Source organism: Tachysurus vachellii, chromosome 18 (assembly GCF_030014155.1).
Source record: "Tachysurus vachellii isolate PV-2020 chromosome 18, HZAU_Pvac_v1, whole genome shotgun sequence".
Taxonomy (NCBI): Eukaryota; Metazoa; Chordata; class Actinopteri; order Siluriformes; family Bagridae; genus Tachysurus; species Tachysurus vachellii.
The window spans coordinates 10253907-10372544 of record NC_083477.1 but is presented as its reverse complement, the minus strand read 5'-3'; the positions used below and the strand labels follow the sequence as shown (position 1 = coordinate 10372544).

The 118638-nt window shown below is 37.1% G+C and overlaps 8 protein-coding genes and 1 long non-coding RNA gene across 13 annotated transcripts; 3 read left to right on the top strand and 6 right to left on the bottom strand.

Annotated features, from left to right (window-relative positions):
- The first annotated feature begins 26716 nt into the window (after nt 1-26716).
- Nucleotides 26717-28266, top strand: foxd7 (forkhead box D7). The gene has a single exon (XM_060892629.1). The coding sequence runs from the start codon at nt 27098-27100 to the stop codon at nt 28052-28054; it is 957 nt and encodes a 318-aa protein (XP_060748612.1). The 5' UTR covers nt 26717-27097; the 3' UTR covers nt 28055-28266.
- Nucleotides 28267-49042: 20776 nt separating this feature from the next.
- On the bottom strand, nt 49043-53985 carry si:dkeyp-69e1.8 (uncharacterized protein LOC100001340 homolog). Its single transcript, XM_060892594.1, has 3 exons — nt 53770-53985; nt 51707-51873; nt 49043-50890 (listed from the first exon to the last, which is right to left on the bottom strand). The coding sequence occupies exons 1-3, from the start codon at nt 53834-53836 to the stop codon at nt 50054-50056; spliced, it is 1071 nt and encodes a 356-aa protein (XP_060748577.1). The 5' UTR covers nt 53837-53985; the 3' UTR covers nt 49043-50053.
- Nucleotides 53986-54509: 524 nt separating this feature from the next.
- Nucleotides 54510-63729, bottom strand: hmgxb4a (HMG box domain containing 4a). 4 transcript variants are annotated; one of them, XM_060892867.1, is made up of 13 exons: nt 63623-63729; nt 62519-62593; nt 62279-62418; nt 61771-61849; nt 60975-61628; nt 60473-60715; nt 60172-60350; nt 59288-59369; nt 59045-59109; nt 58787-58886; nt 58455-58615; nt 56132-56254; nt 54510-55377 (listed from the first exon to the last, which is right to left on the bottom strand). In XM_060892867.1, the coding sequence occupies exons 2-13, from the start codon at nt 62553-62555 to the stop codon at nt 55333-55335; spliced, it is 1908 nt and encodes a 635-aa protein (XP_060748850.1). In that variant the 5' UTR covers nt 62556-62593; nt 63623-63729; the 3' UTR covers nt 54510-55332. The 4 variants fall into 4 exon arrangements, with proteins under 4 accessions (XP_060748850.1, XP_060748852.1, XP_060748851.1 ...); XM_060892869.1 differs by having other exon boundaries at nt 62309-62418; XM_060892868.1 differs by having other exon boundaries at nt 54520-55377; nt 60479-60715.
- A 371-nt stretch (nt 63730-64100) lies between these two features.
- ankrd54 (ankyrin repeat domain 54) lies at nt 64101-68293 on the bottom strand. The gene is made up of 8 exons (XM_060892789.1): nt 67683-68293; nt 67369-67416; nt 67193-67291; nt 66999-67070; nt 66445-66492; nt 66156-66280; nt 64557-64664; nt 64101-64203 (listed from the first exon to the last, which is right to left on the bottom strand). Exons 1-8 carry the CDS (start codon nt 68014-68016, stop codon nt 64129-64131), a joined length of 909 nt encoding a protein of 302 aa, XP_060748772.1. The 5' UTR covers nt 68017-68293; the 3' UTR covers nt 64101-64128.
- Nucleotides 68294-68812: 519 nt separating this feature from the next.
- On the bottom strand, nt 68813-75405 carry foxred2 (FAD-dependent oxidoreductase domain containing 2). The gene is made up of 10 exons (XM_060892975.1): nt 75236-75405; nt 74027-74246; nt 73527-73838; nt 73090-73341; nt 72210-72536; nt 71181-71347; nt 70871-71036; nt 70536-70762; nt 69521-69691; nt 68813-69235 (listed from the first exon to the last, which is right to left on the bottom strand). Exons 2-10 carry the CDS (start codon nt 74239-74241, stop codon nt 69003-69005), a joined length of 2070 nt encoding a protein of 689 aa, XP_060748958.1. The 5' UTR covers nt 74242-74246; nt 75236-75405; the 3' UTR covers nt 68813-69002.
- A 1757-nt stretch (nt 75406-77162) lies between these two features.
- hmox1a (heme oxygenase 1a) lies at nt 77163-79963 on the top strand. Its single transcript, XM_060892553.1, has 6 exons — nt 77163-77297; nt 77608-77719; nt 77934-78149; nt 78671-78940; nt 79589-79637; nt 79736-79963. Exons 1-6 carry the CDS (start codon nt 77272-77274, stop codon nt 79864-79866), a joined length of 804 nt encoding a protein of 267 aa, XP_060748536.1. The 5' UTR covers nt 77163-77271; the 3' UTR covers nt 79867-79963.
- Nucleotides 79964-79981: 18 nt separating this feature from the next.
- Nucleotides 79982-85563, bottom strand: mcm5 (minichromosome maintenance complex component 5). Its single transcript, XM_060892552.1, has 16 exons — nt 85295-85563; nt 84763-84889; nt 84462-84590; nt 83911-84083; nt 83646-83801; nt 83256-83425; nt 82913-83084; nt 82689-82800; nt 82440-82583; nt 82252-82317; nt 81998-82174; nt 81772-81884; nt 81408-81536; nt 81108-81250; nt 80794-80921; nt 79982-80503 (listed from the first exon to the last, which is right to left on the bottom strand). Exons 1-16 carry the CDS (start codon nt 85462-85464, stop codon nt 80402-80404), a joined length of 2211 nt encoding a protein of 736 aa, XP_060748535.1. The 5' UTR covers nt 85465-85563; the 3' UTR covers nt 79982-80401.
- A 1425-nt stretch (nt 85564-86988) lies between these two features.
- gcat (glycine C-acetyltransferase) lies at nt 86989-92768 on the bottom strand. The gene is made up of 9 exons (XM_060892930.1): nt 92466-92768; nt 90745-90875; nt 90546-90647; nt 89677-89823; nt 88671-88825; nt 88396-88478; nt 87840-88011; nt 87499-87620; nt 86989-87316 (listed from the first exon to the last, which is right to left on the bottom strand). Exons 1-9 carry the CDS (start codon nt 92683-92685, stop codon nt 87165-87167), a joined length of 1284 nt encoding a protein of 427 aa, XP_060748913.1. The 5' UTR covers nt 92686-92768; the 3' UTR covers nt 86989-87164.
- A 1296-nt stretch (nt 92769-94064) lies between these two features.
- Nucleotides 94065-102170, top strand: LOC132861107 (uncharacterized). 2 transcript variants are annotated; one of them, XR_009649896.1, is made up of 4 exons: nt 94065-94106; nt 94224-94274; nt 95600-95677; nt 100932-102170. It is a non-coding gene; the product is annotated as an uncharacterized LOC132861107 (long non-coding RNA). The 2 variants fall into 2 exon arrangements; XR_009649895.1 differs by having other exon boundaries at nt 94086-94274.
- The last annotated feature ends 16468 nt before the right edge of the window (nt 102171-118638 follow it).

Here is a 118638-nt window from a genome sequence, read left to right as displayed (position 1 = left end):
TCACGGGGAGCCTGTGCCTCAGGCGTCATCTCAGGCGTCATCGGGCATCAAGGCAGGATACACCCTGGACGCAGTGCCAACCCTTCGCAGGGCACACACACTCTCATTCACTCACACAATCACACACTACGGACAATTTTCCAGAGATTCCAATCAACCTACCATGCATGTCTTTGGACCGGAGAGGAAACCGCAGCACCCGGAGGAAACCCCCGAGGCACGGGGAGAAAATGCAAACTCCACACACACAAGGCAGAGGCGGGAATCAAACCCCCAACACTGGAGGTGTGAGGCAAACGTGCTAACCACTAAGCCACCGTGCCCCCCTGTTTGTAGATTGTATGTGTAAAATATTAAAGAGTCAGAATGAGCTGGAAACGAGATGCCGAGGCTCAAGACTCAGAATCAGCTTAGGTAGATCCTGTTAAGGTTATTCTGATCAGATGATGAGCTCGTGTTGTAGCCAGGGATTGACAGTGTTTTCTTTTCTTTGGCGTGGTGTTTAGTCATGATTATGAATACTTAATATAAGCAATGATCGGAACTCTTCCGCTCGTCTTTATGAGGAGTTTTGTTCCTTCTGCGCAGCAGTACAAATATATTGTGAACCTTTTAAGTCTTACCCATGCCAACCAGTGTGCTATTTTCTCAAAACTCACAACAGTCCTTTCCTGCATTCATAGCAAATACGGAAAAATAATTGGCAAGTTCTCCGTTACATAAAACACAGACACTGGCTGAAAGAAGCATTTTGAATTCCAATGCTGGAGCTTTCTGTTTTAGAGATATTGTTTATTTTCCGAAAGTGCCATTCAGTATTGGTATTTGATCTAATAATAATAATAATAATAATAATAATAATATGTTTAATTTATATAGCGCCTTTCCCAAGCTCAAGGACGCTTTACAAGGTAACATACATTTACGTCGGGCATTTGCCCAGGACGAAGGTTCATACATATACGTCGGACATTTGCCCAGAACGAAAGATCACATGCAGCTGCATGAGATAATAACAGAAAACAGGATTAAACACAAGAACATACAGTACAAGAGATAGGACTCTACATAGTACACAGTACATAGACCACATTTCAGAAAAATTAAGGACTCCTAATATATATCCATTTACTGGTAGTGAAGGTTGAAAAGGTGGGTCTTAAGCCTTGATTTAAATTCAGACAAAGTGGTGATGGTTCTGAGTGCAATGGGTAGGGAGTTCCATAGTGTTGGAGCAATGACAGAAAAGGATCTGCCACCTGCAGAGGATAAACGGTACCTAGGAATACAAAGAAGTTCAGAATTTGAAGACCGAAGTGATCGTGAAGGTACATAGGATGAGAGAAGATCGGAAAGATAGGGGGGGGAAAGATCATTTAGTGCCTTATAAGTGAGCAGTATGATTTTATATTTTATGCGTGATGAGACTGGCAGCCAGTGAAGATCAAATAATATAGGGGTGATGTGGGCAGATTTTTTATTGGAGGTTAACATTCTGGCAGCCGAGTTTTGTATGTACTGTAAACGTGAGATAGAGTGAGCTGATAAACCAGAGAAAAGTGAATTGCAGTAATCAAGACGGGACGTAATCAGAGCATGTACTAATGTTTCGGCATCATTTCTGCAGATAAAAGGTCGCAGTTTGACAATGCATTGGAAATGAAAAAAAGACGTTTTGGAGAGGCTGCGAATATGGGCATCAAAGGATAGTGAGGGGTCGAATATGATACCTAAATTTCTAACGGTAGCTGAGGGGAAAATCGTAGTAGCATCCAGATCAAGACTAAAGTCCACAGAGTTGTTTTTTATTAGAGATGGAGGACCAGTTATCAGAATGTCGGTTTTACCCAGATTCAGGCTAAGAAAATTTGAGTGTAGCCATAGTTTTAACTCACTAACACAAGAGGAAAGTGAGGATTTTACATTAACAGAATCTGGTTGACAGGTAGTGTATAACTGAATATCATCAGCATAACAATGATAGCTAAAACCATGTCGACGAATGATGCTACCAAGCGGCTGAATGTACAGAATGAATAGAAGTGGACCAAGAACAGAGCCCTGTGGGACACCATGTTTAAGTAAGACAGTAGGAGATTTGGAATTGTGTATGGAGATGTGATATTGCCTGCCCGTGAGATAAGAAGAAAACCAGGATAGTGCAGAGCCTGATATGCCAAATTCCGCTAAGCGGGAAAGTAATATCTTATGACAGACAGTATCAAAGGCAGAGCTGAGGTCTAATAACAGAAGTATAGAGAGACTACCTGAGTCTCCAGTGAGTAAAAGATCATTAACAACCTTTACTAGCGCGGTCTCCGTGCTATGCTGTTGGCGGAAACCAGATTGAAAAATATCAAAGAGGTTGTTACCAGCTAGGAATGACTGCAGCTGAGAGGCCACAGCCTTTTCCATAATCTTTGATACAAATGGAAGGTTGGAAATAGGGCGGTAGTTGGATAAGTCTGCCGGGTCCAGATTAGTCTTTTTGAGTGTGGGAGTAACAGCAGCAGTCTTAAGTGACACAGGTACAGTAGAGGAGATAAATGACATATTAATAAGGTGGGAGATGGGGGCAGAAATCGCCGATGTACAGTCTTTTAGCAGGAAAGTAGGTGCAGGATCAAGAGTACATGATGAGGAGTTAGATTTTTGTATTAACTCAGTGATTAATGAGGAATTGGTTAAGGCTAGGGTTGCCATAGAATTATTAGATTGAGATTTCATATGCTCATCAGTAGTTGGTTCCTCACCAAATGTCGCATACAGAGTATCTAGCTTACCCTGGAAATGGTTCAGGAAAGAGCAGCACATAACCATGGAGTCAGAGTCACTAAGGCTGTGCTTTGGTGCTTGAGTCAGTTTATTAATTGTGCTAAATAACATTTTGGGCCTATTGCTTGCTTTGTTAATGATGCTGGAGATATGGGAAGAGCGGGCTGTATTTAAGGCCAATTTATACTGCTGAAGACATTCGGCAAATATAAGAAAATGTCCAGTTGAACCAGTTTTTCTGAAGAGACGTTCATGTTGTCTACATTTGACCTTCAAACCTCGAAGCTCTGCATTGAACCACGGGGAGGAATGGGACAAAGGGACAGACCTAATCTTAATTGGGGCAAACTCATCCAACAATTTTTCAACAGAACAGCAATACTCGTCATAAATCATTGATGGGCAAGTTAAATTTAGCACATCAGAAAGAGTAGAGGAGGCAACAGAATCACAGAAGGAGCTAGTGTCAACAGTATTTAAATGACGATAACGTATGGTTAGATTTTTGATGTGGTTGACTGGACAGATAAATGTAAAATCAAAGGAAATGAGTCTATGGTCAGAAAGAGGGGTAGCTAAACTGTCAACAGAGATATTATTCAGACCAGATGTACAAACAAGATCAAGCGTGTGACCATGAGTATGAGCCTGTATAATAATATTATCAATAATTATCAATATTATCAATAATATAATTCAATCTTATTTCAAATAGAACTATACAATACTACTCAAGATCTGACAAGATTACATTTAATATATAAGAGTCAGGTGCAATTTTTGGATGCTGTTCCAAAGCCAATATGTTGTGTTTAGGAATCTTATCAGATTAGTCATTCTAGGAAAATAACACGTATCTGATGCTGTTTCCTGAGCTTATTTCTGTTTGTAAGCACTGGCTCGTCCTTTGTGCTCCCAGAATTTTGACCTTGTAGGGCTTCCTGAGGAAATATAGAGAGATAGTCACTGGGTTCGTAGCCTTGAGCCTCTGACAGCTTTTGGAAAGAGGCAAAGTGATAAGAGATGGTTGTGTTAAGAAGTGCTTTTGGTGTATAAAATGTTGGTTACCTGGTAAGATTAAGATTTGATTTATAAAATCTTTCATCAGAACTCACATTTGCATTTGTGTGGTTACTTAGTATTATGGTACAATTTATCTCTCAGACTGTAATTATGGGAAAATACACACCATTGTGACTGCGACTGTGACAGGTGACTCTGATACTGATTTGTATAGTGGGAGTTTGTCTCTCTCTTCCACACACAAACCCATCTACACACACAGACACCCACCCACACACATACACACACACACATGTATACATACAAACACATACACACACAGATAAACACACACAGATACAGATACACACACACGCACGCACACACACAAACACACACAAACACACACAGACGCACACATACACACACAGATACACACACACATGCAAAAAAACACACACACACTCTCTCTCTCTAATGGAGCACATCCCTTATCCTGGAAACCACAGACATGCAGTCTCTGACTCATTTACCCGAGATTTATGGACAGCAATGATGTAGCGAAACTAATAATCATTAATTAAAGATCCTTATTTATCTACTGATATAAATTAACGTAAAGTTTAATTTAGAATTTAAAGGCTGGTTTATGTAGAATGAGAAAGAAATGAACAGTCAAAGGCCAAAGATTAAATATAACTAGAATAAAGACATTCATTCTCACTTTTACTTTACATCTGTGTTAATTCATATAAGGTCTCTACTATAAGGTCATTTTATTGACTATATCAGATTTTGTGTTTGTCAAATGTTTGTGGCATTGGCTTTTAATTGCTTAACCTGAACCAAACAGTTGGAGTGCCAAAATGTTTATAAATGTTAAATGCCAAAATGTTTGTTCATTTCTCCTGAAATGCACTATATTGCCAAACTGGCACAAATACAACCATATGTGCTTACTAAACATCTCATTATAGTCCCTCTTTGCTGTTGTAATAACTTCCACTCTTCTGGGAAGGTTTTCAGCAAGGTTTTCAAGCGTAGCTGTGGGGATTTTCCCATTCAGCCACAAGCGAATTAGTGAGTTCAGGTCCTTACTGTATGTTGCATGAGAAGGCCTGGCTTTACAGTTCCTCCCAAAGGTGTTTAGTAGGGCTCTTTGCAGGCCAATTTAGTTCTTACAACATGGGAAACCATTTCCTCATGGACAATGCTTTGTGCACAGGGACATTATAATGCTGAAACATATTTGGGCTATACCAGTTATATAGTCCTGAAAATTCATATAAATATCCAAGCAAGTAATCATCAGGCAGCAGTGCAATGTTGGATCAATGCAGTTACAGAAGCTTTTAGCTAGATAATTGCATAAATGTTCAGGAGTACAGGTGTTTCTTTTAACCTGGCCAGTGGTGCATATTAGCATCATAGTAAATGCTTTGTTGTATATACATATATACCTTTTTTTTTTTTTTTTTTTTTTTTTTTTTTTTTTTGCGGTTTTTGACATTGGTAGTCTTGCACTTTGAGTGTTTGAACTCCAGCCACATTTCCTGACTATTCTGTGGTTTGTCCCCAGTGATCCTGAAGATTATGAATAACAAACCTTTTATTTAATAGAGATATCCATCTTTAAATCATTTCAGGGGAAAACAACGTGCTACAGCAGTAAGCTATACACAGTATGTTGAGATGCATTACCAAAAGCAATTACAATTTTGCAAATAATGCCATACATGTGAAATCATTTTAATACCATGATGAGATTATAGAGTGCTGAGAAATAAACTATGTTTATAATTAGCACAATTGAATACTATAATTTTTGTAATAACCTCCTTAGCACCTATTTCAATTTCACTTGGCAGAATAAGATACAGGATAAAAATTCAAATCAGTGGAAAGACACTGTTATGACTTGGCAAAACGTCACTCTCAGATCTGTCATCACGTTCCCATATGATTCACCAATAATTTCCTTCCAAACAGCACTCGTTACTCAGCAATATCTCTCGAAAGTTTGAGCCATACAAGAGCATGCCTTGATATGTTTTCAACAGTGCTCGATTCAATCAAAGTTTTTCATTCCACCAAAAAAACATATAATGTACTAGACGTACACTGAAGCTTAAGCTTTGAGCAACAAGCAGACCATGTGTTGGTTTGTTTGGTTTATGAGGTTGCATGCATCTTTTAGGAAGCCATTTTTTCAGTTGCTGGTTTTCACACCTCTGCTGGGGAAGGTTGCACTTCTCATAAACATGCTCAATTCTTCAGAATGTCTGTGTTAGTATAAATGTTTTTCATATCCTGTAGAGGAGGTGCATTGTCAAGTTACAGCAATATCTGCATCTTCTTTTCTAAATAAAGGAGTTCAAAATGAGTTCACGCCCTTACTGAATTGTACAGATTCTGACCTGAAGTCAGCTCTACCCTAACATTAAACCCTATGTAGTCAATAATATCCTGGTACTAATGTTAGTGGGACTAGTTCCCACCCATATCCACCTACCCCCATCCACTTTTCCACCATCCACCTTTCTTGCCTCTTCACAGTTTGCCTCTGCCCTGTGGGTTTGGGTGTTGGAGGGTGAGACCTGTTATTATAGGACATGGTGGCTAAAAAATGCTCCCCTGCTAAGTCTGTAATGTTGGAGGAGCCCTGAATGGCATATGTGAAAGAAAACCCTCTTTTCCACGAGAGTATGGAGAGAAGTGCTACTTTTGCATTTCAGCTTCACTCACTCTTTCAAGCAAAAGTCGCCCCACATTTTTTCAATTATACACTTTTTCAGTATTTTCAGTGGCCTCTCTGAAGTTCACTGAACAGCCACAGTCATTTTTACTAAAACTCAAGCCAAGAAGACCATATCTGTGCTAATTCAATTCTAATGTAACACCAACACCCTTGATTTTCCATTTCTGCCCTTCTTGGATTTCTATTCTGTCTCTTTCTCCTCTGTCCCACCAAATTCTTTCCATGTCTCCACAGCATTTTGAGCTGCTTTTCACTACCACATCTAAGACACAGCTCATCAGCTCTCCAGATGGTAGGCTGTTAAGCATTCCTTGCCTCGAATGCATATTTTCTCACCTTCATCTCTGTACACTTTAATAAACCATACTCCATTCAAAACACCTTCAACATCTGTCTTCAAAGCTTGTTCACAGGCAAACAGAATTCCACAACACTATCAACTGCAATTCTTCATAGTTACCTGGAAATGACAGGAATCAGGAGCCTAATAGGACTGCATTGTTTCAGCATGCAACATTGCCATCAGCTTTGCCTGTGTGTCTAGACACTGAGATATGGTTATCTAAATTACTTGCTAATCCGCCATAGACAAAGCAGGAATCCAGAGCCTATTGTCCGGTAGGGCAGATAAAAAACACTGATGAGGCCTTCAAGAACTGATAAAATGCTCAGGGATGCATGTGAGTTGTTTGCTCATTGCTTGTACTGTCTTAGGAAACAGAGTGCAAAGGTAGGATGATTGTTTTTCACAATCTTGGTCTGCTATTAAACAGCTATTATCTCATCAGTCTGTCCTGCTGCTGGATGACTACAAACTGTGATAATCTACCAAACTTTATATTTTCAATATATATTAAAGTTCCCTGATAAAGCAGTCTCTGTGTAACTGTCATTGCCAATTCTTGAATTACAACCAGAAATCTGTGGGCATTGCTTGAGTAAACTTGTTATGGAGATATCAACTCTCATAAATCATGACAAAGAATTAAAATATAAACAGATAGTTTGCCTCACGGTATATTTGGTGAATACAAGACACCATCTGGACATAAATTCCTTTAAAACCATTCAATATCAACTCTGAAGAATAAGAAACATTGAAATGTGAATGGAATATGTTTGGATTTAAAGACTTTTTCTGAGAAAACTGACCTCACAATCATAGCAGTGAAGGTCTCTTAGGTTTCTGGGTATTTTTTGTCATGTTGCTATGGAAGAAATAACTGTCAGTGAGAAAAAAGTTCCTTGAAGGACTGTTCCTCTATCCCCCTTCCTCCTCCATCCCCTATGTGTCTTATCAGAGCTTGTCATTAAACAGTCATATCCTCACATTGTCCCTAAGGAGAGCTGAACTCCCAGCTGGAGGTCCAAACCAAATCCAACCCACTAGTTTCCTTTTCATCCAGGCCAAGGCTGAGGTTGAAAGGGCGACTGATGCATAAGCATTTTCTATTTATACGGGTTTAAGAAAGTTTAATTCCTCTTTTTTTGGTGTACTCCATGTCCTTAATAAGTTTCAGATCTCAAGGCTGAGGTTGAAGGTTATTTCTGCCACTCTGCATCGTCACGCTATCCCACTGCTCAGTGGGAAGCAGCTGGGGATAGCAAGCAAGCTGTGTATAGGTCACAGAGTCAGAGGTCATGGGGTTAAAGGGAAGGTGCGGTGGAGTTGGGGAAGGTGTGGTGCCAAGGTAGTGGAACGTGCAGTTCAGCACTGGGCTTGCAGCCTTTGGGCCAAGTGTTTCCCACAGCTGTTCACTGGAAAAGTCCTGCAATACCACTGGGGAGGTCAGGTGTTCACTTATATGTGTGTTTACCTGATTATGACTGCTTTACAAAGACATTGTAGATTTACAGTGTATACCATTTATATTTTCATGTGTTTATAACAACCATGCTCACACAAACTATTTATTGGTGTTTTAAAGTGACTTCTTGTCATTAAAAAATGTACATTGAAAAAATAATATATACTAAATATAATACTATATAGTAGAGCAGCACTGCAACGGTAAAAACTTCCAGTTTTGTGCTATGGCTGAAGATCAGTGTTTTCCCCTAGCATTCTGAGTTCAGGCTCTGCAGGAAATGCTAAACATTTCTGCTTGTGTAACATTTCAGCACATTGTATTCTGTGTTTAGTAAGAACACTAATAAACACTATAGGACTAATGATTAGCATTGTCTCTCCTTTTTAAAGCTTTTCAATCCATGTTTTCAAATGACTGGTTTAACTTATTTAATTTACAACAAGTTCAGTGTTCATTTCCTGTTTTGTTTTCAAATAAAGGACAAAAAAGAGGACAGTGGGTCAAAATGAAAGTACAGGGCAGGTAGGTGTCCACAATGGGTTGGAAGAGGGGCCTGAACACAGCTTAAAAATTTCCCAAATGCAAATTTATAAATAAATTACAGAAAGTAAATTCTAGTGTTTTCACACTGTGGGAAATATAATGTATTACATCTAAAGGCACTTATAGGCCAGTGTAAAAAAATCATTTCACACAAATCATTCTTTTCCTTTCTTTCTTACAGTGATAATGTAAAGGAAGTGTTCTTTCTCTGATAGAAAATTAGTCGACAAATGCAATAAATCAGTGAATGGACTCTATACAATTTAATTTTAAACGTCTTGCAAAAATGTCTCAAAAGAAGTATACCTGGGCAGACCAGTGGATTTTTTATTCTATACTCATGAATAGAAATATCGTTATGTCACTTTTTTTGTTGTTGTTTTTTAATGATAATTTATACCATTTATTTTATATAACCCCACTCTGGGAACCCACCAGCCTCATGTAGTCATGTTTCCCCTATTGTCCGTTATTTGGAAAAGCAAACTATTTAAAGAGTGATTCACTTTGTAAGGATATGGAAAAAACTGAAATTACAGATTATTTAAACGATTAAACATTTACATGAGAAATATGTAATGTACAGTTTAATGTTAAGCATAGGTGCATCTCAATAAATAAGAATGTCAAGGAAAACTTCATTTATTTCAATAATTCAACTCAAATAGTGAAACTCATGTATTATATAAATTCAGTACACACAGACTGAAGTAGTTTGTCTTTGGTACTTTGGTATCTCAAAAAATTAGAATATGGTGACATGCCAATCAGGTAACCTACAAAGGTTTCCTGAGCCATCAAAATGGTCTCTCAATTAGGTTCAGTAGGCTACACAATCTTGGGGAAGACTGCTGATCTGACAGTTTTCCAGAAGACAATTTTAATTAGATGTGAAATATTTGGCTTGCTATTACATATCATTAGCATGTATTGAAAGAGTAACTGAAGGAGACCTATCTATCTATTGTGTCTCTTCACAGAGACCTAAAAATATTCTTCATTTTTATATGACATTTTGTTATTTATTCAATTGTTTGTCTTAAACAGCCATGTGTAGGGATTTGACCAGTAAAACACCAGGTCAGTCTGTGATATCATAGTATAATTATGGCCTGAGGCACTGATAAGATTTAGGTCTGTTGTGGATCACACCACACATTCATGGACTCTTTAAGAGTAGGCCAGATATCCCTGGTCTTTAAAAATAAAGACAACAGACCATTCAAACTATTTTAGATTTTTAAACCCAGCTAATAAGGTGCAACTTATGATGCAATTCAGATATTTTTGTACATTTGTGATCTGTATATTATTAATATTTACGTAGTAGAAGGAAGATGAGAACATTCAGTCCTGGGAACATTAACACAACATCAAAAAGCCCAGTAGCCTACCAGATAATGTCCTTAATGTCCATAGGTTCAGAAGATGACCTGATGAAGCAAGATTTTTAGCTGAGAAAGTATCCTATGTGGTCAAAGCTTTTACACTTACAATGTGGACCTTCCTCAAAAACCGATGCTACATAATCGTTCACGTGGATTGCTTTGTGTCCTGGGATAGAACACTGTTGATTAGGTTTATGTTGGAGCCACTGTACTAAAGCTGACTACTAAAAAATATTCACACATGTTCATATTGAATATCAGGTGTAATAAACATAAATTAAGTGGATTATTTTGTCATTCGCTAAATTAGATAGAATACATAGACTAAATAGACTAATCAAACATTGTCAAGTCAAAGTTTAACAGGTTACATTAAGGAAAAATTACAGAACAGAAAGTTTTGTGTGGTTTGAATGACAAAAATTTCTGGGTAACAGAACACACTGCTTTTCTTTTTACCCTGTATACAATTTAGAAGAGGCACAACATGATTACTGATTTGAAAAATAGCAATCAGAAATAGTATTTTATTTCTGTCTTTATCTATGTGTTTGTAGTAATTTTATGCCTATGATAAGACCCAAAGTTGGCTCAAACTTACTCAACTAGAATTTGTCAGATCTCCCATTCTTGTATTAACTAACCAGGTATCATTGTTTATAGGTTTTATGTAATTATAAAGTCAGGTAAACTTTACTTACCATACAATTTAAATCTGAGTTCTAGTTCTTAGGGATTTTGAAAATCTAAACAGTTTTAGAATGTATGTAGGTTTTTGTATTTCCTTTCTGTCTGGTCTGAAGTGTGGTTTCCATATCCGATCTTACCAATGTTACTGCCGGTCTTTACGTGAAATGGTCCTGAACCTCAAACTTTCAGCTTGATGGTCTCTGAGTTAGTTCCTTTATTTTTTTATTTCAATTCCTGTCCTTCAACATGATTGCCGTGACACAGGCAGAGCTTTGAGCTGTTTTGTTTGAGGTGGAGGCATTTCACTCAGGCCTAGAGAGTCACTGGAACAATCTGTGGGCTGGTACAAAGACCAAGGAGAATGAAATGGAGGGAAATCGAGACAGACTCCAAAACCACTTACTTATACCTCACCATTTGCCCCCCAAGCATTATTTTAGAGGTTTTACTGTAATTCATCCATTTTCCAGGTTTTAGTAAATGAGCCCAGATCTATGAGTCAAGCCTGACTGTGAAGAGAAGTCAATAGTCTGCAAATCATTTAAAACACTAGATCTATGGGGGCTGTCTCACTGGCAGTTAAGTCTGAAACAGGCCATGATTCTCATGAAAAATTGATAATGTGAATGCTGTCTTGTTTGCCTGGAAGCCCACTGCCATACCTAACCTGAGTCTACCTCTAAGAGGTGGTCTGAGTTGAGCTGTACTCTGCTGTGTTTTCCGGGAATGTGAACTCAAGTTGTACCGGGATCTGCACTTGTTCGGAAAGTAAAATAATATGCATGTGTGTTTTAGCCGATGACATTCATTTTCACAACATGTGTACCATGAGTGGCAGGGGAACTTTGTGGGACACAGAGGAGGTGAGATGTGCATAATAGCACCAAAATAGTGATAATTTGAAAGAATATGCTGAATATGGTTGGTTCATTCATGTTTCTGATGATGGATGATAAATGAAAATGCACCAGGGATCGATAGAATCAAGTAAGTCTGAAACCACACCAACACTGTAGGGACACCAGAAACAATCACACTCAGATTTGGACAAAAGCGAACATGTCCAGTGTAGAAACCACCTATGAGGAGATCTTCTGAACTCACACAACTGGTGTTAGAGTTTATACAAATTTACATATTAAAGTAGGACATTAATTCCTCTCCTTTATGAGAATTTGGCCAGCAAAGGGCCTGTATTGTTTTTGATGATGGTGGAGTTTCACACTAAACACAGCAAGTTGTAAACATTAACCCTACTGCAATTTTAAAAGAATCTACATCTTTGATGAGTGGAGAATTCAGAAATAGAAAGTTCTAATATCTCAAATAAATGTATACCACTATGGTTCATATCGTCCTGTTCTCAACATTATATTTCTGCTTTTCCAAAAGGGGATCCTTTGAAGGGGTCCCTGGGAGCAAAAACTAAAAGTAATTCTGATATTTATGTTGGCTTTGTAGAAGCCAACATTCTGTTTTCCTATTTCAGCTTAGACAAAAATTTATGAAATTTAATGCAGCCTAGGGCTTTCGAGCCACATGCACCAAATTCGGATATGTTGTAGAGCCTGGTCTGAAGTTTGTTGCTATTACTTTTCTATAAGCGATCCGAGTACCGGTACTTCCGGTACCGGGTCTCAAATTGGCCTTTTTTCCCATAGACTCCCATTATAAACTTTGGAGGTTTATAACTCTGCAAGCTTTCGAACTATCAAACTATCGAACACTAAACTCGACCAGCTCCTTTACGGTGATACTCTGAACAAAGTTTTAAATTGGTGTACCGAATGGCCTTTCAGTTGTGCCGCAGCCCCGCCCCCAAAATATGTAAAATCAAAAAACTTTTTACAACATGGACATGTGACATATCAAAACACTCACAACAATGAGGGGAACTTCCTCACAGGTATTCTGATGATGTCACGTGATGTCACGTGAAAATAAAAAAATTTTGCACAACATGGGCATGTGATATATCAAAACACTCAGCACAATGAGGGGAACTGCCTTTGCGAATACTTGCCTCGTCAAAGCCAACATCAAAGTTTGTCGCGACAAACTTTACAAATCTAGTTTAGATTGTTGGTGGTACTGGAAAAAAAAGTTTTTCAGTGCTGATGTTTAGCTTCTGTCTTTTGGCAATGGATATTATGCAGGTTGCAAACTGCCTTCACATGCTGCTATGTGGAGACAAAACTAATGCTGGATAAATGTAACTAATGTTGCTCAATTTAATCGAACATCAGTTTCAACCACCGTTAATATAAAGTTCTTTGATTTTCCTTGAGGAATTGTTTGGAAAGTTATTCTTCTGTACTAAAAATAATTTTGCTGTGTAGTTTTAGGCCAACATCAGCAATCAGGCTACATTAATCATAAATAGATAACAAATTGACTCTCACATTTAATAGCACACAATAAGGAATATGTGTGCTGTGTGAAAGGTGTTAATGTGCCAAGCCTAGTCAGTTCCAAATTTCCCTCATCATTCTGAACAAAATGTTTTCATAGGTAATTGACTGAATCTAGACTTTTTCACCATCCTTAACTTCGCTATAATTTCGCTGCTGATAAAAGTCCACTTGCACTCAAACCATGACTAAATCAGTGGAGTCAAGTCTAGATATATGGTAAAGTCAATAGTATGGTGTGAAGGGGAGAATTTCTTGTAGATGAAGATTATTTTCGGACTGGAGAAAATCCAGGGGTTGGTCATGTTTTTCTCACATTCTTTTTTCTTCTCTGGGGAATAATTATTTAGATCCTGGTGTGCTTTCATGAGGCTACAGACAGACTTAAATGCTAAAGATAAGTATGTGAAAGCAGTCACAGCAGTACATAGTTGTTTATTTTGGCAGACAAGTTTTAACTTTACATGGCTGTGTGTGTTCCCTTTGACAACATGACCAGTTTCCTCCTAAGACTTCTGTGGAAGACATGAAGAATCACCCCAATAACATCATCCACCCAAAATCACTCAGTGTGTCTTCCAAACAATGAAGACATTGAGTCTTTCACACATCCCTTTCCCCCTGTGCACATATAAATCTGTCCTTTGTCTCAACACACGGTGATTTTGGACCATTTGTGCTGCTGAGTCTCAACAAACATAACTCTCTCTCTCTCTCTCTCTCTCTCTCTCTCTCTCTCATCTGGCTATTCCAGACATTTTAGCCACTTTCATATAGCATAGCTGCATTATTTCACTGAGTAAAATTGTATGAGAATGACGTGAAGCTGATGTCTACTCTGAGAAAATGCAGCACATAGAAAGCATTGATTACTCATGGGGAAGTTTGATCCTGTTAATATGCCATGCAGGCTTTGGCCTAATTAAAACTTTGACAAAGACGCTGTCATAAAGCCACTGTATGTCTATGTTCTGCTCTGTGCTTAGATTTAAAAAGTAAAGAAGGAAAAATATGTGCGTCCACTCTCCACTCTGATCTATTTCTTCATATATTTTTTTAGCACCCTAACTTACAGTTTACGAATTAAGATTTTTCTGTTCTGTTCTAAGTTAAACATCAAAAGTTTCCAGATTCTGTCACAGCTCTCAGGCACTGGCTTAAACGCTGATACAGATCAGACCATTTTGGAAAAACCAAAAGGTGGTTGTGCTTAAACCCTCAGAATAAGCTGTGAACAAATATGCTTTTTGACAAAGGCACAAACGAGGTGCGTCTCTGTTTATCTGCACAGGCATTGCATCTTGCCAGTTTCCCATGCATCACTTCAGTGTCTGCTTTCAATTAGCAAGCTCAACCTGCAGTGAGGAGGCGTGTTGAGTCATAACTAAGCTTGTGGTCGGAGCTGTGTGAGTGTTATGAGAGTTTCTGAAGGCCAAGCTGGTGAACAAAATTACTCACTCTGAATATAGTAGCCTGGTATAACCTGTCTGCTGGCTTTTGTTTTTCTGACTGGCAAAAGACAAGCCTTCTTATAAGGTGTCAGTACAAAAGATCCTAAAATTACAAAGAGAAATGTGACGTGAGTGGATAAATCATCATCGATGTTGAATGCTTTTCAGGTTTTGACATGCTGGCTTTTCTTGCCAAATACTTTTATGGAAAAATTTATTTGAATAAAACAGATATGACTTTTTGCCATTACCTCATGGCTTCAATCAAATTATTTTGTGGTTTGTGCTCCCTGTGTAAGGTGTTGTTGGGTGCTTGTTTGTGCTGACTAAACCTGTCATCTACTGCGGGAGTCATTTTGTTTCTCAGCACAGAAAGTTCATAGAAATCTAGTGATCAATTGGTTGGCCCAGTCCACCTGCCCGTTCCTCTGGTGCCAATTTAACTGTCAGCAGCTTATGATTGCCAGTGTCATAAGTTGGTTCAGCAGGCAATATTTTCTGAGAGAAAAAGGCCACTGGATGGAGGTAACACAAACCCATCTTTGAGTTTTGAATTATCCACTTCATCAATGAAAGGCTTTGTGGGATCTGGATTATTTAGGATGGGGCCTTCTTCCGTCTTTCAAAAGCCTCCTTGGCTGCTGGGTTTTACTTGAGTTATTTTTAAATAGGGACATGAAGGTAGCTGCTATGAAGCTGAAACTTTGAATAAACCTGTGGAAAATTGCAAAGCTAAACTGGCTACCATCAGTTGGTCACCAGGCACATAGGAAAATGCTTGACATGGTCAACATGAAATGATCAGGATGTTATTAATGTAAGCGATAATAGTGTGGTGATGATTGAGTCTAGTGTGTGCAGTCAGTAACTGGGTGGCGTGAATGTGAGAGTGCTGGTGAGAGCAGGTCTGCATGACAGAAATCAAACAGCCATTCTAAACCAGTTGGTTGGTCAATAAAACCAGTAAGCTACCAAATCTCAAATATTGACCATATAGTGAACTATAACTACTCTTGCTAAAGTTATTCTAATATTTATAGACCTATATCATAATACATATTTATTAAAGCATTCAACAGGATTTTGAGGAGATGTAAGTGTCGCATTTTTTTAACTGTCTGCCTGGAAAAACGTTATGTTCATTTCAATTCAATTCAATTCAATTCAATTCAATTCAAATCCAATTTACAATTGACATTGTCTCAAAGCAGCTTTACAGAACATAAACATAGAACAAAAGATTAATATAAAGAATAGTATAAAGATTAATAGAGTACAAAAATCAAGATTAATATTAGATAGATTTAGTTCACAATGTGTATGTATTTATCCCCAATGAGCAGGTCTGAGGTGACACAGGCAGCAGTGGCAAGGAAAAACTCCCTTAGACAGTAAAGGAAGAAACCTTGAGAGGAACCAGACTCAAGGGGGAACCCATCCTCATATGGGTGACACTGGAGGGTGTGATTATAAATATACAGTCTAACAAATGTTGTATAGATGCAAAAGATCACATGGAGTTCACATCTCCTCTTTAGTATCGCAGAGTCTGACTGGAGCTGGTACTGTAGATCTCTAGATGCCTCAGGATTCACTGAGTCGGCCTCATCTCAGTGGAGGTCCAAAATCTTCATCCCACGGAAGACGATGCCTCAGGATGGGTAAAAAGAGAGAAGCAGTGGAGAGGGATTAACATATCTGCTGTTCATAATATTTGCAAGTCTGATGTAATAGTTCACAATATTATGGGATGTTTTATGTGTACGCCTGACTAAAGAGATGAGTTTTTAATCTGCATTTAAACTGGGAAAGTGTGTCTGAGCCACAAACACTATCAGGAACACTATTCCAAAGTTTGGGAGCTAAATAAGAAAACGCTCTACCGCCTTAATGTTATGAAGGAACATGTGCTAAGAAGGAAGCCAGTGTGTTTACATCTGTGACAATGAGCACTTAAGATGAATGCTGGATTTTCCAAATTATGTGAAGTACAATGTATAGACTCATTACACGCCCTTCTGTTTTTGATTAATCATCATCTTTATATTTTCACGTCCAATCACAGAAATATCTGCTCAATCACAGAAATATCTAATCAGCTCATCATGAGGCAGCAGCATAATAAAAAATGCTTACACAGTTTGACAGCTTCAGTTAAGCTAATCAGAATGATCACAGTGAATATGACCATGGCACAGTTGTGGTTATCAGATCAGTTAGTTTCAGTATTTCAGAAAATGCTAAACTCTGGGTTTTTTCACAAACAACAGTCTCTAGAGTTTACAAAGAATGGAATAAAAAAAACACACCTTGTGAGTGGCAGTTCTTTATGTTAAGCTTTGGTAAATATAGAAGTCAGAGGAGATTGATCAGACTGATTCAAAATGACTCAAATGTACTGTAACTCAAATAAACACTCTGTACAGCCATGGTGATCTAAGGAGTATCTCAGGATGAACAGTTTTAAAATGAATTTCCTAATATTTTAGGTGTGGTGAAACGATATATTTTATGTGTGTTTCTAATAGGAACTACTGCTATTTGCACCTTTTTTAATAAATCTCAGTTTTACATCTAATTCTCATTCTAAAGTGCATAAATATACATACTTCTTAGCATGTATAAGTTTTGAGCTATTAAAGGCTACAAATGTGACTAGGAATGCGGACATAATTCTCTCTAAATGTTAGAGTTCTCTGTAATGTAAACGTACACATTCCTTTTACTTTCTCTTTATCTCTCTTTTTGTCTACCTCTTTATAATTAATGAAACTATAAGACTATAGAAGACCAAGCATCACGAAATTAAACTGTATGCCTTAAATTCGTTATTTAATTACTGTCCACCTCTCTCTCTCTCTCTCTCTCTCTCTCTCTCTCTCTCTCTCTCTCTCTCTCTCTCTCTCCCTCTCTCTCTCTCTCTCTCTCTCCTTAACGGGGTGAAAATGGAAAACCGCCCCTCTGGGTAAGACAAAGCAAAGGTCTCGTTTGTGTGGAAATGAGTTCACAACAAGGCTAATGTTTGATCAAAATGACACACAGAGCCTTCTGTTTAAATCTGTTGATGAAAGTGTTTTGTAATGTAAAAATGCTTCTGCAGACAGTGAACAAGAAAACTACTCATGTAAGTTCTGCTTCGAATATTTTCACACATTCTTCATGGCTGTCAAGTATCACGCAGTGAGTGACAGTCACGCATTTTGTTTTTTCCCCACGTTCTCCCGCCACACATTGTATTTCTCACGCAGAAAAGCTTTTTTGACCATTTATCATATATTTAATATGCCGCAGCGCCCAAAATGTATAAATGTCACTCTTGTCTGTCTTCAAAACAAGAGAGTCCTGCATTCTTTCATCCTGAATCTGATTGAAAGATCAAATTTACAGCTAAGTATCATTTGTAATTCAGACCAGAATCATGGAACTGCATTTATTTTTCACTCTGTCTTTCTGATTGGATTCTAGCTGGACTACAGACTTTGTCCAGCTTTGCCCTGCTTTAAATCTACACCAACTCCATGAGCTATTTACCTGGTTATTACCTGAATCAGTAATTAAGGGAGAAAAACAAAATTAAAAATTTTATTCTGCACCTTATATCTATTATCCCAGCCCTTATCTCACATTCTGCATTCCTGCATGTCACTCAGAATTCAAGTGTAAATGTATGAATACAAACTGAAATGAGCCTTTGTGCTGTCTGTGGACATTATATAGCAATAAGTCTGGGCCTTTTCCCTGGTGATGCCTTTCACATGCAAACAGAAACCACTTGGTTATGTGTTCCAAAACTGCATACGGAACAGTGAAAAGTTTGACCAGTGGGTTATGGAAAATTCTTTCATCTCCGCATATATGAAAATATGGCCAGCTGTCAGAACAAGCACCGTACACCCATCAGTGTTCACTGTTCTAAACTGTTTGTGGTGTCATGTGTCATGCTAAATGCATAGGCTATATTGTAATTGTAAATTCTATCATATGATAAATGCTGATATCATATAAACAATAAAACATTATTTCTGGCAGTTATTTTGAAGTCAGTACGTATAATTCACTGATTAATTGGCACAGAGGGTTCATAAGGGGGATTCTGGTTAAATGGGCCTTCTTCCAGAGAGAGAGCTTAACCACAGAACCGTTCATTCATTTCCACAGTGTAATCATAGCTTATTTTCTCTGTTGTGGCTTATATTTAAAGTTAAAATATCAATTCAAAGTCAAAAGCACAGGTTTGTTCACATTGTGATCCTCCCTGATAATTTACTCAAATAAACTCTCAGTTAAATAAGTAAAAACACCTAATTTATAGTTCATATACTGTAGAGCGTGTGAGAACAAATTACACTCCCTTTACTGGAGGACCCCGGCATACTAAAGCTTATTGTTTTCTCTTCTCCCACACACTGATTCAGCTCATCAGCTAATTATGGAGTCCTCTGGGAGCAGAAAAAAACAATCAGCCTCATTGTGATTAATGCTTCCGTAACCCACCCAAAGAAAGTCTCAGCCAACTGTTTGGGCCACATAAAGTGCTCACTAACTCAGCATAACTGACTCTGCAGGTGGGCGAACAGAAGGCTCACAGGAAATGTCGACTGACACCCAAGTGGATATGTAAAATGTTGCTGAATGACATTTCTCTGCCCTTTTCCGAACACATTTGGATGATAGGAATAGATTTAGGAATGCCACTGAGTAACAGAGCAGAGGGAAGAAAGAGTCAGAGAGGGTTTTTATTCACAATGTGGCAGCTGGACATGACCTCTACACACACACACAGTACTCCAAGGTCATGACCTTTCAACTGATCAGGGAACAGATGCTACTATTTTTTGCATGGGATCCGAGGCTCTTACAGCACACAGGTGAAAGTTAAGTAATAAGTACTATGTGCACAGACGAGACAGATTAGAGACCAGTCATCTGGGCATGTGTGCTGGGGCCCTCAAAATAATAAATTGGAAGTGAATTATTAAGCCTTTGAACAGAACACACAATACTTATGCTTTATTTAGTTTATGCTGTAAGTGATAACCACAGCACCTTTGACCAGCATATTTAGAGAAATTCAGTTCTTTGCCAGGAAACTGTGAAGAAGTTTCAGCTTTAAGAAGCAAATATGTCCATATGTTGATTGATCTAAAGCAAGTACTTAAGCACGGCATTAAACATTTAAATACTGCCACATTGTTTACTTCTGATTTTGTGTGCAGTGATGTTGTTTTGATGTCATGCCATGAAATGGAAAGGAAGTCATAGGCAAGAAGACTACCCAAATTTAACGAGTAGAAATTTTAATTAAAAGGTCGTTTTCTTCAACTTCCTGGTTGGTGGTTGGGAACTGTAAGCTGCAACATTATGTTGAATGCAGCAATAGCATGAATGTAAAGTCACAAAATCTGAAATGAATAGGGAACCAAATTTGTCAATAATAAGCAGTCATGTAGGTCCTGTTTTGTTTTTTGTTTTTTTTTACAAATATATTTTTTTTATTTATTTATAAATAAATTTTTGACAGTCTTGCAATTTGAACTTGAGGAAATGAACTGTTTAAAACTTTGTGTTCCATGAATTATTAACTATTAATGAAATGGTTAATAGAAAATACTCCAAAGAAAATCTTTTAAGCTTTATTTAGGGTCACCCTCTGTAATTCAAAATAACTTTCCGATAACAAGATATTATTTCCAATCACATACAAGCAGTGTTAAAGAAAGATTCTGCTAATTAAATAAGATCCTATAAGACTAACTAAAATTCGGGAAAATATGGATAACTATAAGCCCAAAATCCTACTGGTTAGAAAAATGAGAAAAGCCTGACAACATTCATTTTAATGGATCATATTATAAATCTTCTGGAAATTAAATAAAATCAATCAAAATAGAACTCAAAATGCTGATGCTACTGGCCATTGTTTCAGAGGGTTTTGGTCAGGTTTACAAGGTGAAAAAAAAGAATCCAGTCACCTAACATAAGATCTACTTCTTCGTATCACTGAGACTGCTTAAATAATCATGGTAGATGTGTTATGTGGTAATATATGTGTGTTTTTGCATGTGTTGTGTTGGTGGTCAGGGCTTCATGCATTAATTCATGATTATTGTAGTATTTACTAATCCATCCTTGTATGAGTGTTTATTAAACTTGCTTCCACATTGCTATTGCATTCTGTTTCTTATTAGCGCTGACTAATTTTCAATAATATATATGAGGCTGGGTACTCCGGTTTCCTCCCCCGGTCCAAAGAAGGCAAAGGTCATTGTCAGTGTAATTACCTCATAGGAACGTTTTTAAGGAATTTGTGCTCTTTGGTTTCTCAGTAACATGATAAGCTGTGTTTTGTTGTCTTAATAAATTCAAGAGTGGGAGAAAGAGATTTTGTTACATTACATTACAGTATTACAGTAAAGTTACAATGTTTGATATGGAATTCAAAAATATTTCAATCGTTGGAAAAATGGTGTGGTATAAAAGGATTTCATTCCAATTTCTTTCTTTCTTAATGTATTCCTGCACAGTTTATTGCAGTTATTGGTCACTGAGCAGAGTAAGGAGTCTTAGAGCACTAAAAATGTGCAGAAGATGGATTAGAATTTGAAAACACTGTTATGCATCATATTTAGATCTAGAAAAAGGTTTGGATAAATCATCTTTTCATTCTGGAAACACTGTGGTCTGTCTGATGCTGAGCCTAGAACAAGCTGTTTGATGTTGGAATACACAGACCAAAAATTACAAACCAAGACTTCACTTGGCTTATCCTAGCTGATAGCTTCATCCATCATGGGCCTGAAAAAATACTAGGAACTACTAAAGTATATTTTATCTGTTTTGCTTCATGTATTCATTATCCTCATCACAGGGAAATAAAATTGATCAGATCATCAGGTGCTGTCAGAATGAGCAAATATCATCAGTGTTAATGTCTGGTGCTTTCTTGGATTACAGATGCTATTTTTTAATGACATTTATTCCTTTTGAAAGGCTTTTATCTTCAATCACAATGAAGGCAGAATGCATTTCCTGTTGTATGAATGTCATTGTCAGACTGGAAACAAGCTCAGATAGTTGTGTATCTGAATACACAACTGAATACACAATAATCACAGTCACACTTTTACATGCACAGAAAGTCTCTCACACACACCCATTCTAGACAGTTTGGTAAACAGACGAATAATGTAAATGAAACTAAACAGTAAAGGTACAAGAATAGAATTCTGGAATTCTTCACAATAAGAAGATTTAGCTGTTCTGTGGCTCCCCCTGTTGATGGATGGACGATGGGCACAGAGGATATCTGGGTGATGGTAATGTCAGCTTGTTAGCTAATAAACTAGTTTTAGGGACAGAGGTTTTGTGTATTTAGAATAGAGACTTTGGGTCTTAAATACTTAAACACAAATTAGAAAAAGTTAATTTAAGATTTAATTTTATTTAACTACATTTACTAATTTATCTGCATCACAGTTTTGCAATTACTTTGCTATCCTTTATTAATTTAAAACGTTCTCAAATTTTGATTATATGGCAATAAATCAGTTAAAGAAGATCCTTTTTTTTCATGTAATCTGTAGTGTACATGTCTGATTAATCAGGTTTTAATGCCATTGGTTTATAATGCTGAATACCGAAAATGGTGGAAATGTGTTAGTTATTTACAGCTTCCCCACCGCCAGGCGGCGCGCAAAAGAAATTTCACACTTATACACGCCCTCTAGTGGTTAATATTGGCATGATTCGCGCACACACACACCGATATGCTCATACATACACACACCGATCAGCCATACCATTAAAGCTACTGAAAGGTGAAGTGAATTACATTATCACGTCTTCGTGTTCGGAAGTAGGGAAAAAATTAACAAATATATGAGCATCTTTTTCAAGTGCCAAACTGTGATGGCTTAACGACCGGGACAGAGCATCTCCAAAACAGCAGGTTTCATGGCTGAGTAGGTGTAGACTGGTCAGATTGCCCATGCTGCCTCCTGTCCAACACTGAAAATGGCTACGTGAGCATCAGAACTGCACCATGGAGCAGTGGAAACAGGTGACCTGATTGGATTAAACACATTTCAACAGCTGGGTCAGTACATCACTTCCCTATTGATGGGATGGCACCAGGGTGCATTATGAGCAAAAGACAAGTCAGCCAATAGTCATATTGCTTAATGACAGTGAACTCTTTTAGTAGGATAAAGCACCTTATCACACTGCGAAAACAGCAAACAAATGGTTTGAGGAACAAGAGTTCAAGATGTTAACTTGGTGTCCAGATTCCTGACATCTCTCTCATATCCAGCATCTGTGGGATGTATCTGTGGGACAAACAACCAGACCCACCCAGGCCTCATCTCACAAATTAGGACCGAAAGGATCTATGTTTCCACCGGTGGTGACACAAGTTGACCTTTCCAGTGTTAGGCAGGGGGTTTAATGCTATGGCTGATCAGTTTATATGTGTGTACATACGTACATAAGTACATAGTGTATGCAGAATGTGTTTTAATGCTTGGCTCATCTCTCGTTTTATATTAAACATGTAAGCTTGTTTTAAAAGCCTGCTGCATTTTAAACAACATGTTTAGTCAATTGTTCAGTGGGCCAGTGACAATGGACAGCAAAATACCACAACATTAATACTGTACACATAGCCCCATCTTTAATACGAGACATTTGGCTGATCGGTACGAAAAGCACTGAAAAAAAAGGGTTTTGCTTTTGGTTATTTAGCTACTGAAATCAGGTTTAGAGTTATTTTTATGTATAAGTAAGTTAACTAGCATCGTTAATAATCCATCTTTACCAGGATAATAAGTGCGACTGTGCGTCCGTGCGTGTGTACATTTATGCAATTAATATGATTATTGCAAATCGAAAGATTATATATATAATATATATGTATATTTCAGATTGTAACCAATTTAGAGGACGGCGCTAAAATGGGCAGGCAAATAATAATGCTTTTATTTTTTAAGGCTAAAATGATGGTCTTTTGTATATGTTGCTTTTTATTATAGAGACCATATTAGATCATATAATTCCTTATATTATTACTTATCGATGTTATATTTCGATTTGTTCGAATGTTACTATATTTTTTCAAAACCTTTAACGTACAAATTTGTATATCACTATCCTGTATAAAAACAAATGCAATACATATAATGCCCACTGAAAACTGATGCATCGCATAAATCAGACAATGTATATATTGTCTATCAGGCTATTTTTATTTATTTTTAGTTGCATGTTAATCTAGCAAAATTCCAAGCTGTAAAGATATAGAGATCACGACAAATAGCTGGCTGTTTTAGGGTTTCTTGGCCAAAGTTCGTTTATATGCCTACACAACAGCCAGAGAAATAGCTTGATTTTTTTTAAATATGCTTCGGGGTGGCGGTGAAGGAAAAGATTTATAGTTTCCATATTGCACAAGCGTGTGGATGGTCTGTATGAGTTAATAGGCTGCAATATGTCTCTTCTGTTAAACTGGCTTTCTGTCGGCTTAGTTTGTAAGCCAGCAGTGAGTATTCATGACCCGCATAAGAATGAGCGCAGTGGCCACAAATCACAAAATGTGCTGGACAATAGTGCACATAGAAGGCCACAAAACATAGATATTTGGGAATGTCGAGTGTCTTGTAAAATTTTGTGGCTTAGAGGATGCATTAAAAAAAGCTGAGTAAGACAACTGAGAGAAAACGTCTGAAATACTTAAATAAAATACTTCCGTTATAATTGTAAGTTTGCATTATTTTTATCGCATTGACTTTTTTCAGTTTTGCGTTGACTCGAAATAGCCACTAAATTACAAACTACTGGATAATGTTTCCTGGTGGTGCTTTATTTCTAAAAGAAAAAAAAAAAGAAAAAAGATTTTCTGCTTTACTTCCATTTTTTATATATTTTTTAATTCAACACATTTGTATTTTTCCCCATAAGTACATGAATATTCAAGAAAATCTGTATATAATTCTGTTGTTCATCTGATTGATTTGCCTAATTATAGTAAGTGCAACATCCGAATGCTTTTGATGAAATCCGACTTAATTTCAGTCGCAGTTTGTTTGTATGCATTACATTTTAATGACTATAAATATGCCTAGATTAATTATTGAAAACATTATTTTGTCTCGTGTGTTATTCTCCCAGTTCTAAGACTAAACTTTCTCCTTCTTTCCGCCACTGTATAGAACTGTAGCTCTGCATGGATTCGCTTATTTTCCGTCTCTTTCGGTGATTGAAACCACCCTCGCGTGTATTTCCGCCGCGTCGGACCTGGTTCTAATATCAGCACATGCATGATAGATTTGGGAAATCCAGTACAGCTTTTTTGCAATATTGCAGCCCACCCGTGCCAGTGTCCGGGACCGATAACGATTACGGGCAGGAAATGTGAGCATCCCAAACAGAAGAGGGGGAAAAACTGTGCAGCATTAAACACAACCAACCAGAGACCTGTTCAATTTGGAACACACACACATGCGCGAACGCACGCACCCACGCACGCACACACACACATACACACACACACACACACACACACACACACACACACACACACACAGACTGGTTTTATCGCCGAAAATCTTTTCGCTTTCATCCCACCTGCCGACGGGATTAGTGATGGACTTCATTTTTGCCGAGACATTAAATGCAGAGGAAAAAAGAAAAAACACTGGGATCAGGTGAAAGTGCACAGTTACCTGGCTGTAAATGATCTTTATTGTACATTAAATTAGCATTTAATCAAAGCCACATTTAATCCTTTATTTATAATGTTAAAATTCTATAGTCTCTTTGATGGTGGCAAGCCTAGAAAAATACGTTCATTCTTCTTCTTAGTGTTATAATAATAATAATAATAATAATAATAATAATAATAATAATAATTATTATTATTATTATTATTATTATTGTTGTTGTTGTTGTTGTTGTTGTTGTGTTGTTACATAACAATGATAGCAAAATAGTTATTATGCTTATTGATATAAAAAATAAATACATAATAATAATAATAATAATAATAATAATAATAATAATAATAATAATAATAATAATAATAGAAGATAGATAAATTGCAAATTGTATTTAATTCGGCTATCTTTTAACACAGTTGAACGTTTTCTTAGGTTCAACTTAGGTTTCTTAAGTCCACGGGTGTCAGACTCCAGCTCTGCAGTCTTGGAGGTTCAAGTTCCAGAGTTTAGCACTTTTAAGCCACAAACTAAAATCAGACAATGTTCAGTGTCTTCACCTGCTGAATTTGGTGTTGGAAGTAAATAAGTAAATAAATATTTAAATAAATGAATAAGACAAACTGCTGAGTTTAACATACAATAAAATAGTTTTCGTTTTCTTAATACTCGACATGTTAATACATGACATTATTCCTAACATTACTGCTCATTAATACATTTATTATTCATAGTGGTCTGTTTTTAATCACGTCAAAATCACGTGCTTCATTTGCCTTAAACCTGCTTATAAATATAACAACACATTAAAGCGTTAAAAGAACGTTCCGAAATAAATATTTCAACAAGACAATATTGAAAATAGCACAGCAAATACATTTAAACATGTTTTATCAGTCGGCTTAATACCGATTAAAGTTTTGATGTCCTAAAATATGAATTCATTTATCTTTTATACATGAACACTCGCGAGTTATATAATTTGATTATTGCAAAACGTCTATGGATCTGAATTTATTCTCTGAAGGTAGATGTGATCGCAAAACTGTTATGATATAACTGATCGTTTGTCTGTAATGTGCGCGCACTAGACTGTTTATTCACTGTGGTATATTTCTGGTTATAATTTAGTAAAGATTGACGAGGTTGTTAGGAGTGTTGTCCTCCAGCTCAGCTGAAGTGGATCTTCTTTGCCCACACTTCATCATGACATCATGGTCACCTGATCCGAGCGCAGAGGAAATCCTGCTGCTTTGGAGAGGATGCTGGACATTGCAGAGGAACGTAGCTCGTAGCGTCACCAGCTTTTTTCCCCCCTCCTTGTTCCAATGTTGTGAAACGACTTTGTTTTGAAAAGGGTCTGCAAGTTTCGGTAAAGCAAAGCGAGGCACTTTTCGTGGTCCTTCTGATTGGTGCTGGTCATTATAAGATACTTTATTGGTGTTTCAAAGAGGCGTCTTTGGTGAACAAAGTGAGAAAAGATTAGACGATCACGGATCCTTTAATGTCTCTCACCTGTTGATGCAGGTGAAATCGGACTAGTTTGTGGATTTGCTACTATGACTTTGGATACGGATTTAATGGACGACCTGGTTATCGACGTGGTGGGAGAAGAGAGCAAGGATTTGGCAGAAGAGCACCGCTCCACCTCACCTCCAGTCCTGTCCGAGGCTGAACTCAGCTCGGCTTCTCTTTCTGCCAGGCATTATGAAGGCGGTGGAAAGGACATAGCGTCTTCCAGATGCCTTCCAGCTCCGAGCAAAAGCGCCTCAGTAAAGCCACCGTATTCCTACATCGCCCTGATCACGATGGCTATTCTACAGAGCCCGAAAAAGCGGCTAACTCTCAGCGAGATCTGCGACTTCATCAGCCACCGCTTCGCTTACTATCGCGAGAAGTTCCCCGCGTGGCAGAACTCCATTCGACACAACCTGTCGCTCAATGACTGTTTTGTGAAGATGCCGCGGGAGCCGGGCAACCCGGGTAAGGGCAACTACTGGACCCTAGATCCGAACTCGGCGGACATGTTTGAGAATGGCAGCTTCTTGCGGCGAAGGAAGCGTTTCAAGCGACAGCACTTCCGATTCGGTATGTTGAAGGATCACACGTTAGAGCCTGCAACTTTCCCGAACCTGTCGTACAGCGCATACGGCCTCGGTGCGTCCTGCGTGCCTTTACCAAGCATGGACGTCTATCCGTTTGGATTCCGCCATGCCAGTCAGGCGGCCAGTGTGCCAGGCGCTCCACCTGGTACCGTCCTCCCGGCGCTATCCACCTTCTTTTCCCGTGGTGCATTACATACTAAAGCGTTCTCTCCGAGTCATGCGCTTACAGTGGACTCATTAAGCTCAGCTCCTCTTCCTTCCAGCTCCCCGTATGCGCCCTCAGCTCTTTTCCATCCCATCGCCTTTCCTCCGTTTCTCAGCCTGCAATATGAATATCAGAAACTGCAAAGCCTGACAGGCAGCTCGGAGGCGCATAATAAACACTCGTACCTTGGCAGTGTTATTGACTAATAGCGGTGTGGCTTTGTATTTTTTTTCTCAGGAAATAACGTTATTGGTTGTTGATGTGCTTTCAGAGTGAGAGCTAAGAGGAGAGCTCTCTGATTGCATTTAAAGGACACTGAACTTTTGACATTATTCTCCACTGTTTTTTTCTGGGATTTTTTGTTGTTGTTGAAGAAAGACTCATTTGTGCTAAAAAATATTTTCTTATATTCATTTCATACTACATAATTTGTGTTGAGTGATTTGAAAAATATTTAACTGACGTATTTCCTCTTGGTTTTTTGGAAAAAAATAAATGGAACTTGTTTACATCAATCATGTTATTATTAATTTGTTAATGGACATGAGAACTTTTTATACCTCAATTTAATGATAAAAATCAATTTTATTAGAGAAATCAGAAATTAAAAATAAGCTAGCAATTCAGAAGTATTTCTAATGTAGCCTACTTTACTAAAATGTTTTATTACTCTTTAACTTTTAATTTTAAACGTTCACTTTTATTATTTTTGATTTTCTTTATCAATGCGCCTACACTGCTCCTGTATTATCATAATCACCTAAATCAGTGGCAAAGAATTATAAACTTCCTAATAGAATTATTAACTTTTTAATAGAGCAGGTTTTATTTACAAAATGTATAATATTCGCCTGTTTCAACCAATTTAGTAAGTAGATAAATAAAAAAAAATCTTCGATATTCACTGGGATTCATAAAATCCAAATTAATTTCTTTCGTGCTGTAACAGCTTGTTAAAATGTATAACTCACATTATCATAGTGTATATAATGTATCTAACCTAATTATTCAGCCTTCACGGATTGATGATTTCTTTGCAATGATTTAGTTTATTAGACCTTGAGGTCTTATAGCCCATGTCTGGGTGGATAAATTTTAGTGCGATCAGTGGAATCATGGAATTTACCCGCTATGAAGGCTCTTTAAAAATATACAATATGACACGTATCACGCATAACTAGGACCATATTTTCCGCAAAGCGCACATTATGAATAATCATTTCAAGCCCCGGCGGAGCTCTCTCTCTCTCCGTGTGTGTGTGTGTGTGTGTGTGTGTGTTTTCAGCTGCAGGCCTGACACACGCATTAAGAGTATAAAAATTACTTGATTGGCTCGTTTTAGGCCTCCAGCCACACACAGCGCCTCAAGCAGCTAATCTACATTAAAAGCATAGTTCAGAGCAAGGGAAAAAGTGAGGAAAGTAAATTATAATAATAATATAATGACAATAATAATGACCGGGTACACTTACATTATTATTTTTTACTGATTACAAAATGCATATACAAGCAAGACAATCGATTACCGAATAACTTTACTGATTAATGCATCTGAGTGCATATTATAAAGAAACTGGTGAGTGCATGTTTTATATTTCATATTTATATATATTACATAATAGATATTTTATATTTTATATAACTATATATAGTTGTGTAAGAAACCTCATTGCTGTCAGAGGGTGTTGAATGAAAAAAATGTGAAAACAATAAATGTGCACATTTTTTACATTCAACGACCTCTGACAGCAATGATGTTTCTTTACTTGCCTTTAAAGTAGCAAACTGGCCTTTAAACAACGACTTTACTTATTCTAAAGTACAAGTTCCACCTCCAGTCAAGTAAACACGTATAATTGGCAACAAGTGACAGAATATTCGTTTGGATAATACTCAATTTTGTTTATTTCATCAAACAGAATAGTTTATCATCTATTTTTAATATATTTTTTAGGTTAATAACAAGTGTACACAAAAGTTTCCCTGACATTTTTAGCATCAATGAAACAATATTAATTAAAATGCATTAAAATGTATTAATATCTCGATTCTTTATTCATTTAAACATATTGATTAGAAAAGCTAAGCTTAATCTTAATGGTAACTATAATCACACTTTTTTAGAGTTTTCGGAATCTTGGTTTCCTGTCTCTTAACTTAGCATGGAAACTCATCCTCATTTTCCATTTGATAAACTTTTCAGCTGATTAAGTCATGATGTGCTTACTTCAAGATGTGTTTGCATTTATACATTTATTCACCATGAGGCTTCAGTCTAAAAAAAATAAGCAAAGAGAAATTCAACCAGTCAGAGAGAGAAAGTCAGTACAGCAGATATTTAGATAGTCAGAGGCTTGGTTGAAGAGGTTACAGAGGAAGAAAACTTTTGCACCTGACAAAATAAAAGGATTATTACACCAGAATAGAGAAGGGAGAGTTGTGCTGTAAGGTTACAGCTGTCTTTGGATCACACACAGCTTTTCACTCCTACTGCATGGAATAGTAATGGAAAGATTCCTCTGTCATTTGCTCTGAATAACTCCCTGTATTTAACCTGGTCTCAACAGAATAATAAAATCCCAGTCTATCTCTGACCTCATACTCACATCATGCGTGCTTTAAGACCCTGCCGCTCGGTGTTCTGCCATCTATGAACTTCACATCTCCTCCACCATCAAAGCTCTCAAGTAACTCATATACACACTCTCAAATGATGTGTAAAAGAATGTCTAGGAAGACCCATAACTCTGCAGGAAATCAGTCAAAAAAAGGCAGTTATCATAATAAGGCCAAAATATGTGGTCTCAAATTGAATATGTCATCCCTTAAAACCCCACTATATGCTCAATCAAAGTCACATTAGGCATGTTAATGACATTATGAATATGATATATAGCTATTTGTGTGACACCTTAACAGCAGGGTTGCCAGTGAAAACGCTGGACATCTCTTTGTGGTTCCCCATGGTTTATCAGCTATGACTTATCATAACTCATATCTTTGCTCTGATGCAGGCTGCCAGGTTTAGGTTTCAAAGTCCATACATGCCTGACTTGAAGAAGTGACCACTTGTTCCTGTTTGGTGATGCCAAGCTAAACAGTTAAAGTAAAAGTATCCCTCAGACACTGTGGTGAGTCTCCTCCTCCAGACAACAGACTAAATCAAAGAGCTGAGAGAGAGGTGCGTCGTGGGATGTTGTACTCCTGCCATGGTTACTTGCTGAAAGGACAAACTCTGCACCGCAGGATGTTTTTTTGTGTTTGAGTTGGATCTGTTTGAATTGAGTCACAGATGACATAAACAGAGTAATTCAGAAGCTTAAGGCCCAGTAATATGCATTTAAGGATTAAGCTCCAGTAATGTGCATTCTTATTCGCCTGCTGAGGTTTTCACAGCCATGAATTTTTGCTGAAAATCATAGATGACGAAGAGACGATCTCTGGGTATTTATTGGTCTAAAACAGATTTTAAATCTACTTAATTATATAACATTTATTATAATTGGTTGATAGAATTCGGTATGGGATGTTGAATAGAAATTCTTGATTAGCAAATCTTCTCATTTTATAGAAGGTTTTTTCCCCACAGGTGATCATATGTCAATCACCTGGTTTTACATGGGTGTGCAATTTCAGGGAGTAAATGAAAATGAAATGCCCTGTTAAAATGCACTTTCACTTGCTTTTCACATCAGATCATATATTGATCATTTAATCACATACGATCACATGTTAAATGTATGTGATTTTTAGTAATTTACAGGAATGACAATAATCCGTCAGAACTGTTTGACTTATTAAATTTTTTATGTGGTACTTAAGATATGTGGCTCTCTATTATCTAAGAAAAAAAGGAGTAAAAGTAGGAATTTTTTGAAAATAGAGAAAGCAGAGGCGATTGAGGAGTGATGTGCGGTGGTTTAGAGCTCTAATAAGAGGGATGATGGTGTCGTCACTGCAGCGGCTGCCAAGGTGGCACTTAAGATCAAAAGCACTCAGCTCTCGCCCAGCTTTTTAATGACTAACTTAGACACACAGTCACATACACACTCACACCGTATCCCTATTCCCAGTTTAACCAGTCTACACAAATATATTCCTGCCACAAAATTTATTGACTATCTTACATACACTCTCACACAGGGAGTTTAATTTTGCTTTTTCTGGCAGAAGCTATCTCTCTTTTCTCTTTTCCAGTTCCATCTGAACTCTGTTCAATTATAAATCACCACTCCTTTCATCTCCATTTTCACTGTTTGTTTCATTGGTTTCTCTTTGTTTGCTCAGACCAAAAAGGACAAGGTGACTCCATTGTATGCACCACCTATGGGGTTTAGTACTTAAGTGAGTGAAAATTAAGTGTGTGTGTCACTTAGGAAAAAATCACAATCATTTCACATGAGCTTATCAGAATAATGTGATCACTTGTGAAAAATCTGTAAAATTGTCTCAACATGCTACGCCCTGAAGTGAACGCATGTGAACAATATATTCATCAGCAATGTTATTAGAACCACAATGCTAACAGTGTGTAGTGTGGTAGTATTTGCTCTCAATACACCCTCTGTCCTTTGAGGTATGAGCTCTACAATGTGTTGGAAACATTCTTTTGAGATTCTGGTCCATGTTAACATGATTGCATCATATACAATTAGAAAAAAAGATTTGTCAGCTGTACATTCAGGCTGTGAATCTGATCCTACCATCTACATGTTGCAGCTGAAAGTGAGAATCGTTAGTCCAGGTATAGTCTTTCCAATATTCATTTGTTCAGTTTCAGTGAGTCCATGTCCACTGTAGACTCTTCTTGGCTGACAGAAGTAGAACCCAATGTTATCTTCTGCTGTTTTGATTGTTGCGCATCCTGAAATACACTTTCTGTTCAACAAAGTACATTAGTGACTAAAAGTCTGACACTACATTAAAAATCAGGGTTTTTCTTTCATGTAAAATTGGATTTAGATTTTAAGATTCTGCGCTATTTTTGGACCTTATATGCAGTAAATGTAGGTAGATTAGTGCTATTGATCATGTTAACTGTTTCGTAAAAAGCTCAGATTTTTCTCATGCCTAATTTCATCTGTTGAAGCCTGTGTTCAAATGACACATCTATGGATTTGATCTAAAATGGATCACAAGTTTGAACAAACTTGTTGAGAACATAAAGGTCAAATTTAAAACAGTCTGGCAAAAAAAAGTCAATTGCCTGCATAAGTTTATATGTTGCACTGCTGCCTTATTATTCACTGCTGGAAAAACTGTATCAATGAGAGGTTTAGCTGTTCCTATTAAAGTGGACTGTGTGTATATCTTTACATGTGAAGAATGAAAATGTGAAATAGTATGTGGAAACATACACTGCATGAGAACTACACTAAAAATAAACAAGTCATGTTAAATGTTCACATCTGAAAATCAATGAAAAAAAACATGCATGTGGAAAATGAACATGAACTAAAATTTATAATTTAACATTTATAGAAATGTCCAAAATTTGTCAAACATATGTGGCAAACATACATATAACATATCTTTTAAAAAAATGTTGATTGTTAAGGTTATTTACATGTGAAGCTTATGTACAGGATGTGTGTTTGTGTGTGTGTGTGTGTGTGTGTGTGTGTGTGTGAGAGAGAGAGAGAGAGAGAGAGAGAGAGAGAGAGAGAGAGAGAGACAGAGTGAAAGAGAGAGATGAGGATGACCCACATCCCTCATTACCATTCACAGCTCTCAATCTTGTGTGACAGCACATGACAGTGACATACAGCAGCAAAGCCACCCAGTAGGAAAATGAGCTCACACCTCAGTTACAGTTGCTGCCAACAGCTACAGTAGAGGAAGAAATAAATAAATAGTTATAGCAATCAACATTACAGAAATCTCTGAGATAAGGAAAGAACAGCTGGGCCTAAAAGATTACCCCTATTTAGAAGATTTTTTGTTTGCTTTTCCAAAACAGTCCATTTTCCTGTTCTGTTTAGTTACTCATTGTATGGGAGTTGAATTGACTTCTGCTACACAGAAAGGGCCCAATTCTTGCCACCTGTTCCCAGCCTCCCAGTGGAGAGAGGCCTAGCAAACATCAAAATATACCTCCTTTGTTCCATTTGGATTTAATTCCCATCCAATCAGCCTCATTATAACATCTGCGAGACCAAAAAGGCAAGCTGTATTTTACAGCATGTCCGGATATGATGTATTCCAAAGTGTGCCGTGTGGTTCTGACCCCCCCACCCTTGCCCCTCCACAATCTTGGCCCCAACAAAGTCTCCCCACTAACCTCTATGGTACCCTGCTGCTCTCGTGCAGATGGTGCCCTGATGCCCATGCCTGGTGCTCTCTTGCTTTCTTTTTTCTTTCTTTTTATTAATTGATAAAAGGAAGATTAGAAGTCAGGATTTCCTTTAAGTTTGTGCAGATAAATGTGCACTGAACATTTAAAATTAAATAAATCCAAATATAAACACAACTTCTTTCATGACTAATTCTTGACTATATAATCAAAGTGACAGGAACAGATTACGTGACCCAAAGCAGCCCCCTCTCTCTTTACCTCAGGCCCAGGCCATGTCAACCCTAAATGAGTTCCATTAACTAAATCCCGTCATGACTTAAAAACGGCTGTCATTTGATCAGAAAGCAAACAGGAAGTGTAATTAACAAAAAGGCAGGAAGGTGTCATAGCTAGGTCATTGTGTCCTGGACTTTGATTAGGGCTGCAGTGTTCTTAATGGGTCTAGCTCTGTTACACTGACATGCTTATAGTCTTCTACTTCTAACAGATCTCATGGTGACGGAGTACTCTCCCTCATCTACTGGGCATTGCCATGGTAATGGTCTGGGGTTTGGAAAGGGCACCAGTAAAAATGTAATAGAATACAAGTTTGGTCATTTTCCTGCTTCTAATAAGCTCTGGTATGGTTTTTCCTTTCTCCTTTTTTTTCCTGAGCGTTTTGCAGTGGTGGATAAAAAATTTGGACCTGAATTTTTAAAGGGCATTGGAAAGAGCACCAGGGAGGAAAAATCATGAGCTGGACCGGATTGGCATTGATCACAGCCAACCCTCAGTCTTTGCATCAGGCAAAAATAAAGGGAAAAAATCCTATTTATTCCTTTCTGCTGCCTAATCCAATAGACCAACCTCAAAGAGTGCTGGCACACATCTCTTCATGTAAAATCCATTCTACTCAATTCAGTCATGACCTCAAATCTGCTCAATAAAATGCTTGCCACCCATTCTGCTGTGATATTAATATGCCAGCCTTGCTTTGGTTCTCTATATGGTGGGCCTATCAATGAGGTGGGGAATAATAAAGGCCCATTTGGGAGAACATAAACACTACAGCGCCTGTGCCTAGCCATCGAACGGCTGAGCCACACAGAGCCAAAACTTTGCCCTGTCTTTAACTGCATTGATTACTGTGTGGATCAGTGAGTGTTTGTAGCACCACCCTGCCACCCAAACCGACGGCAGGCGAACATGCTCGTCATTTCACTGCTGCCTGCCTTGGTGGTCTCTAGTGCAAGCTATATTTTCCCCTCTTCTTTCTCTTTCGCGTTTCTTTCTTTTTTTTATAGCAAACAGAAAATTGTTCCTAATTCGCTGCTGCTAGAGGGGGGTAATTTGCGGCTTTTGGCAGAGCACTGTAAGCCCCAAATTTGAAAAAGCTGTTGTGGGGAAGTTGTTTTTTATGGGCGTGCACCACGGATTTTCGACAGCAGGAGAGACAAAATCCAATCACTTTAATGCATCAATGGGAAAAAATACAATTAAGGAGAGGAAGCACTTGAATATCAACAGAAGAGATGATGAAATACTTGTCTAACATTGTTAATTCTGACGTTCTGCATGTAGCTCCTGCACACAGGTTCTAACAATCTTCTATTTGCTATCTCTTAAAATGTATTTGAGTTGAAAGAATTTTTGAAAATGTCCAGAGAGACCTGCGGGCTAAAGATATTCTAGCTTAGGTTGTGGTAAATAGAGAACAGAGAGTAAAAAGATATTTGGACAAACAAATGTCTACAAACAAAGTTTCAGAGTCAAGCCTATGATGATCAGATATCTGTACAGTACATTGTGGAAAAATATTACTCATCATATCTGTTCTTTGTAACACCTATATGTTTTAATCTATTTTTATATAATTTTTTTCCCATACATCACTCACTTTCCTTCCCATGCATTAATCTCTTTTTCTCCTTGCTCAGGATATTGCTCAAGTGTTATGGTTTCTCGAACTCCAGCGTGGTTTTTCGCTTCCACGATGCTGCGTCAGTACCTCGGGTGTTTAAACACTTAAGGAAGGTTTAAGGAGCAGTAATACATTAACTTCGTATCACCCGAGGACAATGTAAAACCTACCCTCACAGTGAAATGAAGTCAATAAATAAAATGAGGCCTTGTCAGATGTCTGGAACAGCTTTAGAGGATGTGAACAACAGGGAAAGCCACTGTGTTGAAATTAGCGCAACTAAGCTGGGAGGGTGTCTGCTGCAGGGCTCTGAGACATTCAAGCAGTTGTTGTGTGCCAGTAACTAATGACAGTGGGGTGTGCTGCAGCTAGCGCCAAAAGTAGCAGAGTGTTTGAGTTTTAATAAGCCATTTCGTTGAATGACACAATACAGTTGCTATTTGAAATGGGAACACCATCATAGATCCTGTTGGTCTCTGTGCCCACTTCCACTGGTGGTCTCCAAGCATGCTGGAGCTCATGAGGAATGGAAAACCGCCATTAGCATGTAATCCCAGTGAGTCATAAATTAGAAAATTAAAGCTATTGCAAATTTATTAATTGCTCTTAATCACTCAAGCACAAGAATACATTTTCCATTATTTTTTTTCAACCACTGATAAGGAACTCTTTGTTGTACAGTATAGCTCAAACATCTGCTCTGATATAACAACTCTACAGTAAAGTTAAAGTGCTATCAAATTTGGACCCCTGGGCCAAAGTGGCCCTCAGATAAACCCACAACACAAACAATGACACCGCTTAAGTCAGTCTCTTTTACGGACACAGCAGTGTTGTGCTAGGTGGGGGGGCAGTTCTTGGCTCACTCTAAAGCCCTGGTGATTGATGGGACCCCTGGAGGACATTGCAGGTGTTGCACAGGCCAAACACTATCACATGCCAAGCCAAGCCAGTGTTGTTCTTCCCTCAATGAGATGGATGGAGATGAACATTCCGCAAGTTCACATGAAAGCAAGCAATCTAAAGGCTCTACTTGTCAGCCGTAACATTGGACTGGACTGCTAACCTGCCCAGCTGGAGAGAGCTACACAGAGGTGAAAGTGCACCTCTTATCTGATTGCCAGGATCATCGAAGCAGTTCAGAGTTCACCTGGAGGGGTGGGCACCAGAACAAGGTCAAATATGTGTAGAAAGTGGTAATGTTAAATGTATTTCAATTTACATTTAAATATTTCAATATCACATTTTCAAGATTGTGATAGTGGTGTTCTAGGAATTGAGTAATTTTTGCAGCTGAGCTGCAGATTTTACACTGAAAATACATTTGCCAGCATGAATAAAAATGACCCAAATTTAAAATTAACAATATTTAAAAATGAATACTTGCAACTGAATATCCTAATTCACTATGTAATAAATAAATAAATAAATAAATAAATAAATAAATAAATAAATAAATAAATAAAAGCAAGCCCTACAATGCATTATTGATATAACTTTGGCTTGTTTGAATTTTTCATCTAATCTGTTTACTTTGGACTACATCATGCCGTGTCCATTTTGTAAATGATAGTCTCTGGAACTGCCTAAATTACAAGAGCTAAAATCAGCTTTGGGCTCTAGGCAGTATCAACACTTACATTTCCTTCCAGGCTGTTAGCACTGCTGTGTGTAGGCTACAGAGTAACCACTTCCTCCATAGTTCAACTCTCCTGTTTCTTCAAGTACAATCCTCCCTTCTGCTCTTTATCTTTCACTGTGACACTTAGGGAGCTCCAGCCTGCACCTGAACCATACTTCTTTCCTTATATAAGGGGGGCCTGTCCCACAGCTCGACCTCAGGACCTCCATAAAGTGGCCTGCCTCGTGTTATCTCAGAGCGCCTCATGATGAGCATAAAGGGACTGCTCTGAGGGCATGGTGAGGTCTTGCTAGCTGTAAAAGTGAGAGTAGAACAGCGATAGGAAAATATAGACTTCTGCATATGGAAACACCTAGGGAGTATTTGATCCTGGTGGACGTGTGCCGTTCCAGGAGGACATGCTCAGTAAACTTCCTCGCTCCGGTGCACTGCGTTCTTGGTTAAGCTGCAATCTGAAGTTATAAACAATGAACACTGACACGGTGCACACAAGGATGACAGGTGCCAGGAGGAGGTCTATGGAAAAAGAAGACGATGAAATATGTGTTGGTGTATTCCTGATGGATATGTAGAAGGACACTGATTTGAGCTGATATGCATTTAAAATCAATGTGTACTCAGGTGTAATTTGGGAAAACTAGGCATGATGCACCCCAGTGAGCACAAAAACCTTCAATACACACAAATTACATCTATGCAGATGTCAGAGGGATTTCTATATCTTGGTCAGACTTTCAAAGACATAGAAAAGATAATTGGAGTCATAACCTCAAACTCAATATGTAAAAAAAAAGTAAAAGTCAAACAGAACAGAGCAGAAGCAGACTAATAACAATATCTTTTGATGGCTCAATTTAAGCCAAATGTCATTGAACCAGTACTGAATGTCTCTCTAGTAAATGATGACTGGGACCTTTACAAGCAAATTTCACAATATCACAATATGACCACCATATTAAACATATGAAAATCTGTCCTGAAGTTTTAGTGACAAGTAAAGAAATTCTATAAAAAAAAAAAAAAATGAAGATAATTTCAAAAACAATGAAAAAAAGAAGAAAAGAAAAAGAGAAAAATAAATAAATAAATAAACAGAAACAATCAATATTGTTGTGACCACCCAGTTCTCTCAGATACATTGTCATGCAGTTTTATTAGGAAATTGGCTGGCTGGTTGATTGTTTCCAGCATCTTGGAAAACTTTGCAAGTAAAATATCTCACAGCCTCAACGATGTCAAATTCACATTTCTGAAGATTTTTACACATTATTGTAAACAATGTGTCACAATTATACTGAAACTGTAACTGTTTGAATGCCATTTGAATACACATATTTATTCACCTGGCTGAGAATGGGGAAAATACAGGTAATGCTTTAGGAGACTTGTGGAGCATGCCTGGTGAGTTCATATACATGAAGGTGTAAAGCACAGAAATTTATGTGGTGTAGAGAGAAGAGAGAAAGTGAAGAAAGAGGGAGGTCAACTGCAGAAAGAGCGATGGAGGGGTTTAATGCTGAGGAAAAAGGGGGTTTAAGCTGTGTGGAATGGGAGACAGCGAATGTTTGGATAGAAGAGGGGGAAAGCCATGCTAATTTATACTCCACTAATTTGAACCAGCACACCCCTTGCACCTGAGACACATTCCACCAAGCTTAGACGTGGGAGGTTGACGAAGAGAAGAAGGATCTGTGTCTCTCTCTCTTTCTCTCTCCCTCTCTCTCCTTCTCTTGCTCTCTCCCACTGTGTGTATTTGCAATTATTTGTAGTGTGTTAGAAAGAGAGAAAGTGACAGGGATGTAAGACAGTGAGAGAAAGTAATGGTTTTGTGTGTGCATGTGTCTCAGTGTATGTGTAGGGTGTATATGCATAGCTCACGTGTGTTAAGGTCAGAATCGAGTGAGGGTCACTGTCAATGCTGCCTTTGTTAGTGCCTCTAATGCCACACATGGAACGGGGTGGTCTGTGTGTGTCAGGGACTTAGTCGTCGTGACAGTCCCATGCAATCTTTGGAGCAGGACCACCCTGTATGTCACACAAACACAGCCACACTTGTCAGTATGAAATGTAGAAACGTGTGTCATCAGCACTGCTGTCATGTTTATAAAGCGAGGAGCAGATGGGCATCATGCTGCAACTTGCCATAGCTCAAACGATCAAGATTGCTGCCAGTGAAGTCATAAGGCCTGAAATAATAATCAGAATGATCCTATTACCTTAAATGGCAGCTACATACCCATGGTAATCTTTTTGGGGATGTAATTTATATTACGACAGTAATAATTCTAGTATATTTGTTTAATTATCACTATAATTGTCTCTCCTTTTTACATCTTACAAAACCACAGAAAAAAAACAAAAAAAACAAAGAAAGTATCCAGAAAAATAACAGTGACTCACACAGTGATGTACCCAAAGTCAAACATGAGAAAGGGGGAAATGTTGTTTTGTGATGTGATATACCTGAAAGAATCTTGTGATCAAAGTGATCTGTAAGGATCATGAGCTAAAGCTTTCTGGACATTAGGATTCGATCAGATCTATTGAACGTATATATATAATTTTTTTTTCTTAAAGCTTAACATACCTAGTGTACCTAAGTAGAGTGTGAGATATCGCAGTTTGTGCTGTACATCAGTACATATGTTGCTGCTACTGAAAGTGGTGTGTTTTATACTGTGGTGGCAGCTTCCCTTTGAATCCATGCTGAGATGGAGATTATTTCAGAATGGTAAATATTTGATGGGGAAACATTAAGACAGAAGAGTTTTGATATGAGGTATTATCCAATATATTAAAAGCAATATATTTCTCTATATTTTTAGGATTTGTCTGTAAAAGGGAATCTTTTGACAGCTACAACTTCTAACCATAATAAGACTGTACTGTTTGTCCAGTGCTTAAAGTGCTTTTGTAGTAAAATCTAGTGACTATATTAGCTAGGAAAGCAACCAGCAGAAGGTAATCAGAAAAAATTTTGAATTTGCAAAGGGTGTTTATTTTGTTAGTAAACATTCGGGTGAATAAAAATAAGGGTAATGCATTCCATGTTTCCAGATGTCTTATTTTGTTCAGTTAAGTGAGTTCATTAATGTAAATCATTTAGGTTTGGTTAAATGTGGATTCATTTAATAAACTTTCGTATCTCACTAAAGTTGATCAGTGATTTAGATTATATATATATACAGTGTATATATATATATATATATATATAGATATATATTTGACACATTGCATAGTCAAAAGGGATTAACTATAGAGAAACCGATCTGATGTCTTGTTATATCTGATGTCTTGTTAATGCAAATGTTAATGTTATGTTAATGTTAATGTTAATGTTATCCTTTGGAAAGGAGTTGTTAAAAGGGTGAATCAGCTGAAATAGTCTCTGTTTGTTTTCAGCATTTTTTAAGGAATGTCTCCAATAATGAAATCAGTTTCATGTAAATTCTTGAGTGCTGATATACCTTATTAAGGTTTGCTTATTATTTGTATTTCTGAGTTGATTAATGATATATGACTGTAATAGAAACATGAGCATGGTTTCAAAATGGACCTGCCTTATTTGGATACAGAATAAGTGTAATGACATCAGAGCTCTTTATACGGTTTGGCTGTATGCTTCTGTAAATCTCTGGGTCATCTGTTGTCGGGCATGAGAGGAAGAGCTTTGATCATTTCTTCTGACAAAAGATGATGGGATATTGATTTTGACTGAGTTATGTATTGTTTGTTTAAATATAAATACACAAGTGGACTTGTGAGGAAATGTTCTTGTCCACAGATTAAAATGGAAAAATCTGGAATCATTAATGAAGGAAGGCTTGTGAGTGATTTCACCAGAAAGATATGTGATTAATCTAATAAATCGACTTGTCTCCTTTTAGGTTGCTGGAATTTGTGGCTTTATTTTTAAAATTCAGATATTTGCTTCTGGCAACAGAATATGGTTCAGTTTTCTAGTATCGTGTCGATGTTTGGATTTAAGAAGTCTAATCTCTTTTTTTTCTTTTTGGAGGAAAGCATAAAATGTACTTCATGTTTAAAGTAACTGAGAAATTATTTATCAGTGAGTAATGATGAGTATTAACTAATGTCTGGGGAGGGGGAGATTATTATGAGCATGGGGCCGAGGTCCGACACACTCTATATAAGTGGGTTAATTTTTTTTAATAAATAATAAATTTATTATTAATGTAGGAGTAAGAGGTTTATGTGTAGGATTATCTACAAGGTCACGGATTTGATTTTCATTTCAGTTTATGAATGGATATATATTTGAGGGCAAAATTTTGCATCTGCAATGGATTTTGAAAGGAAAAAAAAAAATGTACTTTTCCAATTTGTATTTGAATTTATTTCAGAAAGTTAAAAATAATATGTGGGCTTATTCTGAAACAAGTCAATAATCCAAAACATATTGTCAAAATAATACATCCTCTTAGATACACTGAAGAAGGCAGTATAAGAAAAATGTCAGTTACAATAAAATAAAATAAAATAAAATCTGGTAGATTTAAAATAAAGCTATCAGGAGGACGAGGGGCTATTACAAATTCAAATGCCGTTTAGAAGATATGAAAGAACATCTGTACACATTTTAACATGAAAGTGCACATTTTTGCACTTGACTGTATATTATTTAAGTAACAAGGCCGTTTTTTAAAATATTTTAATGACTGGGCTGCATGCAGATCCAGAACTGTGTTAAAATCACAGTTTTAATACCTTAACTTATATTAATTAATTCATTAGAATTATATTGAGCTAGTATATATTTGAACACATTATATATGAACATGATCAGAAAACAATACATCCACAAACCCCAGTCCTCACTCTAACTTGAACTTTTCATCAATGGCATGTTTACATTTGTACAAATTTGTGATTGTGAGACAACCACATTTATTTACACACAGCAGAACTTTGCTTGTTCCTGTATTTTTGGTTATTTGAGGATATACAAGATTTGCATTCACTACAATCTGCTAGTGATTTGAGTCACCACACAGACACTGCTTTTGATGAGCCTCATACTAGGTTCTGGATGAAGTTAGACATCTCTCCATGAGGTTTACTGCCTTTCATTCCTCCTTCAATCTCACTTAATACCTTCCTTTCTGGGCTGTGCAGACTATAAATAAATTAAATCACAGAATCCCTGCTGTTGATGTGATGGGCTGTTATTATCAACCCATGTGTCTATTAATGTTGAGGATATATGAATAAATCCCAGGAGAGATTGAGGGGATGACGGGAAAATAGATGAAGGGAGACAAGCCAAAGTTGTGAAAAACACAAGCTGGGTTGAAAGACAGAGGCAGACATATAACATGTTGATCACAGTATAGGTCAGAGATTTACTTACACTAATACTACTTATACTACTTATTCAATATTTTCCTCTTTCCTTCTAAATTTGGTCAATGTAACCTGACCTCACTTTTACCTTATTGTGGTGAAGGGTGTCTTGTTCCAGAGAGTTGTGTCACTCATATTGTATTATTTTTGTGCTCTTTGCAGCTCTCTTATTCTATTCCTTTAGATGGACAGCTTGATAGTATGCACACATGAATGATTTGAGTGTGGGGGATTGGCAGGACAACATGCACACACACACACACACACACACACACAAACTGGTGGTTGCTAGACAGACGTTCGCCTTCGTCAATTTTTTACATTTTGTGCCCAGTGTCTATTCTAAGCACCCGACTCAAAGCACTTCAAAGTGGCCACAGTATGTCTGTTTCTCCCTCATTTGTCTCACGCATGTGCACACACACACGCACACATACACTTTTTCCCTGTCCCACAGTGATGGCCTGGAGACCACAACCCAAAACCATGAACATCTGCATGATGCATATGTAAAATGATTAAGTAGATAATAATCCTTTCATAGTGTATTCAATAATGTTCAAGATTCTCGAGGCATAGCATTAATCTAGATAGGCATCTAGATCAGGCAATGAAAAGGAAGTACCAGATTTTTAAAGAATCAGTTTTTCAAAGATGAGAATAAACTCTAGCCTTGAGATACTGTATATATTGGTATAGTATTATTGGAAAACCGAAACCCTGCTGCTTTGTAAACCTTAACTCTTTAAATGTACTTATTTTGCTCTCCCTCCTTCTCGTGTTGAATCCTTGCTTTCAAAGAAACCACACTGCAAATCAGAGGTCTGGTGTTTGGGACTGAACACTGTCTTTAAGATTGTCTCTCTCTGTCTCTCATTTTCTGTGCTGGAGCAGTTCTCATGGCCTCTGTTTCTACTGTGCCGGAGCTGGACCGTGTCAGACTGAAACAGGATTCGAGCTGAGCTGTTGCTGAGTGCTGTGGCACGGTACTGCATGGCTGCCCTCAACCCTGCGGCACTCATTAGCTCAAGGCTCTGCAAGCACATGTTTCGTGTTTCCCTTTTTGAAGTGATGTGACAAGATAATACCCCACGCAAATGATGAAACATCAAGCCACGCCTGATTCATCTTTTTATGTGCATACTGATTTTGGGATCCAGTCTTAATTTGGTTAGGACTTAGTCACTTTTTTTGAAGACTTATTCATACTTCGGAGGTAGCTGTGGGTCAGAAAGTCTCCCTGACTTAGCTCTAATATTGCGCTCCTCAGAATCCAACTTGGCTTTGATGTGGTTGCTTTATTGTCTTTTGACTTCCTGGCAAGTCCTAATCATGCAGCTGAGTTATGACCAAGATGATACAGGCCATGAACTGAAAGACTACACTCTGAACAAGCTGACATTAGATGTTAAGAAGTAGGACTTGTCACTTTTCACTTCTGTCTCCCCTTACTGTGGTCGAGTGTAAGATTAAGTTCTGATCCCTGCTACAGTTATGCCATATTAGTTCAGCCTTATGGCAAGACACAGAACCTTAAACCAGTGTGGAGAAAAGTGTGCTTGCTTTGGCTTGACCCTTAGCCATGCTCAAACCGCAGGACAGGGTCTGTTACAAGGAGAGGGGGTCTTTCTGCTATATGTTCAAACACAGTCTATGGCCTCTGACTTCAAACAAATGTCTCACCACACCAGCAACACTTGTCAGTTAGCAAGGCCTGCGTGATTAATCAGGCAAAGCTCTACTCAGAACAGGGCTAAGCTCTGGTCCTACAGTGATTTAGAAAAAAGGCTTGTTAGTCCTCACATTAGTCTCACTTTAAGATCTCTCAAAGCCACATTCATGAGATGTGTGTGGCAGAACCACAGCAGTCTTCAAAACTAAAGTGTTCAGAGTCTTTTTCCCACCTTGTTTGCTATGTTTTTTAAAACCTTCCTGCACTGCAGACATGATCAAGCAATTTCACTCACTTTGGCTCCCTCCATGTGCTTTTCTGTATGATTGGGGCAATTCTTTTCATGTAATTGCTTTTTGTCCATCAGTGTTTCGTCTGGACTGCATTCATCAGTTGATACCAGTGTAAATATCCTTGGGCCTTTTTCCTGAGGCTTCCTGACATCTGGAGAAACACATCTGGCTCATCTTCCAAATGGCAACCCAGTAAAAGAGATAGTCTTCTTGGCTAAATGAACAAGTAATTTCCCTGTGTACCGTTTAGATTCTAACTAGCAGTACAGCTGTTTTTGCATAAAGTCCATGTCGTGCCATGAATCTTTGTTGTATCGCAAATTCCATGGAAGTTGAATGTGTCTGTAAAATGTTGTTGACTGTTGTGGTTTTTTCTGGAAAGCTCTGTACCTCTTCACCTATTATATTTAAAGTAGTCTTGATTGTGGAAGTTGTGGTTTCTCTGTGTAATTGCTAAGCTTTTGCTTTGTTTCTCACAATAGTTGTAAACCTGATTGTTATTCCAGGTGAGATTGCATGCAGACTGCCAATTTTTTTAAAATTCAAAACACCTCTTGGTTCAATGTGAGCTAGTCAATGTTTTTGCTGCTCTCAGTTTTTATAACTGTTTATTTTACTCTCTGGATAAACAAGAATTTGATTGCCACTGATTACCAAATCGGGTTATAATACAACTCTTTTAAAAATCAACAGCATATTGTTTCAAAAACACACCTCACAGGCTTGGCAATGATTCGTTTCCTTGGCAAAAACTCACAAACCGAAAAGTAATAAATGAACATTTTCCTCAGCGAGCATTAGTCTCATAAATGTTAGGTAACGGCAGGTGTGTGTACATAAATAAGAGCTCAGTGTGCTGTTACCAAGGGGATAATATTTTCAGATTTACTTTACGTTTATTCATGGTTTATTGACTATTTAAAAGGCAAACGCACGTTGTATGGATGTAAGCGCACACATACACGCTGTAGGGGGAAATGTGAAGTTGCAAACAAATGTATAAATACATGAAAATGTATAAATATCTGAAAATGATTATAGATAGATAGATAGATAGATAGATAGATAGATAGATATGTGTGTATTAAAAATTAATATAAATTTGTAAATTAATATTTGTGTTATTCCAAAGAAATGTCAATTACACTAGGCTAAAGCTGAGTCTAAAGTATTTATAACTTTTATTGGGTTTAAAAATTATTCTTTCATAAACACTTCATAAAATAAAAAAAATAAATAAATAAAATCCAAAGGTCAAATAGTGTGTCAAGTTATTCATAGTGAAAAAAGCCGTTAATGAGTTGTTGTTTTTTTCCAAAAGGAAGTAAACGTTTTCCTCTCTCTTGTTTTAATGTGGTAAATATGGAAAAGAAATGGAAACCGTTCTTTTGAATCTTGTAACTGCCTCCATTCTCTTTGTGAATCCTGTTGTAGGATGTAAAGTATTTTTGTAATGTTTACCCACAATCCTTCCTGACATATGTGTTAAAACCCTGTCAGATACTTTTGCCCAATCTTTGTCCATTCTTCTTGAAATATACGTTAGAACTCTGCTCCATATTCCTTGGCCACAATTTGTCTATTCTTCTTGGCACATCTGTTGTAATTCTGCCAGATGTTTTACATTTTCTTCTCCAAGTCATGTCTGAAGACCGAAAGATTTGTAACAAAACTTTCCAAACTATTTTCATGTTTTGTTTTGTTTTTTTTTTTTATTTCTGATTTAGACTGTTGTCGTATTGAAGGATGCACCCACATTTCATTTGGAATTTATTTGGACCCATTTTCCTTTCTTCACCCAGAATCCATGGGGGTGCTACATTTTGCACTCAACTGTAACTTGTGGTGAGCACATAGCAATTACTACAACATGAAAAAGAGGTAATTGATAACTGATGTACATAATGATTTGTATAACTCGAAATGTACAAATCTGAATATAAAATATGTGAAACATCACATAGATTGGGATATTTGTTATAGATGATTCTGTGTTCTACAAAAGGCAAAATTATCATTCAAATAATGGAGCATGCACTGAACTCCAGGATGGTGGAGCATAACCCATCCCTTCCTCCTTCTCTCTCTCTCGTTCTCTCTCTTCCTTAGTTGGCCACTGGACACTGGTGTGTTTTAAAAGAATAACATGGTTTATAGTGAATCACCAGCAGTGTGTTTTGGCTAGAGTGTGTGTAGTTGCAGAGGCCAGCAACAGCAACTCACTGATTTATGTTGCATGGATAAAACACAGACAGGTTACTCTTTAATATATAACTTGGAGACCAACAGACCTGACATTATGCAAATAATTTTCCATGTGGGGGCCTCGGTCTCCTCCGGGTGTAGATTACAATTTACAGGCGATCGTTACCTTCATATCTAACTATCATCACCTCAAAGGTTCGGCCAAGTTATTTTTCTTCTGCTCCAAAAGTGCTTGCAGTTACTTAACTCTTGCTTCCACATATAAATCAACTTTATGATAACACCATTTTCCTGCTAAGGAGGAATTTTTATTGTTCTATTTCAATATTGAATAGTGGTATTGAATCATAATCTGCTGATATGATTCAGTCTTCTGTGTTTAAGTGTGTGTGTCAGATCTTTCGTGGTTTGAAAAGGTATGCAGGCTCGGGATGTAAATAAGCTTGGATGGAAGCTTCAGGGGAAAGAGTGTGTCATTCTGTTTATTTCCTTTTGGCTTTTCAGCATTTTTATAACCCACAGGGACTGATGATAACAGAAATATTGTGGAATGCACAGTTGGACCATTTTCCACCAGAGAGAGAGCCACAAGGCCCTCGCCACATTTCAGCTGATGGCCAAAGCAGCAAAACTCTAAGTTAATGACGGAGCACTGATGAGTACGTGAGCACAAATCAGTTCCATGTCAGCTCCCGAGGGCCGCTGCATGCATGTCTGTTTTCAGCACCTTTAGATGTACAGCACGAGTGCTGAAAAATTATTGTGTAGTAATGTAAAGATTTTATTCGCATGTGAGAGTGAAATTGCATAAAATATGAAAAAACAAACTTGAGGGTTTTGTTTTATCTCCCTCCTTTCCCAACTCTGCATTTTTCCCAGATTAATACACAATCTCCTTCTCATTCTTTCCATAGCTGCTCCTGCACCCATCCAATGTCTCTCCTTCATTCTGTCATCTCTCCCTTTTTCTGCGTCCTCCCCAAAAGGACAGAATAATATTTGGACAGGTGTTCCTTTTTAAACACGCAGGGGACCACACTACATCATTCCCGGACCTTTTCTTTCATAAGGGAGCATCCAGAGGAACATGCCTCTAGTTCAGACTGACTATAATCTGTATTGTAATGCATCCGAGATCCCAGACAATAAAGATCTGTTTAGCACCAATTTTCCCTTTTTTAAAAAATTTTTTTTCCTGATTCAAGCAACGGCAGAGGGCACATCTGCAAGACAGATGTGTGTCCAAGAGCAAGCTGCCTTCTTCCCCTCCTTCCCTCCCTCCTGCTCTCTTTCTCCCGCTCTCTCTTTCTCTCTCCTCGCTCTTCCATTCTCCCTTCAGAAAAGAGCAAGCCTCCCTCTTTCCCTCTCTGGACCACCCACATACGGACATGCCTCACTGTAGTGAAGGCAGAAATAAAGAGATGAGTCTTTTGATTGATGGGTTTTGCAGGCTATCACTTACATCTTATATACCATCAAAACCATAAACCCACCCTTACAAAAGAAGAGAGCAAGCAAGTGATCGAGTATGAGGGCAGAGGGGTTACAGGAGAAGAGGAGTACGAAAATCTACAGCTCTATCTGCCTGATGTCTTTTCCCAGTCACCCTCTCTATGCTCCTCTAAGTCTCACATGCTTGTAGATGAAATCATCTGAGAAAGTTTGTTCGTGACAAAAACTCATTCGTGACAACCTTAACATGGATTCCAGATTTTTTTTTTCCCGAAAAGACTTTTAGGTGTTTTATTTCCAATTTATTCTTCATTTCTTAAGCATTTCACAAAAATTTGGACAAAAGACTCATTAATCACTCAGACAACATATTTGAAGTATTTTGTTTTAGTTTTACTTTTGCATTTGCAGTCGCACAAAATGCATACGCTACAGAGTATTCCTGCCAAGTGCGTAATAAAACAGATTTTTTTTCTCAGTGAATCAAAAAGCTGTCTAAACAGCATGTGCTGTATGAGTAATGTAGCACTTGAGCTGTGTCTAATAATATACTGTTATCGACAATTGGTAACAGCTTTCAAAAACCATGTATCCCATATGCATGTAAAGTAGAATCACTGCAAATGTGTAGGGAAATTTTATGAAGGTTAAAAAAAATAAGTCATTAATTTGTGCTACGAAAGTGAATGATGAGAGCTGGTGCAAACAAAAGACACATGAACACCATGTATGTTTAGCACATACCATGCTACAGTAGATAAACAAATTATTATTCATCTCTTAAATCATTCTTCCAAACTTCCTAAATAATCAACTAGGCAATGTAACAGTCTAAATCTCTGATGTTTGGACAGCTTCAAAGTCATGGAAATAAATGAGCAGAGTAAAACCCAAGTGGTAAACAACTTTCATTTGGAAGCAATACCACTTAGTAATTTGACTCTCTGTCATTAGAGACAACATCCACTTTCCTACCTTGGTAAACTACCTTCATGCCCTGATGAGTATAGTAATAAAACATTATTATATTATAGAAACATCTTTAGTGATTCTAATATACTGTATAAAAAAGGCATGAACCTTTTTTCTGTTGGCTTAGAAGTAAAAAAGCCTTAAAGTGTTTTCAGTGTATAGTGTAATGTGTTTATAAATCTTTCACGACAACCTTTATATAAATGTACTTTTACAAAGCTAGAGCAGAAAAAGCCACAGCTAAATAATATTTATCATTTGATATTAGCTAAGAAATAGTACGTTGGTTTGGTATTAATTACGTATGAATGCAATTTAACTGTTTATATTTTGCTCACCTGAGCCCACGATTACTTACTCTGAAGCAAACCTAATACATATTAAGTGTTTTTTTATGCATAAATTGAATGTTACTTTGTTTTAACTTTTGCTTTGTTTTTTCTTCTGCTCACCTCGGTGGCAACAGAGCCCACGGTAGCCCCCATAGCACCCCCAAAAAACAACCCAACAACAGAGCCGAGCAAAGTTGTACCCCTGAGCAGATTGGGCAGCCACAGCACCCACCCAACCACTGTGTCCCAAACCCAGTGCAAGAACGAAGGAGGAGGTGCAGGAGGAGATAAAGCAATGTCCTCCTCCACCTCCAGACCATCTGCACTCGGCTCCATTTTCTCTGAACTCGCTTCTCGCTCCATGTCTGAGTGCTTCTCGTACTTGTCGTCCCCCTTGCTCATGTCTTCATTAGATGAGCTTTCCTCATTACTCGCTTCCATCCTCCTCACTGTCTCCTCTGTTTGAGGAAGAGGTGGGCAGATGTAAAATTCCTTCCCGCTCTGTTTTACCATCTCTTCCACCTTTTCCAGCAACTCCTCCACACACTTTTGGCTTTTCTCCTCCTCTTTTTCTCCTTCTACCCTTATGACATGATAACGGTCTCCACACCTCTGCAACAATTCCAGTAAATCCTTCTGCTCGGTGTTAAGAAACTCCTGCAGTGTTTGACCCTCTGACAGCTGGTCCATATCAGTAAACAGGACAATAGTGTGTTTAGTGATGGCTTCAAGACCGAACACTTTCTCTAAAGCATCCAGAGCCTGGAGGTTCTCACATGGGCGATGGACAGAGATGCAGAGCAGGAAGGCATGGGGTCCTGGAGAGGACAGAGATTCACAAAGAGCCAGCTGGCGGTACACTTCCTCTAGGGGCCTCTCAGAGTAGAACCAGTCTGGCGTGTCCACCACAACCACCTAACATGAAGACAAATTTAATGAAGTCCATTTTTATTGTTATGCTATTCATACGCTCACTGGTCACTTTAACAGGAACACCTGTACATCTGCTCATTCCTGCAACTCAGACAATCATAAGGCAACAGCAAAATGCAGAAAATCCTTCAGATACAGGTCATATGCTTCCAACATCCAAATGGGGAAAATATTTTCTCAGTGACTGTGAATGGTTGTTGGTTCCCGGCAGGCTGGTTTGTTGCAGGATTTTCAGTCACAGCAGTCTCTAGAGTTTATACCACTCTACAGAAACTGACATCTTATCAAGGGAAAATTAATTGAATATAGTTAGATTTACAATACAATATTACCTTTATACAAATCTAAGATTATTAGAATTTAGGGTTAGGGTTAGAGTCTTTTTCTAGAAATTAATTTCAAACTTTACTTTTGCTTGTTCTTTTGGCATAAAATTTTGTTTCTTACTAGAAATAAATGGTTAAAATGAGCAAAATGATCTTTTTAATACAAGTCATTCAAGCTTAAAATAGATATGAACATATAGAATTAGGTTTTTGTAATCTTATACTATTCGTTATAGCCTTGCAACAGAAAATGCTAGATTGGAACAGCAGCTCTGTACACAAATTTCTAGAATGTAAATTGTTAGAAAAAGATTAAAAGTGCAGCACAATACAGCAAACACACTTTTTTCTATAAACAGAAGTCTCATATGGACTATTAGTAGCTGACGATTACTACAACATTATTCATATAAACACACAATAAAAATCTCAAACACATTAATTGTTGCAAATATAATGGATCTTGACTAACCTGCCTTCCAGCAACACTTGCACACCCCTTCTCACACTTCATGGTTACTGGCTTCTGAGAGGTGTAACCACGGCGGGTATCAAACACCGGAGTGCCGAGGATGCCGTTACCCATACTGCTTTTCCCCGTGCCTGTCCATCCCAGCAACACCAGCCTCAGCTCATGCTCTAAATACACACATACAGAGTTAGAACAGAGGCATTTGTATTTTTGTATTTTATATGGTACGTATTTCAGGGTTGCAAAGTAAAATTTGTGCAACAAAAAGCAAGACTTCCACTGTAGCAGTATAATTTACCAAAAATTTACTTTAGCCTTAAATGATTAACAAATGCACTTAAAATGATTATTATTGCTTTTGTTCATTTTAATTTTACATTTTTAGTGTTTATGCTCTTATTTCAGCAGTAATATGTTTCAGTGTGGTATATTTTAACAAAGATTAATATTAAAGTAGGGAATTCAATGTATGAAAATATGTTATCGATGTTATAACAGCTGTTTTCTTTTAAATATTTAATAATAATTAAAAACCATTTAAAATCTATATTTAATATCGATAATTTTTATCTTAGCTCTGCAATGATAAAATGCTGTGTGTTCAGTTTCATGTTAGCTAATGAAATCCTACAGTATACAGTATAACCAGGGATATAATTAAAATAATAATTTAAAAAAGTCTTTATCCAAGCAACATTTAGCATGATTTTTTATTTGAAAGTCTTAATGCAGGTTTTGCTAGCCTTTATAAAGAAAGAAATACAACCGATCATTACCCACATTTTATAATAAACCTCATCCGACTGACCAGCTTTATCAAGTCTGCCACATGAGTGTACTGGAAATAAGAGAAAACTTTACACTCTAAATATCCTGGAAACTTTACAACTGGTATCAGAGATGTAGTTATCAACCTAAATGATTGTCTTGTTTAAACAATTCACAGTATAATAACCATACAGCTGTTTTTCATTTACACTAAAGTGCACCACACCATAAAAATACATAAACTAATCTCTATTATTATCTATTATATAATCGCCTATTCTATTAAGAAATGCAGGTAGCTACACTGAGATAGTATTTATTTTAGAAACGGTATTCTGTGCGGAGTAAAATGATATAAAATCAACATCAAATTCATCTGCCTTGAAAAGTTTTGATTCAATTGACATAGTCTTCAGCAGAATATCAAAATGTAGAAATGCAGTTTTCACTGGATGATTATCTAGCAGCATATTTGGACGGGATGTGGGATGTAACTGTGTAGAAATAATATTTGTCTGCTACATCACTATCCAAAAATATAACACAAAATAACAGCTTACCTAGCTTACTTTAATTGCAGGCTTTTGTTGTTTGTTTGTTTGTTTTTTTTTTACTACAAACATCATTAATACCTACAAACAGATAAGACATCACAAGACTGATTTGTTGCCTTAGTGACAGCATTGCAGCAGATTTTGCCTGAGTGGAGCAACAGCCCCATCTACTGAGAAAATGATGTGAAGCTGATGTTTAGATCTGTAGCAACTACAAATTGTGTAAAGGCAGAGATATTTATATATTTTGAGACATCTGGACACTCTTATATTATCAGGCTGCTTTTGTTTAGAAGTAAAGAACAGCTAGCTAAAGTAAACACATCCTCATGAGTATCTTATGACTAACTGGACAGGTTTTTAGCTCTGGGTTAAAGCACAATGCGTTTAAACTTGTTATGGGCGTGTTTTTAAATGCAGTAGTTGTTTTAACATACTTAAATAATAATTTCACAACTGTCTTGTAAAAAAATACAGCTTTCTACAGACTCTATAACAGATTTCTTTGATTACTCCTATTTTTTTGATAACAACAAAAACCAACCAAGGCCAAACAAGCTAACGTGAAAGTTTCCTTTAATTATATAAGAGCATTATATATCATTTCTATTCTATATCCGTCATTGTAGTCTTTTCCTACTGACAGATTAAACAATACGTGTATGATATTTGTTCCACATGACATAAAATCTGACAGTTAAAGTGTGACTCAAACCCCGGAAATGGAGAACAAACTCCAACCTGCGTTAGCAGAGTCTCTCAGCTCCTCGGGCTCTCCGTCCAAGTCAGGAGTTGTTTTCTCTTCCATCGTCTGCAGCTAAAGCAAAAAGTATCGTATTAAATGACTGTTAACAGCGTTGTAAAGAATTGTATTATTTAGTCATCATCTGTTATTGTCACTGCGGGAACGTTCTTGTGTTGGACCCGTGGGCGGTGTGTGTGGAGGATGACAAAGGGCGGGTCCAGGAATGGAGGATGGACTTAATATGACTCAGCACAAGAGAAGTGTTTCTAAATAACACCTTAACATGCTTCTACGCGTACTGTTCGGGCTATCAAGTAAGAAAGTATCCAGGCTGGCATTTTGTTATATACTAGTTATATATAGTTATAATAATATATATATATATATATATATATATATATATATATATATATATATATATATATATATATATATATATATATATATATATATATACTAGTTATCTCAGAGAGAGAGAGAGAGAGAGAATTGCAAACACAAACATGAACCACGTTGTATATTCTATTCAAACTATTCATTCCCTTGTAAGACATGTTTTTTTTGATTAGGAGTTAAGTGCCAGGGGTTACAAGAAAATTGCTAGACTAACAAACAAAATCATGGTAAAAGCAGCAACATGTCATTATCACATGCCTAAGCTGCTTCTTATACTTTAATTAAAGTTGATGTCTATGGCTGAGCAAGTAATTAAATAAAAATTGGTTTTTTGGATTTTTTTTTGCTTCATGATATGGAGCACAGATGTAAACAAGCAGGAAATACAAATTTTTTTAGAAACAAATATATGATAAGGATCTAAAATATCAATCGTTCCTAAAATTAAGAAAAAAGCCAGCTCAAAAAAGTTAACTTGAAATCTAATAAAACGCAAACTTTTCATAATTTTTGGGGTGTGTATAGGTAAAATTAAACTGTACAGGATTATGCTTCAAACTCTATACCATTACAACTTGTTTGTTCAGACATCCAAAATTATTTCATACATGATTTTACTATAAACAAATTATAACATATTACATTTCACAAGTATAAAATCATTGGCAGTAAAAGGACTACTGCAGGAAAACTACTGTTTGCTTCTATTAATTTAAACTTAAAAAAAAGAAAGAAAAAACATAAAACTGTACACATCTGCATAAAAATAAATAACTCTTTACATAATAAAAGTGTGCCAATTTTCATACAACACACACAAACATCCACACATACATACGCTCACTGGCACACACTAAAATCCGAAAATAATAGAATCAAATAACCTGACATAGACTTGTTCCCTTATCATTGCTTGATCCATTTTTAAAAAATATTAAAGAATTACAGTTTTAAAAATATTAAACATTTTAAGATTTAAAAACAGTTCTATGTCTACAAATGTCCAATGCTTTTGTCCCAGACCTGATTGGTGCATTGATCACAAAAATAAACTGTCAAAAATTGTCCATTGTCGTTTTGTTTCATGCTCCTAAAATGAGGTTGTTTTCGAAGTCCTGTTTCAAATGAAGTGCAATTGGTAAAAAATCATCTGTTCTTCAGTCTCATAGTCCTGGCATGATGTATGCTATGTTGTCCAGCGTGCTTGACTGTGAAATAAAATGAAAAAAGTTTGATTTCATATTCACTGCTATAAACACACACCTGATATTAAACATCTGCACACCTGTGTTAAGATGTAATTTATTTTTTACATTACAAAACCTGCCATTTCAAGGTGTGCAGACTTTTTATATGCATTGTGTCTGTGTGTTTACAATTGTGCAATGCATAGAATCATGTAAATACAGGTAAGGTAAAGCATGTCAGGTAATGTTCACATAAAAACAAAAAAATTAAAATCTTTTGACTTGAACCATAATATGGTTGTTGGTACTAGATGGGCTGGTTTGAGTATTTTAGGAATTTATGATTATTGAATTTATAAGAATGGGCTACAACAGAGGAAGACCACATTAGCTTCCACTCCTCTGAGCCAAGGACAGGAGTATGATGCACAGACTCACTAAAACTGAAAGTTAATTTGTTTTTAACAAATTAAAAAAGGAGAAAATTATTATTTCCAAAAGTGCTTATTTGAATTACTATAGAATTCCTGTCAGCTCATACCAGTCTTGTCATTCTCAGAAGAGCTCTCTCATCAACAAGGTCACTCAACTTGCAGACCCTGCGCACAAAGATTTTTTCCCCCACACTATTCCATGTAATCTGTGTGCAACTATCCCAGGAGAAAGGTTTATGAAATACTCCTGCCCATCTTGTGCCAACTATGATATGGCTCATATTATATGGATATACAGATATATAGATATGAAGGTTGGTGTGTGTGGGTGTGTCCCCCACCAAGACGCTGCGGGGACAGCCATTCAGCTGTGGGACCTGAGCAGTGAGGCAGGTTAATGGACCAAGAGCACACAAAATGGAGTCTAGCAGGACAGAGAGACTGCCAGACACAGCTACCATTCCCTGCAAGAAAAAATGACAAGCTTCAGTTTGTTTAGGAATTATCAAGCATTTTTAAACATACTGGGAAATGGGGAAATTGTATTTACAAAAAAGGTATTTACTGCTATTTTTCTAAAAAAATATCAACATTGGGTTACACCACACAATTGTATGCTTTCTAACTGGCAATGATTTGTGAACATACCTTTGGACTTATAGGGTACAATTTCTCATCTTAACCCTTGTGTTGTCCTCCTATACAAATTAGGAGCTCTGAGTCAACTTGACCTTATAAAAAATGAACTTATATGATAGATGATATGATTTTTTTTTACCTTTTTAGTCTAACTTGTTTCCAACATATTAACATATATTTTGCAAAAAATATATATATGTATATATATATATTTGGTATAATAAACCTTATTTATATACAAAAATGCCTCATTTTTTAGTAAAAAAAAAACAACAGAAATTTTGAATTATTTTCACTATAGAGGCACAAAAGTTGATGCACGATTACAGGCTGGTATATTTCAAGGGCAGGAGATTGTTTTGAAACCATTTTGACCATTTTTAATGTCAGCAAATAATAAAACCTGTTTTTTTACAGGCCAAATTGACTTGAATGCTTAAAAATCAAAAATTCTACAATTAGCACCATTCTGTGTATAATATCTATTTTACACTTGTAATATCCACCTGATGTCATCTGATCAACCAACAACAGGCCACACACACACTCAAAAACATGCCATAATTTCATGTGAATAAAACTTTGTTTACCTCCTTATGTTTTGTTTTATTATACTTAATTTATGAATGATAACCCTTATGAAATTTTGCCATGTTTTGAGTAAAATAAGCAGAAATTATTAAATATTATTTTGGATAACCACTGACTGATAAATGTCAAACATTACTCAGCACATCTCCATGCCAAAGCTGACTGATGCAACTAAATTCATAAATAAGAGAGAAGAAACAAATATGATTTGAATATGAAAACACAACCTGTGTGTGTGTGTGTAAAGATTGTTGGTAGAAGAAGAAGAGAAGAGAAGATATTGTCCCCAGCTGGACAAATGCATATAACAAGTGTGAAATATTTACAAATGATTGTTTTTGTTTTTTTGGAGGCCCAATAAATTGCAATGCCCAATGCTTGTGTGTGTGTGTGTGTGTGTGTGTGTGTGTGTGTGTGTGTGTGTGTGTGTGTAAAGCTTGTTGGTAGATCAGATTTTGCCCCCAGCTGGACAAATGCATCTAACAAGTGTGAAATATTTACAAATGAGTAGCTTTTTTTTTTCTTGAGGCCTAATGAATTGCTATGCCCAGTGCTTGTGTGTGTGTGTGTGTGTGTGTGTAGCATCATTTCGGTAGATCATATTTTGCCCTCTGCTAGGCAAAGGTATATCAAAAGTGAGAAATATTTACAAATGTGTAGCTTTTTTTCTGGAGGCCTAATGAAATGCAATGCCCAATATGTGTGTGTTTGTGTGTGTGTGCGCGCGCGCGCGTGTGTGTGTGAAATGTTTACAAATGTGTAGCTTTTTTTTTGTCTGGAGGCCAACTGAATTGCAATGTCCGATGCTTTGAACAGTGTTTGACTGTGTGTGTGTGTGTGTGTGTGGCATCATTTCGGTAGATCATATTTTGCCCTCTGCTAGGTGAAGGCATATCAAAAGTGTGAAATATTTACAAATGTTTGGCTTTTTTTTCTTTTCTGGAGGCCTAATGAAATGCAATGCCCAATTTGTGTGTGTGTTTGTGTGTGTGTGCATGTGTGTGGGGTGTGAGTGTGTGTTTTGGGTGAGTGTGATAGTGGACATTTTACGTGTGCATTTTTGTGTCTGTATGTATGTTCATTGCCCCACTAAATGTGGCCGAGTCAAAATGACCCAAGAGGATAACGAACGCGTAGTATATACTGTTCTGAACACATAGTTCAACGAAAATAGACAAAATTAATTTTGCTTGCAAAATTTGGAACAATCCTGGTAAATTTCAGGCAAATATGTGGAAGAAAACCCTAGCTATGACACATTAAATTCTTCAAGCGGGGTCAAAAAGACCCAGGGACAATATGAAGGTTAAATACTCATTTTTGTCAAATGAATCGATAAAACTGGAGGGCACTGTATTAGATAATACAAATAATACAGAAAAGCTACATCAAATTTCAGACATTTTGGAGAAACTGTTTTCTCTGTGCACTCACCTCTGTCTCTTGTAGCCTGTGTCCAATAAGAGATAAGGATTCCCCAAGGAGCTGCAGATGGGCAGCCGCATCTATGGGGTCAACCTCTGGTACCCGGATGCTCAAAGAAGAGCGACTTTGAGTGGTCAAAGCTGCCCCAACACCCACAACCTTACTGGAACCTTAGAAAGATAAGAAAAGGGGGCAAAAAATCTAAATAAAAAAGTGTCAATGATAAATTATGAATAATCTCAGTACAGTTCTGTTTTAAATGCAAATTGCAAGCAAATATTCGTGGCTTCTTTTTGATGAGAGAAAATTGTATGAGAAAACCATAGCGATAAAGATTTTACTCTTGATTTTGTTCTCTGATGAGGAAATCTTCTGTTTGATGGTTGTGGCCTCAGCTTTAATCTGCTTATGCTGCAGATACTGAGCTTTTTGCTTCCACACCTACAAGCAGAGGCAAGCAATCATTTCAACACTAATGACAGTAATTATTCAACATGCAATTCTGAAGAAATTAAAACAGATAAGCAGACTTGTTTAATTAAATTCAATTAAACACATTTAATTGCACCAAACAGAAATAGCATGAGCATGTTAATGACCTGCTTGTCTTTTTCAGGTAGATGCTTCCAAACCTCTGCAAGCTTCTTGCTGAGCTCCCCAAACACTGCAGAACCATGGGCATAGGATTAATGATTACCTCATGTACTGTATATTTACAAGTGGTGGAATTAATGTAATGCATCTATATATACAATCAAACATGTATGCAACAATCACCATTTAAATATGGCATAACAGTAAATGTAATAAGAAACTTGTATTTGATTTAATGCAGCACCTACCAAGTCCAGGCTGTTCTGCATTAATATTGACCCTGTACTCTTTACAGAACACCTGATAAGCTGTCGTACTCTTCTTCTTTTTCTGAAAGAATCAAGGACATACCTGTTAAACTGTGAATCTGGCAATTTATAAAAATAGTTCAGCCAGATTAATAAAGTTTATAGCAGCAATATGTAAATTCTTGCAAAAAAAATCTTAAACGACATTATTTCAGGTCACAGACAAAAGCAGGTTTGGCTGCATTCAGTGACAGATATGTGAAGCCAAAACTGAACCACGGATGATATCAAAATTGGAGAACAAATACACCAACTGTGCTGGTTAAAGCCACATCACTGGTGGACTTGACTGGATTTGAACTTGAATCTTACCATTTGTGATGATTTACAGCATGATTATGGAATTCTTATGTATAGATTATGCTCTTAAGGTGTGTGAGTATATATATATATGGCAACAACAAAAAACAGTAATCTACAGGTGACTGCCATTTATTAATATTCATTAGTAAACAGAATAAAATCTGTTTATCAATTTTTTTTGTAAATCTGATGTTATTTTAAGTTCGGTTTACACAAACATTTACGCAAAATTTACTAAAAGATTGATGTATGAGGCCCGACACTTTTCTATTTTCATACCAATCTACCATGTTCTCAAACCCTACGCATTGCTGTCTTCAATCTTTAACTAATTAAATCCTTTAGAAGATTTAATTCAACAATATATTGAATACCTAAACATTCCTGGAGCTTTCACTTTGCAACTATAAGATGGATCGACACATGAGCACATCCCAACAGTTACATAATTCTAATGAAAGTACAAGTTACATACTACTGCTTTAACTGAATCTTTGTCTTAATGTGTAGAGAAGCATCACCTTGTCTTTGTCATGCTTGTCCCTCTCTTTTTCCTCCTTTTTCTTCTTCTTCACCATCATCAGGTCAGCACCCTGATGATGATGATGCAAGGTGACTGCTGGGGCCATAGCATATGTCCCTAATGAGGTACTGTGATTGGATAGGCTGTGGGAATGGGAATGGCTTCTGGACAAGTCCCCTATGAAAACAGAACAAAGCAAAAAGGAACATAAAATTTCACCTCATTTTTAATACTGAAAAACTGTCACTAACAAACAATCAATAATTCAAAAAAGGTTTAACTGTTTGACAAACTCTTACTATTACCCTTAAATCCTTTCTTTTCTGCATTTCCTCCTTTGTTGTGCTTCTTCTCTTTTGAGCTTTTATCCCTGTCTCTGTCTTTCTCTTTGTCCTTTTTCTTTTTGCTTTTTTTGCTTTTTTTCTTCTTTTTAGATGAAAGGTGAGTGTAGGAGTCATCAATGATCAGTTCGCCTGCCTCTAACTCTGCTCCTGAGGATGAACAATCTCCTCCCTGTGCCAAAGACCCACCACCATACTGTCCTAAAAGACAAATGTGTTGCTAAAAGCATGGAGAAATAAAACATGTGCAACATATGCAGTGGATAGCGATTAGGTTGAAATAATAAGAGTATTCCTTATTGCTAAACAATATCAGAAGTTTTAATAATCAAAAAATAATAAGTTGATTAACATATTGCCATTACAACAGTGTTTATATTATGTGCAAAGAGTTGCAAAGTATGGATGATCCCTCTACTATTTCTAAACCGTGAAAAAGATGAGCATAATTTTTTCCTACCCTCCACTTCTACTTCTTTCCCCACCATGGGCAGAGGCTCTCGGCCGTGCTGTTTCTTTTTTGATGGCTTAGACATCATCATTCGGTCCCTGCCTTTATCCTTCTTTATCCCACTTTTTTTAATGCCAGAGGAAGAATGATGCCCCATGCTCCCTGTAGAAGGGTGTGTAGGGAACGGTAATCCTTCATTCGACTCTCTTCCCTCGTTCTTCTCCTTGGGTGAGAGGATGAGTTTCATTTTCAGGCCCTCACCATCTCTCAGTGTAAGTGGCTCACCCCTCCCTGCTCCAGCATGGAACAAGGAAGACTTAGAACAAGAAGAAGAGGATGAGGAATGCTTCTTAGAAAATGTTGGCAAACTCGAATGGCGGGCTTGAGAGAAAGAGGGGGGAAAAGAATGACCACTCTTAGAGCTGCCCTCACGCTTGCGGTCTTTGGAGGACAAATGTGAGGACTGAGGAGGGTAAGAGGGTTTTTTATGAAAGCTGGGGCCAGGTTCAGAGCCCGTGGCCATTGGGGAGGTGATGGCCTGCAAGAGGCCCATAGCAGTATCTGTAGAATGGGTTGGCTGAGAGGAGCTTGAAGATGAGTGTGAAGGTGAGCGTTCAGAAGACTTCCGCTTCTTCTTATGAGGAGGGCCTGAGCCATGGTGGTCTGAGGAAAGATGGAATGAAAATTGGGACCTTGGTATTATACAAATAAATATGCATAATGTTTCTGCTTTTTTTTTTTTTTTTTTTTTACATTTTAGAGGATGCCCTTCTCTTTGATGCGGTCTGTACTCCATTACACTTACCTCTATAATGGTACTCATCAATTGAGTGCTTCTTCTTCTTTTTGTGACCATCTCCACCCATCACTATCAACTCTGAATCCTAATTATTGACAGAATACACAGGAATCAATAGAATAATACAGACACAAAATCATACTAGGAAAAAGTCCTTTTTTTTACCTCAGATGTATCAAACTAAATCTACTAAAACTGCAACTGCCAAATGGCATAAATCCAATGGGACAGAAAGTACACATGAAAGTAAAAATGCAACCAAGACTCACTCATCTCAAATGGCACCTCTACATCAGTAACCTTACTTCAAGTTGCATGTAAACCAAAGAGATTTTGTAAAGTACCTAAAACCCCACTGAAGTTTAGTAGCCTATAATCAGTACTGTACTGATATAATAAACTACACTACATGCAGTGGTATCATTGATATAAAAAAAGACAAAACCTATCAAAACTACTCTAGACTGATAGACTTTGACCTAAGATATAAATATCACTATCACCCTGCTGTTACCTCACTGTTTCCCTTAAAGGTTTTGCACACCTGTGCGGCTATTTCTTCTTCTTCTCTCAATAAATCTTTGTATGAGCGCCTTTTCTCCCTCTGACTGCGACCAGCCACCAGTCCTACCTCTCCCTCTATACCCGACATCTCTGAAAAGATGAGACAAAAAAAACAGAAATTAACAGTTCGTTTTTTTGCATTTCTTATCCGTTTTAATAATAAGGATTTGGGTGATAAAGGGTTTCTCACCCATTACACCTTTCCGTTTTATCTCCTCAAATTCCATGATAAGACTTCAGTCGCTGACTAGTTTCACCAATCAGTCTGTTTGGAGAGAAAAGAACTGTTAACATTTTGGTTACGTCTCGATCAAGAAGCTTAAAAGATACAGTGTTGGTGTATGAGAAACTTTAAAATCTTATACAGATGAGAACGGTATTAATTGTTCCACTAGGACTGGGTAGACATGGAGGCCCAATAGAGTCTTATACAACAATAACTGCCTCAGAGAACAAACTTGTTCATGGAAGGAGACCCATTTGTTGCCCCTGACATTTTGTTTTATTTGAAAAAATAAAAAGATATAAAAAGAAAATGTATATACGCTTATATACTAACAAATGTGTTGACATGAATCATTTCTATGGATATATTTCTACTTGTTTTTATTTCCCTAATCCCTTTAAAAAGCACTTTTTGTTACAGATAAGTGTATTCTGTGAGGTGTGTTGAAGTTCAGCTCATGTTGTGTGACGGGACAAAACATCTCAGACTAAATACCCCCTAACACGTCTGTATAATAACATCACACCAGTTTAACTTTGCTAATTAAACAGATGAATACCGAGAGGGAGCTGCACTGTATGTGTCAGACGAACACGGACATGGCGGAGACGCTGATGATAGTAATAACGCTGTTGTTTTGGTTTTCTCTTGTTTTGTTTAATCGCGCTCTAATGAACGCCAGGCGCTTTTCGTCTCATCACACAGAAGCAGTTTTGTGGCTAAAATTAAAAGGCGAGCTGATGTTCGTTGTTAATCTAGTGGCCATTTCCCGCCTCCTTTCGAAAGGATACACAAACACACCCCCTTGGCTCCAATGGGGTCCGACTCTCCCTTGTTTGAAGTGCACGAAATACGAAAGCCCAGGATGGGCTACACAGAGCCGGCTGTTGTAACTATGACAGCCCGCGGCTTTCATTTAATACAGGCCGGAAAACGCCAAGATTCAAAAAGCGACCATTCAGCTGTGCATTTTACTTCTTTAACACAGCGCTTCGAAAATTACGCAAAGCGCAAGGGTTTTATGAAAAGCAGAAGCGTGACCTAGGTGGAAATAAATGCTAAAATTACCTTCACTGATGGCCGGATTTAAACGGCGCCAGCCGCCATCTTTGTTTTGAGTCCACAACAAAGCGAGAGCTGAGAGGAGGTTCTACAGTGAACAGCGGCTCCGGTGTGACAGGAAAACAAGCCTTACACATGCTCACCTTCAGGCTTTATGTTCATGTAATGCAGGCTGTTGTACAGTGTGATATAACTGCTTATGAAATAAATAAAAAGAATCGACTCTGGATAAATATTTTGACTTTTTTTATTGTCATAGTTTTTATTGACTTGTTCAGCATCATAAAGAAAAGGCTTACAGTGAACAATAATGACAAACAGATATACAGACAACGTAAATAAAACCATATAAAAAGATGGATGTGTTTGAAGGCCATCGATTTAGTCATACACTTTGTACAACTGGACATATGATTAAAATTATACATTGTGTCATTTGTAAATAAATATCTCTTTTTTCTTTCTCCATCCAACCCACATCCAGCCTTCTGTAAGCCTCTGTATGTTCTTCTCTACCTGTCTCCCATATTCTGCATTTGTATACTTAGAGATGTGAAGCTGGCCAGTAAGTCAGTCACCTCATCCACCTGTGTACAGTCAAAAGAGACAAGCGGAGTTACATAAATAAACATTTCGCTGTAATGTGATGTGATTTCACACGTTCTAGTATCAGGCCACAATACAGCCAAAGTCTGTCATGAAAATGACTAGATGACTAAAATGACTAAAACTGTGGATTGGAATGGAAACTAAGACCACTGGTGTATTTGCTTGAAAGTATTCTACATGCATCAAATAAACATTTCCTACAGGAAAAATGTGGACCGGCTATCAAACAATTTCAAGAATTCAAATATCTCTTTTATGGCTATATAGAAATTGTGGGATCAGTTTTAGTCTAAGTATGTACACACTTCTACACAGTAGCAGGGATTATTACCTGTTCTTTAGTGTGGGTCTGTTGTAGTTGGGTAGAAATATGCTCCAGCCTTTCACGTTCCTCACTGTGCCCCATCACATTCAGGTATTCACGTAGCATCTGAATGATCTACAAGGTAGACAGTATTTCAGTATAAGTGATTGGGGAGGTTAGTCTCACCACCAAAAACAAAAATAAATGGATAAATTATACTTGAAACCATTTTAATTACTTTTGATGTCTTTTAATTTATTCTTCCATGTAGAGGTTTATATAAAATTGAGCTCCAGGTTATCCAAATTTCATTATGGGTAATTACACAAATTCTGTGCTAGGTCAGTGGTTAAGGTTTTGTGTCAATGATGATTGGTAATAATGAAAGATAATTATAATTGTAGGTTCAAATTGCAGGCCTGTCATGAGAACAACTATTGGGACCTTGTCTTTTAATGAGCTGCTCTATTTATTAAAACAGAAATATGAGATGTAAAAATGCAGAAAATATAAAATACACTTTTTATTATACAGTATAATAATGCTATTTCACTATCTGTCAACCTATGTTGATGAAACTGCAGCTGCTTGAGCATGAAATCGGCCATTATTTCTAGGCCCGGTTTAATGCTATGAGAGCCATTCTAGTGCTGTGTAGCAATTTACCTGTAACTGAAAACTTACCAATCAATTTATTAGGAACACTATATTAACACTGTGTAGGGTTTCCATTTGCTCTCAAAACAACCTGGCTTACATTTCCACATTGGAAATGCTCTTTTAAGATTCTGATTGCGTTACACATTTCCTAGAGATTTTTCAGGTGTTGACACAAGGCCGGATGGGTCCACGATTTCATGCCGCTGGTGACAAATTCTGAACCTACCATGTGTGCCTCTGCAAGAATCAAGATTCAACAGACATGGCTTGTTCATACAGACCTTTCATCTAGTTTTGGTGAGCCTGTTCAATCAGTGCATCATCAGTTTTCTGTTCTTGGCTGACAGTGTTCATTCTGATATGCTTTTCTTTTCACCAGGTTTGTAAGAGAGTGGATATCTGATTTACTGCAGCTTTTCAGTCAGCTCAGTCTGGCTATTCTCCATTGACCACTTCCATCAATGAGACATTTCCATCCACGTTTCCATATTGCTCACTAAATGTTTTTTCTTTATTGCAATGTCCTAATTAAACTCTAGGCTGTAGTGCATGAAAATCCCAGATGAGGGATACAGATATACTCAAACAATGGCCAAACACACCGAGATCATACCATTCTCTATACTGATGGTTGATGTCAATATTACCCAAAGCTGCTGGCCTGTATCTACATGAGTTTATGCATTGTTCTGCTACCACGCAGCTGGCTGACAAATCTGGCATCTGCAGGTGTACTAGCGTTCTTAATAAGTGCTCTGTGAGTGTATATCACCTAAAACCAGAGAGACCAGTAGACTGGCTAAAAATAACAGATTTTCTCATTTGCTTTTCTTGCAAAAGAGATACAGAACTAAATGTAAGTTAATCTAAATAAAACTAAATACAAAAGAGCAGTACGATTACTTTAGTGAACTAGGCTGGACTAGTAGAGCCGAGGACAGACAAGACTTATTAAGACTTTATAACCTGAGTGACTTCTCCTCGTAAGGTTTCCAAGCTACGGGACTCTCCCTCTTGTAATATGTTGAGCTTTGAGCGAGCAAGATGTAGGGGGGTTCTTCCTGCACGGTCCAATGCATCTACACGGGCACCTAAAAGACATTTGCAATGTTAGGCTTTCTGTAGTCCTTTAGTGTTTGTAATTAATAAGGTAAATTATTAGTAATTATGAATAATTATTAATAATTAGATTAGGTAGATGAATTTGTTTTATTTATTTGTTGTTCACAAAACCTTCATTACAATTATAGCTTACCGCCTCTCAGTAAGGTAGTGATGACAGGCACATGGTTGGTACAGGCAGCTGTAGAGACAATTTAAACCAGAACGTTTTAAACGGCACACATTGGATGAACAGGTTGCATGGGTTCAGAGAAGACATTACCAAATTATTTTGACATGTATGAAGTGTCATTCTTTGACTGAATATGCTCTTTTAAGTTGTTTGCACAAATCTTGATCATGTAAAACTGTTTGCACTCAAAATAAAAGTCAGAAATACAAGTCTAATACAAGTCATTTTTTTGACAAACATTTTTGGTGGAAAAAATTTCAGACCATCCCTAATAAATATAGTTAACAGATGTAAACGTATCTAAGTAATAACCAATGATAACCAAGTCAAACAAACAGTGATAGAATTTATGTTAGGTCAAGGGCAGGGCTTTAAGTGGGAAACAGATGCAGGTATAATTTTGAGTGAAAACTCATACCAGTGTTCTCCTGTGTTAAAATGCATTGAACTAAAACAGCATTTGTAAAACCCTGTATATCTGAATACCTAAGTTTATCATTATGGGACATCCTTACCAAGATGAAGAGGAGTATTCCCAAGGCTGTCGCGCTGGTTTGGATCAGCACCGTGGCTTAGCAATAGCTGAACTATATTGATACAGATAGCAGAGTAGGAAAAATAAAGGAACATCATCAGTACTGTAATGAAAGCTGTCATGAGAACAGAAACAGGAGTATTTGAAGTCCATCTCTCAAACCACCAGCCTTACCAATACTCTCATTGCCGTTGCAGGAAGAGAAATGTAAAGCAGTTCTTCCTTTGTCATCTGCAGCACAGGGGTCAGTGCCATCCTGCAGTAACCTACGTACTAAAAAGAACCTCAATTTTAAATATGCTTCATATTTATAATGGGTTGATAGAAAGGGGTCAGTTCATTGTCTGTACCAGTGTCAATGTCGTTGCCATTGGCTGCTTCTCTGAGTCTCTTCAAAGCTGAAAAGAGAGCAGAAAGGGGTTAAAGGAAACAATAATAGTACTATGTACTGTGCTGGAGATACACATCAGTGGTTGGGGAAAGATGTTTTGCATAATCAACAGGGCTTTTCTAATAGGACTGCATGATACAGAAGGCTGTTCCGGTTTAAAAGGAATCATAAAACCATTATGTAAAAAATATATTGTATCTAAACATTTTTAATCCAACCCAGTTCAGTCTTCTCTTACAAACTAGATCATATTAAAGGGTTCCTAAACTCTACCGTAAAGGTCTTTGCCTAAAGGTCCCAGGTTCCTCCGGACTCTTCCCAGTCTCCTGGTTCTGCTCACGGTCATTTTACCTCCTGTCGGTTCGGTCTGAAATAAAGCGCCAGGGCTCCATAAAGTGTGCAGGTAGCGGAGGCTTTTCTCCGCAGAATGACTGCTTCTGTGGAGCTTCAGGGCGCTCAAGGTGTCAATACCCGAGAAGCCAAAGGAAGAAGCGGCTCCCACTGCTGCCCTTTCCTCAATTTTTTCCCCCTTTACTTCTTTCACAGGGGACTTTCTCACCGTGTACTCGGCTTCGCAGCTGGACGGCTCGTCGTCGGACCCCTCCATACTCAACGAGTCATTTAACACATACAAGTTTGTTTCCCTGCATTACGTGTAATAACATTAGCCTATGCACATATGCAAATAGTATGTTAGTGCTGAAAAAACTGACTAAGAATCTACTTTAGACTGCTACGTTACTTGTTACGGTTGTCAGCAGATAAACAAATCAGGAACATTTCCACTGTGGTTCAAAATAGATATGTTAATCAACCGGTCGCTAGTGTGCCACAGAGCCAAAATGGCGTCTGTTTCTTGTTAGTGCCTCACCCGTGTAAGAAACACGCCGATTGCTCAATGACTGGGTCAGCACAGCCAATCAAATTCCTCGTTACTTCAGCACAACGCTGTAGTAGCTAGGGCTACAGTTTCAATGCAACGTTAGCTGCAGCGCTTAATATTTTGACTTCTAACCAAGTTAATATATTTTAACATATAAAAAAAAAAATTATTTCGTAATGTAAATCCTAATGTTGATTGACTATCGAGTTCGATTCGTCAATTACGTGCAAAACAGTCATATTCTATCAGCTAGCATGTTTTGTTTGTAGCTACATCTATAGTTGTAGACTCATCGGTGGTCAAACAAAATGTCTGTAACTAGATGTAACTTTCAAACTAAAAAACTGTAAAACTGAAGATAATAAGCATAATCAATCATATAAGCATCATCATTAGATACATTCAGTTTTAGATGAATTCCATCTTTGTACAAGATGTTACTCAGCAGTGGATTGTATTTGTGAATAGTAAATAAATATAGGCAACAGCACTCATTATTATTTTTAAAAAGTATCCAACACAAACCACAAGCTCTCTACATACATTTTCCTACCAAAACATAAATTCTAGTGCAGTAACAATTTTGGAAAAATATGAGGCAGTTAGTTAAGTACAGGTAAATAGATACACTTCATAATTATACATATTTCATAATAATAACTTTAGAATAGCTTTATAAGGGACTCAGTCTTTGGCTTATTTAGCTAACTTTAGAGATCAGAGTTGATTGTTGACGTCACTGCACCTCCAGCAAGGGACAGGTATTTTGAAAATGACCCATCATTAGAAGGAAGATTTGATTTGTGATGGTCTAGCTTGAGGCCTGCCTCACGGGCATGCTGCCATAGATGGCTGTTACCCACAATGCCTCCTTTGTTTAGGTAGCCTTGACGGCAAAAGACAGGGGGCTTGAGGTTGGTGAGGGAAAGCTGGAAGCAGGACTCTTAGAAGGAAAAAAAAGAAGTAGAATAGTAGTTTGTAGTTATGCTTTACACACACACGCACATCCTATAATATAGTAAAAATGTATAGTGATACATTTTCTATAATATTTATTGTCACCCTAAATATTTAATATTTCACTCTAAATCCAGCTGTAAACATTGGTAAGCATTAGGAACAACTACAGCACAACACTTTTAAGACACCAATAATGAAATAAAATTAAATAATAAGCTTCCCTACATCTAGATATTTTAAAATGAAATGAAATTGACATTTCACACACCTGCATAGAATGCCCTGAGGTCTGTCTGAAGGCAGTGCTCAAGGAAGCGACGCAGGGGCTGACTGTGTGACACGGGCTGGTCCCACTCAGTCAGGAAGTCTTCAATGATGTGATGCACAGCATCAGGTCGTGGTAGAGGCCATCCAGCGGGACGCTGCCTCATATCTCTCTCTGTGTAAGATTAGATTAAAGATGTTTCAATACAGATTAGTACACCAACAAGCTTTTACAAGGCACATGCCTTAAAAATAAAATAACCCAGAAGATTGAAAGCCATATTGAACAAGTCCATCCTTGTGCACCTACCTAAATTTCAAGTAATACTTAATACTTTGATAGGTTTCTTGAACATACTGTAAGTATCTATCAGTATACTATAGCAATTAGTCAAGTCCACTTTTCTGAGAATACAATGAGTAGTATTATCAAACTACTGGCCTAATCCTTGAATATTAAAAACAAGTAGATATTTGTGTGCCAAATCATACATTTCTCTCTTTTACATTCCAAAGAAACAATTTATATTGTTTGTATAACATTTTTAAATAACATGTGATCTACTAATAATCACATTTATTATTTAAGACTTATTATTAGTCTTTAACTGTAAATATTAAAACATTTATTTCAACAATGTAAATCATATTATTTGGCCTTCAGTTCCCATATCTCAACCCAGTTAAACATCTATGGGAGATTTTGGTCCAGCGTGTTAAGCAGTCTGTTCAACATCATCATGCAAACTCCAAGTGAAGGAATATCCTTTGTAAGAATGATGAGGAGTCTCTATATAAGGAGTCTCTCTTGGTGGCCCAGTACCTTAATAGCACACTTAATGCTGTTTTTCCTTTTGTAATTTGTCACTCATGTTCATATGATATACGCATTTCCTTTTTTACCAACTTCAACATTGCCATCAAAAGTAACTTTCATAAATAGTTTGTTCAGACATAGCTAGTTTTAAATTTCTGTCTGAATTTACTGTTTCATCACCATTTCTATTTATTTTACCAACCTGTAGGCAATGTGCTGTAGTAGTAGATGACAGGGTGGAGGAAATTCGACCTCCAGGCTTTGGTCCACTCTGACTCAGCACGCCCTGACCCAAGTGTGTCTGTGTGGTTCAGTCCATACTGCATGATCACGACCAGAAGGCCTTGCTCAGAGATATGCCGTCCAGACAGAGCAGAAAAATGAGGTAGCGCCTGCACGGGAAACTCCTCCAGATACTCACAGTGAGCTCTTAACAGACAGAGACATCTGTAAGTGATCACTCAGATTTCAGCACACTAATGTGATAAAGGGTCTAAATGACCTCACTGCTGACAAGGAAACAGAATCGGGCCTTACCCTTGCAGTAATACAATATCTCCCAAAACCCCGAACATTTGGTATGGTCCTGATGCTTCATTCACTCTCTTCAAAATCCATGACAGCAGGTGACTGGTCTGCAGTTTAATAGCTGGCCAAGTATTGTTATGGTAACGTTGTTCCAAGACCTTATGGACAGCACGAACTACAATATCACAGTGATGAAGTTATTAAAGCACTCATCAGTGACAAACTCAAACATCTTTTTTAATGACAAGCTTACAATACTCAGTAATATTTTTATTGTCATAATGTCACCAAGACCCTTAACAGGACCCTTAAATGTAACCTGTGTAGCGGAATCCATGAATAAATCCTCCAGCTGATACTCTGTAGTCTCTGGAGTGGGCTGAGGTTCCAAGGATGAACAGATTGGGCGTTCCCCTGCCCTCATACCATGCTGTCACTGCTGGCATACGGCCACGAGCAACACTGCTGCGTGGTGGACGGGCAGAGCTGTAGGAACAACAAAAAAGACACAACAGCAACTATACCAGCATCTCCACAACCTCATAGAATTGGTTCAAAGTTTATGTAATATCCTTATTACAAAGGATCTGTCCAACATATTTACTTGCGCTTGTACTCATTAAAATAAATGCTGAAATATCAACATTTAGAATATTATAGAATTTTATGTGAGGTATACCAAGAGTATATTGTTACGCTATCAAACAGGTGAAATTAAATGACAGCAATCTGGAAAAATGAACAAATTAATAATGGTGATTAAAGCAAAGCATACTGCGAACTGTACTTTTTGAAGAGCTACTACAGAATATACATACAATACTTGATAAACTGAAAAAATTCTTATAGTGTTTAAACATTCTTTAAGAGAGAGCATCAGAGTGGCTGCAAGTATGCAGAGCAGTATCAGCAAGCTTGGTTAATAAAAATATGTGAAAGGTCTACAAATTGTGCAAGCACTGAGCACTGAACCACATTTCTTTTCATACTAAATCTACAAGGACTACATTTTGCTTGTGAGTCAACATGAGTCAACAAATTCACGCCACACTACGATCAGTGGCTGCATGGTCTGGACACTCACCCTGACACTCATGTTTAAAATGCCATTTATAGAGTATCTTTAGACAAAACAGTCAGCATGATGACAGCATACAGCAGGAACTAAAATAAACAAAGCTAAATTAAATCTACACTGATACTCCTGATAGCTTAAGACCAATTTGGTTTTGATGCACCCATACAATAAAATTGAGGCAACGCTACTTATTAGGCTAAATATTTTGCTATAAGTAACAGTGCAACATAATTTCTCTGTCAAACAAAGACAACTCCAAAATGCTCGTACACATTGAAGATGGAGAAGTTAAAGCGGAAACCCAGGCAGCGGATTACACGGTCATACGGCTGTCTTAGTGAGAAGTTGTCGTCATGGTACCCGGGCAGGTTTTCTGCAGTAATATTAGTCCCCTGGTTGACATTGTGACTGTCCAAAAGTTCAGACAGAGTAAGATACAGCTGCTCTTTTTTCACTGAAGCCCTGCCCAACATCTTTTTTCCAGTTCTCTTTCCCATTGTTTTTCCACAGACTACAGCGATGTCCTCCAGTCCTCCCTCTACTAAGCCATCCAGAGATTTTAGCTGGTAGGTGTCTAAGAGCTCATTATTTACCGCTCTAAAAGACAAACAAAAATAGGCTTACATTAAGATTGACATTCAGTCAGTGCCAATATACACTACAGGAACAAAAGTATAAGGACACACCTGTTAATTATTGAATTCAAGCATTTCAAAACCTCTGAGACAGATGTATAAAATTAAGCACGTAGCCATGCAGTCTGTATTTACAGATAAAAAAATGTTTCTAAAGAATTCTGTGAATTCAAGAATGGTACTCTGATAGGATGCCTCTACAACAAGTTAGTGAAATTCAACAGTCAACTGTATATTAAAGGTTTTTGTATTTAGATTGCAGGGTCATTAAAGTCCCTGGTGGTGTAATGGTCAGGTGTACCGATACTTTTGTTCATAAAATGTATTTGGCCTATAACACTTTTTAAAAGCTCTCTCAGGTTAAAATAATTTATTTTGTAGTTATAGCTCAAAAACACAGTGCCAAAGCAAGTCTAGGCACAAAGGCTTATGGACAGATAGAGATAAAAATACATGCTTTCAATCATGAAGTAGGTGAAGTTTACACTCTAACACTCATACAAAAAATACTGCACCTTAGATCTCCAACATAGTGTGTTTGCCATGCTAGCCGTACAGGGCTCGGGCTGTACAAGTGAATCCTGCTGGCTCTTCCCAGAATGTTCTGTGCTGTTTCAAAGGCTGAGTTTCCCTTGCCCAGGATCAGCACAGCCTGATTTTTGTACTCCTCAGGATCAGTGGAGATGGACTCGTATCCTTCCACCAAATTAGAGCCCACAAATTTGACCTCTTCAGGGATCCAGAGTCCAGTAGCCACTAACAGAACTCTACAGAGAACCATAGAGGAGACTGGTGACTGTTTGTCAGGAATAGAGTATAGAGTTGTAAACCAATAGCTTTGAAAGAATATGCCACTGACCTGTGGGATTAGGCTACAATTATACATATACAATCCTGATACAATTGGGAATAGCATGATGGTTCATAAAGAACAGAACAACTGTCACAATACCTGCATTTATAATCGACCCCGTGCTGATCCGTCAGTATGTAGCCTTTATGTCCACTTCCTGCAAACTGCATAGCACGAATGCTTCCTATGTCAGTTTTATATTTAACCTGCAGCCCCAGTTCTTTCTCAAACACAGAGAGGTAGCGAGGAAAGACATCAGCATCAGGGTACAGGTCCTGGCTGAATCTCTGCAACAGCAGGTCTGGTCTGTGACTTAGCAGCGAGTTCCAATCATGGCGCAGATTAAACTCCTTGTTCTGCCTCCCTGTGTAAATTTTGTTGATGCTGATGAGTTTTCGATGGCGAGGATACCTAAGAAAAAGACGGCATACAAATGTCTGAATAGTAAAGAAGCTCATCAGAGACTGGATATCACCATTGTGATTAAATGAAAAATCTGTTCACTAGTATGTAGTATGCTGCTCAGGCTCTTCATATAATATTATACAATATTGTCTTATGCATTTTCTTTCAATATGTCAGGATGTGACTTTACTCACTTTTGGAAGAAACTTCCTGGTCCAGAGTTGCGCTCCAGTATTATGTAATCTCTCTGACTCTGGGACAGGAAATAGCCCATCTGTAGGCCAGCCGGCCCCGCCCCAAGCACACAGTAGTCATGGTGATGGATTCTGATATTGCCATGATCACTAACGACACTTATAACCAGAGAAATAAGTGACAAGAGGCAACTGACAGACAAACTCAGCCCCATGAGCACTAGGTAAAGAAACAGCAGAAAATAGAGTAGAGTGCATTACATCATGAACTACAAACAAACAAACAAATAAATATTGCCAACAGCGTAACAAACACCACCACTTCAATGAACAATTCTGCTGGTGGCTCACACTTTTTACACCAACTCAATCATCAAACTTAATAATTGATTAAAGATTTATTACATTTATTACATTTTCATCCCAGCTATTAATGTAACGTATGAACAACATGAAACTAGTGTGCATTTTAATCATAACTGCTGAGTAGTAGGTCAACCATGGTTTTCAATTAACACAAATAAACATATCCGATAATCCATAAATCCAATTATTATTATTAGTAGGAGTAGTAGTATTGTTATTATTATTATTATTATTATTATTATTATTATTATTAATAATAATAATAATTATTATTATTATTATATTGTTGTTATATAATATAATAATAATAATTATTATTATTATATTAGAACAACAATATAATTATATTATATTATATTATATAATTATATAATAATAAAAATACAATATTATTATTATTATTATTATTATTATTATTACCTTTAAACGCCCAATGTCACTTTACCAAAAAACATACTAGTATTTAAACAACAAAACAAATAGATACATTAGTTATACAAAACTATAACAACTGAAACGTCTCACATTAGAATCTTCACAATATCAGTGAAGGCATTAAGCTGAAGATCCCCTGGAAGTATGTAGTCCCTTATGTTTGTGTTCACTCAGGTACAAACCCAAAGAGCTCCATCTAAACCACTCTCTGCTCTCTACGCACTTCGGTGTTCCTGACATGATTCCCGCTACACTTTCAGAATTACACAATCACAAAATCCGGAAAACTTTACACTTAATCAATAAAGGCCCTGCTGATCATTCCGCACTGATCCTGGCCGCAGAGCTCACATTCAGGGAGATCTACATCTAATCAGAGCAGGAATACGGCGTGAAATACCAACATACCTTTCACAGAATTCGGCCACTGTGTGTGTCCCTTAAAAGTCTGGAGGATTTGATGTCCTGACTTGAAGCAGCATCCTTCCACATACCTTCCGTAGAGTATCTTTGTCGCACGCCGTAGCACAGAACTACACAACACACATCACTGCATAAATCACGACCTTTGTTTTCTAGCCAATGAGGAGAGATGGGCGTGGCTAGTTTTAGTTATAGACACTTCCGTATTAAATAGACTCACAACAACCGTGCTATACCGCTACCGCCGTGTGATGGCGCCAAATGACATGATGAGTTTTTTGTAATGTATACACATAAAACATATAAATAAAAGGTCACTCAGGAAGCTGGAACCCAAGAGCCATAATTAAACCAGGGATACTAAATTTTTTTGTACACACGGACACGGACATCTATAACTATATATATATATATATATATATATATATATATATATATATATATATATATATATATATATATAGTTATAGATGTCCGTGTCCGTGTGTACAAAAAATTTTTATATATATATATATATATATATATATATATATATATATATATATATATATATATATATATATAGATAGATAGATAGATAGATAGATAGATAGATAGATATAGATATAGATAGATAGAAGGGAGATTTTGTGTGTTTATTATTGACCAAAAATAACAAGAGGAAAAACGCTTTAGAAAAATATCTATAAGCTAAGTTAATAATGTTTGGCCCAATCCCCCTTCAATTTAAGGCCCCAGTCAAACAGGCAAATAAGAAGGACCCCAGTTTTGCTTCACAGCCCTCCGAGTGTCCCAGGACCCCAATCATTTATTTTAACCTCAAGTGACAGACAAAGCTAAAAAGTCAAATAGCCCAGTGTATTTTTTTCACTAGAAGGTATTAGAGACTGTATGACACACATTATATTGCCACATTTTCCTTCTCTTTCTTTTCTGACCAGAATGTGGACCTTCATGTCAGTGTCCATTTGTTGAAGGTAAACACTTTATTTCTGTCTGAGGAAATTTTCCAAAGCTTAATATTATGAGAGTTTCAAAAAACAAACAAACAAAAACTCTGTTATAAACTATTCAAATGCAATCATTTATTAAGCCAAAGCATTCATAGCATGTCCTATTATCACTTTGTGTGAGACAAAAAAAATGCCTAGGGCACATCTGGCTATTCTACCCACTGGCATATTATTGGAAGATGGGAAGGAACCAGAGATCATGTACAGAAACTGAAGTCAGCAACCCAAACTCAAGGTAAAACCAGTTTAAAACCAAACTACCCTCTGCTGCACCCTACTGTCTATATTCTTGTCATAAATCTACTTATTTCCCTTATAACAGAGGTGCCTTTGATGGATGTGAATGTCAGTTGAATGTCAGTTGAAGAAGGATCTGAAGGAACCCTAGGAACAAGAATTGTTCAAGAGTGCAGAAACTGGAAGCTCATCATGTTCAGGTCCAGTGCATTAATCAGGAAGACAAGACTGCTTAAAGCCTAAAATATTAATAATTCACAATTTCTTGTCACCCACAACACCAATAAATCTTATTATGAAATATTTCACTGAATCACAATTTACTTTTGGTTAATTTTCTTACTTTTTGCTCATTTGAGCCAGTAAATTTTACTGACATTTAGTAAAATTGACCACCACTTGATAAAAAGTGCCAAATCAGTGTGCATGTTTTTTTCTTCAGTGTCACGGTTTTATGTTCCTCTTTGCTGAGTCATGTTAAGACACTGATTTCTTTTTAACAACATTAAACAGAACATGAACAAACCCAGGGCCATAATGCATACTCATATCTTTAGTGTGTCCACTCATGATTAAACTTGACCATGTGAGATATGAGTCAGAACTCTCATTTCCTATTTAACAAACAAGGGGGAGGGAAGTGGATATATAAAGGAAAGAGATGATGAAGAAATCAGTACAAGGATAATCTGACACTGGGAGTACAACTATCAATCTTCTAGCTGAAGAGACGCACTATTATCTACAGGTTTTAAAACGGATACCACAAAGATGAAAGGAGCAAATGGTGTTGGCAGGTAAGCAGATACAATTCTAAAGGATCTTTAAGAAGCAGTATGGTTTAGAAAAACTATTGGAGGTTGCAAGAGGTTCAACTGGCATTGAACTGATACTGTTACAGATCGGTGGACACTAATCAAAAATGTGCCACTGGTTTATACACTAATGAAGGATTCTGTTCTCAGGAAACTCACTGCCGCTATTTGAATAGTCAGCTATTTGAGTGACCAGTAATATGTCTTTGTGTAGCTGTAAATTTGTTTTAAGTAGTCTCTTGCTGTGAACATAACAAGCACATTAAAGGCTGTATTTTCTGCTTGTCCACAGCGATCTGTCAGAGCAGATAAAAGAGGTGACCAAGGACAGCCATGTGCGTGCTGAGAACACCCAGCTAATGCTTAACTACCAGAAAGGACAGATCACTCTGCCACAGTATAAGGTAAATATACTCAACAAGACTTACACGTTTCTTACGTTAATAGTTGAGTAAACATTTATAAGATTGGATGTAGTCACTGAGAACATGAACCTCATCAGCACTTTTGCAAGTGACCTAAACTAACATTGTCTTTCTGTTCCTTTCTCAATAGTAAAATCAGTTCTCTAAATTGACATGCCCATTTCTCAAAGATGTCTTTTTTCTTTACTTACAGGTTCTTCTGTGCTCCCTGTATGAGATCTACCAAGCACTGGAAGAGGAGCTGGACAGGAACTCGGGCCACCCAGCTGTGGAGCCCATCTACTTCCCTCAGGAGCTGGCCAGATTGGAGTCTCTTGAGAGTGATCTTGAGTATTTCTTTGGGCCACAGTGGAAAAAGAGAGTTATAGTACCCGCAGCAACACACCGATATGCTGAGAGGCTTCGAGAGGTACACGTTTGTATACCTTATTTATGTTTAAAACCATTTTTGTACAGGGTCTTTTTTTTTTTTTTTTTACAATGTCAGTGTAAGAACTAAAGTAAAAATAAGTAATACAATGGTAGGAACATTAAGTTTTAAAAAAAAAAAAAAAAAACCAATTAATTGTAGTAAAAGTATAAGCAAAAGGTTTATGTGGCTCCAGTACACCAGTGTTAGCCAGTGGAAAATATAATGTGCTAATATATTTTTTGTCATACTTAGTCCCAAATTAAACAGAATGAGGATATGAAAGGGCCACATAAAAGTATAAACACACTAAAGTACACTTTTAAAACGTTGGGTTCCTCAAATGCAGATCTAGCCTTTTAAATCAGAACCCATCAATTTGTCCAAAAAGGAACATGTATGGAATAATAATGTTTCCACACATGGGGCTCCCTTAGCTTTCAAGAAATGCTTCTTTGGAAGCCTGTATCATGTTTATATTGCCATGTCTTTCTAACCCATTGGTTCTTCCTTCAATTTAGATTGGCAGGAGCAGCCCAAATCTCCTCGTAGCTCATGCTTACACCCGTTATCTTGGTGACTTGTCAGGAGGTCAGGTCCTAGGAAAAATTACCCAAAAGTCCATGGGACTTGGCAAGGAGGGTGTGGCATTCTTCTCATTCCCAGGAGTGACAAGTCCTCACCGATTTAAGCAGCTGTACAGGAGCAGAATGAACAGCATTGAGCTGAGTGAGGAGGAGCGCAGGAAAGTTCTGGATGAAGCTGTCAGGGCCTTTGAGTTTAACATTGAGGTACGTTTAACATGAGAAACTTGGCATAAGTTTAGTAACCGTTTAAATTTTTTTATGTAAAATATAGGTAGAAGGAAATGTAAAGATTGATATAATGATGAACATGTGATTTAAATCAGTTTTTGGTGTCTGTGTACAACCTGACAATTAACACTGCAGGAGTGTAAGACAAATTTCAGACTTCAAAGGTTTTTTAAAGAAGTGTAGCTTTGCAATCCTGGAAACCTTTAATTTTAATTACGTATTAAGTAAAACGATACTGTTAATGCTTTAGGGTTATTTCAGAATTTTAGTCCTTATGAGTGCAACATTGAACTATTGGATAGGGTATAGATTAATAAAGCAAGTACCATCAGCTTTATCAAAACAATTCCTGCTTTTAAAGTTATTTAGAACAAACATGGTAACAGTGGCAGGGAGTACTAAATCAATTGATCAAATTCAGAGGCATAATTAAATATTGTACCATTAGCTTAAGAATCAGAGCCATATTTTGGGGATGCCTGAGATTTACTCTGAAAATTCATAGTTTGTCTAGCCCTTTGTGTAAACCTATTGAATTCTTACACTAATCTTTTGGACAGAGGGATAACAAGTTATCACTCTGTGATCTTACATTATCTTTGTTTTCATGATCAATTCTGACAGGTTTTTGATGACCTTCAGAAAATGTTAAGCATCACAGAAGGAACTTCAAGTAAGTGGCAAAAACGCAAATAATAAAAGGATTACAAATGTAACTTACTCTCATAATTACTATAGAAAATAAAAGATTGTGCTTTTTGTTTTGTTTAGGTGGCATTGGAGCTCAAAATGGACACATCACACCACTAACAGCCATTTCAGGCTCTCCAGTCATTAAGCTTACATTAGGACTGTGTGTTGCACTGGCAAGTGTTGGAATAGGAATCTATGCTGCTTTTTAGAATGTTACAGAATTAAATATAAAAGATTACTTAACCATAAGTGATTATAAACTCCACTGTATTTTGAAATACAGGTCTGAACCACTAAATGTTTTTATAATTAAAATCACTTCAATTCAATGAAAATGTCTCTTTACTCTGGAAACAAACTGCATAACAGGCAGTAACAAATCATCACATTTCACAATACTTTATCACCACCTTACATACAAAAAACAACACCACACAATATCAGTGAAGATGCCCTTACAAACATGGGAGTTTAACAGCATTGTTTTTTTTTTTTTTGACAAACAGTAAAAAGCTGAATTTTTAAAGCACATTAAATTTGTGCCACAGCTATAATTAAATCAATCATTCTTAAGCATTATGGTTTACAGCACAGAAATATCAAGCAGTGTGATACCAAAGAAGGAAGTGTACCCAAAATGCTGGATGAACTATTTACAGAAAGACACTTAACATGCCTTAAATATTCATTGTTTTTTTTACATTTTCTTTAAAAGGCTCACGCAGACAGACACACACACCCCTTCTACTTGACCCTGTAAAGCACCTTCCTCTGCATGCGGTGCTGTAGTTCTCCTCTCCTCAGCATGAGATGAAGGACCTTATATATAGCATGTTCAGGGTATTTCTGTTCAAAGAAATGAAAAAGAAGTCAGTTAGAGAGATGCTGGAATTAATACTGTGATAAAATTGACAAAAAGGTGCCAACATTACATGCAAGGAAATCTTAAAAATTTCAAATTTCCCAAAGAAATCATTTACTCAGGACTGCTGGTCACAAAGCCAACAAAAAATACTGTCTATTCAATGATCTAATATGACTCACAATATACTTCAATATTAATTGACAAAATATGAGAGGGAAAAGGTCCATGGAAGAATACTGATCTGTAAATCAGCGTGTTTCACATTTCTCACCTGTTTGGTGAAGTCCTGTACAATGCTGTGCTCAGACACCTGAGAGCCAATGGCAAAGCGCCTCTTTAACTGCTTCTCTATGCGGGAGATCATTTCCTGATCCTCCTGGGTAGTGAAACCCTCCACACCTGAAGAAACAACAATGATATTGATACTAGCATGCACACTCAAAATATACAAACAGGCGGATGGACAAGTAGAGCCTGAAACAACATGCACTGATAATCATCCGTTTTGAACATAAATGTGTTCCAATATTTTACTTAGTATTTACTCAGTACTACCGAAGAACACAGCAAGTCACACAGCCGTACCTGACAGGCTACCAGACAGCGCAGCATCCAGAGTAGACACCTGGAAAAGACGAAGTGCCTCATCTACCTCCTCTTCTCCTGCTATCGCTTGCAGCTTCATCTTTGCCAGAGACTCAGCGATGCGTACAACTGCCTCCAACTGCCTGTAAGCAATAGACAGACAACACTGATTAAACAGAGCGGTGACAGAAAGTAGATTAACGCTTCAAAATGGCATCAAATCTATAGAGTGTATAATGTTAGAGATAGCCGTAGCAAGCGCAAAATGCTAAATTTAAGAGTTAGTCTGCAAGCCATCACCTGATAGTGATGGGGATCGAGGCTCTCCGATCGCTCTCTCTCTCATGCTCCCTCGCTCCACTCCGCATCACCACATAGCGGTTCTTTAGCTTCTCTGCTGCAGCCGCAGACAAACGAGGACCACATTTCCTGTACAGGACACAATCCTAAACATTTAACACAACTACCTCCTGCATGTTTAACGCTGTGACAATCTAAAACAGATCTACGTACTCCAGGCTCCTATACATGTGGAATTAACACGTAATATAAATGCCATCAATACTATATGCACTTTAGTCCAGAGGTGGGCATCTGAACACTGAATCTTTCCTGAAAATATACAAGTGTTGATGTTGTACAGCAGGAAGGGAAGCAGACTTACGTTCGGGCATAAGCAATGTATTTCTTCAACATTGCCAAAGGAATTTCTCCCTCCACCCCCTCTGTCTGTGTCTGAGCACTGAGATGCACGTTCATCACGTGACGAGCGAGCGTCTAAGAACATACAAACAACGATCATTTAAAAAACACTCATTATCCAACTCTAACTCAACATACAGAATGTGAATTTTAAGTGTTCCCCTGATGGTACAATTACTTCTACACACCATGTCTCTCTGCTGGTCATGTTGATCCTTGATGATGAAGATCATGTCAAAACGGGACAAGATGGTGGGCATAAAATCAATGTTATCTTCACCCTTTGTGTCGTCCCATCTGCCGAACACAGAGTTGGCAGCCGCCAGCACGGAACATCGAGAGTTCAGAGTGGTAGTGATCCCAGCCTAAAACAGAACAAGACAGCACATCAGTAACATACCAAGCTTACAGACCGATACAAAAGGACTGAAACTGTACACACCTTGGCAATAGATATAGTCTGCTGCTCCATCGCTTCATGAATGGCTACTCTGTCATCTTCTCTCATCTAGAAAAAATAAAAACAATTTTAATCACTGTAAGAATCCAATCAACTACATCTTTACACAGGAAAAATGTTAACCATGTGAAACTGTGTACATGTTGAAGCATGCACTACTTGAGCTTTACCTTGTCAAACTCATCAATGCACACCACACCACCATCTGCCAGCACCATAGCTCCACCCTCCATGATGAAGCCACGTGTGTTTGGGTCTCGGAGCACAGATGCTGTTAGACCGGCTGCACTACTGCCCTTTCCAGAGGTATAAACCTGAAAACAGAAGAATTTCCATTTTAGTAACTGAAACAACTCTTAAAATAGTAATACAAAGGGTTAACATGAAAGAAAGTGCAAACACTTGGACATTCAGCTTACCCCAATAGGAGAACATCTCTCTACAAATTTTAGCAGCTGAGACTTGGCTGTGCCAGGGTCTCCAAGCATCAGCAGATTAATATCACCTCTGCGGGTAAGACCATCTGGCAACCTGACCCCACACACAAAAAGAAAAAAAACAAAAACACACACGTTTGGTTAATGTGTTCAATTGTCTTTATTTGCTTTAATTGAATACCCCCAACTGAAAAACAGATTCTCACCTCTTTCTGGAGCCCCCAAACAAGAGGCAAGCAATTGCTTTCTTCAGATCGTCACTACCATAAATAGAGGGAGCGAGAGAACGAGCAATAGAGTCATAGACAGAGGGGGAAGCAGCCAACGTCCGTAACTCCTCCTCTTCCTGGGGGGATACTGACCCAGTGGCCCCTCGACCTGATCAATAAAAAAATTTTAATTTAAAAAAAAAGGGGGGGGGGGGGGGGGTTTACACAAAGGACATATATGTTTAAACATGCAAATTCCAAACACACTACATGGAGCAGTCAATTTACTCAAATCTAACAATTTGGACTGTATTGATCATAAGCCACTGCTTGTATTCACCTGCTCCCTCTGTGTCCACTTGAATACCGACTACACGCAGGTAAGCAGCGCGAATTCCCACTCCAGCCGCTTTATCACGACCTTTGTTCTTCTGTTGAGCAATTTTTTTAATGGAGTATATACCCATGATGGTCACTCGGTTTCCAGGCACTACACGGTCACACAGATACCTTGAAGGAAAAAAAATGAATAACCCTTAGATGTTCGGGTCTTAAAGCTTTATTTTCAGTAACATCCACAGAAGAGAATTAGGAGAAAGACAGTTGGACATAAAAGGACATGCATGTTTAAACATGAAAATTCCAAAATGTACTACATGGAGCAGTCACTTTAATAAAAAAATTTCACAATTTGGACTGGATTGATCATAGTGAAACTGATCATGCGTACCGGTCACAGTAGAGCTGCATATGTCGTGGCATCTCTCCATGAGGCACAGCATCAGGAGACTCCTGCAGTCGCAAGGTCTGAAAGTCCACACACACGCACTGGTCTGGGATGATAAAGTACGGATCCACAGGACACTTCACACGGCCCGCTTGCTCACTGCAGAAGAGGAAGAAAAAACACGTTATTTTGTTGAGGCAAAATAATAACCATGTATTTAATGGTACTAATTACATTGATACAAATTATAGAGATGATAAAGACTCACGTGTTGCACTTGCGGGGCAAAGCGTAGCCCTGTAGGCCGGGTGGCAGAGGAATGTTACTGATGACAGAACGGCACCCTCTGCACTGCAGGCATACTCTAGTGGCTTTGGCCCTCACTGCTGAAGAGGAGATGATGATACCAGGAATCTTTACCAGACGGGACACCTGCTCAGACTGTGGTAAAAATCACAAGCATGGTTAACAATGAATAAACAGTAACAGCAATATTTGTACATGGATATATATACGAAGTTAAAATCTGACTGGTTAGAAGAAACTGATTCATTTTCTATATCAGCAGCTCTAACAGTAGTCCTATATATATTTATATAGTCTAATATTGTGTCTATGGTAGCAGCCAATTCTTCCATTAGACTCTCAAACTGAAAGGAAGTGTGTGTAATCTATGATGTATGAATGTTTTATGTGAGGAGAAGTTAATGGATTTACAGAAAGACATATCAATGCTGTCAATGCTCTGTAACTGTTAATAGTAAGCTTAATTTTTGTGTTACTTTGCAGAGCAGGGTTGAAGACATTTCTGGAGCTTACCTTCAGGTTGCGAATAGATGCAGGATGTGCATCACTCTTCAGCATCACCTGGATGTCCTGCACAGTCTCTTCTCCTACTGGCCTGGGACGTGTGACCTCATCTGCAACTTCCTGTGCTGCCTCTTCCAGCTGTCAATCACAACCAAACATAAAAAGCTGCTCAAATTGTAGAAAACTATATTAAACTATATTGCTGTATTTTTTATTTAGAAATTCACTAGCAGGTTGCTGTTGCATTCTACAATGAATGCTTGTTTAAAGCTGTCGTAGAGACGTCTGTATTCAGGATGGAGGTGCTCACCAGAGGCAGGTTTTCCGTGGGGAGCTTGTACAGGCAATCTGAGAGATCCTCATCAAAACTGGCCAAATCTTCCATTTCCACTTCGATCCAGTACTCTCCAAGAGTATAATGCCTCTTGAGTTCATCTCTGCAGAAAATGGCCGCATAATAAACATTTACATAATTTTGCAGACACCATTATCCAGAGTGACTTACAATTTATTTCAATATATACAACTGAGCAATTGAGGGTTAAGGGCCTTGCTCAGGGGCCCAGCAGTGGCAGCAGCTTGGTGGACCTGGGATTCAAACTCATGACCTTCTGATCAGTAGTCCAATATCTGAACCACTAAGCTGCCACATCCCTAAACAAAAGTCGACTAGACAAGATTTTAAATATCAATGCACGTAATTAAATCAAACTCTTTCACCTGTTTTGATCTTGATAAATCAAATAAGTTGTAGAACACAACATTATATAACATGTGACTTCACTAAACAGGTGAGGAAACAAAGAGCTCATGTTACTTGGTCCTGATTTTCTTTCCTGTACCTGTATTTGTAGGTAAAGCCGGTGCGATCCGTTCCGACCCTGAACTGTCTCAGGAACTCCCGAAAGCGCTTTTTGATTTGACTGCGTTTCAGGGTCCCTTCGTCCCCGACGCTTTGTCCTCCACCGAAACTGTCACTGTAATAAACTCCCGGATCATCAAATCCAGACATTTTCCTTTGCTTCAAGTGCAAGTATCTTACTTAAAAAAAAAAAAACGACTGCTTACTCAATACGCGATCTAAACCCTTACAGACCGCACACAGCACTCCAGCCCAAACAAAATGCCCACCACGCTGCTCGTTTCGCGGCAAAACTTTTGGGACCGCCCATTGCTGACAATGTGACTGACTGACATTGGTCCACGGCTCCGGGCAACGTCAAAAGGGGCGGGGATTAACGACTCTCGTGGCGCGAAAAGTCTGGAGCTATGAACAATAATGGCGTAAAGAATTTAATGGCATAAAATGGCGCACTCTGCGGTGTAATGAAGTTTAAAGTGACCATACATATTTTGACAGCACGTTGACTTTTATGATCAAAAGTCTATATCAGATATATTTTGATATTTTAACGATTATGTTTTGATTTGCAAAGCTTTTATTGTCATTTCAACTATACATTGGTGACTTAGTACATAGTGAAATTAAATAACGTTTCTACAGGTCCATAGTGCTACATAAAACAACATAGTGGGGCATAAAACAAAAAACAACACATAGCTAAGTACTAACAGTAAAGTGCAACCTAGTGCAAGAGCGACAGTGCAAACAATACGTTACGCTACAAGACAGATATACATCTTGTCATAGATGTATATATTATCACTGTTTGTATGGGTGGTGTAGTAAACAGCTTTATATTAAATGACTGTTTGTGTGTGTGCAGTTCAGTTCTGGGTGTTGAGAAGCCTGATGGCTTGAAGGACAAACTGTTGCACAGTCTGGTTGTGAGGGCCTGAATGCTTTGCTAACTTTTTTCAGTGTGTGTGAGGAGTGTGTGGGGACATCCACAATGCTGTTGGCTTTGTGGATGCAGCGTGTGGTGTAATGTCTGTGATAGAGGGGAAAGAGACTCCAATTATCTTCTCAGCTGTCTTCACCATTCGCTGCAAGGTCTTGCAATCCAAGACAGTGCAATTCCCATACCAGACAGTGATGCAGCTGCTCAGGATGCTCTTAATGGTCACTCTGTAAAACATGGTCAGATGGGGAAGGTGGAGCTGGAGCTGGTGTTGAGTAACCAGGTAAAGTTCTCTGCCAGATGAACACAAAGGAATATGGTGCTCTTGATGATCTCCACAAAGTATCTGTTAATAGACATTGGAGAATGGTCACTCTCAGCTCTCCTAATTCACCAACCATCTCTTTTGGAATTCCTGTCTTCCTCGAGTTTTACAGGAGATTGAGAAATTCAGCATTATCAGTAAGCCCCCTGTAACCAACTGGCCACATTATCTTTTCCTAGTATACAAATTTTGCTTCTTATTTCAACATCTTTCTTTGGTTTATATACAAGAAACTTAACAAATGGCATTTAAATAACACAACTATGAATAAATACATGAAAAAAATGCTTGAATAAGTACAAAACAGACTCAATTAACAAATGTGTCAAATTCCAACAAATTTGTTATTGTCCATCACTTTGTTTTTTGTATAATCAAAACAAAACAAAAAAGACAGGAAAGGCAAATATAATATTGAGAAAAGCATTTATTATTGCAAACTCATTCAATTTCACACTATGCATCTCAGCAGAATTGCTAAGCTAATATCACATCTCATTGTAACAGTCCATTTCCTTAAAGCTGCTTTTTCTACAATTAATTCTGTTAAAGGCATCCAGTTATACTAATAGTTGAGCACAAACTCTAAGATATGACGCCATGCTTTCGGCCAGTCTGTATAAAGGCATCTACAGCACGATCAATGTCTGACTCGGTGTGTGCGGCTGAGATCTGGACCCGGATACGAGCTTTTCCTTTGGGAACCACAGGGTAGGAGAATCCAATCACATACACTCCTGAGGAAAAGAGAAAAGAAAATCACAGGCGTAAAATGAGCAATGTGTCATAATTTCACTTATCTTTAGGGATTTTTGTTAAAGCATCTATAATTCACTTTAGGTTATAACATTCTACATGATCATTTCAAGATAAAAGGTTTCTATAAAATAACAGAAAATAGTTAAATCCGAGGTTTTACCCAGTTTCAGCATGTCATCAGCCATGTTGGAAGCCAAGCGCGCGTCTCCCAGCATCACAGGGCAGATTGGATGAGCTGTGCCTGCGATGGTGAACCCTGCCTGTGTCATACTGTTTCTGAATCTGGTGGGTGTAATCAGAGACATGTTTTCATTCACAGTGTGAACTTTTGTCAAGGTGTTATACAACTCAGATATCTGGATCATGTCCTTGCTGGCTCATTGTTGGCTCACTTTCACTTGGCCAAACACAGAATGCTTATCTCATTTCAACTATACTGTAAGATAAACTATAGCCTGTGCAATTTTTGCCCCATTAGATATCTGTACCCTTAAATCCTACCTCATGGTTTTGGAGGCCATGCTCTGTGCAATTTCACTGGATGCCATTAGTAGCTCCACTGCACGAGTGGCAGAACCCACCACTGGAGGTGGGAGAGAGTTGGAAAAGAGATAAGGACGAGAGCGCTGCCTGAGAAGGTCGATTAAAGGTTTTGGTCCAACTGTGTAACCACCTGAAAGAACGAAGGACATGTTTAAAGTTAGGGTTTTTATATATATATGGCGTATCAAAAACAAACATAGAAACACACTGCTGAGTCAATAATAGTCCTCAAAAACTATGGCAACTTTCCATAAACAAGAGGTCTTAAACCTCTTTACAGTATTGACAGTGGTAATGTAACAGTTCTTTCCAGTGAATTGTTTTAAGTTTTTTCAGTTAAACTGCAGCTAAAGACAAACAGCAAATGTTATATATTATATTTGAAACGGAATTGATATATATGTAATAATTGTATGTAATACATCTTGGAAAAACATTACCCAAAATCAGTCACCCTCACCAATTCCACTTAATGCTGAAATGATCCAAAAACTAAAGTTGTATTAACACTTACCTGCTGCCCCTCCAAGAGCTTTTCCCAGAGTGGAGTTCACTATATGCACTCTGTCCATCACCCCCAGCAGCTCATCAGTACCTCTGCATGAAAATACAAACTATTGTCAATATCATTACATTAGCAACTTACAGATTAATATACTGACCTGCATTGAAGGGGATTTTCTGTATCAAGTTCATTATCTAAGCCACTGATGAATCAATAGTAGAATTTATGAACTGTTTTTTTATGATAAATATTCACAACACTTATCATCATTGTCTTCTACTCACCGGCCACGGAGACCTAAGAATCCTGTTGCATGGCATTCATCAATAAAGACCAACGCTCCATACTGCTCAGCAAGATCACAGATACCCACCAAGGGAGCCACGTCACCATCCATAGAGAAAACTCCATCAGTTACCACCAGCCTCAGCCGGCAGGACTATGTGTGGGGAAAATAGGGCATGTATTATTAAGGATGCAACAAACATTATAAATAATTATAAATATTTGTATCACTGAATTGTTATACCTTATATGTAACAATTGTAGTCTCCATCTCTGCTCATTTCACTGTCTAATCTAGTGCAAAGTAGTGGACTTACTCCCTGATGCGCCCTTCCTCGAACCAACAATCGAACACAGTAAAAAGTTTTTAGAAATAAAAAATATTGCTTGTCAAATTAATGATACAGAGAAGTTTAGCATGTACTGCAAGCAATTGTTGAGTTATTAAACTTAAATATTTAACGATTTAGGGAAGGGTGGAATTTGTCAAGCTTGTTGATATACCCATCCATCCATCTTATGTACTGCTACATAGGCTCGTGTGAACTTATCACAGGGCACAATTGCACAGTCACAGACCCATTCACACACTACAGAAAAGTTAGAAATGCCAATCAGACTACAACACATGTCTCCGGACTGAGGGGGAAATTGAAGTACATTTATGGCTTTTAGCAGATACCCTTATCCAGAGTGACTTACATTATTATTTAAATTTATATAACTAAGCAATTGAGGGTTAAGGGCCTTGCTCAGGAGCTCAGAAGTGGCACTTTGGTGGACCTGGGATTCAAACACATGACCTTCCAATCATTAATCCAAACCATAACCCACTAGGCTACCAGATCCCTCAGTACCCAAGATCCCTCATTACATGAAAGACAGCAAAGTATGGAGGAAAAAAAGACCACTGAACTAGGGGGCTGATTGAGACACACTCATGGTGTGGGGGATTAGCTAGTGACTTTTTCTTTTACAGAGCATAGGTATAACCAATGTGTTTACCTGGGATTCTTTCAGTTTTTCCTCCAGATCATCCAGGTTCATGTGCTTGTAGCGAAACCTTTGTGCCCGACACAATCTAATTCCATCAATGATTGAAGCATGGTTTAGTTCATCAGATAACACAGCATCATCTGGGCCCAGGAGAACCTGGAACCAAGAAATATTTTCATATTACATTCAAAAACATATTTTACTTTAAGATGGATTACTTTTCAAGAGTGATTAAATGATTAACTAACTCAGTGGAAAAGTATTTAAAACCTATTTAACTCAGTTAAAAAGTGGCAGCTAACACTTATAGCTTATAATGGACTAGTTAGCAAGTTAAGTGCATTTATACCAACTAAGGAAAATGATTGATTATATTCATTCATTTCCCTTAGTCAGTACCACATTTTCCTCCCGGACAGGGAGTTTACAGGACACAATTTTCCTGTTCTTCAAGGACAGTGTCACGATTATAATTAAACTGCAAGCAAATAAGCTAAAAAAAATAATGAGTGTCCTTAGCATTCCTGTCTCTCTAAGTTTTTCCAATACTTCTGTCTGGTACCCATTAGGTCGCTAAGAATTATAATGTGGGTTATTTTCTCTGCAAATCATGTACTTTTAATTTAACCCACTTGTTTTTTTCTTAGCTTAATATTAACTTTAGTGTATTTTGTTTTATTTAATTATGATTTGAATTTCGACTTGATTGTTTACAAAACAATTTGGTCATGATTTAAATCTAATAAATATCACCTTTTAGTGTCTTAATCTCACCCATGTTGACTTCTCATTTGTTAGACATATACAATAGCAGCTGAGGACATAATTGGGCTTAGATAAGCCCAGAAAATATTCTACACATATGAAGGTTGAAATACCTCAAAGAGACCAGCATTGGCATCAAAGCAGCTTGCATACAGGATGCAGTCTTCTCTTTCATGAAACTCAGCTATCTTCTTCTCTAAGTGCTTGTGAAGATCCTGGTTAAAAAAAAAAGAATAAAAATTGCCTGATTGCCTGGTCACAAAAGTCACAGTTTCATAAGTCATTCATTTGTCTAATAAACTCTTTCTTCACCTGTGTCCCGCAGATGAACCTGACTGAACTCAAACCAGCTCCGTATTTCTGCAGTGCTTCAATTCCAGCCTGAATGACCTCTGGATGACTGGACAGACCCAGGTAGTTATTGGCACAAAAGTTCAATATATCTAAAATGTGTAAAGATACAAGCAAAAATGAATTACATTAAACCATGATGGGACAGCAGAAGAACTGTCTGGTTCACAAAATGACTCTTTGGACATGAGAACAGAAAATAACGGCCCTGCTAACAAAGTGAGTGTAACAAACAGGCACAAGTGGTTTTAGCTAAATATAATATTAATCATGTCTCATACAGTCTTGGTGAGTTTTCATTGAATTTGTTACCATAATGTAAGCCACAACTGTCTGACTTTAAACACAGTGTGAACTCTACAATGACATTTAACTGTTTAACTTATTTGCACAAAATGAACGGTTATGTAACAAAGCCAAGCCTGGGGCATTGCCAAAACTCTAAGAGATGGTATGACCCTAAAACTTCCCTAGGGGAAAATCATTGTATTATTCACAATTTAAAATTGTAATATTTAAGGTATTTACTTCTCAAACATTTTCCTTTTTTTTTTTATAATGTTAAAGTTTTACTTTAGGTTGGTCAAAGTTACTTGCCATTTGCAAGTGTAATAATCACACACCATGTAACACTTAAATATCCAGACCTGTACACACACATACACACACACATGCACACACATACACATACACACATATACACACATACACCAGGGTTCCCACTCTTTTTCAGAGATCATTTTCCAGGACTTTTCCAGGACATTTCAAATTTAGCAAAAAAATACAAGGCTCACAGATTCACAGCCTAAAGTAATATGTTCTCTCCAGAAGTCTTAAAAACAACGTATACTTTATGGCTATTACTTAACTATACTTTTAAAGACAATTTGTCATGTGAATGAAATATCAACATTTATAAAATAAAAAGACCGCACATATTAATACCCTTTCCTTTCTCAGGCCAATGCAGTCATGCATGCTTTAGTTTGCTGTGCATTCCCCTTGCACATGATATTCAGATTAACAAGGTTAATATAACCTGCAACCATTTGCTGAAAACATTCGAGCACTTAAACCATTCCTAGCACCTGAAACCGCCAACACAAGACAGCGTCATCCTTCACAGCGAGATTAAACAGCATAACAAAAAACCCGTCAAAACCCGTCAAAACTCAGCGTCCCTGAACAGAGCGCTTTCTGTTACTAACGTTAATTGTTTCGACCAGTTGTAAACTGTTCTTTAAATGATCAAGAACATTTAAAAATAATTTTCCAGGACAACAAGATTTTTTCCAGGACAATTTATGTTTTCTCTCATTTTCCATGTGTTTTCCAGGACTGGAACATTGGTCATTAATTTTCCAGGATTTCCAGGTTTTCCAGGACGCGTGGGAACCCTGATACACACACACATACATACAAACACACACACACACACACACACACACATATATATACACACACATACATACATACACACACACACATATATACACACACACACACATATATATATATATATATACACACACACACACTTTTTCTCACTCGTGATATCAACTTCTAACTTCTAACTTTGGATTGCACAACGTAAGCAAATGCTCCAGAAAGACCACTGCAATATCTCGTGTCATGTATAAGTATGAATAAAGTTATTTCCCCGGAACATTCCCATCGCTCACCGCCACGACTGCCCTCCACGTTGATATGCGGTCCCTGACTGGACGTTATGACTCTTTCCCCCTTCCAGGTCCCTGCAGCGCGGATCGTCTCCAGTTCGCCCTCCAGCACCGACCTCGCGTGTGCGATAGCGGCATAACGTCGAATAGAACTGACATTCTGGCTCCTAAAAGTGTCTCTAAGAGGATTTTTAAGTTGACGAATAATCACGCGAAGTGACATGGCGGTTCTGCTGTCAAAGCCGAGAAGAACGTGTTGCACAAACCAGTGACGTTGAGCGGAGGCCACGGGGCGGACGTATGGCCTTGTACTTCCTGTGTAGGTGTAACCGAATGCACCAATCAAACTGAGCGTGGGCGTGTGGTCTCCAGTGCTTCCTTCAAGCGTTCCGTGAATTCGTGTTTTCATGTGTTCCACTACATTTAAAGGTAGTGTCTCCGTTTTTTGAGAAATGCTTTAGAAAACTGAGTCGGGCCGAAAAATAAACAAAAAACAAAACAAACGTGTAGCTAATAAGCAGAAAGGGGCGGGTTTTGTCAATATGTGCGGAGAGAGTGTTCAGTGCGCATGTGTGACATTAGCAGAAATCGATTTTAACATTGACATGGAGGATAAAAACAAAGAAAGAAAGCGAAGAAAGGACCCGTGTTAATATAGGATCAGCTTTGAAGCGCTGGAGAGAACTGAAGGAGCGGGAAGTTGGCCACATATTCACAGATTGGAGTTTCCTGAGTCAATAACTCCTGAGCTAAACACTGTTACTACACAAATAACACCTCTTTTCTATCGTAGTAATGTAGAGACGCAGCTACAACCGCGTTTTGCTAGTAACAGCGTTTAGCTCAGGAGTTATTGACTCGGGAAACTCCAATCTGTGAATATGTGGCCAACTTTACTTAAGACGCCGAGGTTGTTTTTTTTCCTTCTCGATAGGTGAGTAACGTTGGTTTTGCTTTGTTTCACAGAACTAATATATGCCGTCCTTTGCATGATTATGCTTTTGTGTCATTTTTGTTTTTATGCATTCATGTTTATCTGCCAATCGTATTGTTCTTCCCTTCAACCACATTTCTTTCCATTAGTTGCCTGGGTTACATATGTATGTGTGGGCGGAGCTATCAATACAGGGGTGGGACCCATTTGGGTTAGGGGCGTGTTTGTTTTGGTGATTTTATATGTCAACATTGGCTTTCAAAAATCGGAGACCCTACGTTTAAGAGAGTATTTCATTTTATGCTATTTTTTCTGCTTTTGTTGATAGCTATATAAACTAGAAGAAAAGTAAAAGAACATAAAAAGTAACATTCGTATAATTTAAAGTTAAGGGCAATGAATTTGGATAAAGTTGGATGATCATTAGAGACTTTGTACAAACCTTTAACCTATTAAAGGTATTCATCGATAGAGACTTAAAAGCACTTTTGCTATATGTCGTTTAATAAAACTGTACACACTGGCGAAAAAAGTAATTTGACTAAATTGAATAAAACAATTTGACTGAAAGTTTAAACAAAGTATTAATCGTGAATGAAAATAGACGGGCGTTTGAACGCTGCTTTGGTTTGACGTCATTTACGCGGGAAATCTTCGCGGGAAGATTCATTGAGTCTGTGCACAGCAAACATGCTGCATCTTCTTTCAATGTATGGATTTGGATTTTTTTATTTAGATTTGTGAGCTGGAAATGCGCATATGCAATACACTATATTCAATGCATTTGGATTTTTTTATCGCTCTGTATTTATTTGTTTGAAATGCAGAAATAAAACGGACGACACAAGAATGGAAAGACATTTTGGTTTTACTTGAAGGTAAGTAACACGATTAGCCACTTGGTTTGCAGTAATAGCAAATTTAGTAGGAAAATGTAATGTTATATACCAGCTGAGTGAGTGAGTGAGTGAGAGAGAGAGTGTGTGTGCGAGCAAGAGAGAAATTATTGTTCCTAAACTGGATACATTCTCGTTAAAATATCACAGGAGTACGTATATCTAAAATAATTTTAATAAACGACTTGGCCCTGAAAGATAAGAAACGCCGTCCTTTCATTCAATTGGGTAATATTTGGTTACGTCACAGTTATACGTCACTATTGCACGAACACAGCGCGCGCGAGAAAAGCTACAGAACCGGCAGCAGACAGCTGTATTTTTCCCTGAATCAGACAGACGGTTAAACCTCGCTATGGAGTTAAATAATAGCGGTAAGTGGATAAATGCATGAGTTATCAGGTGGTCAGTCGCATTAATGCTCGATGTCCCCGCCATATTCCGACCTATACAATGCGCCATGGTAAAGCGAACACGTCCAGGAATTCCCCAAGATTCCTAAACACGATTTAAAGGCCTTAAATTCACCCGATTTTAGTATCTCTTGGGTTTATTTGTCGCTAACAGTATACTGGACAAAACGTTACTTTTACTCTTTAGACACGTGCCTTTGTTGGTAGGTTTAGTTGGTAGGGTTAGATAGCTGTGACGCAGTCACGTCAACATGTCAACATGGAGAAATAGTTATTATCGCTCATTCTGACGGTATGCAAACTTTGCTTGTTTCCTAAAAACGTCTTCAGATACGATAAGAAAAACATTATTACACGTGTTACATTAATTGTGGTTCATGCGCCCAGGAGGCCCTACATGGGGCACGAGCCGCCGTGTAGCTTCCTGTTGTTGTTGTTGTTATTATTATTTAATAGTAATAATAACAACAACAACAACAGGAAGCTACACGGCGGCTCGTGCCCCATTGGTTCCCGTCCTGTTTGTGAGCTTTGGTATCGATATTTTGTTAAATTATTACTATCATTAACCTCCTGCTTCCTGGTTTTTGCGGTGCACGGATAATTATTTGTTTATTTTTTTGAACTGGAAAAAATGTGATTGAGGCAGCCCTTAAAATGGCCAACAAAAAGAACTGATCAGTGCCCTGACTACTGACCTAGGAAGCTGATTTAGACACTGTCATGGTGATGTGGCTTAGCTAGTGACTATTTCCTTTGTTTTAATTACTTTAATAACTTAATGGAGTGTTTTTGCATTTCTGAGAAATAGATTGTCCTCAGGGGAAAAAACAAACAAACCTGTAGCTTACTGGGTTTCTCGGTACCTCAATTAATCCTTATTTTTCAATCCAGTTTCCAGGTCCACTTGGATTCAGCGCACTATAGAGGCAGTCCTCAGGTTGTTCATGTGCTTTCGCTGTGGAGAGTCAGGTAAATTTATGTTTGTACTAATTGTACACAGTAAAGATGTACAGTATTTTTTCTAAATAAACACAACAGTAGGGAGTAGCTCTCGTAGCTAACAAATTGACACACTTTCAAGCCTTCCTCAGTGGAAACATACATTATCTCAGCACTTTATTAGGAATACCTGTACACCTATTCAGTCATGCAAGTATCTCATCAGCCAATCGTGTGGCAACAAAGTAATGCATAAAATAATAGTCAGGTAAAGTTCAAATCATCCATTAACATGGGTTAAAAAAATCTGTGATTTTTAATCAGTGATCTCAGTGATTTTAACTGTGGCTTGATTTTTGGTGCCAGATGGGCTGGTTTTGAGTATTTATATAACTGCTCTCCTGGGATTTTCATACACGGCATTTTCTAGTGTTTAGTCAGAAGGGTGCTATAAAGAGAAAACATTCTGATGAAGACTGGAAAAACATACCCTGGTGTGATGAATCTCCATTTCTGCTGAGTGTAAATTTGCACCAGCAGAACAAATCCATGGAATCTCTCCGTGAAGCGATACACACGGTCGTGTATACGCATGTGGTCTGTGGCTTCCAATTGGTATTAAGGGAACAAGTGTAGGAATACATTGTTACCTATACCGGTACTTGGTATCTGCGTGATGCACTGCTGATTTTCATATACCCTGATAGTGAGAACATGCAACATAAACTTCTTATATTCTATTATGGTAATTAACACACACAAAAAAACATAGATGCTGCAAAACTGTCAGGGCATTTTGTGTATTGTTTTTCATAGTCATTGACACTGAGAGATTCTGAGGTGAAGAAGACTGTAAATTCTACTTTATCTACAGCTTTGTTGAAACTTGTGAAAAGAAAAAGCCCACTCTTCTCAATGGCAGTCCTAATCAATCAGAGGCAAAATAAAGCACTGCAAAAAATTACCTCTTGGCAAATGAGAATATCTTGAAAGAGTGAAATGTATCAAGCATTTCCTAATAGAAGATTTCAACAAACCAAATATAAGATTTTTAAAACCTGTTTTAGAAATTTGCTCTAATTTAATTAGTCTTCAAATAGTCTTGTTCTTTTTGCAGATAATGTAGCTAATTTAAGCATTTATTTATAGAAAAACAATGGACAGTTTGAAATTAGCAAAAATTTCTAGAAATAGGTTTATGTTTTATTTTTTGCAATATAAAATACTAGATCAATCTGACTATATTCAAGAATTTTCACTTTCTAAAATGTTACTTTTTGTACTGTGTAGTTAAAATCAACTTGGTAATATTATAAAGAATGTGTCTAGTAGCCTAAGTGCACAAACATGTAAGTTTGTGCTTTTTCATTGCCACTAATTAAAAATGTTCAGTGAGATCCTTGATTAATTCTAGCTTAATACTAATACAACAATACAAGTACTTCTCTTCCTCCAACAATTAAGGAGGTTTGATCTACCCACAGGAGCTGATGATAGTTTTACATAGCTATGAGTGAGTGTCAGATCACTACGCATTAAAATATCTGATATAATATCTAAACACAAGGACAGTTACCCAACTGCATTATCTTTTACTAAAACCCTTGTAAATTAATATTTTCTATCTTTATATAAATGTACAGTATTCACAATTGTAATACACAATGCTGACTAGGCACAAGAAAAGAATTTAACCTCACCTTGTATATAATTTATATTTTTATCCTTTTACCCTTTAGTCTGTTTATATATACAGTGTGTTTGGGAGAGCTCCTGTGGTACACACTTGGCGAATAAAGCTGAATCTGATTCTGATACTGTACAAGGTATTAGTATTATAAATACCCAGACTCATTGTATAAAGGCTGTTCATTCTATATTTACTTTTAATAAACATTTTTCCACTTGTCAGACAGAGGAGTTCAAGGTGGAGGTGGGGCTACATCAAGGATCAGCTTTAAGTCCCTTCTTGTTTGCTATGGTGATGGACAGTTTGACCAATGAAGTCAGACAGGAATCTCTGTGGACAATGATGTTTGCGGATGACATTGTGATCTGTAGTAAGTAGAAAGTAGGGGGAGGGACACCTGGAAAGGTGGCAGTCTGTTCAGTTGTAGTAAGACAGAATAGATGTGTATGCATGAGAGGGAGGGAAGCAAACCAGCAAGGTAACAGGGGTCAACCATCAAGTGTAACGCTTATATTGGTAGAGCGCTTATATTGGTAGAGCTTGTAGAGCTGTAAGAGGTCAAGAGGAAGGCCAAAGAGGAAATATATGGATGTGTTAAAAAAGGACAGGAAGCTAACTGGTGTGAGAGTAGAGGATGCCAAGAATAGAGTTGGGTGGAAACCAATGATTCACTGAAGCGTCTCTTAAGCGGTAAAGCCGAAAGTAGAAGTATTATTCCCTTTTTCCCCCCACTTGCCCTTTAGAGAATTGTAAATTCCATAGCAGTCTTGTATAATTAGGACACTTGTTTATTTTTCACCTGTCTCTTTGTCTTTTAGATAATTATAGCTTTTAGATATAATTATAGCTGGCAGACCCTCTGTACAAAAGAGCTCAGGAGTATGTCTTAGCAATGATGTTGTTTTGGTCTGTGGCTTTAAGTGCTTTACATCCAGCCTGTTGTTTAAGTGCCCTTTTGTTACTGTTTAACACAAATATCTCTGATTTTGTAAATGGCGGTTTTATATCAGCTAGGACAAGATGGGTTAAGTGGCTTTGTGTGGGAGAAAAAAATCCATGGCACATCAAGAACCAAAAAACTTTACAAAATTACACTGTAGCCTAACATGGTATATTTAATAATAATATATTCTCTTAATTTGTTTAAACTTACTCAGTGTAAAACCTGGGCCTGCTTAGATGAAGCAAGGCTTAAAACCTGGCAGAAATTTGTATACACACAGTTTTTGCTCAACATAGTGCACAAAGATATTTTGTGAAAATTGGGAGCAATTTCGAAATAGCTGTATGCCAGAATGAGGAACCCCTCAGCAGCCACCGACCAAAAAGTCCAAAGGTAGATCAGCAAAGCTTAGCTTTAAACTGTGATGATCTCTCACTTCTTTCATGTACTGTCCAAAAACTGCTGCTGAGCTATACAGGTCCCTAACCCAGTCAAGGCAATCAGTGGAGGCTGAAAAGCAAAAAAAGGCACTTTCCAGATGTTGCTGCAAGAGGTGCACTTTTGAAAGGAATCCGTTTATTTTATCTTACTTGTGAGCAGGTTTTCATATCGGCCTTGCACACACTCATCACTTGCAAGCAGCTTTGCCTCATCATACCTCTTGTTAGTCAAAAACACGCTCATACACTCGGGCCAGCACTTTGCTGAGCGACAGACATTGGACCTCCTTGTGGAGCAGTAATGCATTATGTGTCACTCGGATTTCCTATCACACAGTTTTAAACATGAAATTTTATTTTACATATGGCCTAATTATTTTACTATATTTTGTCTTTATCATACGCACAACATGCAGCACATGAGCCAAGTCTGCTGAGCATGTCTTGGCAGCGAGTGACTCATGGAGCAAAAAAAAAACCAAAAAAACATCAGGGTTCCTCTTTCACACTTAAACACCACATCTTTGGTGTGTCTGACCTTTTTCTGCTACTGCACCGTCATCGCAGACACTCGTGCAATTTTCCCACTGAAGTCCTCCTTGGTGAAGATATTCTGACGTGACCTGTAAAATTTCCTGTCCTGTTTTTTTTTTTCTTTCCTGACCTTTCCTGACTTTTAAAATAAGTTTTTTTTTATTAGATTGCTGGCTTCGTACATTGGCTGAGTTGAGAATGTCCACTAACATCTGTAAACTCAAGTTCCAATGCAGATTTCTCACTGATGAGTATTGCGTGATGAGTAACGTACTTGGCATTTGTGTTATCTGAGAGAGGGACTTTAGTTAAATGCGACAGGTCCGAGTATCTCGTTGACATGGTTTTTCAGGCAGTATTAATGTCTCTGCCACAATGTGTGGTGGGGTTTTTTTTTTTTTTTTTTTTCTTTTCTTAATTAAAGTTGCTTGTTTTTTTAGGGTGTTCAATCTGGTGTAAAAAAGTAGTCAGCATTCTTGTTTTGAAGTATTTTTTTTGGAGATGGGACCATGAAATTAACGGAACAACGAGCGTAACGGAGTCAGTGCAGTAAGATCCCTGGTAAAAAAAATGTATATATATCTAAATTAAATAATTTTCACTTTGCCTTGAGCACACCGCTTTTGCTATCTACCATTCATACTCGTGCTGCAGTTTGAAGCACTGGATTACATGTTTCTTACATTATGTTCTTTGATGTGAACAACATCTGAATCTCATGACCTATATCTGCATGATTTTTTACATTGCTGTGCTGCCATGTGCTTCGCTGATTGGTTAATCAGTTACAAATCCTTATAGCTGATTGTCATAAGCTATTGTGCTGATCATGTAGTGCACTAGAAAGGACCTGAAATGCTGCAGAGTTATTGTGAATAGGAAGCCATTTGTGATGGGCCTCCATTAATTATTTACATAAAGACTATTTTTGTAGATGCTATATATTTAACATGAAAATGTCACTGAGGAAAAAAAAATAAACATTTAAGCTTAAAAAGATAAAATAAAAAAAATACTGCTTTCTGATTTCTTGATTTTATATGCAGTTAGCACTAATGAGAAGAATCACAAACGAGCTTAAAACCTGTAACAGCTTAAACAATAATGTTATTTTTAATATAATTCTGATCATTGTTTCAAATTCAGTTTCACAGCTTTTACAACAGGGGGGCACGGTGGCTTAGTGGTTAGCACGTTCGCCTCACACCTTCAGGGTTTCGATTCCCACCTCCGCCTTGTGTGTGTGGAGTTTGCATGTTCTCCCCATGCCTCGGGGGTTTCCTCCACCAGTCCAAAGACATGCATGGTAGGTTGATTGGCATCTCTGGAAAATTGTCCGTAGTGCGTGAGTGAATGAGAGTGTGTGTGTGTGTGTGCCCTGCGATGGGTTGGCACTCCGTCCAGGGTGTATCCTGCCTTGATGCCCGATGACGCCTGAGATAGGCACAGGCTCCCCGTGACCCGAGGTAGTTTGGATAAGCGGTAGAAAATGAGTGAGAGTGAGTGAGCTTTTACAACTGATTTACTATTGATGTAACATCCAGTCCCACTTGTATATTAGGGGCCATCAAAGACCATCCATTTAATGTAATAAGAAATGAGTCTATTAAAATAATACAACTGTAATTAATTTAGTGTTGATGTTTTTTTAAGAAATACTCCAATTTCTATTCACAGTGGAAGAAGACATTAATCTGTCTGTGGAGGAAACAACACCAGCCTTGGAAGCATTTATAAACCGGAGTTCTACAAGACCCTGGTATTGTTGATATGGCTGCTGCATTACCAAATTATCCAAAACATGCCTTTACGAACCTTTGGATAAGTTTCCATTACTCAATGGTGGCAGTTGTTACCAGGTAATGCTGAACTACTGCTAATTATTTTATTTTTTTTTATTTACTTGGTTTAGTCCCCTGATGGATCCTTCAGTACTTTAAGACTATAACGTTTTTCATTTATCCCCAGCACTATTTTTTGTTCTGGCACAATGCCCTTGCTCTTTATGCACTTTTTTTATATTTGATCTTTTTTCCTTTTTTCCTTTCACTTCTGCACTTGAACTAAGTTGTTTTTTGTATTGTCTTTTTAATTTAACTGAAGTGATATTTTCCTATAATCATTATTGTAATTTAATTGTCCTGTTCTGATGGTATTACGTTTCCAAAATGATGGTACTTTATACTATGCACTTACACGATTTACTCTATTCTAGTGTGTGCACATTTTAATGCAAGTATCTCAAATAGGACATATTGATTATACTAATATACTGTAAATAAGGTGCCCTACCCACTTTCAAAAATAAGATTCTCTTAATATAAAGTTTTTCATTCATTCATCTTCTACCGCTTATCCGAACTACCTCGGGTCACGGGGAGCCTGTGCCTATCTCAGGCGTCATCGGGCATCAAGGCAGGATACACCCTGGACTGAGTGCCAACCCATCGCAGGGAGCACACACACTCTCATTCACTCAATCATACACTACGGACAATTTTCCAGAGATGCCAATCAACCTACCATGCATGTCTTTGGACCGAGGGAGGAAACCGGAGTACCCGGAGGAAACCCCAGAGGCACGGGGAGAACATGCAAACTCCACACACACAAGGTGGAGGCGGGAATCGAACCCCGACCCTGGAGGTGTGAGGCGAACATGCTAACCACTAAGCCACCGTGCCCCCATATAAAGTTTTTAATATTTTTAATATTAATATGATGGATTTGAAATGAGTCTAATCATGGGCATTTTTGCAATATTATGATAAATTCCTCTTTATTTCTGTCTGCTTAATTTTATTTTCTCTGTTTTCACAACCTTAAATTAAGCTTTTTGTGTGTGTCTTTATTTATCTGTCCTTTTAGGTTGTGAATGTTTTTGTAGGCCAAACTAAACAAATTCATGTAAATATACTGTATATAATATTATAAATATAAATTTTATATATATATATAAATATATTATAAATAAATTATATATATAAATTTATATATATATATAATTTTTTTTTTTTTTTAATTCAGTGGCCTTATTTGTGTGTAATTGTATTTTTTATTTCCATGTCACTAAGGAAATTTTTAGAACATTTTAAATGTTAAAAAAAGTTAATAAAACAACTTTGATATGTTACTGGAGCAATGTGTTTTTATCTTGTTCAGGAGCTTGCTGCCTTTTTTTATTTTTTAAAATATAAAAAAGAAGAAAGGGGTATTACTCAATTTAAGCTTTTACACAATTTATGTCGAGTATGCAGGCTGTGCATGTTATAATTGCTTTGTTGTTAGGAGAAAGTGAAACTAATCAAAAACTTTATATATATATATATATGTGTGTGTGTGTGTGTGTGTGTGTGTGTGTGTATGTTCAAACTGTTTTCTGTTTTCCGACTGGACCACACCCTACTAAAAACTCAGATTTCTATGCATTGTTACCAAATGAATAATGAGGATGTGGACACAGAAGAACATTAAAAGGAATGACAGAATGTGTTACAGACTACATTACTGGTCAAGGATGTATGCTTTTTTTCCAAACTAAGCCGTGACTCACCAGTGTTCTGTAGGAGCTAATAAATAAGAAAGGGGTTTTCAGGACTCCTAAGAACCACATCACTGGCTTCTACATAAGCCAGCAACAATCTGAGGGAAGCTTGGACTGGGATAATGAACTTAATTTGTTCATCAGTAGATTCAGTTCAGGGTCAGTGGACATACACCTTTTCATATGTCAAGTCAACTTTATTTATAGAGCACATTTAAAAACAACAGCTGTTGGCCAAAGTGCTGTATAGAATTTAAGCATATAATAAAATACAAAACAATATGCCCCCCTCTTCACAACCCCACCCATGTGAACACCCATCCTTCAATGTAGGTACCAAATTGCTGGAGACCTTCTACCAGTCTGGGGACACAGTTCAACCTGAAGAACATGAAGGTAGTGGTGGTGTTGGAATGGAAAATGGTGAGAAAAACTGGATAAGACATAGGAAGTCATTCTTAACCATAACTATCTGTAACCATTTTAAACCCACACTGTGACACTCAGTGTCACATCAGATCTGATGTTTTTCCTTCAAAAAATAAAGTGTAAATCTTATGGATTAACATTTATTTATATATATATATATATATATATATATATATATATATATATATATATATATATATATATATATATATATTTTTTACATTGTGGGGATTTTTTTATTTTTATTTTAGATTATCAAGAACCGGCCGTTCCAATATAAGTTTGTCGGTGAGGCAGAAATTATGTTCTCAGACAAAAAAAAAAAAGCTCTTACTTTATTTTGTTTGTTTGTTTTTTTCCTTCAAAATTGCACCACAGTTTTTTTCACTTACGTCATGAATCATTTGTTTGTAGCAGTCATGAATTTGATTGTTACGTCACTTGCGCGGGAAAACGGCACCGCGTGATTATTACTGTTAGCGGTTTATGAAATGAACGGATTGAAATAGCGAAAAAACATTACATACTTTTATCTTTTATATCTCATTAGGTTGAAGATGGGTCTACTGAAGTCTTGTTCTACATACCCTGAATATTGCACTAGGCGCTTTGTTTCCTCTCGAATACAGAACCTCTCTATAATTAACATATTAAAGGTAAGAGCCCTGATTTTACTTTACATTGCATTTGTTACCTAGGAATAAAATATTTGTTTATATATTAATATATAAAATATTAGTTAACTTATTTCACCTGCTAAGCAAACCTCCAGAATATTTATGTTTTTTTTTTTACCTCCTGTAACTCACCCAATAAATTAATGCATGAACACAATGTTATTAAAAGACAAATTTGGGGTCTTCCATAGAAAACCTTGACCTGGATTAAAGGACTTAGACAGTAACATTGAAGAATCTTAGCATTAAATAGTATTTATGTCAAGAGAAGTGTGAGAGAAAAATGGTTTTCAGTACATTGTTAAGCTGTTTAAGAAAGGACCAGAAATAACATCTAATGTCTTAAAGGTGTTTAAAGCTTTAGTTTCAATAAATATGCAAATGACTTACGACAATGACTCGCATAGATTGATATTGAAAGTAAACCTTTAATGACTGTCATGACGCAATAATGATTTCCACAAGCGAATTGAGTCATTTCTGTTAGTTTCTGTATGATACCGTTTCCTTTTGCACTACACAATTTACAGTTGTTATGAACAAAACAACGTTTTTTAACTGTATCAAGATCATATGAGCTTTTACAAAAACCTGGAATGCATTTAGACTCCTTCTGAGCAAGTCACCTGCAATAGTGACAAGACTGTACATATACTGATTAGTCTATATTACACAGTCTGTTTATAGACTAATCTGTTTATACACTGTTTATTACCATCGGTTGAAAACAGACAGCCAATCAAAAATAACCAACCAATCCTGGTTATCAGATAATGACAGATAATATAGAGCTGATTAACACAAATTATACACAGACAAAAAGAGATAGAATTTCTATTTCTAGATAATAATAACTGTAAAGTTGAGTGTTATATTACAGTCTGCTTCCTTAAAACACATTTATGATGATTAGAACAATTTTCATCTAGTATACTTACATAATACTAAATATATTCATTTTTAATATTTTGTATTCACACTACGACAATATGGTGACAAAAATTGTCACAGTGTGCATTGTTGGCATGATGCGACATTTTGTATTTTATCTTAAAATTTGTAATCAAAAATATTTTCTGATTATTTTACTCTATATTGTTTTTATTTATTAGTAGGCCCGTTATTGATTTTATTCTGTATATATTAAATCAAGCATAATTGGAAAACAAATATTTAAAAACTACACAGTAACTTAATGTAATTTGTAATTTGTAATTTGCGTCCTTCTGTAAATTGCGAATAAAGCGCAAAAAACCTGTGATTTACTTTACAGCCAGATTGCAGATTGTGCAGTTACAGAAAAACAGTCCACACTTTCTAACCCACATGAACAACAGAACAGAATATGAAGTATAGGTCAAGTATTTGGGAGTATGTTCATGATGAATTACATTTCGCACGAATCGGACAACGCTGGTATTTCTTCTTAGAAATAAGAAGCATTGCACAAAAAATGTAAAAAACAAACAAAATTTAGGCTCTGGGACATTTCAATGACTCAATTATTTCGGAGATCTGATTAGATCACTGTCGTATATTTCAGATGGTGTGACCTGATTGAAATGATTTTGCCAGAAATAAGCCTGTGCTAGCTAGACCTAGAAAATGAGTAGTGACTGTTAGGTTAAATGCTCTAATTCTTTATACTTGTTTGGGATGTCAGTCAGTCATTATAAACCTACTGGACAGGCAAGAAATCTAATTCTCGCTCCTATTTCTCAAGGGAAAATGTACATCCATTTTGAGGTGAACAGTGAACTAAATACAACTGAATATATTTTAAGATATAATCCCCTGAAGCACGCCGTCTAAACTGTGCAACGAAATAAGAGTCATATGTTACGTCCAGCAGGCACATTAGAGTACGGAATAACAGTGGGATATATAACTTATAATATATATATATATATAATATAATATATATTATATAATATATATATATAATATATATATATATATATATATATATATATATATATATATATATATATATATATATATATATAATAAATATATATCCTTATTTATAACATATATAACTTCCCACCACTGTAATATATTACGTAATATACATAAAAAATTGGTACAGCATGAGTGACGTAATAATTCATATCTTTAAAAAAAAGAGAGAAAATAGAAATGGAGATTTTTAAGGTTCTAAAGCTTGTTGAAGACGGTCATGTTGAGTAAATGATGTATACTGACTGGCTTTTCCGCCATTTCCCTAAAACACGTGCAGTGGCGCTCAAATTTCACAGATTCTTATTGGCTGAAAGTACTGTAAACTTCCTCCAATGAAACTGGGATCTGTCTAAAGGGGGCGGAGGTGAGATTTTTTTCCTGAAAACTTTTCGATCAGGTCCAGTTCTGCTCTGCTGATGTTGTGGAAGTTCTGTTACCTAAGCGCGTGCGTTATGCCTAATTTACAAGGTAAGGAATTAATGAGTTTGTATAAATGAGTAACTTTATTTTAGCCGATTCATTTATTAATACTCCCTTTTAACTATATTGCTTTGCTGGGCTTTTATTAGTTATTATCTAATATGTTGACATTTTTCAACATTATAGGAAGTGTATGGATATATAAATATACACTATATATATGGACTTAAAGTAGACATTATTTCGATTAGATACTTGGTGTCAATGTTTGTATGGTTTTCAGATTTAAAGAACCTTCATCTCTGTTTCCAGGTTTCCAGGATGGAAATGACCATTCCTTCGTTTTACTAAGTAGCATTTTGTACATACAAAGCTAGTAAGCGGCAAGAATTAAATGCAGAGAAGATTGCAGGCTCAAGGGATGTTCCAGACTTCACACAAAATCTGAAAATTTTGTCACAGGATGGTTTTATTTTTATTATAGTATAAGGTGGTATTATTAGAACAAGTTCAGATTGAGAGCCGCAGTAAAGTGGCTAAAAGAAGAAAACCTCTTGTTGACTCTAGTTTGAACCTGTTTTATTGCATTCTGTTTCTTTCAGGTTCTTTCAGGAACTTAAGGCTCCCACTAACTGTTCAGTCACATCAATGAGACCAATTTTTTTTATCATGACATCACACATGCTGATTTTTAGCTTCTGAATTGCCATGAACAGGACGTTCACGTGCACTTGTTTTATTAGCCGTAGTTTATCTTTACAAATGAATCCACATTACTGAATAATCAACTCATGCATCTTGAAAATCACGTTCTATCAAATCACAATTTTCATAATAAGTTTTAGTGGTTCAGAGATAAATCGAAACTGCCTTTGTGAAAACAGCAGACTCATTTTCAAAATTTGTGTATGCAGTCTATCTATTCCTTGTATGTATTCCTTGTATGTCATTTTTTTCAAATTTCCCCTGATTTCACACAATTAGTCACAAGCAAATACAGTTAGGACCTAATCGTTAAATAAGCCTTATATAATCTAATAGATAATTAAATTGGGACAAATGAAATATATGCAGAATGGAATTATTTTGGACTATTTATACTTTACAGTGACAATGTTTTTGGGTTACTAAAATATTCCATTTTGTTCCATAAAGGTGATATGAGCATGTCTTGTGCACCTCAGAGTTTTAACCTGGATAATATTTATTATGTGTCTCTTCAGGCTATGATTGTTTTCGGCAAATTCATGGTGCTGCTTGGAATTTATTGAACTGCAGGTGTCCTCCAGGTAGACCCAGAGGGTGAAATGTCTTTCTGTGCTTTTAACACGTTAATGTACAGTAGATGGGCACTAAAACTAAAACACCAGGTTTCAATCTTTAATTCATTAGCATGGTATGGGGCCTGTTTTTGAGGCCAATACAACAACAAATTGTCTTTGTATTGACAGTTACAAGTGAGACTGTGTACACAAATTGAGTAGTCTGTGGATTGAAATATTTTATTTACAGATTGGATACTACTCTGCTAATTCAACTTTGACACTTTGCTCTTACTTCTAAAATGTGAAAGCAGTGAAGATGCATGAATCCCCCAACATCTATATTGGCCTTTGTTTCCATTATATGTTTCTTAACATACAGTTGCAAGGAATTTATTTATTTCATCATCTACAGTCCAAAATATCATAAAAAGATTCAAAGAATTCACAGAAATCTGTGCACATAAGTGGCAAGGCCGTAAACCAACACTGAATGCCCATGACCTTTGATCCCTCAGGTGGCATTTCATTAAAAATAGACAAAATTCTGTAAATGATAATACCACGTGGGCTCAGGAACACTGGAAAACTATTGTCAGTAACACAGTTTGTTGCAACATCTACTATTGCAAGTGAAATTTCTTCCATGCAAAGGCATACATCAACAACACCCAGAAACGCCACCAGGCCTGAGCTCATTTAAGGTGATTGATGCAAAGTGGCAGAGTGTCCTGAGGTTTGGCGAGTCCACATTTTTAAATTGTTTTTGGAAATCATGGACATTGTTTTTTAAAATCAAGAATGCATTCTAACATTATTTGTATCAGAACTAAATATATTCATTTATAATATTTTGTATTCACACTATGACAATATGGTGAAAAATTGCTGACATATTATTATTACATAATAATAACTGTAAATTCTTAGTGAGTGTTACATTACAGTCTACTTCCTTAAAACATTTTCATCTAGTATACTTACATAATACTAAATATATTCATTTTTAATATTTTGTATTCACACTATGACAATATGGTGAACAATTTGTCACAGTGTGCATTGCTGACATATCAGGATATATTCTTATTTATATAGAACTAACAAGCAGCTGATGCGACATTTTGTATTTTATCTTAAAAATTTGTAATCAAAAATATTTTCTAATTATTTTACTCTTTATTGTTTTTATTTATTAGTAGGCCCGTTATTGATTTTTTTCTGTATATAATAAATCAAGCATAATTGGAAAACAAATATTTAAAAACTACACAGTAACCACAAAGCGTGTAATTTGCGTCCTTCTGTAAATTGCGAATAAAGCGCAAAAAACCTGTGATTTACTTTACAGCCAGATTGCAGATTGTGCAGTTACAGAAAAAACAGTCCACACTTTTTAACCCACATGAACAACAGAACAGAATATGAAGTATATGTCAAGTATTTGGGAGTATGTTCATGATGAATTACATTTCGCACAAATCGGACAACGCTGGTATTTCTTCTTAGAAATAAGAAGCATTGCGCACAAAAAAAGTAAAAAACAAACAAACAGACAAACAAAATTTAGGCTCTGGGACATTTCAATGCCTAAATTATTTCTGAGATCTGATTAGATTACTGTCGTATATTTCAGATGGTGTGACCTGATTGAAATGATTTTGCCAGAAATAAGCCTGTGCTAGCTAGACCTAGAAAATGAGTAGTGACTGTTAGGTTAAATGCTCTAATTCTTTATACTTGTTTGGGATGTCAGTCAGTCATTATAAACCTAGAAATCTAATTTTCGCTCCTATTTCTCAAGGGAAAATGTACATCCATTTTGAGGTGAACAGTGAACTAAATACAACTGAATATATTTTAAGATATAATCCCCTGAAGCACGCCGTCTAAACTGTGCAACGAAATAAGAGTCATATGTTACGTCCAGCAGGCACATTAGAATACGGAATAACCATGGAATATATAACTTATAATATATATATATATATATATATATATATATATATATATATAATATAATAAATATATATCCTTATTTATAGCATATATAACTTCCCACCACTGTAATATATTACATAATATACATAAATAATTGGTACAGCATGAGTGACGTAATAATTCATATCTTTAAAAAAAAGAGAGAAAATAGAAATGGAGATTTTTAAGTTTCTAAAGCTTGTTGAAGACGGTCATGTTGAGTAAATGATGTATACTGACTTGTTTTTCCGCCATTTCCCTAAAACACGTGCAGTGGCGCTCAAATTTCACAGATTCTTATTGGCTGAAAGTACTGTCAAATGGCTGAAATAATCTGTCTAAAGGGGGCGGAGGCGAGATTTTTTTCCTGAAAACTTTTCGATCAGGTCCAGTTCTGCTCTGCTGATGTTGTGGAAGTTCTGTTACCTAAGCGCGTGCGTTATGCCTAATTTACAAGGTAAGAAATTAATGAGTTTGTATAAATGAGTAACTTTATTTTAGCCGATTCATTTATTAATACTCCCTTGTAACTATATTGCTTTGCTGGGCTTTTATTAGTTATCATCTAATATGTTGACATTTTTCAGCATTATAGGAAGTATATGGATATATAAATATACACTATATATATGGACTTAAAGTAGACATTATTTCGATTAGATACTTGGTGTCAACGTTTGTATGGTTTTCAGATTTAAAGAACCTGTTTTCTAGCATTGGTGGCTGGTGTTTAATTTCGATTCAACATGCACAAATAGCGACAGACTCCCGCTTACATTTGTCTTTTTCTAACTCGTGTCTAGAGTGATGATGGAAAGTAATTATTATCCTAATATGTTGGAGTGTTTATCACGTTAAAGCCGTATAGTGGCAGGTTTGCGGTATGGTTGCGGTATGGTTGCCATGTCCCTTGTTATCTCGCACCTAGTCCAGGGCGTTGTGAACGGTTATCGTTGCATTTTGTGTGTTTTCTTATACACTAGATTAATTCTATTATAATTCTACTTACCAGTACATGAATTAACATGGTCGTTAATGGGTTTCAACGCTAGTCCACGCTAAAATAACCGATTTGTGGTTAGTGAAATTAATAATCTTGCTATTTTTTTATTTATGGCAATTGTAAATTTTTAAAATAATATTACAAATTTTCCAATAATAGCTATGTCGAGTATATCTATATCTAGCGTATGGCGGGAACACATTTTGTAGGCGAGTGGATTTTCTAAAAGACTTGGCAACCTTGGAGGAGAAGTTCTCTGATTACAGTGATGTCTTCACGCGTGTCCTTAGACGTGAACTGGTGTAGCCATAGTGTACCCCCGAATCGTCGTGTGCCGTTGGGGGGCGGGGGCCACGGGGTGGCACGTGATGATCAGCCCACGTGATGTATAGTGGAAAAACCCGCACATCGTGCACTTAACGATGTTTTTATGAGTAAACCAACTCTTTTATACAGGCTGTTATTATTATTATTATTATTATTATTATTATTATTATTATTATTATTATTATTATTATTATTATTATCATTATCATTATTATTATTATTATTATTAGTAGTAGTAGTAGTAGTAGCTATAAGGTGGTGTAAATACAGATTTATTGAACAGGTTTCCAGGATGGAAATGACCATTCCTACGTTTTACTAAGTAGCATTTTGTACATACAAAGCTAGTAAGCGGCAAGAATTAACATGAAGAGAAGAGAAGACGGCAGACTCAAGGGATGTTCCAGACTTCACACAAAATCTCACTGATAGATAGACCAATTCTCATTCATGTAATGATCTAACCAGATAATCTTGTGGCAATAGTGTAATGCATAAAATCATGCATATAGGATTAAGGAGCTCAATTAATGTTCAGACTGGAAACAAAATACGGTCTCAGTGATTTTGTCACAGGATGGTTTTATTTTTATTATTAGTATAAGGTGGTATTATTAGAATAAGTTCAGATTGAGATCCGCAGTAAAGTGGCTAAAAGAAGAAACTCTTGTTGACTCTAGTTTGAACCTGTTTTATGCATTCTGTTTCTTTCAGGTTCTTTCAGAAACTTCAGGCTCCCACTAACTGTTCAGTCACATCAATGACACCAATTTTTGTTATCATGACATCACACATGCTGATTTCTAGCTTCTGAATTGCTGTGAACAGGACGTTCATGTGCACTTGTTTTATTAGCCGTAGTTTATCTTTACAAATGAATCCACATTACTGAATAATCAACTCATGCATCTTGAAAATCACGTTCATAACGCAATTTTCATAATAAGTGTTAGTGGTTCAGAGATAAATCGAAACTGCCTTTGTGAAAACAGCAGACTCATTTTCAAAATTTGTGTATGCAGTCTATCTATTCCTTGTATGTATTCCTTGTATATTTTTCAAATTTCCCCTGATTTCACACAATTAGTCACAAGCAAATTCAGTTAGGACCTAATAGTTAAATAAGCATTATATAATCTAATAGATAATTACATTGGGACAAGTGAAATATATGCAGAATAGAATTATTTTGGACTATTTATACTTTACAGTGACAATGTTTTTGGGTTACTAAAATATTCCATTTTGTTCCATAAAGGTGATATGAGCATGTCTTGTGCACTTCAGTTTTAACCTGGATAATATTTATTATGTGTCTCTTCAGGCTATGATTGTTTTCGGCAAATTCGTGGTGCCGCTTGGAATTTATTCAACTGCTGGTGTCCTTCAGGTAGACCCAGGGGGTGAAATGTGAATTGCAATAGTTTATTTACAGATTGGATACTACTCTGCTAATTCAATTTTGACACTTTGCTCTTACTTCTAAAATGTGAAAGCAGTGCAGATGCATGGATCCCCCAACATCTATATTGACCTCTGTTTCCATTATATTGTCCAACCTCTGTAGTTCACTATTAGTACCATTAGTATTATTTTATTTTATAAATTACAGAATTTTAAACTGAGTACCTCACTGCTATTGGCAGAATTTTGTATGTAATCAATGTATGTTTTTGAAAAAAAAATTGTCATTATTACTGTTGATAATTGTTGTTATTATTAACACTACAGTTTGGTTACTGCTGCCCTGGTGTTTACTAGATTTCCTATGTTAACTGTAGGCCAGAATGCAAAGCTGTCTGTGGAAGAAACACTTCCTGATCCAAGATATGTTTTGCTTCAAAATGAGGAATATCGGGACAGGATTTTACGTTATGAAATTCAAGCAAACCAGGCTGTAAGATTCCCAGGTAGGTTCCATGAGTAAGGGCCAAAATAACACAAATGACAACACCTTTTCAAAACTTTGGTTGCTCACAATTTTTTTTTTCTCAACCTGCAGTTTGTATTACTGTGGTGGTTGATGGTTATAAGGCTCTAAAGGTGGTCAAGAAAGTGGTAAAGCGGTCAGTATTCCAAAAACCCAATTACAGTGTAGTTGGGACATTGTGTAAAACAGAAATAAAAAACTGAATACATTGACTTGCAAATCCTTTTTGACCCATATTTAATTTAACACACCACAAAGACAAGATATTAGTTCAGACTGATAAACTTTATTGTTTTTTGCAAATATTGACTAATTTTGAATTTGATGCCTGCAACACGTTCCAAAAGAGCTGGGACAGGGGCAACAAAAGACTAGGAGAGTTGAGGAATGAGCAAAAAATACCTGTTTGCAACATCCCACAGGTGAACAAATTTATTTGATAGAGGTGATCACCATGATTAGGTATAAAAGTATAACCACTCTGATCAAACTTAAACCAAAGTTGGATATATATCTGAATTTGGGGAGGTTTCACATAAATGATGATACAGACCATTAAGTAAAATAAGGCAGCCAGAAAAACAATGTATTTGCTTAGTATTATTTATGAGTTCTCGTCTACCTTACCCTCATTAAGTATAATAAGTTTTATCTGGGTAGATGTCCAGTTTTTAGAAGACCAGAAACACTGATGACAAAAGCAAACAATGTTCTTGCAAAGAAGTTGTGTTTATCTGTGTTGAGTTGAATCTTCTCTGTGTACTTAAAGCATCTCCATCGACATACACTTAAATAAGGTAGCTACATTCTTCCAACTCCAATAAGCCATCCCAGTTTCCATCCATTGTCCGTATTATGCTTTAAGCATGAAATGGGATGGACACAAAAGGCCCTTAATGGCAATAGAAACAAAAGTTTCCCATCAAGAGGCCTCTCAAGGAAGCCAGTTCAAACACTGGTAAAGCACAAACTCTGGTGGAAGCCATGCATTTTTCTTCTACTAGCCTACTACCTTATATACACTCAACACACTCAAGGTTGCCCCCTATAGGTAAGGAATTGATCTATATATAGTAGCAGGCTAGACCTGTTAAAAAAGGAGCATCCCAAATTGCTGAGTCATTCACAAGCCTGGTTCACCACTTTATGAACAACTGCATGAGCAAATACTCCAACAGTTTAAGAACAATGTTTCTTAACATACGGTTGCAAGAAATTTATTTATTTCATCATCTACAGTCCAAAATATCATAAAAAGATTCAAAGAATTTGCAGAAATATCTACACATAAGTGGCAAGGCTGTAAACCAACACTGAATGCCCATGACCTTTGATCCCTCAGGTGGCACTTCATTAAAAATAGACAAAATTCGTAAATGATAATACCACGTGGGCTCAGGAACACTGGAAAACTATTCTCAGTAACACCGTTTGTCGCAACATCTACAACTGCAAGTGAAATTTCTTCCATGCAAAGAAAATAAAAAGGCATACATCAACACTCAGAAACACCACCAAGCCTAAGCTCATTTAAGATGATTGATGCAAAGTGGCAGAGTGTCCTGAGGTTTGACGAGTCCACATTTCAAATTGCTTTCGTAAATCATGGACATTGTATCCTCCGGGCTAAAGAGGAGAAGACCATCCAGATTGTTCAAAAAGTCATAAGCCAGCATCTTTAGGGGTGTGTTAGAGCCTATGGCATGTGTTAGAGCCCATGGCATGTGTTAGAGCCCATGGCATGGTTAACTTGTATGCTGCCATCGCCATGCAAGCGACGTCTTTTTCAGAGACATCCCTGTTTATTTCAGCTTGACAGTGCCAAGCCATATTCTGCACGTGTTACAACAGCATGGCTTTGTAGAAAAAGAGTGCGGGTACTAGAATGGCCTGCCAGCAGTCCAGAACCTCCCATGAAGCGCAATATATGACAACACAGACCCCGGACTGTTGAGCAAATTAAGTCATACATCAAGCAATAATGGAAAAAACTCCACCTACAAAGCTTCAAATATCAGTGTCCTCAGTCCCCAAATGCTTATTAAGTGTTGTTAAAAGGAAAAGTGATTTGATAAAAATACTCCTGTATTTGGAACATTGCAGGCATCAAATTCTAAATGAGTAAATATTTGCAAAAAACAATAAAGTTGATCAGTTTGAACATTAAATATCTTGTCTTAGTGGTGTATTAAATAAGGGTCAACAAGGATTTGCAAGTCAATGTTTTCTGTTTTTATTTACATTTTACAAAATGTCCCAAATTCACTGTAATTGGGGTTTGTGACAATAGCTATACTTACTGAGACATGAAATCTGCATTAGATAAATTGAAGTATATGCGTTCATGTAGACATGTTTTGGGGTATGTTTGGGGTATGCAGGGTATGTTTTGGCCTGTGAACCTTACACCTGTGCAATTTTTACATGAAGTGGTTTATTTTAGGAATTCAATTATTCAGTTATTCATACATTTGTCTTTTGTAACCACTTTATCGTGGTCAGGACAGGAAGTTACACCCTAGGTGAGACACCGCTCTTTTGCAGGGCACCATGCACACACATCCAGTCTCTTATACACAGTTTAGCATAGCTGGTCTGTGTAACTGTATGTAGTTGTTTTTGTGCCAATGTCCTTTTTAAAAAGTGCTTTATAAATAAAATTGAATGTGAATTGAAATAGAGCTCCAGGAACTTTGCACTATGTAACATTTAAACCTTTGTAACATAGCTACATATTTGTCTTGAAAATATTAGTCATTTATGGGAGCTATTTAACTGGTTCAAATGGTACAAATATATTTATTGATTTAACCCACAGACTACACAATCAAACAGCTGGAATCAGTTATTTTAGAAGAAATGTGATTATTGGTGACTGCTTATCAGTGTTGTGCTAGTTACTAAGAAATAGTAACTAGTTACAGTTACTAGTTACTTCATTCAAAAAGTAACTCAATTACTTTGTTGATTACTTACACCAAAAAGTAACGCGTTACTGTTAAAAGTAACTTTTTAGTTACTTTTTTAAAGAACGTTCTTTTATGTTCCCTTTAATGCCCTTTTATGCATTATGGTCTATACAAACACAAAACTGTTTGTTGATCTGTCCCTGTTTGTTAATCTAGTCGCTGTTGTTTGGCTGGAGGGGCTTGACTCACTTCGAGTGTGTCCACCGACACCGGGTTAGCTTCTAGCTTCGTCAAGGCATGTAGTTTCTACCTCCAGATTGGAGTTGCTGTTTATCGCAGTAAATAGGACCTTCGAACCAGAAAGACACAGCTTACATTTGACTAAAAGGTTTCTTGTCTTTATTCTCAACTAAAGTGAAATAATGAGCACATTTCCACTTCGAGAAACTCGTCTCGCTAGTCTCGCCTTGACTCGTCATTACTGCCGCACATACTTGAATAAACGGAAACACGCCCACAGTGCGGCGTCTTCGTGTTTACAGTGGTTGGCATCCACCAATCCTACAATGCGTCGCTGCTGTAAACAGGTTAGGCTGTAGGCTACACTTCAGTTAAAATGAATTAATTTAAAATAGTAACGGACAAACGCACCATATGGTAACGGAGTTACTTTATTTAAAAAGTAATACGTTAGAGTATTATTTACTGTCAAAAGTAACTAGTAACGCGTTATTGCCCAACACTGCTGCTTATACAAATTAATCCAAATAAATGTCCTTATTTGCCATTACAGATGCCTTTGCAAATTGCCTTATGCAATGTCTCAGGGTTTTCAGGTGCTGCCACAGGCATCACTCGGGTTTGTCAATGAGAAATTCTTGCTTTGTGGTTTTAACAGTTTTATACAATTTATTATTACTGGTATTTACCTTATAGAAATGTATATATGTGCTTGATGAAGAGAGGTCTGCTAAAAGCTGTTAAATTCTGTTTATAAGATCAGCTTTAGTCATTGTAACTGTAATGTTTACTGTAGTGTATCTCTGTTTGCTTAGCAGACCATAATGTGCCATTATCTGTGGAAGAATCGGAGATGGGAACTGTGTACCTTGAGGCCCTGGTTTGTGAATGAAGATGATGAAGGAATGATTTTGCACTGAATTCAACCGTCCAGTTAGTCCTCTAACATTACTCCTGATATTTTCCCTTTAATATAAACCTTTTATGTATTAAACTTTAAATTAAATTAAACTTTTATTTAAACTTTGTTTAATTTAATACCCATAACTGGGTGAAAATTGCACTTTTCATTAGAGAATATATGGGGCCTTGTGACGTGCACGTCAGCTGGATGTAAAAATATATCCCTGTGTGTCATGTAACCAATTGTATTGCATTTACATTGGTTAGTATTTGTGTTCCTCTCTACTGAAATAGCATTGACCAATTAAATGGGTGTCCCAATTTTATATTTTAAAAAGCTGAAATGAGTTATGTTGCCTGAAGGTAACATGGTAACATAGGGGATTATCAAATGCAGAAGCTTGTGTGTTTTAAACTCTACCTCCACTGCTAACACAGACACTGCAGTCCCTGTGAATCATATTTTTGTACGTGTCTCTGGATAAGGAGGTCTGACAAATGCTGTAACTGTAAATGTCATAAATGTAAATGTCATTCATTTTTACTGAAGGTCGTAGTGAACAGAGCACTGTTTGGCTAAGTAATTTAGTGAGATGATGTGTATTTGCTATCACAAAGCTTTCGGTCTTTCCACTAGATGGCGCTTGTGTACCTTAGCACTCATTTACTCCTTTTGTGTATTTTTATATTTTGACTATTTTCGAACTGTTGTTTGAGCAAAATGTATTCTTTGGTTATATTTTATTTTGTTCCCATCATGCCTTTGTATGTCGCTTTCTGTTTGTCATCCACATGATGATATGGAACAAATTTAATTATCACAAGTTAAAGCTATTTCTGTCTGTATTATATGCCATCCAACCAAGAAAGTGCAAGCTATAACCCCCTTTCTTAGTTCACAAGCAGGCAAAAGTGGTATGTGAATATATTTTCTGTTTATTTATTTTTTTCATGTGTGTGTGTGTGTGTGTGTGTGCCCTGCGATGGGTTGGCACTCCGTCCAGGGTGTATCCTGCCTTGATGCCCAATGACGCCTGAGATAGGCACAGGCTCCCCGTGACCCGAGGTAGTTCGGATAAGCGGTAGAAGATGAGTGAATGAATAAATGAATGTTTGTTTTTCATGTAACTGAATGTGTAACTGTTGTATATTTCATGTTCTTTTTACTCAGTTCTACAGTGTTGGTGTTGGTCTTGATGTCTATATCAATGAATGCATTAAACATCTGTGAAATAGAACCTCACCCAGTTTCACCCAGGTTTGCTGTACTGTACTCAGAAACATCAAAGACTCATAATAAGACAGAAATTCCTCAGTGTAACACGTCTGAGGTTTGGGTAGAGAATAGGAAACTTCCAATAAAGTGCGCTTTATTATTTACTTTATTCTTTTGCACACACCCTCTCTTTTTATTAATTCTCACCACAGGTTAGTGAGACACAAAATGTTCAACCCCATGCAGAACATACAAAATGGGGGCATTTCATTTTCATAGGGGGCATTTCACTTTTATATGATCTGAGAAACAGACATTCACCCGTATTTATTATAATTAAAATAGACGTGGTCAATATTTCAACAAAAATCCATAAACAAAACTTCAACAAAACAATACTATTGTAAATAATAAAGACTTAAATTGTCGAGTCTATTGTGAATAATAAAGCCTAGTTATATGCAAGCTGCTTTTGATACACTGTACACAATGAAGGGAAAATTGTAGGTACAGTACATCTACTTTGAAAGAATGTGCTGCATCTTGTTTCCTTTCACTCATCTTACACATCACTGATGTGAT

What these genes read in the sequence shown, in the direction of transcription:
- foxd7 (XM_060892629.1), top strand. Translation starts at nt 27,098, where the DNA reads ATGACTTTGGATACGGATTTAATGGACGACCTGGTTATCGACGTGGTG.
- si:dkeyp-69e1.8 (XM_060892594.1), bottom strand. Translation starts at nt 53,836, where the DNA reads ATGGAAGAGAAAACAACTCCTGACTTGGACGGAGAGCCCGAGGAGCTG. An exon ending in GAGAGACTCTGCTAACGCAG is followed by an intron (nt 51,874 to 53,769) that starts GTTGGAGTTTGT and finishes GTGTGTATTTAG; the next exon opens with AGCATGAGCTGAGGCTGGTG. An exon ending in CAAGTGTTGCTGGAAGGCAG is followed by an intron (nt 50,891 to 51,706) that starts GTTAGTCAAGAT and finishes TCTTCATGTTAG; the next exon opens with GTGGTTGTGGTGGACACGCC.
- hmgxb4a (XM_060892867.1), bottom strand. Translation starts at nt 62,555, where the DNA reads ATGGAATTTGAGGAGATAAAACGGAAAGGTGTAATGG. An exon ending in TACCTGAAAAAGACAAGCAG is followed by an intron (nt 58,887 to 59,044) that starts GTCATTAACATG and finishes CTCTGCTTGTAG; the next exon opens with GTGTGGAAGCAAAAAGCTCA. An exon ending in GCTGTCCCCGCAGCGTCTTG is followed by an intron (nt 55,378 to 56,131) that starts GTGGGGGACACA and finishes TTTATTTCACAG; the next exon opens with TCAAGCACGCTGGACAACAT.
- ankrd54 (XM_060892789.1), bottom strand. Translation starts at nt 68,016, where the DNA reads ATGGAGGGGTCCGACGACGAGCCGTCCAGCTGCGAAGCCGAGTACACG. An exon ending in TGGCAACGACATTGACACTG is followed by an intron (nt 67,292 to 67,368) that starts GTACAGACAATG and finishes GGTTCTTTTTAG; the next exon opens with TACGTAGGTTACTGCAGGAT. An exon ending in AGACCCACACTAAAGAACAG is followed by an intron (nt 64,204 to 64,556) that starts GTAATAATCCCT and finishes GACTGTACACAG; the next exon opens with GTGGATGAGGTGACTGACTT.
- foxred2 (XM_060892975.1), bottom strand. Translation starts at nt 74,241, where the DNA reads ATGGGGCTGAGTTTGTCTGTCAGTTGCCTCTTGTCACTTATTTCTCTG. An exon ending in AACTTCTCCATCTTCAATGT is followed by an intron (nt 71,348 to 72,209) that starts GTACGAGCATTT and finishes TTGTTCCTACAG; the next exon opens with CTCTGCCCGTCCACCACGCA. An exon ending in CCTCAGGGCATTCTATGCAG is followed by an intron (nt 69,236 to 69,520) that starts GTGTGTGAAATG and finishes TTTCCTTCTAAG; the next exon opens with AGTCCTGCTTCCAGCTTTCC.
- hmox1a (XM_060892553.1), top strand. Translation starts at nt 77,272, where the DNA reads ATGAAAGGAGCAAATGGTGTTGGCAG. An exon ending in GGAGCAAATGGTGTTGGCAG is followed by an intron (nt 77,298 to 77,607) that starts GTAAGCAGATAC and finishes GCTTGTCCACAG; the next exon opens with CGATCTGTCAGAGCAGATAA. An exon ending in ATGCTGAGAGGCTTCGAGAG is followed by an intron (nt 78,150 to 78,670) that starts GTACACGTTTGT and finishes CCTTCAATTTAG; the next exon opens with ATTGGCAGGAGCAGCCCAAA.
- mcm5 (XM_060892552.1), bottom strand. Translation starts at nt 85,464, where the DNA reads ATGTCTGGATTTGATGATCCGGGAGTTTATTACAGTGACAGTTTCGGT. An exon ending in CCACGGAAAACCTGCCTCTG is followed by an intron (nt 84,591 to 84,762) that starts GTGAGCACCTCC and finishes TGTGATTGACAG; the next exon opens with CTGGAAGAGGCAGCACAGGA. An exon ending in GCATTGATGAGTTTGACAAG is followed by an intron (nt 82,318 to 82,439) that starts GTAAAGCTCAAG and finishes TATTTTTTCTAG; the next exon opens with ATGAGAGAAGATGACAGAGT.
- gcat (XM_060892930.1), bottom strand. Translation starts at nt 92,685, where the DNA reads ATGTCACTTCGCGTGATTATTCGTCAACTTAAAAATCCTCTTAGAGAC. An exon ending in CGTGGAGGGCAGTCGTGGCG is followed by an intron (nt 90,876 to 92,465) that starts GTGAGCGATGGG and finishes TACACATTTTAG; the next exon opens with ATATATTGAACTTTTGTGCC. An exon ending in GGTTCATCTGCGGGACACAG is followed by an intron (nt 90,648 to 90,744) that starts GTGAAGAAAGAG and finishes TTTTTTAACCAG; the next exon opens with GATCTTCACAAGCACTTAGA.